Source organism: Anser anser (genome assembly GCF_964211835.1).
Source record: "Anser anser genome assembly, chromosome: Z".
Classification (NCBI taxonomy): Eukaryota; Metazoa; Chordata; class Aves; order Anseriformes; family Anatidae; genus Anser; species Anser anser.
In genome coordinates, this window is record NC_139723.1 from 65717117 (window position 1) to 65861295 (window position 144179).

The 144179-nt window shown below is 37.7% G+C and overlaps 1 protein-coding gene across 5 annotated transcripts; it reads right to left on the reverse strand.

The window, feature by feature from the left end:
• Nucleotides 1-6680: 6680 nt before the first annotated feature.
• Nucleotides 6681-94958, reverse strand: RNF180 (ring finger protein 180). 5 transcript variants are annotated; one of them, XM_083818296.1, is made up of 7 exons: nt 94369-94956; nt 88739-88870; nt 85744-85839; nt 77885-78835; nt 36771-36996; nt 32318-32443; nt 6681-9700 (listed from the first exon to the last, which is right to left on the reverse strand). In XM_083818296.1, exons 2-7 carry the CDS (start codon nt 88838-88840, stop codon nt 9501-9503), a joined length of 1701 nt encoding a protein of 566 aa, XP_083674422.1. In that variant the 5' UTR covers nt 88841-88870; nt 94369-94956; the 3' UTR covers nt 6681-9500. The 5 variants fall into 5 exon arrangements, 4 of the variants coding, with proteins under 4 accessions (XP_083674422.1, XP_083674421.1, XP_083674423.1 ...); XM_083818295.1 differs by having other exon boundaries at nt 6681-9703; XR_014576943.1 differs by lacking the exon at nt 6681-9700 and adding an exon at nt 73333-73406 and having other exon boundaries at nt 94369-94958.
• Between the last annotated feature and the right edge of the window lie 49221 nt (nt 94959-144179).

Below are 144179 nucleotides of genomic sequence, written 5' to 3' on the forward strand. Positions count from 1 at the left end.
CGCATCTGAAGATTTAAAAAACAAAACAAAACAAAAGCAACAATTCCCTTCATTATGTTTGAAATACTGCTACCCTGCTTTTGAAATCTACCCACTGCTAATCTCTAAAAAAGTGAGTCATTTCAATACATTTAAAACAATTTTTTGTATTCAATTCATATCTCAATTGCACTGTCTTTCTAAAATAATGCAGTGTTATGCTTATTATGTTTTTCAAAGAGACAGCTCAACAGTATTTACAAGCATTCTTTTGTACAAAAAAAGAATTGTATGGCTGCTATGATCACATTGCTGTTCACTGATGATAATGATAATGGAAAGGTTTCTTGACACTGGATTGCTTTGCTGTATTTGATAAAAAGCCTAGATGTGAAATGAACTAATCTTTCTAGTGAGTGAAAAAAATAATCAATCAATCAAACAAAATGATAAATCGCACTGTAATTTATATTTTGTTGCTCAGTGTAACATACTGTCTACTCCATTTGAAGGTTTAGACATTTTCTCCTCTTTCGACTGAGGGTACTTGGCTAAGCAATATGTGGAGGAATGCTGTTAGTGGAAATCTTCCAGAAATCTCCTCCTTACCATCATCAAAAAATCCTGAAAAACTTTTAATATTAGCAGGATATGCTACAACAGTTTTTTTTTCTTTTTTAATCTATAAAAGAAGGTAGTTAATAACTGCATAACACATGTAATTGGCTGTACTTTGACTTAAGTTATGATAATCATAACTAGTTACTGTTCCCCAAATATGGTAATTTGAATTTGATATCATCTTGTGCTTATAAAAGTGCATTTCACTTAAGAAGCTCCAAGTGCTTTGCACGTTGAGCAATATTACTACTAAAATCCTCATAGGAAATTCTGAAGAACTCGTTTTTAGAGATTCAAAATAATAAGAACTCAGGCTGTAAATCACTCTAAAAATCAGGACATTGAAATAATAGGCATTGAATATCAGAATAATAGGTAAGGAAAGTGGAGGTATAGCAATTTATGCTATTGTTACCATTATACTATATTTCTGTCTTAAACAGAATTAAGTAACTGTACCAGTACAGTTTCGTAATTTAATTGCATCATGATAGCTTTTGTAGTTCAGAATTTAAGTTATTTCTCAGAGGACAATTAAGAATGGGTCTGTGAGTATTAACTCCTAGGTGAGTATAATGCAGATTTATCAGACAATTTTTTAGGTCATGCTATTGTTTTTAATGAAAAAATGAATTGTGTTCATGTGTAATATCTGTGCTCTTTAAGACATTACAAATAATTATTAACTTCTATGTTCATTTAACTCACAAGTCTTTAGAATAATAAAAAGTGGGGTACACCTCTTTAAGATGGAACCAGATAGGGCTATAAATTGCCTGTAACATTTACTTCTTGCAAAAATTTTCTACTTGATAAGATATAAAAGAAAATTAACATATTCTTCCTCCCCTGAAGTCTAATTCAAATTATTTTAGAACTAGTTTAACTTCTGACAGATGAAATGCATACATTAGCTAGCTAGAGCCATCTGCAAGGCAAACACTTTCTTACCTCATATGTTTCTAATTGGAACGTGTTGTCTTTCAGGCACCATCAGATGCCATACTATGACTGGTAATGTATTCTGGAATCATGTACATCCCAAAGGATTTATAATCACCAGGAATTAAGGACAGGCTTTTGTGAGTTTATTATTTTCGCACTTGGATTGCAAGTCTAAACACTATTTCTTGAACAGCAACCTAATTATTCAAGGAGTTAGCATCCCCCAAACAGGGATTATTTTAGGCAGACTAAGATTACACAGGATTCTTTAAAGTATTATTTTTCACTTATTCATTGAGCAGGATCATTAGGTAGATTTTTACGTCAATATCTAACATCCTTTACTTTATACTAATGTAGTGTGGCTACATGCAGATTTCCCTTCTGCTCAGTTTAAATTCCATTCTCCATCTCAGAAACAGTGGAGTAGATTTCACCATTAACATTTTAATATTCATTTTTTTATGACAGAGTAAAAAGAATTTTATATAATTAATTTTTAATACTTGTATCAATATCAAATGACTTACTATGATCTTTTTATTGATGGCATTTACTCTTTCTGCTTTATCATCTTGACTGAGGATAAAAGATTACATGTGCAATATATTTTAAGTGATTGCCTAATTGTATTTTAATGCCTTACCAGAAATGTAGAAAAATTTCATCTGAAGAAAATGTTTGATGGATAATGAAATATGACTATTCTTAAGTTAAAATGGTATCTAGTAAAGAGTCAGAATATAATTACTTCAGTTTTCTCATCCTAAAACCAAGCTGCAGTCTTAAGCCATCACTAATACTGGGCAGCACTGAGTAGCAACTATCACTGCTATACCAACTCCCATTGCACTGGGTAGCAGCTATCATTGCTATACCAACTCCCATCGATTCTGTTGGAATCTATATCAATACTGAAGGTTATAATAAATAGGTGTATTTAAGGTTTATCAGGCTTACAAAGGTGATCTTTAATTTTTCTGCTTCAGATTTCTTTTAAAAGAAGGCCTTATGTTGAGAATGCCAAATTAAATCACCCAGAATTGGAAATTTGTATATAACACCTTTACCTGTAAAAAGTTAGATTTTAGACTTTAACAAATAATAACAAAAAGGTCAGTTTAAATTATAAATTTTGAATATCTATTTCTGACAGTAAGATGAATTGTAGTGGAATAATATGACGATTTCTTTTGAGTCTTTCCTTATTACTCGTCTGAACTTTACTCTTAGAGAACTGCAGTAGCTACAGATTTCAGTAATTATGTGAAGAAAGATGATCCCTGAAAGTTTGAACTGGTACACAAACAGAGATTGATCATATTGACTCAAGATATGAGCGAGAGAAAAAAAAAAAAGAATACCATGAGTTATTACAGCCAGAGAATTAAGGGTACAGAAAACAACAGAAATGGACCTAAACGTGGGCCAAATTCTTCCAGCATCATATATTCTACCCAGAACTGTTTCATTGATCTGTCCATTTTTGAAGGACGTAGTACTGGTCCTCAACCTTATGTAATAACTTCACAGAATTATTCATGTCTGAGATTCTCCACTACTTTCACCATCGTCATGGCCTGTTGTTGGTCTCTAACCAGTATGTCCCTGCTTCTCTTGCACTGGGAAGCCCAGAACTGGTCAGAGTCCTCTAGGTGTGGCCTCACCAGAGCTGAGCTGAGGAGAAGGATCACCTTCCTTGAGTGGCTGGCAACACCTCTCTTAATGCAGCCCTTAATACCATGAGTCTTCTTGCTGCAAGGGTGCACTGCTGGCTTATGTTCAATGTGGTATTCACTAGGAGGACACCCAGGTCATTTTCTGCAGAGCTGCTTTCCACCTGCTCAGTCCTCAGAATGTACTGGAGCCAGGGGTTGTTTCTTACCAGGTGCAGGACTTTGCACTTCCCTTAGGTAAGCTTCAAGAGGTTCCTGTTAGTCCATTTTTCTAGTCTGTCCGTCATTCCAGACAGCAGAATGACCCTTTGATACATCAGCCTCCCAGTTTTGTGTCATCATCAAAATTGCTGAGGACATGTGCTGGCTCATTATCCTGATCATCACTGGAGAAACTGAAAAGGATAGGACCCAGTATTGACACCTGGGGTACACTGATAGTTACTCACCTCTAGGTAAACTTTGTGCCAGTGACCACAACCCCATAAGCCTGGCTGTTCAGCCAGTTTTCAGTCCACCTCATTGTCTATCAATACTGTCTGTCTTATTACTTTTTGCTAAGGGCGTGTCCAAGGAGAGCTTGTTATAATGATCCAAATCTAGCCCAGACCAATCCACAGCATATCTTGCCTCCTTTCTCTCAGTATATGCTGGGCTATGGGGCTGAACACCAGCAGAATACTCTCGCTGTCCTAGCTTCACCTTTTCCTGCAGTCTGCATCTCCCCATGTACAGAACTGGAATTCCCCATAAGGACCTCTGAAACCTTTGTGGGCAATCTTCTCTTCTTGATCAAAGCCAAACCACAGGATATTTCTATTCAGCCTGCTGTGTCTTCCTTGAAGGATACGAGACATAACCATGTAAGTAGGATCTGCTGTTTAAACCAAGAAATGTCTCCTGCTACATCTGCTACCCCTGCCAGTGCATGGTGATGCTGCTGTCATGAAGGCAGAAGTGAAACAGGAGCATCTCCATGTCGTGGTCATAGAATTTTACTTAGGAAACAAAAGCCTTCTCACTCTGAAGGCGAGAGTGCTGCATTTAGGCTCTTTCTATCTTACGTTCATCCTATCCACTGTGCATTAGTGAAAACAGTCCTGTCATCTAACATAACTGGTACATCCTTGCAGGAATATCTTTCCGTTTCCAAAGCAATGCTAATGTGCGTTCTGTTTTTTTGCACACACTGTAGCACCAGGAAAATAGCAAACGTGTAATTTCAGTCTTCTCTCCTTTCCCTCTCTAACCTTTCCCTCTCACGGGGATTAACATACTAATTTCACATACTAATTTCTAAGTTATGCAGTAGTTGGAGTTGTCAATGGCAAAAGATGCTGAATACAAATTCACAAAAGCAGTGCTATGCAATGAGACCATTACTTGTCATGATAGCTACAATAGTTACTCTTTCTCCCAGAGATTCATGTTACCAGCTCTACTTTTCTCTAAAAATGACAAAATAAAACTAAACTCTGCTTCTTCATCATCCTTTTTGATCCCAGAATCAATAACAGTGGTGTAGTGGGTTTACGTGGCAAGGTTTTGGTAGCAGGGGACCATAGGGATGGCTTCTGAGAGAAGAATCTAGAAGCTGCCCCATGTTAGGTAAGGGCCCCACTGCTGACCAGAGCAAAGCCAATAAGTGATGTTGTCTGCGCTCTGTGAGCGCATATTTAAGACAGGGAAAACAAACAAACAAACAAATGCTGCTCCTCACAGCAGCTGGGAGAGTGAGAGGAGTGAGAAACAGCCTTGCAGGCACCAACGTCAGTGAAGAAGGAGGGGGAAAGGTGCTCCAGGTGCTGGAGCAGATGTCCCCTGCAGCCTGTGGTGAAGACCATTGTGAAGCAGGCTGTCCCCCTGGAGCCCATGGAGTACCACGGTGGAGCAGGGTTCCATGCTGCAGCCTGTGGAGGAGAACATGGTGGAGCAGGTGGACCTGCACTGACGGAGGCTGCGGTCTGTGGAGGACCCCTGCAGGAGAAGATTCCAGGTCGGACCTGTAGCCCGTGGAGAGGAGACCACGCAGGAGCAGGTTACCTGGCCAGAGCTGCTGCCCGTGGGGGATCCAGGTTGGAGCAGTTTCCTCCTGAGGGATGGACCCCGTGGTATGGACCCATATCTGGAGCAGTTCTTGAAGAGCTGCTGCCTGTGGGCAGCCCACGCCAGGTCAGTTCATCAAGGACTGCATCTTGTGGGAGGGACCCCACAGCACAGGGAATGAGAGTGACCTAGAAGGAGCAGTGGAGAAGAAGCTCTACAGACTGACCATAACCCCCGTTCTCCCATTCCCCTGTGCTGCTCGGGGGGAGGAGGTGGAAGAGGGTGGATGGGGGTAAGGTGCTTTTGGTTTCTTTCCTTTGTTTCTCACTTCTCTAGCTTGTTAGTAACAGGCAATAAATCTTACTGTCTCCCTATGCTGAGTCTGTTTTGCCTGTCATGACAATTGTTGAGTGATCTCCACGTCCTTATCTCAACCCTTGAGCCCTTTGCATCGTATTTTTGTCCCCCTTTCCCTTTGAGGAGGGGGAGTGAGATAGTGGTTGTGGTGGAACTCGGCCACCCACCCGAGTAAAACCACTACACTGTGGTAATACTGTTACTGACATACATAAATATTTCAGGTGTATATGCAGTGTACTGGCAAAGGCTTTCCTTAGATCTCAGCTTTTGTGAGAAGGTACATGGCTGTGAAAGGATCTGTTGTGCTTCACAAGTACTACTTCCTGTGCAGATATCGTGCAGAGATTTTTAAAAAAAGCTGTGGATGACCGGGCCTCTGGCAGAGCTACAAATATACCCACTGCTAGGCAAGAAACACACACTTCTGAGCATGTACACAGTGCCTTTGCCAGTCATAGGCAGATTTATCAGTCTTGTCCTGGATTTATGCTGCCCTCAACAGTTAATCAGTCTGGGCTAAGCACCAGCAATGAATACTCTGCATTACCAGAATGTGTAAAGACCCACACCTTGCCCCAAGATAACTTCTGACAAAACCTGACCATTCTCTGGAAAGTAGTGAAAAAAAAAAGGCTGCTAGCATGAAAAGAGGTAATCATCATAATAAAAGTTCAAAAGACCCCAGCTGCACCCCAAATAGAACAGACAGGACAGCAAACCAGACATTGACTGAAAAAAATATTAAAATTTAATTCCACCAAGCAAAAGCTAGTACATGGCTGCAAAATATTACAAACAACACAAATTTTATTGCAAACATTTTAATACCATTGTAGATAAGAAAGACGAGATTGCAGAGCAGCATCTACTTGACCAGAAAATTGCTTATAGAAGACCTGCTCTTGCTCCCACAGATATCAACAACATTTTACAGGCAGACTTCAATGAAAATCAGGTTTGAACCTCTGAATTATTATTGTATTTTTACAAAAGGTATGTAGCTCAAAAGAGCAGTAAAAGACAAAAAATGTACCTCCTTTCTATGCAGTCTAGTTATTTTATTTTATTTTATTTTATTTTATTTTATTTTATTTTATTTTATTTTATTTTATTTTATTTTATTTTATTTTATTTTATTTATTTTTTTCTGTCCTATGGAGGATGTCTCAAAGTTGCAACAGTCTTAACTATGTGCATTAACCCTTTAAAAGTAATTATCCCTTGGAATTAATAACAAACAATATGAAGTAAAACAGTATAGCCCAAGAAAGAGTTCACTGATTAGGTCTTAAAGAAAGGTACTGCTACACAGTTAGAAATGTCATACAAAACTGTCACTCCTATTAAATTTAGGAACATGCAACCACTCCTCAGTCATCAACTCTTGCTCGTACAAAAGGGGCCAATATTACCTTGGATTTTTGACTCATCTTATTGCCTTTTTCAGAATAAATCCATGGTAGCATGTATTAAAAATTATATAAGTAACTCCTTTTTATATTGTTAATTAGTATCAATATTATGTTTCTTATGTCTCAATATATTTCAAAATATTTACTTAAGGATATTTCTTTAGCAGATATCCAGGTTAAATTATTTTAATTTAAAATATTACTGCAATTTCAGATTACGTCAGTTAAGTTAATGTTTCATTACACATCTCTTTATTCTAATATATTCTGAGATCAAAAGGTAGAATTTTGGCTTAGCAGGTAAATCAGTCCCTCTCTTTGCTGAGATAGGCGCATGAAGTTCGTAAGATTAGAGACAAACCAAAAATGTAGGTAGAATCCCTGTCCTGGGATAGATGAGAATACTTTTAAAAATTACTGATAACATTTCAGCATACAGACCTACACATTTGCATATAGCAAAACAGGAGCCTACGACCAAGGAAAACCTAGCTTTTTAAAGGCTTGTTTATATCAATACAAAGGGGGAAATTTACTGAGTGCTTTACTACAACCTTAAAGCTTTTAAAATGGTATGCCTAATGCCACCAGTAATAAAGCCAATCATTTTTAGGTAGAGATCAAACCTTAGGTTAAGATCAAACTAAGGGTACTGCAATTGTAGAAAATGTATTTCTGTGACGACCTTGTCTACATGGTGATGGTTAATTTCAACTATTGCATCTCCTTAAGCTTGCATATAGTGTAGTTAGACTTGTAATTTTTAATTCTACACATATATTCTCAAAGATATGAAGAAATTATTTTATGCAGCCTGTAAGAAAACTAAATAGTAGTAGCTGTTAAAGTTTCTGGTCCTGATCACTGTATAAACTATAAGAGACCGAGCACGACGGCCCTGCTCCAGCAAAGATGCATAAGCACATGCTTAATGTTAAGCACACTGTTAAAACTGATTTCATTCCATTCCATCACATTTGGCAGATGGCACCTTCCATAACACATTTTTCCTTGTTCTCTGCTAGAACAGGGGAGTACACCACCTACTTAAAAAAAACACAGGTCTCCCACACAACTCCTGATACCAGAGCAACAATATACATGCTTTTTAAGATCAAACTACAGTGTGCTTTGTAGATCATGCCCTTAGAAATAAGAACTTCCTTGTACCTTCCTGAAAAGTAAGCCCTTTAACTACCTCGTAGCATTCTTGGGCACTTGATTCCCACAATAGTTTATAATATCCTCCCTGTAATTTAATAGATGCTCTTTCACTTCCATTTGAAAATATTGTGTAAAGCAGCAAGTACAGAATGACTGCTGAACTCGCTGTAGCTTGGTACTGAAAAACAGCAATCTCTACATGGAATAGCTATAAAGTGCTTTATAATTCTTTTACATGAAAGGTGCAAATAAATACTGTGTCCTCTTACATGGTCTCCTTGGAGACACATAGTACTGATGAGCCCACACTTAAAGAGTATCCTGAAATTGTTACAGTCATTTAATAATGATTCAGTCACAGCTAGATTGAATTACAACTGGAGAATGCTCCATTTCCATTATTTCACCATTATTTACAGGGCATCACAGTTAGCAGACCTGCTGCTTGCCCTCATTAATTGTCTTGCTTGATCCATATGCACTCATCTGAATGGATACAAAAGGTACAGTGCTACTCTGGGAATCTGCGCAAAAAAGGTCCCTTTAATGTGCAGTAGTAGGGTTTGTTAGTCAATTTCTTCCGATTGCCATTTGCTGAAAAGATGAATTGTCAGCATGTGGTGCAGTATCATTTCTCTTTTTGGTTAATAGGCTCAAAATTTCAGGCACTGAATACATCACATCCCCACAGCAGAAAGCTGACAGTTCCATCAATTGTCAAAACTTTCTAGAATTTGGATTATGCCAGTGAAATTGCTCCAGTAAATATCTATATAATACATGGTGCAGCACTGCAGTGCTTATCCCCAACAGATCTGACTATAAAAGGCATTTTTTTTTTTATATATATACAATGAATTGAAGCACCAATGAGTGAGAAGACTTACTTATGGTTACAAAGTGTGTCAATATAGAGTCAACCCCAAAAATGACTCTATGGATCATATTCTGTTATAGTACACAGAACTCTTCTAAGAACAAAAAGTACTGAATAATTCTACGGAGTAATTATTTTATACATTAGCAGTAAAATGCTGTTCCCACCAAAATCAAGGCAAAGCTCCCACTGAATGAAGAATGATCTGGATTTCACATTATTTCTAGAACCAAACTTGACTACTTTGTCACACGCAGCAGAAGTATCAAATAGCCTCACAGCATGCTTGATGCAGTCTATTACAGTTCTGAATGATAAAAATGCAACATCAAACAAACATTTTGCCTTCTTCAGTTTTTTTTTTCTATTCATATTATTGTGTTCACAATTGTTGTTTTCCTTAAGTGTGATTTTTACAGACTAGAAAGGGAAAAAGAAATAACAAAGAAAACAGAACACAATAAATCCTATTACCCAGTTGACTGAATAAATGTAGATTATCACCATGTCCATATCAAACCGCCATCCACGGCTATCATCTTCAAAGTCCATGTAGTCCATCCTGTGAGCAGCATGTGGGAAATGCCTCCTTGTTACAGTATCTGAGCGTCTTCGAAAACCTGCTGAAAAATACATCATGAGATAAACATCATCATAAAAGCAACTAGATTCAGTAGGACAAAAATACTCCTGACTGGGAGTATTTGCAACTCCTTCTCCCAATTATTTACAAATCAAATGGAAGCAGGAAATCTCACACCTCACTGCTACGTTTTCTCACTTTGCTGGACAAGATGCTCCCTGTGGACTTGATTTTGAAAGATTTAAAAGCTAACTCTTGTCTTCCATGTCTGACAAATAATATGTTTGTCTGGATTTGGTGCTCCCTACTATTGTAAGGTAGCTCTATAGGCTTATCTCATCCAGATCTATGAACGCCTCTCTTTTGGTGCCTTCTTTCACTGGATATGATTCAGTGATCTAGAAGTGAAAGGCTCCAAACACTGTAATTCAACTTGAGTAATTTATCTCTGGATTCCTTAAGTCTACTTCTGAGAATTCTTCAGGAACCTAGCTACATCCACATATGTACCCACACAGTTCAACAATGCAAATATATTTGAATTCCAATTTCTAGTATTCGAATTAATTTTCAAAACACTCTTCAAAGAAATCCTGCTTGCTTTAATACTATGTCTCTCTATGATGTGTACAAGAAACTGAGTTTTTACATTTCTGTTTGTGCCCATAGTAAATGTATAGACGCAGATACAAACACAGCTTTTCAAGTACAATTAAAATCCCCGTGTGAAAACACAAAACTCAATATGCTTAATAAATCTAGACACACACACTTCTAATTTTAAACTTTTCTGTTGTGAGACCAACCTATGCTAAGGAATCCACAAAAGATCAGCATCCAGCATGCCACTAGGAAACCAAATTCCTAATAATAAAATTTTAAGTAAGTAAGTCATTTGATTTCATGTTTTTGAGTTAGATTAAACTGCTAAGTCATGTATAACTTTCTTTGTAACCTACACTATTTTTGTAAGCAATTATGATAACTGTACTGGCAGAACTAAAGCAGAGAGGACATCCACAATGAAAAAACACAGGGACTGGTATACCACACCAGACCAGTGGTATACTCCATCCAGCTTCTCTTTGTAACAAGTAACAAGTGACACAGAAAGGTGTAAAGAAACCTCTGTTCAACACTTACACAACAATCTGATCTAATCTGAAAAAATCTATTTTGAAGTTGATTTTTATCCCCAAAACAAAAGGCTTGCTGTGTGCTCAAACAGGATTTCTGTGTAGTTACTCTTGGTTTTTAAAAAGGTTTTAAAAAGGTTACTTGTACCACACTTTCAAATATGCAAAGCTGCAATCATAGTTTGAATTCTGTAAAGCTCTTAATGTCAAAGCTCTGAAGAATCAAGGGCTGGATGAGCAGAAAATGCTAGTTGAGCAGAAAATGTATTTCATCATTTAAAGCTTTTTTCCTAATATCTTTGAACTTTTTTGAACTTTACTAAAAATATATTAAAAAGAAAAAAAAAAAAAAAAAAGGCAAGTCATGGTGGCCCATCCATTTTGCAAGTTTCATTACTTCGTCTACAATGTCAATCACTGCAACTTTTCTCCAAAGAAGGACTTTTCCATGTTTGATCATCTTTGTTGCATGTCTCCATGAAAACTCTCAATTTCTCTCTGTCACTTTGGAGATGTGTGATGAAATCTAAGCAGCTGAGTTAGAGACCTCCCAGTATTTCACAGCCTCCGTGATACTCCAAGAACATCTTCATTGCAGGGCCCTGTCAAATGGTCATTTCTTTCCATTCCTCCTGACTTCCCTATGTAGTAAGAGAAATACTATTTAAATGTATTACGTGCATACCCCAAGATAAGCTGCTCATGAGTTTAAAGAAGCCTTTAACAATCTGTGTGAGACATCAGCCTGTGGCACAGAAAAGAGTCTGGGATATGAGTTGTGAAGGCTGAAGAACTGGCCCACCTGTGAAGGACAAGGAGGCAAGGCAGCTCCTGCTTGACTTGTTCTGTTTTCAGGTTGCTCTCAATCATTATGACAGGTCTTTGTTGAGCTGCCCAAACTCTTCTCCTCTAAACAGATGTTGGTTAGTGAACAATAGGGTATCTGGCAATAGAGCTGGCCCTGCCCAATCAAAACTCTCAGTGATCACCTTGTAGAAGGGAATAAATTCCCTGTCGTGCACACCAAGAACATGCTGGGGAAGACCACTTGGGTTATTCCTGCCTTGGACAAAGGTAACACCATCTGTGGGATTGCTTTTGCTCAAGGACCTTGGTGCACTTGGTGGGTAATGTGGAAGGATGGGGAACTCCAATGTATAATACCTCATGGGGATTTGACATTGGGTGAGAATAGCCAATGATTTGAATTCTGTGATTCTGTGATTCTGTAATATTAATTGCTACATAATGCTCTATGTCATCACTGCTATGGTTAGTATCATCACATCAATGGTATTACTGTAAGAGTCACCCAGATTAGTGAAAAATGAATGTTGATGGAACCAAGCAAAGTGCAGTGGCGCTAGGACTGCTTAAGTGCAGCGGCAATGAAACCAGAGCTGGCCTCAGCATGCAACAATCCATCACCAAACACCACCCCTCCTGCCCTGAAGGACTGTTATGACAGACAGATCCCAAAGTCATGGACTAAGTGTACTCAGGAGACATTTTAGAGGGATAGCCCATATTCCCAGACTAAGGGAATGATATCTGTGAGTATATATCAAAGGACAGGAGGGTGGTGGTGATTAATTGGGACGTATTACAAAACATGAGACCTGGGCATGAGGGCATTACATGGATGGTATGGAATAAGGGGTGGGTATTGTCCTGGGTTCAGATGGAATTGAGTTAATTTTCTTCCTAGTGGCTGGTATGGTGCTGTTTTGGATTTGGGATGAGAATAATGCTGATACACCAATGCTCCAGTGGTTGCGAAGCAGTGCTGAAAAGTTAAGGACTTTTCTGTTTCTCATACTACCTTGCCAGGGAGGAGGCTGGGGGTGCACAAGGAGCTGGCCAAAGGGATGTCCTATACCATATGGCATCATGATGAAGAATAAAACTGGGGCTGTTGGCTGGGGGGAGTAAGTGGATGGCTGTGTGGTACTTAGTTGTCTACCAGGTTAAACCAGAACAATGTTATAAAATTCCTTGTTTTTTAACGTTATGATGTAGATTGGCAGTGATGATGTTGAAAAGAGAAGCCTCAAGGCTATCAAACAGGACTATAGGGGGCTGGGACGATTGGTGGAGGGAGCGGGAGTGCAGGTGGTGTTTTTGTCTATCCCTATGGGGGAAGGGAGAGGCACGGAGAGGACACGGAAAGCTCGCGTTGTTAATAGGTGGCTCAGAGGCTGGTGCCAGCACAGAAATTTTGGGTTTTTTCACCATGGGGAGCTTTAATCGGCACCCGGCCTGATGGCCCCAGACGGGTCCCTATCTCCAAGGGGAAAACGGATCCTAGGCCAGGAGCTGGCGGGACTCATAGAGAGCGCTTTAAACTAGGTAAGAAGGGGGACGGGGCTCAAACAAGGCTTGTTGGAGCTGTGCCGGGGGAAACAATGGCTAGGACGGGGAATAAGGCAATGGCCCAGCTGAAGTGCATCTACACTAATGCACGCAGCATGGGTAACAAACAGGAGGAGCTGGAAGCCATCGTGCAGCAGGCAGGCTACGACTTCATTGCCATCACGGAGACGTGGTGGGACCACTCCCACAACTGGAGTGCTGCAATGCCTGGCTATCGGCTCTTCAGGAGGGACAGGCAGCACAGAGGGGGTGGTGGCGTGGCTCTCTACATTAGAGAATCTTTTGATGTTGTGGAACTCCAGGCTGGGAATGACAAGGTTGAATCCCTGTGGGTTAGGATCCGCGGGAAGGCCGGCAAGGCTAGCATCCTGGTCGGGGTCTGTTATAGACCGCCGAACCAGGATGAGGAGACGGATGAGGAGTTTTATAGGCAACTGACAGAAGTTGCAAAATTGTCGGCGCTTGTCCTCGTGGGGGACTTCAACTTCCCGGACATATCCTGGAAACACAACACGGCACAGAGAAAGCAGTCTAGGAGGTTTCTGGAGAGTGTGGGAGATAGCTTCCTGACGCAGCTGGTCAGTGAACCTACCAGGGGTGGTGTCCCGCTAGACCTTCTCTTCACAAACAGAGAAGGACTGGTGGGAGATGTGGTGGTCGGAAGCTGTCTTGGGCAGAGTGACCACGAAATGGTAGAGTTCTCTATTCTTGGCGAGGCCAGGAAGGGGACCAGTAAAACTGCTGTCTTGGACTTCCGGAGGGCTGACTTTGAGCTGCTCAGGACGCTGGTTGGCTGAGTCCCTTGGGAGGCGGTTCTGAAGGGCAGAGGAGTCCAGGAAGGCTGGGCGCTCCTCAAGAAGGAAATCGTGATGGCACAGGAGCGGTCCGTCCCCACGTGCCCAAAGATGAGCCGGCGTGGAAGAAGACCGGCCTGGCTCAACAGAGAGTTGCGGCTTGTGCTTAGCAGAAAAAAGAGGGTTTATAATCTTTGGAAAAAAGGGCGGGCCACTGAGGAGGACTACAAGGATGTAGCGAGGCTGTGCAGGGAGAAAATTAGAAAGGCCAAAGCTCATCTGGAGCTCAACCTGGCTACTGCCATTAAAGACAACAAAAAATCCTTTTACAAATATATCAACGCGAAACGGAGGACTAAGGAGAATCTCCATCCTTTACTGGATGCGAAGGGAAACCTAGTTATTAAGGATGAGGAAAAGGCTGAGGTGCTTAATGCCGCCTTTGCCTCAGTCTTTAGCGGCAATACCGGTTGTTCTCTGGATACCCAGTGCCTTGAGCTGGTGGAAGGGGATGGGGAGCAGGATGTGGCCTTCGCTATCCGTGAGGAAATGGTTGGCGACCTGCTACGGAGCTTGGATGTGCGCAAGTCGATGGGGCCGGATGGGATGCACCCGAGGGTACTGAAAGAACTGGCGGAGGAGCTGGCCGAGCCGCTTTCCATCATTTATCGGCAGTCCTGGCTATCGGGGGAGGTCCCAGTCGAGTGGCGGCTAGCCAATGTGACGCCCATCTATAAGAAGGGCCGCAGGGCAGACCCGGGGAACTATAGGCCTGTCAGTTTGACCTCAGTGCCAGGAAAGCTCATGGAGCAGATTATCTTGAGGGTCATCACGCGGCACTTGCAGGGCAAGCAGGCGATCAGGCCCAGTCAGCATGGGTTTATGAAAGGCAGGTCCTGCTTGACGAACCTGATCTCCTTCTATGACCAAGTGACGCGCTTGGTGGATGAGGGAAAGGCTGTGGATGTGGTTTACCTTGACCTCAGTAAGGCTTTTGACACCGTTCCCCACAACATTCTCCTCAAGAAACTGGCTGCTCGGGGCTTGGACTGGCGTATGCTTTGCTGGGTTAGGAACTGGCTGGATAGCCGGGCCCAGAGAGTTGTGGTGAATGGAGTCAAATCTGGTTGGAGGCCGGTCACTAGTGGTGTCCCCCAGGGCTCGGTACTGGGGCCGGTCCTCTTTAATATCTTTATTGATGATCTGGATGAGGGTGTCCAGTGCACCCTCAGTAAGTTTGCAGATGACACCAAGCTAAGTGCGTGTGTCGATCTGCTCGAGGGCAGGAAGGCTCTGCAGGAGGATCTGGATAGGCTGGAGCGATGGGCTGAGGTCAGCTGTATGAAGTTCAACAAGGCCAAGTGCCGGGTCCTGCACCTGGGGCGCAACAACCCCAAGCAGAGCTACAGGCTGGGAGATGAGTGGTTAGAAAGCTGCCTGGCAGAGAAGGACCTGGGAGTATTGGTTGATAGTCGGCTGAATATGAGCCAGCAGTGTGCCCAGGTGGCCAAGAAGGCCAACAGCATCCTGGCCTGTATCAGAAGCAGTGTGGCCAGCAGGTCTAGGGAAGTGATTGTCCCCCTGTACTCGGCTCTGGTGAGGCCGCACCTTGAGTACTGTGTTCAGTTTTGGGCCCCTCGCTACAGGAAGGACATGGACGTGCTCGAGCGAGTCCAGAGAAGGGCGACCAAGCTGGTGAGGGGTCTGGAGAACAAGTCTTACGAGGAGCGGCTGAGGGAGCTGGGATTGTTCAGCCTGGAGAAGAGGAGGCTCAGGGGCGACCTTATCGCTCTCTACAGTTACCTTAAAGGAGGCTGTAAAGAGGTGGGGGTTGGTCTGTTCTCCTACGTGCCTGGTGACAGGACGAGGGGGAATGGGCGAAAGTTGCACCAGGGGAGTTTTAGGTTGGATGTTAGGAAGTACTTCTTTACCGAAAGGGTTATTAAGTATTGGAACGGGCTGCCCAGGGAGGTGGTTGAGTCACCATCCCTGGAGGTCTTTAAAAGACGTTTAGATGTAGAGCTTAGCGATATGGTTTAGTGGAGTACTTAGTGTTAGGTCGGAGGTTGGACTTGACGATCTTGAGGTCTCTTCCAACCTAGAAATCTGTGATACTGTGATTATGTTAATTTCAAATTATGTTAATTTGAAATAATATCTTTGATTAATTAAAAATAATATCAGTAATTCAGTAATTGAATTCTGAAAAATGTGAGTCTTCTTTAATTATCTATCAAGATGTAATTCACTTGAAAAATACTCATTAAAAAAACTGTCTTGATTTCAGTTTTCCTTAACTTCTTTTCTAACACTCGTTGAACATTATTGTAAAATACAGATGTGGATTTGTGTTGTTCTATTTTTTTTAAATTTAATTTGCAAATGACATTAGATTTTAACACTAGTGCTGTATCATTCGCTTTCCCTTTTACACATCAATTTTAGTGTATACTATCCTCTCTGGAGGGTCTTAGTCAAGACTGCTACCCGTGATTTCTTTTTATTTATTTTTATACTTACTGTGAAGATAACACAAAATGCTGGAGGCTGTTTTTGGATCAACAGTTTGGGAACATCTCCTAATCAGAGGAATTATGTAAACATGTAGCTGCATTAGTTTTGACGAGATATTCCTCACCTTCTAGAGGATTTAAACAAACATTATCCTTGATTTGTATGTCTGTGCAATTCACCTTAAGCAAACATGCACTGCGTTTATCATGGATTAGACTTTGTAATGTAATTATTCTACATTCAAGAACAGCAGTTTCAGTATAGGAAACTAACTATTCTCTAATTGCTATTGCTATAGAAAGCCACAGAAAAACTGCTGGTGCTCTATTAAAGATATGTATACAGTCAGTAGCTGCTTAGTGTACAAGATGTGTAATCTCTGTGGTTTCCATAAGTGTGAGTAAAGCTATTGAACGCTGACAGCTGCTTATATGGATAGATTTTAGATCTATTTACCATCTGTTAAATGATTAAACTTCAGGTGAAAATGTAAATAGTACAACTCTTCTGTAAACTGAATTCTTGAACTTAACAGAGGCTAACAAAGGACAAGAACTTTCTTTATCCCGAATTATATTACAAAAAAAGCTACAGTACTGAAGCAGGTCAAATTTAGAAACCCTATATGATCATGCACAAAGTTTACTGCAGACATGATGATCCATACTGTGACTACTGTCTTCAGTAAGTTGTGACATGAAAATTACCTTCAGATGTCTCTCTCTCCAGCTAGAGTTGAAATATGCTGTCTCTGCATCTCATTCTAGCCATCTGCAGATAAAAACTGAGAGCTGTAAAGTTCCTTATAAACTGTAAAGCAACATGTAGTATGGGGTTGAATAAGGAAGCAGAAGAGCTGATAGAGATCCAAAACACTCCTAACATATTTTCTTCTTTTTTAAAAAGCAAACTCTACCTTATTTGGCAATTACATTCCCTAAATCATTTCTACATAGGCATATATTTATTAAAACATATACCTTCCTTAATTTTTTGTGCATGCCTGTGTTGCTATATCCTGAACAAGAATGTCCAGTCAAATTACATGCATATGCATGCACAGTGTCCAGAGTTTGACAGACTGCTAGTGGAAACCTGTTGCTGGATAACAAAAACAACGTTGTGTGCACATCACACTTTTATAATGAAAGCGTGCATATCAAAAAGGATTTTCACCAGAACAGGCATGTTCTGTTGCATGTGTCACTGACGAAGTTTTTACAGCCTCTTGTTGAGATACTAGCTCAAAATAAGACTGCAAACAGTTTAAAATATCCTCTTGGTTTTATAAGTTGGCAGAACTCAATTTGCTATGACTGAAGAAGGTAAGATGTGAGAAGGAAAAATTTACTTTGAAAGTGTGCATTTATAACCTGCAAGTTACATTAACCTTTTATCTTGTAAGTGCTCATGTAAGATTAAATTACCTGAGAACAAATGTATCAAATACCAAAGTCATTTTAACCCAGTCTCCTACTTCTAATATGACCAGCAGCAAACAGACAGATCTGATAGGCTAAGAAAAAAGGCAAGAATGGATTGACACCTTCCCCTGTGCATCCTTGCAGAAACCAGCAGCTGAGGGCCCCAGTACTTTGGAAGTTGTGCTCAGAACAATGCATTAAAATATCATTGACAGGACTTTCTTTCCTGAAATGCCTGAAAGCATATGAGTACTTTTCAATCAGATCTCACATTGACCCCACTTACTGCACTTTTTGTCCCTTAGCAGAGTAATCTCAGAGCAAATAAATTGATTTCACTTTGGGTGAAACTAAACCAGAAGATGAGCTCCAGGAGCTCTGATATGCACTGGTAATGTGCTCCAACCACTAATGGGCATTCAGTCCATGGGATCAGAAGTAAGCAATTCCTCTCTTCCCTAAAATGCAAACGTAGACGTATGGTCCTCAGTGACAACTGTTTTGCCCTATCTATTATGGCTGATTTAATTGCAAATGTAAGAACACTTCTGAGACAGTGAACAATCTCTCCTAAAACATCTTTATGCCATTCATAATTTTAGAGACCTCTTGAACATTTTCTGTAATATCTTTTCCAAATGAAAAAGTTTAAGACTTCCTCTGCGTAGAAAAAGCTTTCAAAATTCAGTGCATTCTTTCTGTATTATGCCTCACTCTGCATTATCCTTCAAGATAATGGAATTCAAAATTATATCCAAAATTAGAGATGTGGGATCACCACAAATCTAGGTAACAACACGTTGTTTTCCATTTGGTTATGAATGTAATAATTCCTATTTGCTTTCTGACTATGGCTATACATTGAATATTTTCAGAAAACTAACCACAACATTAACCAGATCTCTCAAAAGGCAATACTTTATTTACAGCTCAAGAGACTGCATAGCCTCTGCGGGCAGCTGCTCCACCACTCACATGTCCTCGTAGTGAAAACATTTGTCTTAATTGCAGTCTGAACCTCTCATGTCCTCATCCGTCAGGCAGCACTCTGAAGAAGTGGCTCTCTCCTCATGGTGGCCTTCTTAAAGGTATGGCAGTGTTGCCTTGACATACCCCTGAAAGCCCTCCCTTTTCCAAACTAAACAACCCCAGTTCCTGCAGCCTCTCCTTGCAGACCAGGTTGCTCCAGCCCCCTGAACAACTTGGTGTCCCTCTGCTAAGCCTGCTCTAATTTATCAACTTCCTTCCAAAGGTTTTTTGCCCAACTGGGGGCACCAAAATGCAGTATTGTAGGTGTGGCCTGCTGAATAGCGGGGGATAACAACTTCCCTCATCTATTGGCTATGCTCCTGTTTATACAGCTCAGAGTACTGTTGGGCTTCTTTGCTGCCAGGGCACACTGCCAGCTGGTGCTCAGCTTGCTCTCCGACACGACGACCGGGCCCTTTCCAGAGTGCAGCTCCTCAGTGAGTACCCAGCCTGTCTCACTGCCAGGGCCTTCTCCCTCGCAGGTGAAGGACAGTGCATTTGTTGTTGAATTTCGCAAGGTTCCTTTCAGCCCATTCCTTCAGCCCATCTAAGTCTCTCTGAATGGCAGCCCTGCCTTTGAATCTGTCAAATGGTCCGTCAATTTACTGTCATCTGCAGACCTGAAGACAGGGCATTCTGCTGCCTCTTCGAAGTCACTGATAGAGAGAACTCTTAGACGTCAAGTTCCTATTTACTTCATCGGTGAACTACACAATTTTGTATCACAAGTAAACTTTATCAATTCACTCTGTATTCATTTTCAAAGTCACCGATGAATGTCCTGAACAAACTGCTGTGGGATTCCAACCATCCAGTGCAGTTTGATATATTCTTCTATAGCATATTTTTCATCTTCTGTCTTGGTTTGTTTTCCTTTCTGTGTGCTCTGCCTGAAAGAGGACTTTATTTCATGAAGCATCTGCTTCTGCTTCACCGTTTCCCACATGAAATTTCTCAGTGTTAGCCCTGTACTTTTTTTTTTTTTTTAAGGATACAGTATTTTTATCTGCTTTCACAGATGAGGTATCATCCCAAACTTCTTACATTCATACCAGCCTTCTCCCATATGCATATGATGCGGTTTCATATTCTGGTTATAGCTAGTATAATAGCTAAATTGTAAGACTTACTACTTAAAATTAGCGATGAGTTCTGTATTTCCAATAAAGAAAAGAGCATGTATTGCTAGAGAGGTTTATGAGAAGATGGCAGTCATCCTGTGTAAATGCCCGCAAGTGTGTCCCACTGACTCCCAATCTCATCTCTCAGGCTCTAAGTCAGTCAAACTCAACACAACATTTAGTTCCTTCTCCAAACCAAGGTCACTCACCACAATCATCATACTTCTCAGATCCAGAGTTTTAGCTTTTCCTGCATGAAAAGCTTGAACTTCCATACCTTCCTGCCTGAGATATTTCAGCTCTGCACACCTGTTGTCTCAGAGGTCAAAATATCATTCTTTTCTACAGAAAGCCCTTGAATTCCAAACTCCTTGTGCCCCAGGATGCACACTGGAACTTTTGATTTCCTACACTAAAATTTCTACCATCCTGCTTCAAGGCCTTTTTCACTGCTAAGTCAAATCATCTTCCCCAAACTCATCCCCATCTTACTCCTACCTTCCTCTCACTTTTCCTTTGCTCTCTTTTAATACTTCACTGCTCTTGCCCTTCTAATTTCACCTGTGGGCTCTCACTGGCTGCCGCACCTTATGCCTATGTGTGACTGAAATTTTATAATGGCCTAAACATCCTGAATTAATCCTGTTCCATCCTGAAAAACCAGGTCCTGCTTTCTGCTAGCATCTGGGCTTTAAAAAACCTGGAAATAAGCTGTACTTAAGCTGGACATAATCCTTATCTGAAACCATTTTTATATTCACTATGATGTCTGTCTTACTCGCTGTAGGGCTTTTATAGAGCTTTTGGTTTAAATGCTGAAATCTGTGACAGTCCTAGACAGATAAATTGTGTGTAAGCAGTTATTTGCACATCCATAAAAGCTGATTTATTGAACCCACTTTGCATGTGATGCACAGTTCTTCCGTACACAAACAAACCAGCAGCATACAGGCAATTTAGCAGGCAGTATACAGTAACTACTTTTCAAGATGTCCAAAATCTTGTCTGCCAAGGGTATGGAAAAGAACCAATTACTGTGAAAGTCTGAAAAAGCTGTGGCCTTTCACAAGGGACATAAGATTTCATTGTATAGTGAACACTCCTTTTTATAAGTCTGAGTAGTTAGGAACCACTGTTATCTCTCCACTGTTGTAACTAGATTTTTTTTTTTCTTGTGTCTTTCATAAGTCATTTAGTATAAGAAAAAGAACACCATGTACAGACAAAATTGTGCAGAAATCCCAAAATGATCTGTTGGAGCAAGAAGTTTATATAAACTGTTGTCCTACAGAATCAATCTCCAGTCAAATAGTCTTCTTGCTGATCAGTTACCAGTGTAACTACTGACACTGCTATCTAAGAATCCTTTGTACTCTCTTAAAACTTTATAAATCCTACATGGATCTGAAAAAAGAATATACACAAATGAACCAGACATTACTTAGCACTTAGAAGAAAAAATAAACAAAATAATTTATAGAAGTTCTTGTAGCATTACATTTCTTATGAGTATTTCATGCTGCTACACCTCTCAAATTTTTTTTTCAAAATTCAAAATATGATAATTTATTCTTTTTTTTTTTTAAGCTATTCTCTGACTTTTTATACAGATATATGTAATCTAGATAAATTAGGTTCTCGATAAACCTAGGCTCTAAGCTTTTATACTGCATATTAATTCTCAGAAGCCCTGCTTGAATTCAGCATTTCTTTGGACCATTTATTGTTAATCACTGAGGGTAACACCTCTCAGGCCTTTTGGACAGAAAGGAAGAAATATCTCATTTGGAGAATTTTTCTGGTTTGAAATACTGTAAGTTTCATTCAATCAAAAATTACAAATATTTACACATCACAAAGAGATCTTACTCTGGATAGGAATAGGAGAGGATATATATATATATATTTTTTCCATTAAAAGAAGGCTTATTGGAATTTGGTGGATATTATTTACAGTTTAAGTTTTTTGCATAGCTACTCTTCATACCATTAATTTGAGTTGAAATATATAAATATAGTGCCTGTGTCATAAATGAACACAAATATTCTGAACCAAATTAAAAATCATGAAGACAGTTACCTCTTACTATTTTATAGATAAAGAATTCAGCTCTTACCAATTAAAACACAAACCATAAAGCAAGCTGGTATATCTAATCAAATAATCAAGTTATTGGAAAGTAAAACAAGAAAAAGCTCTAAAAACTAATAAGAAAATCCATAAAGCCACATTAAATGAAAGCAAACACATTTTCACATTGAGTATTATGCCTAACTAAGATTTTTGTTAATTTTTTAATTTATTCTATTTACCAAATTTATGTAAAATATTCAACAACTACTGTGCCCAGTCACCTTCCTAAAACCAAAGCTAGAATAACTTGCATTGTCTATCTTGGGGTGTTTATTTCCCTGGAAGTAAATGAATCAAGAAGCAAGAAGATTGTGGGCGGGCAGAATGATCTTTGAAAACATAGTCTGTCTCTGTCCAGACATCTGTGATTGTTCAGTAATTACCAATACTCACAAATACAAGCTAATTGGCTAGTCTAAGTGCTGGGATGCATACTAAAACAGTGGCAATTGATCTCACACTCCACAGTCATTTGACTGTGTGAGTTGTGAAAAAATTTTTGATAGCCAGTCTGCAAGCAGATTTTTTTTTTAAGTCAATAAATGCTTTATTTACTTGCTTTTTTTTCCTTCCCCTAAACCATAACAGACTAAGTATCAAACAGGTAGGAGGACATCATACATACAACAGCTTTTAAAAATGATTTACAACAAAACCCACCCTCCTACTTTAAAAACACTTTATTTCAAAATTCAATTAAGGGCAATGCAATAAAAGTAATATGCAGTAATTGAAATGTATGTCCTTGTTTTTCAAGGTGCAACCGAGCTCTGTAAAATGAATCATTGGCTTCTTTAACTTCCTTTCCTTTCACCATCCTGGTACTTCTGACTGCAATCCATGCAGTCTTTGTAACCAATACCAAGAAATGAGGGTGTACGCTGTCTCTGTGAGATATTGTTATGGATCTAAATACACAGTTTACATATATTCTGGACCCAAACCAACATCTTCCTTTAATTTTAAAGGGCACATTTTCAAAGTAAGCTTATATGTGTAATTTTAACATACATATGATAGTCACCATAATTTTTATATATTTACCCTTAAGATGGGTATTCTTAATCCTTTTTTTTTTTTTTTTTTTTCATTTTTGTGTAGACAAACTGTATCTTAACAGTGAGTTTAACTTGTGGACAACCTCTCTTCTTGCCATGACAGTGCAGACAACCCAAAACAGGGAATGTCAAACAGCAATTTGTAACATTTAATTTTCTGAGCATATGTATCAATAAACAACATGAGAAATTTATTTTAAAAAATTCAGAATATTCTGACTCAATATAAATTTTCTTATAAATTCCCTTGTATCTGTTGTTCATTTCTCTTCCCCTGTCTCTTCACAGTCTCAAACGCTGTTCATTGTTGGCACTTTTTTGCATTGCTCCTACTTTCTTATCACTGAACAGCTCCAAAAATCATATTGCAAGGTTTTTTTGTTTGTTGTTTTTTTTTTTCCGTTTTTTTTTTTTTTTGGCCACTTTTGTCATCTCCCCAACTGATAAAATACTATATTTCAGATATAATCAACTCTTGCTAAATTATTATAAAACTCTTCAACCTTTTACATCATGTTGCTGTAATGACATCACCTTCTGCTAGTTTCACCCCTCCTTCCTCATTAGATATAATACTAAAGATCATTTAATATAAACTTTGAAAAATTTTGTTATATACCACTGTCCACAGGCTTTTCAGTGCTTAAGGCTTCAATGTTTTAAGCCAATTTTATTGGAAGACAATGAGGTAACAGTAATGCAAATACTTTCTTATAACAAGATAATGAATTGGCTCTACTTGTTTAAAGACAGGGTTGATCTGACAGCAAAGGCCAGAGGCAACATAGAGTGTAGGCATTCTGGAGCCTCACCAAACCCTGCTTTAAGACAAAGCGTATATTTATGCAAAGCCTTTAGTTTATGTTTGCAAATCTAGCTGTCTGGCAGCATGCCTCCCGTAATTCCTTCAGACAAACTCGTGAATGACCTATCTTGGAGCCATGCCATTGTCTTCAAGCAGATTTATATTCAGTTTTATAGCCAATGTCAATTCAGAAGATTCCTAATTCTCATTTGAGCAAACAAAAGAAATACTAATTTTTACAGAGAAGGAAAAATACACAAGACCATATCTTGAGAAAGCTGGCATAGTTTTCTGGAACTGAAAGTTTTCTGATACTGGCATTACTTAACCATTTTTTAGAAAGCTGGCCAAGGTTTTAAAGAACTAGCTGTCTGAAAAGCCACCATATTTATTCACTGGAAGATTAAAAATAAATTTTCACAAAGAGAAGTTACCTAAAAGATTATCAAGAAAGAAACTATTTAAATTTAAAACAGATAAACTCTTTATGAACTGTTGAAAAATTCTTCCTTTAATCCTTCACTAAATGTGCAATGATAGTTATCTCTGACTTTTTCTGATGCCATTTCAAATACCTATCCTTATCTACTCAGAAAAAGTATCTGCCATCCTTATCTACTCTATCATCCTTATCCATTCTACAACCTTATCTACCCAGACTCACCAAAAGTCTCTGAGATATCCCGACTTTACTCTGCTGTTTGATCATCTCTTGCTCCTTGGAGAAGCTCCTTATCCCAGCTCTGATCTAATCTAAATATTATCACTTTTTTTTTCTTATTATTCTCACTCCACCTTGATTATTTTTGTGTTTCCTCTTTTGTACCTTCAACAAATTCAAATCTCAACTTTTGTTTTCACTTTTAGGGATCTACAAAACTCTGCCTTATCCAAAAATATTTTGTTTCACTTCATATAGTTATGCTATGCAAATACCAAATTCCTCAAGAAATCTTAACAGCTTTCTGTTTCTTTCAACAAGTGCTCTAGGATCAATCTGAACTCATATTCATGTCCAAATTTTTGAACAGAGTGGAACTGTCTGTTCCACTGTTAGAGAGGCATGAAAAAGAAATCAAGGTCATGTTAGGTAGCAGAAAAGGGTACATGTTCATACTACTTTGTTCTCTGATAACTGAATGGAACAGGTTGCCCTGAGAAGCTGTGGATGCCCCATCCCTAGAAGTGTTCAAAGTCAGGCTGGATGGGGCTTTGAGCAACCTGGTCTAGTGTGAGTTGTCCCTGCCCATGGCATGGATTTGGACCACATGATCCTTCAGGGTCCCTTCCAACCCAAAACATTTTGTGAAGCCATTCTCTACAACTTTTTGTCAGCCACAAATTCTTTATTCTTAAAGTAAATGGGATTTCTGTGTGGTATTAAAATCAAAGCTCTGAACAGTGAGCAAACATAACTTTCAAGATGTGTTTACAGCAGCAGATCTTAGACTCTTTAGGAGCTACGTCATTACAAACTGCTCTATTATGCAGTACATTTTAGTGCTAACTGAACTAGGGAAGTATAGTGGGGAAGCATGTTTGACATAACCACTACTAAACATAATTAGTTCACAGCTAATTATGAAGAAAATAAATTTTACTGGTCATTGTTCAGTCGTAACTATTTTTTATCATTCTACTAGGCAAAGCTGGCCAGGATCACTCTCCACTTCCAGTAAAATGCACATAAAGATACTTGCTAATTCCTGTTGGTGATGAAGACAGAAGGCATCTTTGCTTGTACTTGTTCACAGAGGCCAGTCATAAACTGAACTGGTCTTGGCAGACTCCTATGCAAGGCATGAAAAGTAAGCCCATGAAATAAATTATGCTCTAAACAGGCTCTGTGATGAAAGAGTACCACTGCAAAAAACTGGTAGTTCCAAGTTTGGCTAGGGTAGTTTAACCAGGATTATGTACTGTTCTCAATTGTCTTTAAAGGACAAATATTAAATATTTATGTAAACTTATTTGATAAATACATGAAATCATTTTATGATGTCTAAATTAAAATTGTAACTGAAGATCCCATTTTCAGCAAATTATAAGATATCTCATAAGAATAGGTGTACTGGAATAGACTAAAGGTCTATCCTCCTATTATTGTTTCTCTGACATAGGTCAAACAATGAGGAAGATTTTTTCTGAAGATGTTTGAAAAAAAAATCAAAACAAAAAACTGTGTTTAGAGTAAGAGGGAAAGTTCTCTCAGCCGTCAGTAGATGGTTAAAGGATAACCAGTAAAGGATAGAAATAAATTATTCAGTTTTCTCTCTGGAGGAACATTCACAGTCTGATCCTAGAACAGCTGTCACACAGTTTGCACTATCCAGCTTATTTGCAACTAGAAATGGAGGTGTTCAAATTTGCTTACAGTATTAAAATACTCAGGATAATAAATGAAAGCCAACTGCAAGCAGTTGCATAAGGTTGTCATGATACTGAGTTATCTTCAGCAATGTTTGCGTTCTTCTCCTTTCATCACAAAAGAAAGTAATAAAATGGAAAGGTAGAGAGAAGAGAAATAAAGAAGTCAGAAGGTATGTAAATAGACTAGGGTTCTTCAGTCAGAACAAGAGATGACTAAGAGGGAAGGCAATAGAGTTAATTAAAATCATGAGAGACATGGCAGAAGTGAATGGGCTGCTATTATTCACTGTCTCATAATAAAAGAACTAGAGAACATTAAATAAAATTATCATATGGCATATTCAAAGTCAAGGAAATCTTTAGACTTATAATCTTATAGACTTGTAATCAGACAATGGAACTTACTGTTCCAGGTTGCCACATAAAAAGTGTGTAAACTTACAGAGTATGTTTAAATAATGTCAGATTCTTAGAAGAATAATACAGTAAAGTCAAGTAAACTCAAAGATACCACATTTGCCCACAGAGATCATCGAACCACAGGTCCATGGATGCTGAGAGAATATACCTGGAAAGTATAGCAATATGCTTGCCCTGTTCTAATACTCTTTCATCACCATTCATCAATTCCTCATTGTTTAACCTAGCCAGAGGAACAATAATAGGAGGATAGACCTTTAGTCTATTCCAGTACACCTATTCTTATGAGATATCTTATAATTTGCTGAAAATGGGATCTTCAGTTACAATTTTAATTTAGGCATCATAAAATGATTTCATGTATTTATCAAATAAGTTTACATAAATATTTAATATTTGTCCTTTAAAGACAATTGAGAACAGTACATAATCCTGGTTAAACCTCCCTAGCCAAACTTGGAAGTACTAGTTTTTTGTATAGGTAAACTAGTTTTTCTGTATAGGTAAACAAGTAACTGGTGACACATATAGATGACTTAGAGTTTGATTCTCTTTAATGCACTAAGACACCCTCAACCAGCAATGCTTGGATCCTGTGTTTTCTGTCTTGGTTTACTCTAGGCATAGCAGAGGCTCAAAGACAACAGTTCCCAGTAACATGTGTCTCGTTAAGACAGAAAATTCACTTGCTGTGAAGACTGTACATTGTAAATTCCTCTGGTGAGAAACGCATGTATGCAAATTGGCCTTCTGTGATTCCACAAGCTATACTGAAGAATCTGATGGATCCTGGCTAAAAAAGGCAAGCCTTCTGGTCAGGAAGCATTGCATGGTCCCACAGCTGCAGTCTTGAGTAGTATGACAAAGGAACAAACAACTTCAAGAAATGAGGAAGAAGGAAATTAACAGAAAGAAAACAGTACATTAAGGAAGGACACAGTAGTAGGACTGGGGGAAAAATAGCTTCTACGGTTAAGAGGAACAAAGGATTGTGTAAGCTGTGCTATCAGACCACAATAACTCTACAGAGACTACTGAAGTCTAGAATGTCAGCATGTTGAAAGCCATCAAAATGAGAATGGATGTGTGATCATTTCTTAAAAACAGAATATAATTTCCTGTTCTGTCCTGTCCTGTCCTCTCCTTTCTGTACTTCAGCAGCAAAGGCAAATAGTTTATGAAAGTCTGAATAGTAATATAAGGATTATTCTAAGACACTTATACTCCAACATTATTATTTCTGGCTAAAATAAATGCTGCACCTTCTATTTTTAATAACATCTCTTTTGTTTCTATTCTCTGTAGATATCACAGAATCAGTAACTTGAAAAACAGTATCAATTTTTTCTTCTTCACTTCAAACCAAGAAATATGATGAATTTAAAACCTAGCTGATATAATTCGATGGACATACATTTTTACAGCTGTTTAACATCCTTCCTTTATCATCTAACTGAAATCACAGTAAGAACCTTGAATCAAGAAAGTAGCTTTTAAAGTGTTGTACTCCAGTGCACAGTTTTAAAGATAGAGATAAAAAAAATCTACAAATAGGTATTATTAAAATATTTCACAATATTTCTATTTTTTGTAAACTACATAGGAAATTGAGTGCCCTTTTCTTTAGAGAATGATTATGTAAGAGGACATGGTAGATGTGACCTGCTGTGGCAGTAGGAATTTCCATTGGTATCAGAAGGAGCTGAAGACACTGTTGTGTCTTGCAACCCCTGCTTGATGCAGAAGCCAATAGCTTTTATTATGTTACTGAACAGATGAGACTAGTAAGAGATAGCACAGATTTCACTCTACGCAACACTGGGGGAATATTTTCTAGATTAAACATTCAAAAAATATTTCTAAATTGGCTTTCCAATTTAATGATTATATTTTAAATAAAAATCTTAGCACAAGAACACTTAGAAGGAATTTCCTATTACCTTGGCAAAACCTGTATCTTGAAATAGTCATCAAGGGCTGTAACTTCAGTGGTTTTGTAATTTCCATCTCTCATTCTGAACACCATGTGTGTTCATCTTCAGGCTTATCAAAAACATTTTTCTCTAATCAGGCAGCTTGCACCATTTTTCAACATTAACATCACTGTCTTGATTATATCCTATTTCTCTGGTTTCACTAATGTATTTCTATCTCAGTTATATGCCAAAGCTTTTGAAATAACCCTTTTAGGCCCCATGCCCTAACTGTCTCAGTCTGATTTTGATATTCCTGCTCTTGGCTACAGCAAATTCCCTACGTTGTATTATCATATCCTCAATTTAAATGAACTTTCTCGCTTATTTTTTAATTCACACTTCTGGAATCAAATTACTTTTGGAGATTTACTAAGTTTAGTTTATAGAGTGAAACTCTGGTTTGGCATTGCCTGCCAAAGGCTGAACTCATGATGTTATTAAACCCTAAGTGTTAGAAAACAAACTCCAGTGAGGCATATTTGCTACCTAACTATCCTATCCAAAATACACCATGTATTTTAAAAACTATTTAAGGAAATTATTATTTTCAGATGTTATTTTTATTGTGCAACTGCATTTTTAATGTTACCAATATTCAAAGCAATAAGTAATGGAACATCTTTGTTTCTTTCATAAAAAATAAAAGACATTTTACAGGCAGACTTTAAATTAACTTGTTAACTGTCACATATATTAAGTATCTGAAAGGTAAAAGAAGATTGGCTTTCATTGTTGAATAGCATGTCTGTTTTATCATTAATGTATCCTTGACCAAACAGAGCAATGAAAAGCAATGGCAATGTAACATTTATGAAGCAAATGGGCATTCTGCTACTGATTTTAACTGGGGAAAAGAAAAAAAAAAGGATAAACTATTCTGAATTAATTTTCATCAACTGAAAGCAAAGAAGTGCTACTGTCCTGTGGTTTCTTATTTTCTTTATAAAAACTCAGAAGCTCTGGATTTTTTTTTTTAATTAGAAGAAAATATTACACTCCTTGTGGCAATTTTCATAAGAGAGAAGACTAATGTATTGATTAGAAAATCTGTCTTGGAGAATCAGTTTGGAAAGAAATTAAGGTGCTTGATTTTATCCAGCATTCCTACTATATTCAGAAAGTCTGACAAATCTTCTATATAATCTAAGCTTTTCAACAACCATCTTTCTCTGCTTGCATCCAATCTAATTCTGAGTTCTAATTTTACCAGGTCTCACACCTCTAATGAGTGGTTTGCATGTTCAATATCTACCATTTTTATGCACAGAATGTTAAAAAAATATTCTGGAAATGCTTTTTTCATGTGGAAAACTTGAATCATATGAAATCTGAAAATAGCTATCAGATTCTTAGTGACTGCTACACCTGCTGGATATGAACCAGATAAAAGTGGATAAGCATTTCTGATACGGTCAGTTTTTTTTTTTTTTTTTTTACAATGAAAGAATGTTATAAAGAAGCAGTTATCTTCACATTTGAAAATTACGTATTTTCATCTCTTTCTAAACACTGTAATCATGTTCTTTTCTCTCCAGTCACTCCACTCATGTCACCTACCCTTTCAGCTCTGTTCTTTCTGTGTAGTATTTTTTGCCTTCAACTCTCATGTCTTACTACGCTGTCACTTTCTTAATGAAGCAAAAATTAATCTAAGTAATCTCTTTTTCCCTACTGCTCTCAGTGATGTTAGGGTTTCCAGTTAAAATGGCATCTATTATGGTCTCAGCAGGCTTTTGCTCCCAGTATGCTCAGCCTTCTAAGGCTGTAAAGTCCCCAGGAGCCTCCTGAGGCAGGGACCACAAGCGAAGTTAACAATACCAAATATGGAGCTTTAGATGGTGCCAAGTAAAATTTAGATGCAAGACCAAAAAGGCTATCCAGTGAGAAAGTATTAGACACTTGCTTTTTGAACTAACACAAACCTTCCAGTAGCTTTTATTCAAATAAGTCAGAGGAAAGATGTGGTTGTGACAATTGTATTTAAGAAGGCAAAGATAAAGTTTCAGAAAGTTATGTGATTTGGGTTTCCTATTAACTAGATCTAATTGTATTCCTGTTCAGTGTGTGGGATTTCTAGGCTGTCATTTGGAGACACCTGATTCCAAGCACTCTAAATTACCTCTTTGGAACAAAATGCCTTATATGCAGATAGTACCACATTTAAGCTGTATGACCTCTCCAGATTTTCCTTTTATTTTAAATTATTTTTATTTTGTAAAAAGCTCAACACAGTAGCTTTTCACAAATATGAAAGACATAATTCATATGATGTTATGGCACATGTATCAACTACATCACATATATAAGGGAATACTACAATAAAGCAATAAGTTCAGTATGAACATCCAAACTATTTTAACTGCCATTAGAGAAAGCAATCATTGGCTTTTGTTTTTTTATGCCAGAAACTTCAATTTCTAAATAATATCAAAGATGATCTGCCAGTCCTCAAACTTCTCAAGTCTGATAATTTTTGATAGCTAGGAATATTTATTATTTTCAGCATCAAATCACCACCATGTGTGACACAGTTTTATAATTGAAGGATGTATCAAATTTGACCCATGGAAAGGCCTGAGTAGACTTATAAAAGGAATATAAAAAAATGTTCTGTTTTATTTTTTTTTCCATGTACTTGTAGAAACAATCTATATTGTTTTTATAAACAGGAAAAATACATGTTATCAAGATGCAGGACTACAGAAAACTGCTATGTAAGTAAACATAGAGGGAGGGGGCTTAGTGAAAAAAGGCCATTAGCTTGAAAACAGTGAAACCTGAGTAAACAGTGAATCCCACATTTCTGTGCTCTAACTTAAATGTGTTTCAGTTAATAATCAGTTAATAGCCATAGAAACACCTAAGTCATAAATTATCAAGAAGAGAACTAAGATTTCTTGCTATAATAAACAGAAAATAAAGGAAAGCTAAAAAAAAAAAAACCCTTTACTGCATTTCATATGTATAAAGCAAGCAATACAGAATAATATATACAATATTTTTCCAACTTTTATATGACTTTATCCATAAAAGGCTGATTCTGATTTTTTTTTTTTGGGGGTGGGGGGCAGTCTTTATTGACAAGATTCAGAACTGCGAACTTTTTATCTGGTCATTTTCTTTCTTCAGCTTTTCAGACACATATTTTTTATTTTTATTTTTATTTTTTTCTAAACAGTAAACTACATAGAATTATCCTGATAATGTGCACAAAATTAAAGATTTAAGTATAAATAAAAAGGTATACACATAAACTGCCTTTTTACAATTTGCAGTTTATGTTTACATTCAGAGCACTGTGTATGAATCATACAAGGAGAATTTTACTCTCTTTTACTCCAATAATCATCCACCTCTGATATCCTATGACATGGACTAGCTAGAGACTAGTGTTCTCGAGTACTCAAGACAGAATAAAGTTTAGGAAAAATTTCAATAAATACAGATAATTAAATCTGAAAATTACTCTTGTCAAAAATATACATAAGTGATTTTCTTACCTTCAAATACTCTGAAAGCTTTCTTGCAGCTTGGTAGAGGCCATTTAGCAGAATTTGATTTTTGAAAACTTTCTTGTAACTTCAAATATTCCACAGGGAAAAAAGACTTGGTAGAGTTGTTCAATTCTACAATAATTAATGGAAAAGAATGTTTACATATAATTTGCATATGGCTATACTACAAAATATAGTGCCTTATCTACTATACAACACATTTTCTGATTAGAACACCTCTTAAAGATTTTTAAAATCACATAAAAATAATCTTTTCCAGATATAGCAAGAACAAGTCTCAAACATGCTCTGTTGATTTTATTCCTCAGAACTAAAGCATTTAGAAAAGATGATGTCAAATGCTAACAAAATGAAGTACATTATAAATCAGGCTATTTAATTTACAAGCCTATGATGACCTCTATGAACGAAACAACATCTATCAGTCTGACTGTGGAATTAATTCTCAGTTCATGTTGTTTTTTGTTTTAACACTGTCACTCAATAGAGAGGGGAAAAGTCTTACAATTATTTTGGAGTATTTTTTTATACTGTGGATTAACTGGCTTTAAGAAGGTGTTCGTAGAATGATGAATGATAGATTGCAGGATTTGATAATAACCTATAAATCGCAAGAACTCATTAGCTCCTCTGGATATAATTTGGGGACATATCTGCATGGACAGCTACTCAAAACTGGGAAAATTAACCTGTCCATAGCAATACAGCAATCGCAAACAGAGCTTAAAAGTAACTATATTTTCCTACCACAGAAAAGAATTGATTTGATGGTAACAGGCAGAGTAGCCTAGTTAGCAGTTAGCATTGGAAACTTCAAAACCCCCAGTTTTGCTTCTCCTTTCTAATTGTCACAGCTCCAGATAAATACTAATAATGTCAGCTGCTACTGCAATTTCTTGTGTACTTCAAAAGAAAGAAAAGACCCTTCACAGACCTTTGAATAGGCTTATGTATTATTACTTTACTTGTTTCATTGCAATTTTACATACGTTTTCAATTATCTGGATTTTATGAAAGGGACAAATCTTTTTCTCAAACAAATCTGAGAAAATTCACTTTATATAAACAGGCTCCAGAAAGAAAAAAAAAATTGCAAATGCTCTTTGGTTGCGATATCTTTTTCTGTGTAACAGGAAGATGTTAGCAGATTTGAAGTAAAAAAAATATGCTGGCCTCATTCTAAAAAACTATTGGGTGCTTTTTTTTATTTCACCATGTGAGAATGCAGGTGGAAGTAGTCTACAAAAGACATACAAAGCACAGAAATCCCCAAATCCTTTTGTCTCATGTGAGAACACTATTACACCAATAACCCTCTGTCAGTGAATGGAAACAGCTGTTTTTTCTCCTAAATGTAAATGGAACAAATTTTGTATTTTTCACTCATGTTTTTTAAGTTTTATAGAAGAACTTCATATGCTACTGAACATATTTTGATTAAGTACTATTTGTATTCAGAAAACAGCCTCTTGCCTCTGACAGCATCAACAGAGAGTATTTTAGTTTTAGTTTCCTTCTACAGGCCTAAAAATTGACTCAGCTCTTTCAACTTTATTGTTCAAATTTAAACACTGAATCCTCTGCTGAGGCATTGAATTCCTGTTGTTTTTTTTTTTTTAACTTTCTTTCCTGAAGAAAAGGCAGATGGGAGAAGGGAAGAAGGGCTTTCAAGAGTCTTCAAGAAGGATGGGAAGTTCACTCTCAAGGTAATCAATAGAAAAGACTCACTTGATATGGGCAATAGGACAGAATAAGTATCCTTGTGGATCATGTTTTGACATATTCTTTGTGGATAGTTGATCTGTTTGCCTTCATCATTTTTGAGATGTTATGTGCATCCTTCTATTGTAGTTAGGTTCAGTTTGCAAAACTGTACAAACTAAAAAGTTATCTTCTTAAATGTTTTGTTTTTGAGATATCCTTGTAAAATAAAATGCAATTATACAAAAGGAACATTGCAGAAAGCATACAGAATAAATTAATGAGGGAAATGAGACATCCAGGCTGTAGCTATTAGAGAAGTAAATATAGAATACTAGCAATTCTGCTTCCTTAGCTACCCAAACCTATAACAACAGTGACTTTTGCATAACTTTTAAAAGGATTAATAAACCTCCTGAGTAAAAAAAAATATTCACTACTTCTTATATTGGTCCAGCATCATCCATCTTCCCTAATGTGTTGATTTTATTAATTTAAGGATTTATTAAATTAAGGATTAATTTCAGGATATAGTTAAGGATATGGTATCATCATAGCGGGTGATATTGGTAGTAGGGTGATGGTTGGACCAGATGATCTTGAAGGTCTTTTCTAATCTCAATGACTTTATGATCATCAATATTTCTTGGTTGACTTAAAAGCAGCCTGACGTGTTAGGCACTGGGAAATTACAAAATATTTTTCTTAGTATATAGTTAATACTAAACACATCTCATATACTGTTCTTACTACTTACATTAGACTCTCTCTGTATAACACTGTATTTACACTTCAGCTGCATAAATCCATTTCCTCAATAAGACTAAATAACTTTTAAATATTTTGACAGAATGGGTTAGGTTGGAAGTCACATCTTGAGATCAACTAGTCCAACCCAACTGCTCAAGCAGGGTCAGCTATAACAGGTTTCCCAGGTGTGTCCAGTTGGGTTTTGATTCTTCAGGTGGAGTTTCCACAAAGTCTCTGAGCAACCTGTTCCAGTGCTTGGTCACCCTCACAGTGGAAAAGTGTTTTCTTGCATTCAGATGCAATTTTATGTGTTTAAGTTTGTATCCGTTGCCTTCTGTCCTGTTGGTGGGCACTACTGAGAAGAGTCTATTGGTCTCTGCTTTGCTCCCTCCCATCAGGTATTTATACACATTGTACATTAAGAACTCAAAGACTATAAATAATCCTGAAATATTTCACTTAAACAAAAATACCTCAAAAATGTTTAAAAGTTTTCCAAATACATTTTAGCAAGTGTCCATTTCCCTCTTTGCACTCTCCCAGTAATATTTTACTGCAACAGCTCTGTTAAATAGCTTTTCTTTACTTAAAATCCCCTCAATAACTAAAACCAATTATCTATTGGTGAAACACACTTTATCTCTAAATCAATTCCAAAGGAGCATCAAACATAAGCAAATGAAATGAAATCAGCCTGAAACCTCTGAACACCAGCTAGGCATTTTCTTTACTCATCTTCTTCTCTGCTGCAGTGCTGGCTTAGTCAGTCCTTATCCATGGCCACCACCAACTCCCCAGTGAAGCATCCTGTGGCAACTAGTTCATCTGAAAAAATGCCTCCTTCCCATCCAAATAACTTTTTTTCTTTTTTCCTTTTTAGTCCAGACAGTTCCTCAAACTCATCTGTCATAAAATTATATAAAATTGTGCCTGTGCAGTGGAGGAGTCTGTGTACAACCAGAAATACAAGCTGGGCAGCTCTGCAGATCAATGGAAAATCTCTCTTTAATCTACATCCCCAACCTGTCATCATCACAGCACTCACTCAGTTAATAGAATAGCTGCATGATCTCTGAAGCACACAAAAATAAACATTTCTGCATGGCTGAGTTATTTCCATCATTTTGTGACCAGTATATGCACCGTTTTAAGTGCTGTGAAGGGCCTAGCTCCAGTCATTAGTCATAACACAGTGGAATTTTATTGTATTGGAATTTTATCCATATGGATATCAATATCAATTCATAAATTTTATGAATTTACTTTTTATAGTTCCAGGTATAAAAGAGTGACTCATGCTATTCTAGGTAAACCACCTATAGCATTCTCTCCTATTCCTATATAGTTTCTGACATCAAAAAACACTTACTGACCATGTTTTCCTACTGCTTAAAGTCAGGAACACTAGAGATGAGAGTGGAAGAGGCCAGGAAAAAAGAATTTAAAAATAAGATTAGTTAGCAGAATTCTATAGTACTGCCAACCTTATTTTCAATTATAGCTGAATTAAAGTGACAAATCCAAAAGGTTTATTTTTTTGCTAATTAAGTTAGCCATTTAAAAAATGCTGTTCTGGTGAGATATTTTGAGAAAATGTATATTTATAATGCTTGGAATTTGTAATTATTTAGCAAGAGAAAACCAAAAAATACAAAATATCAGAACCTCACTTCAAATATCAAAAAGTTTTAAAATACATTCTCAGAATAGTTTCTTACAACTTAAGAAAGCTTGTGTGGCACAGTTCTAGAAAGAATCCTAGCAAATAATTCCTCACAATGGATAACAAGACTAAATTTTAATCTCCATGGATTTTGGATATACATGTTGTACATTATTATTTCTTTGGACAAGAAAATAATTTTATGACTGTATTTGGTCAGCTTGGATTTACTATACTTTTAACTACATATTTATTCAGACCAGAAATACAGGAATGAAAAGCTAGAAAAAATTGTCTATATTATAAAAACTTTAATTTTTATACCTGCTTGGAAAAAGACTCTGGCTATTGTAGTACGACATAGTGGACATGGAGTGCTGGCTGGATTGTCTTTGGCAAGCATCCTTAAACAAGGTTCACAAAAGATGTGGTGGCATGGATAGCACATGTAAGGATTGAAATAAACATCCAGGCATACGGCACAGAGATAGCTTTCTTTATCTCCTCTGAGTTCAGGCTCATCTTCTGTATGCAGGTTATCATTTGCAGTCTGCAAGAAGAAAAAGAAAAAGAAAAAATCTCTTTACAGCTCATAACTATTTTGGATAAAACAATATGTAGGAAGGTGTTTTTAAATAACACTTCAAGAAGTCAGTGCACACTGGTGATATTTATTTTTAATACAGGTTACTTTTAATGAGATGATGAAACATACAGGTTAGAGAGGAATGCCACAACAAGCATGGGAAGGAGAACAAATATCATATGAGACAGTAAACGAAAGAAATAACAAAACCAAAAAGGTTGATTAAAATGGTACTCTGGTCACATTTCTTAAAATAAACTTTACAATTTATTTGTAACTTTGTTACCAAAATAACTGGTTAGTTTCCTATGAAATGCAGAAGATAATAACAATCCCCTAAAATAACCCGTGGGATGTTCTTCCTTTGAAAGGTCATTAGTGAAATACATGTTTCAGCATGAATAATGATTCACAATTTGAAACAAGCCACAACTTTATTACTATAATGCAGAACCTTAGCCTTACAGTAGACAGTCTAGGAAATCCTAACACTTTTGGAAAGTGCTTGATTTTGCCAGCATGTATGCTTTAAATTTCCTTGCACTGATATATTTGTAGGAGGATATAGCTGGACTTCCTGTATAGTGTTCATGTCATACGAACATAAGAATCTGGATATATTACCAGGTTCCTGCCTTGCTCCTGTAGGATGACTAAAACTTTCCATGCAATCTGAAGATTTTATATGAAAAGCAGCTAGTGTTCTTGGCGTAAAGAAAAAAGTATTCTTTTCATCTCTATGAGAGCCACACAAGACACATTGGCCTTGCTGTAGTTCCTCTATCCCTGCTCTGTTTCATAGCTAAAAATCAGAACCCAACATATACCAAAATCCAAGAGACCCACCAGTTAAGAACCAAGAAAGAGGAGGGCGTCAGACACTGCTGAGTGACAAACTCTTCCCTTATGCCCCTTGTTCTGAACTCCCAATCCTTGCCTAATGATCCTAATTTAAGCATCTTATTTCTAAGCTCTTTAGTAGTATCAGTGACTTCTGGCAGGCTCCAGCATCCATACTTAATGCCTCTTGCTCAACCTGCTCTGTATATACCTCCTTGCTAGCCCTGCACGAGTCCTTACATGTTGACATTAAGCATACCTCATGATGCATTTCTACCCCATAAATACTACTTGTGCTAGAGCAGCTGCTTGATTTGCATATAATTTGCATGACTACCTGTGTAAGATATATGACTTGTATGTATGTTATGCAGGACATTTTTGACACTTGTAGGCTATGGCAGACAATGACTGCCTGATGCTGGTATACCAAACATTAATTATAATGTTACTTTGTGCCTACTGTAGAGATGGAAGTCTCTACATCTGTTTCAGGGATGATTACATTTCTAGCATCCTGGCTTGGATTTCTGTTGTCTCTTCTTAGTATTAGTCTGCTGCTGCCTGGGATACTAAACACTGCAAATAATGAATAAACCCTAATATGATAGGTATGGAATGCATTTAAAAACACAGAGCAGAAATATCTTTCCAGAATTTACCATTTCTGTATCAACACTTGTCCCACCAGTCTATCTCAGCCCAGGTATCACACTTTCCAGTTGCCAAAAGGGCTTAGAGATTCTGGCCTGCTGTGACTCAGGTGCATGCAGACAGCTTGGGTTTAGCACTGCATCCAAACATAAGCTCTTGTGCACCCCAGATTGTCAACACCTATGTGGCTCTTGTAGCACTTACCTCAGCAGTTATTACTCCAGCTCAGTTTTCTCCATGCCAGACCTGAGATATGTCCAGAAAGCTTCAGTGTGTACAGAAATTTACTGCAGAGACATCTAGCTTGTCCTGACACACAGTCAGTGTAGTCTGCCTGGGACTAGGAGCTTGTAGCTCCATGCTGCAGGAAAGCAACCATGTAATTTTTTGGGGCAAGCTTGCCCTGGAAAGACTGTTAGAGCAGCACTGGATTGCAACAAATCAATAATTCTCTTTAATGCTTTAATGCACTGTCTCTACACCTACGGAACAGATAACCCACACCAGCACAGTGTGGTAAAAAGTCACTGGGAGTTGACCTAGGCAACTGTAGAATGAGGGAAGCCTCAAAATCATTTTGGACAAAAAACAACAACAACAACAACAACAACAACAACAAAACACAAAGAAAAAGAAACTGCACCAGCACAGAAAGCAAGGAAAGTAGTCAGAGTCTGATACATGACTTCAGCAGAAACAGTGAAACCCTACTACATTGTAACAAAAACTTCCTCTGCCCCCACCACAGGCAACTCAGCCATGTAAGGACAAAATCAAAATTAAAAGCTAGCACAAAACCAAAAGATACTGGGTTCAGGCAAGTATTTGCTGACTGGTTTTGATGGGTACTGACTGTAAAGGAAATACCTAATGTGCACAGAGGAGCTGCCTCTCTTGCTGGCTGCAAGTTAAACATTTTCCATGAGCCAGTTAAGCAAATGAGGGAGCTAGAGGCAAAATGGCTGAGAACTCGAGTAATTGTTAGTTCTGAGGTAGGTTTGTAATCAGGATAAGATGAACATACAGGACAATCTCAGAGCCATTTGCAATTAGAAGGCAGATCAAAATTATTCTAATGTGCCAACTAGACTCCAGTTAGGAGTAATTTGATTAGTGGATCAGAGAAAGACCTGTCATTTCTACAGCTTTGCACCCCTCCTTAAAAGACCTATCTGTGCACACTTCATCATTTAGTACTACAAAGCTGATATCAGTGCAATTCCCTTATGCAATAAGCTAATGCAAAAGATCTTAAATGGGTATTATTTTTCCTCTGCAATTAAGCAGTGTCTGAATATTCCAATCAGAAGCAGAGTTTCAGTGCTTCAGAGCTTTACAAACATAAAACAGACTGTTCCTCTTGAAGAATTATAGTACAGACAAAATTGAGAAAGGCCATGCAGACACTGAGGACAGTGACAGGAAGAAAAGATAGTCAAAAACGAACAGCAAAACCTTGAAAGCAAAGCAATACTATTACTACTAAGAAATGAAAGAAAGCAGGACAGTCCTCAAGAGGTTTCATCTTTCCAAGTCACTTGGAAATTGCTAAAACTGACTTTATCACCTGACTGTAATCACTGATATTTCACTGGCTAGATGGCAGAAGGATGTTATCAAAACCAACCAACCAACCAAAAAAACACAACAAAAACCCAACACAACAGGGGAACAAAGGATCAACTTTTGCTTGAAAAGTCTATGAATAATGTTAACTAACAGAAGGAGTCTAACGTAGTTTGGCTGGACTACATGAAAGTATTTAATTCAGTTTTGCATTCAGAGAGATCACAGGCACCAATGAGTAATATGGCATTTACTGTAAGATTTACCTTACACTATAAGCATGTAAAATACCTCAAAGTAGTGGATGTAGACATTACCAAGAAAACTTTCCGTATGTGTAGTACAAGTAAAAAGAAGTTCAGAGGAAGATCTGGGAGTATGATCAGAACAGCACACCTAAGATGTGCACCAAGATGCCAAACTACAAAAAAGCCTTGCCAAAAACTTCACGTTAAACTCACCAATTCAGAATGCTTTCTAAGTTCAAAAATGTCGACAACTAGGGGGCTTGATAACCAAGAAAATACCAGTTCTGTAATTCATAAGATTATCTTGCAAAGATAGCTGCCCTGAAATAAAACTCAGAAAAAATACGTAAAACTGTACTTCATAGAAATATTAAGCCAGCAAAGTTTAATGATCAAAGGTGGATTTTTTTTTTTTGAAGGGCCCTGAAGTTAAGTAAATATCAAAGAATGTTTTCCATATATTTCACTTTTTAGTCAGAAGAATGAAAGCATAAATGTACCTGTGTATGCTTTCAGAACTCAAACATAATTTCAAGTTAATTAGTAGTTGACTTATTATTAGGGCATAATAATTGTACCAATACTTTGCCCTGAAATAAGGGTAGAATATGACAATAAATGCCTCATATGGCTGCATTCTCTAAGTCTTCCAACCAGGTCTTGAAACATGCTGTGGACTCTGCTTTGCAATCTAAATGAAATTGGTGTGAAGGCAGAACCAGGGGTAAGCCGTTCAGCCTTGACATGCCTTTATCAGGCAAGTGCTTTGTAGTGTTGCGTTGCTAATAACGAGAAATAATTTGTATACGGGATGTAATACACAGCATAGTGCTGTGCAATATGGAGGACTAGAGAAACACCTAGCAGTGTAAAGTGCTGACTTGAATTTTACAAATGTGCGCTATGAAATAGCTGGGCATTAAACACTGCATGAGATGGTATAGTAAATTGTGTATGAGTGATGGAGAGCCCTGTGGAACAGAGACTGGGAAAATATTACAGGTACATTAATACTGTGTGGCCCATCAAATACATCCAAAAGTTCTTGTGAATGCTTAAAATAAGAAACATTCTTCATCCTTGCCATAAAACTCTGGAGACCCCATTCCAGACAGCATTCGTAATATAATGGTGCTCCACTGGATAATGATCATCTTTTTCAATTATTTCTTACTAAAAGATATTGGCATATATGCTGATCAGAATAGATGTTCTCTTAGATGCTACACAGATTGGCTAGGAGGGGTAAAATCTCTTTCTGTTCTTACACTAACAGTACCTCAAACAGCACCTCAAAATTTGAGTAGTGGTGTGGGAGGCTCAAGAATACATAAAGCCACATTTTCACCCTGTCAAACCAGGAGGAAGATGTGATTTGCTGCGCATTTGGGTACCTCACATTATGAAAGGGGCAGTATGCATATTCTCCTTTGTTATCCTGGAAGCTGCCCCTTGGTAGTCTGTTCCATGCTATTCACAAGACGTACATAAATGATACAAAAATTGATTCACAGCCCCTAAAATAGAATTTAAGCCTTCAGTTATATTATATAGTCAGAACCATACACTACAGGTCTGAAAATTTTGAAAGAATGAATATAGATCCTGTTTTGTAGAGACGTGGATCACAAAGACATAAATACTTCCTGCTTGCTGCTGGAAAAAATCATCAGTGGTTTGAGCCTTATTTCCTACAGAAATGCAGCTTATGCCATGTCTATCCATCTGTCCATCTATCCATGTCTATCCATCTGTCAGGTGGTCCCACAACAGCTTTGGAACCCATTAGTCAATTGTAACCAAATCTGACAGGATGGTTGAGAGAATTATATTGGCTTCCTGAAAAATTCATAAAAATTGACAGTTAGATTGAGTAGAGAGACTGAAGTGAGTGCCATCACTTTAAAACTATTAAAGAGTGTCCAAAGGAGGGCAACAAAGATGGTGAAGGGTCTAAAGGGCAAGACCTATAAGAAGCAGCTAGGGTCCCTTGGTTTGCTCAGCCCAGAGCAGAGCAGGCTGAGGGGAGGCCTCATGGCGGCCTGCAGCTCCCTCACGAGGGGAGCGGAGGGGCAGGCGCTGAGCTCTGCTCTCTGGGGACAGCGACAGGACCCGAGGGAACGGCATGGAGCTGGGACAGGGGAGGGTCAGGCTGGGGGTTAGGGAAAGGTTCTGCACCCAGAGGGTGCTCGGGCACTGGGACAGGCTCCCCAGGGCAGTCAGTGGTCACGACACTGAGCCTGCTGAAATTCCAGAAGCATTTGGACAATGCTCTCAGACATCTGGTTTGATTTTGGAGTGGTGCTGTGTGGAGCCAGGAGTTGGACTCAATGATCCTTGTGGGTCCCTTCCAGCTCGGGATATTCTATGATTCTATAATCACTATGGGAACGTCTGCAGGACTTGGAAGAGGAAAGTGGGGAAAAGTGGAGCACTGTACGAAACTTTAACATCTTTAAATAACAGCTGGGACAGTTAGTGGTAAGGAAAGTAAAGAATGAGAAGAAAATCACAGAATAGGCATAAATATGGTAGTTATATGATAGGAAGAAATAGAAAAGCAGGGTCTACTTACTTGCATAACAACTTCTAGTCGTTTTCTTTTTCTTTCAGGTTAGTGATACTGGTAACTACTGATGATAACAGTAGTAATATGTTGTTGGTTTGATCAGAAATTATCTAGCCTGATTTCTGCAGACTAAGTTGGTGACTTCTGGAGTTTTACAAGCAAACAGAAAACAAATTCATGTACAATTTTAAACTGCAGTAGAAAAATTCCCAAATCTTTGCTAACTAATATAGAAGTTTGTCCAAATCAGGCCATAGGTTCCACTGGGCTTTGTATGTCTTTAAGCACTCTGGTTTTGTTGACTGATATGATGAATGCAAAAGGACTTCTTTTCAGGCTTCTGGCAAACCTTGAAACATATAAATCATAATACAGCACTGGCACCAATGCCCATGGATTAAATATTTGTACAAATCAGTAATTCACTCTGAACTACCTGCACTCTAAATTTCTCTCTATACGGCATTTCAAAAAAATCCAAAAGCAATCTAAAAACTAAAAAGCATAGCAAAGCAACTTAAGCAGCTCTCTGGAGCTACCTACTGCTAGAAGCCATGTCCTCCCTTCAGAACCTCTCTGCTGCACTTGGGTTAGATAAATTGCTCAAGGGAAAAACAACTGAAGGACATTTTCTTCCACAGAGAACTTTTGTTTAAAGAGAACAGTGTATTTATTTTTATTTTGTGTCATTTAGAGGTAGCTTTAGGCAATGGAGTTATTCAACTCCTGTGATGAAGTGCTTTGCAGACCCTAGCTTCTAAGGCTAGGTACTGATGAGACACCTTTTTTAAGTACTTTTACTTTATGAGGCTCTAAAGAGACAACAATAAATGAATAAGCAATAAAAATGAAAATTAGAATATTCTGAACAGATATTTGTACTCTAACCTCCAGTTAGCCTCTTCCATGCTCCAGAGAAAATAAATTACGTATCTTCCTTCTTTTCAGAAAAGTTATCCTCCTTAACACTCAAATTCCCCTTCCCTTTCTATTTGTTTTTCTGAGGTTATGTTTATTCATGAAGGCTACTACTACACTGACCTGAAAAGATATTTTGACTCTCCATTTCTTTTTTTGCCATGTTCTAGCAGCCTGCCTAATCAAATATGCTTCATTTGATTTGTCTAATCAAATATATGTACACATACTAACTTTATCAATCTCAAATTGTTTCTGTCTTCAGCTAATGATGACTACAACAGTAGACTACAAACTTTTCTTAATCATGAATGATCGCATAAAGAAAAACACAGGAAAATTAAATTACTTACCCAGTTGAAGTTCACTGAATTATTATGCACAGACTGTGGCTAAGAAACTAAAATATCAGATTTTTAATGCTTACCAGATCCACACTTTATACATCTACAAATAGATCCATGTCAGTAAGTCTAAGTTTTCACTGAGATTATCATACTCCTGCCCATGATAATAACCAGTCCAGTATTTTGTTACCTGAGTACTTCACCAGTGCAACTCATGAAAGATTGTATGGTTAGCTGAAATTACTTTCTCTGATATGCGTTAACAGTTTTTGTACTTTATTGTGTTTATTGTGACTTTGTACTATTGCCAGCCTACTCAGCTATGACAAATTCCTGAAGTTCTGCATAGCATCGTTTGGGCTTGACTGGGTGACTGCCTTTGCACAGGTCACTGGTGAATCTTAGAATCATAGAATAGAATCATAGAATATCCTGAGTTGGAAGGGACCCTTAAGGATCATCAAGTCCAACTCTTGATACCGCACAGGTCTACCCAAAAGTTCAGACCATGTGACTAAGTGCACAGTCCAATCTCTTCTTAAATTCAGACAGGCTCGGTGCAGTGACCACTTCCCTGGGGAGCCTGTTCCAGTGTGCAACCACCCTCTCTGTGAAGAACCCCCTCCTGATGTCGAGCCTAAATTTCCCCTGCCTCAGCTTAACCCCGTTCCCGCGGGTCCTGTCACTGGTGTTAATGGAGAAAAGGTCTCCTGCCTCTCGACACCCCCTTACGAGGAAGTTGTAGACTGTGATGAGGTCTCCCCTCAGCCTCCTCTTCTCCAGGCTGAACAGGCCCAGTGACCTCAGCCGCTCCTCATATGTCTTCCCCTCTAGGCCTTTCACCATCTTCGTAGCCCTCCTCTGGACACTCTCCAACAGTTTCATGTCCTTTTTATACTGTGGTGCCCAGAACTGCACACAGTACTCGAGGTGAGGCCGCACCAGCGCAGAGTAGAGCGGGACAATCACCTCCCTTGACCTACTAGCGATGCCGTGCTTGATGCACCCCAGGACATGGTTGGCCCTCCTGGCCGCCAGGGCACACTACTGGCTCATATTCAACTTGCTGTCTACCACGACCCCCAGATCCCTCTCTTCTAGGCTGCTCTCCAGCGTCTCATCGCCCAGTCTGTATGTGCAGCCAGGGTTTCCCCGTCCCAGGTGCAGGACCCGGCACTTGCTCTTATTGAACTTCATGCGGTTGGTGATCGCCCAGCTCTCCAACCTATCCAGATCCCTCTGCAAGGCCTTTCCACCCTCATTCGAGTCCACAACTCCTCCAAGTTTGGTGTCATCAGCAAACTTGCTCAAAATACCTTCTATTCCTACATCCAGATCGTTTATAAAAATATTGAAAAGTACCGGCCCTAAAATGGAGCCTTGAGGGACCCCACTGGTGACCGCCCGCCAGCCTGATGCAGCCCCATTTACCATAACCCTTTGGGCCCTGCCCGTTAGCCAATTGCTCACCCATCGTATGATGTTTTTAAAAGGTCTTTAAAAGGTCCAAGTCTGTTAGCCACAAATTAAAACACAAGGTGAAAAACTGGATACTGTACAGAAAAGAAATGGGAGATTAAGTAAGGAGAGCAGCCTGATAAGCTGTTCCTGGAAAGCAAGTAATATTTGCTAGTTAAGAACCATAACACATGAGCTGGCACTGGTACTGTTTTCCTCTGCTCAGGTGTACAGTATGACACAATTAGGAGCAAGGATCAAAGGTGCTGACAGGGCTCTGCACAGCAACAGCTCTTTGAGAGATTCTCTGAGTTCACTTCTCTCCTCCTGAGTTCAAAGAAGGTCTATTGTGCACCCTAAAATCCAAGTAAGTCTTCTCATATGCTGACCAGGAAACTTGCTATGGTTATAATCTCACTGGTGTTACAGAGATGTGGTATGGAGGTCAAGGGCAGCCTTGGCTGCAGTGAACATGAAATGGTGCTGTTCAGGATCCTGAGAGCATAAAGGATGGAGCATAGCAAGCTTTCTACCCTAGACTTTAGGAGAGCAGACTTAGTCCTCTTGAGGGATCTGCTTGGTAGAGTACCATGGCCCATGAAGAGGGGTCCCAAGAAAGCCAGTTAATATTGAAGGATCACCTCCACCAAGCTCAGGAGTGATGCATCACAACAAAGAAGAAGTCAGCCAAAAATGCCTGGAACCCTGCATGGAAGATCAAGGAGCTCCTGGCCAAACTCAGGCAGAAAAAGATCTACATAGGGTGGAAGCAAGGACAGATAACCTGGGAGGGATACAGAGAAATTGTACAAGCAGACAGGGATTAGGTTAGGAAAGCTGAAGCTCTATTAGAATTAAATTTGACCAGGGATGTCAAGGACAACAAGAAAGGCTTCTATAGGTACATTGGTGGTAAAAGGAAGACCAGGGAAATTGTGGCCCTTGCCAGAAGGAAAGAGGAGACCTGGTTACCTGGGATACAGAAATGGCTGAGGTACTCTATGACTTTTTTTGCATCAGTCTTCCCTGACAAAAGCTATGGTCACATAGACCAGGTCCCAGAAGGCAGGAACCAGGAAAATGAAGAACTGCTGTAGGAAAAGATCAGGTCTGAGACCAGCTAAGGAACCTAAAGGTGCACAGGTCCATAGGACCTCATGACATGCATCCAAGGGTCCTGAGGGAACTGGTGGATGTAGCTACTAAGCCACTGTCCATCATATTTGAGAGGTCATGGCAGTCCAGTGAAGTTTGCATTAACTAGAAGAGGGTAAACATAAGCCCCATTTTTAAAAAGGGAAAAAAGGAAGGCCTAGGGATCCACAGGCCAGTCAGTCTCACGTCTGTGCCTGGCACCCTGGAGCAGATGCCATGGAGCAGATTCTCCAGAAAACTATGCTAAGGAATGTGGAAATAAGGAAGTGATTGTTGACAGCCATCATGGCTTCACTAAGGGCTGATTGTGCTTGACAAAACTGGTGGCCTTCTATGATGGGTTTACAGCATTGGTGGTGGATAGGGGAAGAGCTACTGACATCACCTACCTGGACTTGTGCAAACCATTTGACACTGTCCCACATGATATCCTTGTCTTTAAGTTGGAGAGGTAAGGATTGGTGGGTAAGGAATTGGCTGGATGGTCACACTTGAAGTGTAGTGGTCAATGATTCAATGTCCAAATGGAGATAAGTAATGAGTGGTGTTCCTCAGGAGTTGGTATTGGGACTGGTGTTATTTTACATCTTTATCAGCGACATGGACAAAGGGATTGAGTGCACCCTCAGCAAGTTTGCTGATCATAACAAGCTGTGTGGTGCTGTTGACATGGTGGAAGAAAGGGATGCCATCCTGATGGACCTTCACAAGTTTGAGAGGTGGCCTATGTGAACCTCATGAAGTTCAACGAGGTCACATGCAAGGTCCTGCATCTGGGCTAAGGCAATCCCAAGCACAGGTACATGTTGGACAGAAAATGGATTGAGAGCAGCCCTGAAGAGAAAAACTAGAGCATGTTGGTTGATGAGGAGCTCATCTTGAGCCAGCAGCGTATACTCGCAGCCCAGTAAGCCAACTGTAACCTGGGCTGCATCAAAAGAAGCATGGCCAGCAGATCAAGTGAGGCAATTCTTCCCATCTGCTCTTCTCTTGTGAGATCCCGCCTTAAGTAATGTGTTCAGCTCTGGGGCTCCAAGCACAAGAAAGAGGTGGAACTATTAAAATGAAGCCAGAGGAGGGCCACAAAGATGATCAAGGGGCTGGAGCACCTCTCCTATGAAGACAAGATGAAGGAGTTGGGTTTGTTCAGCCTGGAGAAGAGAAGGCTCTGGAGAGACCTTATAGTGGCCTTCCAGTACCTAAAGTGGGCCTACAGGAAAGTAGGAGAGGGACTCCTTATCAAGGAGTGTAGAGATAAGAGAAGGAGCAATGGCTTTAACGTAAAATGAGTGAGATTTAAATTAGATTAAGGAAAAAATTCATTACTTGGAGGATGGTGAGGCACTGGCAGTCCCTACAGGCAGTAGGGTTGGAACCAGACAATCTTTAAGGTCCATTCCAACTCAAACCAGTCAATGATTTTATGAAAATTCTTCTATTATTTATTGAATATCAGGATACCTTCATACCCACAGGATAAATGTGCATATAGAAAACTATTTGAAGAAAATAGCTTGTACCTACCCAAAAGGAGTGTCTTCTCTTATTCCTTACACAAGTTGATTTTAAAGGCTCTCCTGAAATTTAGTACAGGTTGTTACTGAGACCTCTTCTAGAATAAAATAGCTAAGTCTAAGCATCTACAATTTAAAATTGACATTGAAAACCAGAGAGGGCACAATGTATGCATTTAACAGCCTAAAATACATCTTACAACAGAAGGCAAAGGAATTCAACCAACCTGAATTTTTAAAATCTACCATAAGAAGGAATGAGATACCACATCTTATAGATGCAATTAACACCTCAAAGTTAAAATAAACCATAAATTTTAAATGAGAACAGTAACAATTTGAATGAATTATCAACATGTCATTAAACTCTTCTCCACTTACAGGCTTCATACATGGACTATTTTTTCCAAAATAGCTAAACTCATGGCCTATAAATTGATGGAGTAAGTGTAAGACATACTGAGTGCAAAGCTTCTAAGAGGCTGTTTTTCAGTGGATGAACTACAGCCCAGCTGCATTCAGAAGTTAACTAAGAGATAATGCTAGCACTGCAATTAATGGATTAATTCAGCACTCTATGGAACATCAAGCCCATTTACTGCAGTCTAAGTAAGTTCAGTCTGCATTTTTCTTCTCTGGAGAAGCAGTTATCCTCAAAAAATATCAAGGTGATCTGGCAGTATCTTGAAGGATGTTGATATTTTAGAACAGGTCCAGAGGAGGACCACAAAGATGATCAGAGGGCTGGAGCACCTCTCCTATGAAGAAAAGCTGAGAGAGCTGGGACTGTACAGCCTCAAGAAAAGAGGGCTTTGGGGGAACCTCATTGCAGCTTTTCTGTGCTTAAAGGGTTCTTATAAAAAAGATGGAGAGCAACTTTTTGCTAAAGCAGATAATGACAGAACAAGTGGGACTGGTTTTAAACTAAAAGAGGAGAGATTTGGATTAGAGGTTAGGAAGAAATTCTTCACTCAGAGGGTGGTGAGGCACTGTCACAGGTTGCCCAGAGATGTTGTGGATGCCCCATCCCTGGAGTTGTTCAAAACCTGGTTGGATGAGGCCCTGGGCAACCTGGTCTAGTGGGTGGCATCCCTGCCCATGGCAGAGGGGTTGGAACTAGATAATAAGGTCCCTTCCAACCTGAGTGATTCTATGATTCTGTAATTCTATCTGACTTTCATAGACCTAAAACTATTAGGAAAAAAAAACACAAACCAAACCAAACCAACCAACTAAACAAACAAAAACAACAACAACAAAAAATCCATGGCTGACCCAGAATAAATTTGAAGTTTTAGAGGGTGTATTTATCTATTCTGATTATTCAAGGAACCATGTCCTTTTTATACATGTCATTAAGTCTTACTCTTTCTACCAAAGTAATTAATGAACATTATTTAGACCTTTTAAAAAACTTCAGGTTAGAAATCTATTTAGAGTTATAGAACCATAGTAACCTCAGTAGCTCCTTAATGACAAACATTATGTAATGTTAGTTAAATGACCATGAATGTGATTTCTTTTAAGTAAAAGGACAATCTGAGGACATGACTAGATTATGTTAAGAGAAATAAATTTATAAAATGGCTTGATACATGAAAAGTTAATCAGTTTGTCTCATTGAAATATTTTTACTTCAGCAGAGAGTTAGTTTTATTAATATCAGGAGATAGAGGATTATTTTATGGAAAAAGTGAAAAAAAAACACCTCACAAATATAGGTAAAGGAGAAGAAAATGACGCAATGCCTTCACTTTTTATTCCCACAAACACCTCACAGAACTAGTAAAGTAATGAATATTTTAATGTATTACTGATTCATACTGTTTTCATCAGGTTGCAACAAGCCGCACAGGACAGAATAACCTTTGTGCTAGATACTGTGCGTAGATACAGTATACATCTCCCCTTTTTTACCAAGCATCATATATATTTCAGTTGCCTGCTATGATGGATTTGAAATTGTTTACACATCTTTTATTAAGCAGCTTGGATGATCTCTACAGTTCTTTTTATGGAATAATTGAGCTGTTAAGCTTTTGGAATATACATCTACATTGGCAGCTCTAGATATTATTACCCTCTTGGAAATTTCTCCTACGAGAATCACATTTATTGTTAAAGGAACACCTGCATACACAGCTTTTATGAAGATCTCTTGAAGATAATGGCAACTACTTCATTCAAAAAGATTTTTTTCTACTAAAATAATTTCTAAGATGAATTCAGAGATAGGCCACGGGAATAAATATTACTCAAAGTACTTGAATGACAATCACTTTAATGCTTGAATATTTATACTCACCCCTGAACTAGTAGAGAAGAAATGTGTCATGTTGCAAGTCTGTCTTCATTTTTACTTTGATTTTGCATCTAATGAAATACACACATTACCGATTCAGGCATTTAAGTAAAGAGAATAATGTAGGCATTACAGATAAATTGGCAAATGAAGCTTCACAGCAAAAATTAATATGCAGAGAACATCCAGGCACAGCTATTAGTTAGGCTACACCTAACAATAAAGCAAATTTTAATAATAATTCATCATTATAGCAGCTAGTATTTCAAACAATAAGGGGGAAAATTAATTCCCAGAGGTCTGCAAAAGCTTCTGTGAATTTCCTAGAGCCTTGATCCAATGAATAAATTACAGATAAAAAGTTGGGCTGGACCTTCTGGTATGAATTCCATGCAGAGAAAACACAGACATATTTTTTTTAAAAAAAACTTTTTACAGAATCCCTTTGCACTTTGAAAATTAAAAAGTTATAGAACTGGCAGTAGCACATGTGCTAAACTTACTGTTGAGGTTAACAGATGCATTTTTGCTGAGAGGTTAAATGATAGACCTGAAACAGTAAAAAGGCTGTAAGCACTAAGACTGCCTTCTGCTAGATCAAAGCAATCACTATTTACATCTGAAAAGTTCTCCTCTGCTAGTAGTGTTTGTTCTGAAACATGGTAAAAAGAAAGAGTCTTGTTAATTCACATGTATAAAGAACTAGAAAATCAATAAATTATTTTTGTTGATATATTAATGTTATTCCTGTAAAAACATTTTTTTTTAAACAGATTTGCAGCACTGAAATAACAGACAATTGTATGTATTTATTTTTCCATTTTAATTCTAGGCTTTGTGGGAATGTATATAGTACTACCCTTTTGGGGAACGTGCTCTTAACAAAATGCCTATAAAGGGATGTCCGGAGCAGTGCTGCTATATTTTGACAGTTTTGAATAAATATAGTCATTGCATATCAAACAATTAATCTGAAATTCTTCTTCAGCATAAATCTAAAGCAATTTATAGTGAAGCATGACACAATCCCAGTTAATAGATAGTGTACAAAAGGCCCTTTTCTGCACAAATCCTATTGCCGTCATTAAAATAGGTCTCTTCTCCAGCACTGTATGGCAGAACATGGAGAAGACAACATGGAAAGAGATCTGTCTGGATACAGCGTTCCACTTCTGTTCTGAACAGCATTTACAAGTTGTTTTTATCTCCTATGTATCTCCACTTCTGGGACATAGCTTTATAAAAAACAACATCAATTGATAGATTTTAGTTTCCTACCAATGTTTCACTGTTCATGGGATTTGTCAGCTCCAAGTGGCCTATGTAGTTGCCTAGAGCCTATAGTCTCTCGCTCTATATATGTAGACTATATATTTTACTGCTTATATAATCTACAGCAACTGCAGAGTTATCTGCAAACAGCTATCAAAATAACAACACAATGAAAGCTACACAGATTTTCTGGCTTGGTTATATATGATGTTCACATATATATGAATATATTATATAATGATAGATATTACATGATATATTATATAGAATATATAATATACATTATACAATATATATATGAATAAATATGATATGGATATAGAAGGCTTACTGATGTTTTGGACAGAAAGATGGGTTTGATAAACTTAATTCTCATCACAAGCTCTTTTAAGGAATTACTTTAAATTTTACACAAATTCTACAGTCTTTTCATTCTTTTACATAAGCATGACCTTCCCTTCAGTCATTCATCGCAGTGTCTCTAATTTTATTGTTAAATGATAACACAGACTTCCAACACAGACCAGGGACAGGAGTGAGAAAGTTCTTGCATATAATTCATCAGATAGAAAGTAATTTAGGTAAGAACCATCACAACACTGACTTGAAACAGAAATTTAACCAATATGCATTAATCCGTGCCTCTGCCTGCATTTACCTGGATATGCATTATGGTATGCCCCAACCATAACCAGCTGGGCACCTGTTGAAATGTGACATGCTTCCACCTGGGCTGGTAGCCCAGGGTGTCATTTCCATTGGGCTGGGATATATCTACCTCTCACCCCAAAATCAAGATACAAACAGGGCACCTAGATTTATGATTCTGCTAGTACCCTTGGTTTCCACAGTCAAGGCATAGCTTCTGACATATTACAGTAAAAGAAAGATTCACCGAGTGAGATGAATTGATTTAAAATGTGTCATCCTAAAATTAGGAACCTTTATCTATATTTAGACAATTAAATGACTGTTCCAGTTTTCAAATGTTTCCTTACCTGGATGGAGGAACTGGCGATCATTTTGCTTAGAACAATCAGGCCACCTATTTAAAGTGTCTTGCCCGAGTTTCTTAAACTGAATTTAATTATTTATTACATAAACAGACTCCATCTGCAAACAGTGTTTAAAGTAAAACATTCACTTACACTGAAGTAAAATAAAGGCGAGTGAAGCATTTTGAATAAGACTATATTTAAGAAACTTAGGTGAAATTTAATCATCTTTAATCACTCTTGGTTAATCCTTTATGCACAGTAAGATCACTACTGAATAATCCTAACTTTAGTAGCCTCGAATCTTTGAATTTACTTCTCACATAGTTCAGGAACAAATTGACAAAATCATAAAGAGTTTTTCCTTAAAATGCAAACAAACAACTGAAATATAAAAAATATGTTTTTACTTCAACAACATCAGGAAAATTAAGGTAGATACTCTGTTAGTACCAATATGCAAGGCCAAATCTCTGTGATTTCCTGCAGACCTTGTATTGCCTTCATGAGATTTTCAGTTGTAAATGATACTTTGAAAAACATGGTGATTTAGGTTTAAGATACTAGGACTCAAAACCAACAAACACACCTGTAAACAGGCCAAGTTTTTAGTTATTTAGTTATCTTTTAGCTATTCCGACTCCGTAAAATTTGAAGTTTATAATCCATCTGAAGTAGACATTTCAATACAAAATGAAGACAATAAACCACCAAAAATATAAAAGTGTTTTAGATGTCTTCATGTATCAATTGAAAAAAAAAAGTTCCTTTTGTTTTTTCTTTTCAAGCACCCTTCTGAGTGACACTGAAATTTGATCCTGCTCTTAAAAAAAAAAAAACAAAAAAAAAAACCTAGCTTGATCTGCAGTAACAAAATGCAATTCAAATATTCCATATATTTCTTTTTTGAAAAATTGAGATCGAGATATTCAGTTTGATTAACCAATCTCAACTGTTTTTTTATAGTATTTGATCAGAAAATGTAAATTATGGCTCTGTGATGGCAGCTGTCAGCAATAAGCACTGTATTTATTCCTTGGAATTTTATCCAGTTGTATCCAAAGTCATCCAAACTGTGCAAAAGCTTGTTTCACCATTAAATATCCCAGTTTGAAAATGCTGAACATGGATATCTTCAAAGGGGTCAGTTGTCAGTATGCTGGTACTTAAATAAATCCTCTTTCCAGATACTCTATTTAAACAGCTGCTATCCAAATCTTTTCTGTCTGATAAACAGAGCAGAAATTATTGCCTATTTTAATTTCTCAGTATAAGTGGAAAATCTTGTATACATGCGTGCACATTTTTTTTGTAATAATTAGTAATTTAATACACAGTTCCATACAGAGCAAGCTACACTTCCTGTACAGGTATTACAACATTCCTACTTTATTTTATGTAAAGGTGAATTATCTGTGTTGTGTAATCAGCATGTTGCATCCTACTTCATTTTCCCCATAAGTTATTTATAATGATGATAAGAACATTTTATACTTTAGGGTGACAACTCTTCTCTTCTTATAAGCCTTCCTTCAAAAGCCTTGAGGGGACTGAATAACACACTAACAATTTCAATCTTTTCTCATTGCTGTGATTTAACATTGCAGATTTTTCTTCTAGTGATGTCTCTCACAAAGCTTCTCAGAAACCAAATATGAAGATCCACCTTCTCAACCCCCCTCCAGAGAAAAATCTCAGAATTTAAAGCTCTGCTTTGGAGTGACAGAATGATGAAACAGAAAAATGGAGCTGAACATCTGCTATTTCACTATTAATGTTGGTGCAACATACTCATCAACAGAAGGATTTAAGAGTTACTGTGCTAAAGTGTATAACTGACTATAAATAGGATTAGTAGCAAAATGAAAGTACTACTAGAAACCTCAAAGTGGTTGATAACTATATGAGAGCCTACAGATAAAAAAAAAATCCAAATCATTTACCTGTGGCCATCATTTCTCAAGCACCATTTCCTTTGCCATAACTTCTTTAAAACATAAACTATACAAAAGGTCTAGCTAGTCCACAAATAGTAGCTTTCTGAATTTTAAGAAGCAGACTGATGACAAGGAGATCTTGTAACAAGCACTGCCAGCTGTCCACCTCTCTTGTAGAGATCTCTTCACCTCTCTGCAGTGGGCTAGGCATAATATATGTTACTTCTGTAACTCGTAAAAACATGTTATGTGCAGTTTTATTTGTGATACATATGCTACTCTGCTAATTGTCATGCCTTAAGTTTCTGTTTAAACAACACATTGCTACAAGACGGGGCCTTTTGATTAAAAAATTTAAAAGAACAACAATGGTAGAAGATTTTTTTTTCTGCTTGCATGGCTGATGAAATTTTATTAGCAAAGGAAACAAGCACTTGACTATAGTTGCACAGGATTTATTATTTTTTTAAATCAACATTTCTCTTGGCTTAGCGTAAAGGAAACATGGTCCTGAATATGACACAGACATGGCAGAAAAAATCTTTCAAAGAACCAGATGGATAAAGAAACATGAAAACCTGCCTTGGCTCAACTTTTCAGGGACGCACTGACAAGCAGTATTTAGGAGGTAGAATGAGACCTCCCTGTGCTTAGGAGATCTTGGACACTCAGCTGTGATACATCTCTTTTTACATCAGTTTCAGTCTTGACAAGATCCACATCCACAATTCCATTGACCAAACATAATTCTTTTTCCCTAAGTCACAGGATATGGAAGAAGCCATTTGGCCCAAGACATGCTCCCAAGTCTCTATTTGGGGGGTGTGATACACAACGACATGAAAGGGGGAAAAGTCACCATTGACCACTGCTATTGCAATGCTCAACAAAATTACTTTTCTGGTGGTCTTTTTGCCTGAACAACACTAACTTGCATTCTGATCAGCTGCATAGGACAGTGGTAAGAAATGTTTCTTTATTTTTGAGAAAGTGAGAATAGTATTAAGTTATGATTCTGCAACCATGTGTGTTCGTTCAATCTGATGCATTTTCTGTCCTTCCTGTATCGTTTACACTCATACTGCACACTAATCTGGAATATATCTTTCCATTATTAGCAACATATAAAACAGCAGTGTATGTTTTTATTAAAGGAATCTATACAGAAATGCTCCATGTTCTCATTTTCACCTATAAATTACTCTTTTGATAGTGTAATGAAAGAAAATACAGCTGATACAAAATAGTAATAGACAGAATTTGAAAACAATGGTTGTACTTTTGGCTGTCACAGACAGAGAATTAAAGTACATAATTTGGATATTCAGTTAACCAATTAGCTAGAATCTACAGAATATGTTAGCCAAATGAAACTAGCATCCACACACAAAGTTAAAAAGTTAAAAAAAAATGGAATTAACTTTGGGAAAAACAAACAAAAACCTTTATGGTAGCTATTGCTAAATATAACACACTTTCCTCCTTCCCTCACCCTCTCAAAGCCCATTAAAAAACAAACAAACCACCACCAACAACAAAAAAAACAAACAACAAAACACAACAAACAAACAAAACCCAGAAAAGTCAAGTTTCTTTCCACTGCAGAGTGCCCTAATTTGGTCTTCCATATGGAAATGGTAATTAAGGAGCCCAAAGCAGTAATCCATGTTAGCACACTGCTGTGTACAAGCTAATGAACTTTTCCTCTCAACAGGGATAATTAGTGTGGGCAAAAGACAGTACTAGCATGGCTAGAATAATTGCTGTTCCACAGATAAGTTGTGTGTATCTACACTATATCCATTGTGAATTGCAGGCATAGTCAATGACATTTGCTCATGGTAGCTCCATTAACTTTTCTCAAGAACTTCGTAATACAGAAAAAGCTTTTCTTACGTAGGTGAACAGGAATTTAGCATAGAAGACTGTATCCAGACTTAATCACCATATAAAACAACCTGCTCCAGAAAGTTGCTTTCAAATTTTGTAGATTTTCCTCAGCAGTAGAAAAGTTGAGTAATCAGGCATAATATCCCTATTCTTTTTAATACCAATTCAGCTTCAGTGGGCCTAGAAATTTCATGAAATCCATTTTAACTGGACAGCTTCTATGATTCAATGGGAGCTAAAGTCAAGTGCAATGGTGAATGTAACTGTCCTGATCAAGAACTCTGACACCAACTTAAAAAATAATTACTGCCAGTCGCTCTTATACCTTGGCTTCTTGTGAAGTCAGCATCTCTAAAAATGCAAGAGACACTCAACAGTGGGAATTTGCTCTGACTTTCTATGCTGGTAAAATGATCATAGGAAACTGCTGAAAATGCTGTGAAAGTACAGAAAAGTATGTGTACCAAAGAAACAGAGAAAGATACTGTAAGGTGTTTCAATAATAATTTAAAATTACTCCTGTTCTTTCATGAGAATTTAACCTGCATCACTGCAGAAAACAGGCAATGACGAGCCGCTGCCTGAGAAAGGGATACAATTCACTCTATTGCTTACATTCATTTCACACTTTTATTCTTTTTGTTTGTTTGTTTTGTTTTGTTTTTGTTAATGAATTTACTGGGAATCTACTGGTCAAAAAGCACTTTTTTAGGAATATTAAAAAAATCATACTCAGACAATCTCTCATAGGAAGAATCCACTTCAGAGCCATGTTACAAATGAACATTTTCATAGTTAAGAAGCACATACAATGTCCATTGGGATTTTTTACTAATCACCTATCCTTCAGGGCCCAGGATATGAAGGAAATAATTTATTAGAACAGAAAAAAAAAATCTTTTATTGCAAAACTGAAATGCAATTTAGAATGAGACTACTGGAGACAAAATGATTTAACTCCACCAAACAGCAAACAAGCTCTTCTGTAATTACAACATTGCATTTTAAAGCCATGATACTTTTGGCTCTTTGGTGCCAATAGTGTGAAACCAATGTCCATTAAAGTCACCTGGACAGGTCTAGGATTTTGTTCTGCTGCATTAGTTAAGATGACATTACCGTGAGTTTATTGCAGCAGTACAGTTTGCACAAATTTGTAACTATTACAAAAATGTGTATTTATAAATATATAGGTTGCAGCTAAAAGATTATGATATAAACAGAGGCATACAGTAAGTCTTAGCAATTAGTGATCTTTTGAAAAAGCAGCATTTTAACATAAAAAATTATTTGTGATCATTAGATGCAGGCTAAGACTCTTGTTTAAGGATTACAATTTTGCAGAAAGTAGTCCAGGAAAAAACACATTAAACATGACCATCTTCTTTCATCTAAAATGGATCACAAGCTTTTGAAGTTATCTCAGCATCAGTACACCTTATCTAAAAACCTTAAATTTTCATGCAGCAACCCTCTCAAATATATATTCACTAAGAGTCTCAATATATTTGGATTTACAGAAGTGAACACATTGCCCTACAATTCACATATTTGACTCAGCTTAGATATATGACAAAATAAATAGACAGATCTGGCTATGGTAGACAATATACAAAACAATTCATCATTAGTAGGCAAGGCATCTCAAAAATTCACTGCTGCCAGCCTAAAAGTTCTTGCCAAACTAACACTAAGAAGGCAAAAGAGAATTTGGAAATTTGTAGAAATATAAACAAACAAAATAGAAAACAGAGCTTACAATATTTTTATTAGAAGAACATTTGAAAATATGCTCAAGGAAAAAAAAGGAACATCAGAAAGGGTTACTTATGAATCATTGCTGTAAATTATACAAGATGAACTTTTTTTTTTTTTTTGCAAAGCACTGTATTTTAGTTTGAAATCAGAATACACATAATCCTTTTTGAAAAATTCAATAGATTTCAAATTTGAATGTGATAATCTAATACTGCCCACTAGTATTGACATTAGCTAAAGATGGTTTTATTTTTAATTATCTATACTGAAATGAAGAAGTGACTCTATTACCTACCTTGCATCTTGTAAAACAGTGGGGAGAAAAGAGAAACAATCAAAATAATCTTATTAAACTTCAGCAAAGGACAGATCTCATATAAGAGCATCCCACATTATTCAGGACTCTCAAGCAAGGTCTTGCAAACTTTTTTATTTTAGCTAAATAAGAGCACTGAGCAGTGTCCCAGGATATATCACAGTTGCCTAGTTGTTTTGGATATGACTGCTGTGACACAGCACACTGGGACCTACTACCCACCTCACCCTTCCCCACATAAGACCCCAAAAATCAGCAATGAAAGAGAACTCTCTGGTGACCAAAAGAGGCATTCAGCTTCAGAAGCAAGGCTTTCACTTAAATAGAAATACCAGGCTCCTGCCTGAGGTATATTTGCTTTTTTTTAATTTTTGACGAGTAGATGTGTTCAGAGTCTTGGTAGCTGAATGAGACAGGGCTTCCTTTGCTGGGAAAAATCACTCTTTGATGCTGAGGTTAATGCATAAAATGAACCCTTCTTTAGTTTAGCATATTTTAAATATTTTAAACATTCTTAACCCTCCTAGGTTTGATACATAAATGTTCTAATTTTTTTTTACAGAATAATTTGACTTATGCCCTTAATGCAGGCAGCATCCTGTGACCTAGTTTAGTAGAATGGAAGAAATCTTTCCTGATAAGGAAATGTAACAGTCAAAGACAAAAGACACAGTACAGCAAAGCACACAAAGTAAACCATTGCCATTTAGTTTGGTTGTGACAGGTTGGTTGCCTCCTTAATGTAAGTTTGTGGCTGATAAACTGTGATCATTTTTAGATGGATTATTTATGTCAGTTCCTCAGGCAAAACCAGGGCATGTTTGGAGCAATGAAGCTCACTTTTATATTGTTCAAAGACCTGGCTATCTTAAAAGAATAAAACATGGTAACCTACATTTTATTTTATGGCTTTCACAGTGAATTCAGTCGGAGGCTGGTACTTTAGTTTGGGTTCTTAAAAGCCCTACAGCAGAAGATCCAACACAAAGCCTTTGTGAAGGGTAGAACGAGCATGAATACTTAGACTCCCTATGACAAACTGAAATCCTCTAGCACCGAGTGTTTTGTTACTAAAAACTAGTTCTTACCCTTGTTCTGCAGAAAAACCTTTAAAAATAATAAAATTTAATTGGTGGAGACAACCTGAAAGAAAAACTCAGTGATGCGAACTCTGCCCCTCTTAAGCCTGACTGCAGTATTAGCTCTGAAGTCCATCAATGTCAACTTAAGTCACTTAATGACTGAAGTATAGGGTATGAAATGGTAACGAAACAGACTCAGATCTCAATTAGAGTTGCTGCTGGGAAGAAAATGCAGAGAAAAGTACAAAGGTGTGTCAAACTACCAATTAGAGAAAAAATGAACTCTCTCTTTCCCCTCCACTGCATTTAGGTTGGGTATGGGCTTGAGCCTGGGAGAAGACTTAGCCGAAAGAGATGATCCATACTGACCAAAGGTATATTCCACATTACAAGACATTACCCTTAGTAACAATAGCTCAGGGAGAGGATGACAAAGTAGTGACATGCATAGTTCTGGTATTTGTTTTTGCCAGCAACCTTTATAAGTGCTGAGACCCTGTTTTCCAGGCAGCAGATGGACATCTGCCTGATGATCAGAATTAGTAAGTGAATTCCTCTTCTGCTTTGCTTACATTTGCAGCTTTTATTTCCCTAATTAAACTGGCATTATTTGGTTCCATGAGTCTTCTTGACTTCCTTGTATTTTCTCTCCAGAGAGGTGAGAGGGGAGTGAGAGAGAGGTTAGGTGGGTGTTTGGCTGTTGACCAGGGTCAACCCAACATAGCCCTGAAGGTACTAAGCAGGTATTACCAAGTAAGTATTTAATTATTCTTCCAATGGCAGTACCCTGTCAGGATCAGGAAAGCCTAAAGATCATAAAAAATATATTAAAATACATGTATCTATCTATATATACATATATAAAATCAAACAAAAACATAGCACCGGTTACATAATTTTGGAGGATAATCATACAGAAGATGAGAAGATAAGAAAGCACTATAAATGCCACTTTCACACACTGAACCTTACATTACTATACGCACAGTCCCAAGTTTCATCAGCTATTTTTTAAATACCGGAAGAGACCACTTAATATTATGGACAAATTACTTTAAAATATTATTTCAAAAGGTCTTGTAAGAGGCCCAAACAAATCCTAAGATGAAATATATGTAAGTTTTATGCAAAATATTACTTTAAGCCACCCTCAAATGCTGTTCTTAATTCAGTATCTCATAAACATAATCATCCACCTTTAAAAACTACAAGAAACTGTGAAAACAATTCTTTTGTAGTACCTTTGCACAGCTGCAGCAGAAAACTACAGAGTTAAACTACTTTCACATTCAGGGAAAGGCTGCCAGAAGTGACATACTATATACTACTAAAGTAATTTTCCTAAGTGGTAGAAAGCAGTATTTGTTAACTCCTAAGTATATATATATATATATATACTCCTAGAGTAAGTACGTGTGTGTGTATATATATATATATATACACATACATACTTAAGTGTATATATATATATATATATATACTCCTAATGCTTTATTGATTTTCAATTATTTCCAAAAAAAATATTCATAGTAGTTAAAACTATACAGCAACTGAATTTTAGTTTGTTAGGTAATACCATACAAATGAAGTCCATATAGCAGCTCACTTTATACATCCCATGCTTCCAGCTCAAAACACACAAGCTCACTCTGTAAGACTTTATACAGAAACAATCAACATATAATGACTGCATAAAGTTGCCAACCAAACATAAAAAAAACCTGAAAAAATAGACAGCAATTAAGATAGTTAATTGCAAATATGCAAAATTGGCTTAATTTGAAAAATCAAGATACAATAATTTATAATACCAAAAATATTAGTTATATATCACCAGTTCGAAAAAGCTCAAATGTTACGGTATCTTCATGTGACAAGTGTTTAGGAGCAGTACATTCTGAATGTATATATTAATGCCAGAACTAACTTATAGGTAAATAAACAAAAAGCAAATTGCAGGAAGAAAGGTAGTATATGGGAAAGGAGAGAAAGATACACCTTCCTTTACATAATTTAAGGTTTTGCATCCCATATGCTCAGGTCTTACTCTTAGCTATGCAATACCTACTCACATTTTGATGTTGTAAAAATCACTGCACTGATATGCCGTGGAATCTGTAGTCCTTGTATCAGTCCAGAGACTTTGAACTGACAGAGGAAACATCCAAGACCTGATTGCATCTTCAGACTGTGGTGCACCAGTTGGTTCTCTGACCCAGAGCCAAGGGATTTATAGGAAGGACAAAACTAGCATTCTCTGGGGGAAACGAACTCTAAGCAGCGAGCACAGGACCATGGCTTTCCAGCTTCACATGCACGTTTCCTAAACCACATTCCAATATCCTGAGACAAATTTTACATTTGTACTGAAAGGCAAAAGCAAAACCAACAACCTAGCAAACTAAGAGGAAAGAAATCAATGACAGATATAACTGGGCAGTATGAACTTGTCCAGAGATCTATATATACACCTGCATTCACCAGTTCAACATGTGCAAAAATTTTTTTCCTGGCACCAAATCTAGTGATTAGGTTTACTCCTGAGAATACAAACACAGCATGTCAACCAAGCACCTGAGAACTTAATGCCAAAACACTCTGTCTACATCATCTCTAGCTGTGGCAAATTTGCAATGCTTGGTGACCTTCTAAGAGCCTAAGTCTTATACAAACAAAAGCTAAAATCCAGCGGTATAAAAAATAAGTTGTGCAGAATGGTTCTTTCCTACCTCTGCCATGGTAAGAATGATACTCTGAAAAGACAGGTTAGAATGGTTAGAAGGACCTCAGATATTGCCTTTGATAAAAGGTTTATTTAGCATACAAGATGACTTTATTCTTATTTTTACCTCATGAATGTTTAATTTTCTGTGTTTACAAGAAAAGCACATAACCTGACATTCTGAATGACACAATTTTCTTGCTTTGTATTTCAAAAGGACAATCTTGTAGAAGAGTGAAAGGCACGCACACTAACTTGAAGCAGATGCTAGTGTTTCATTTTTCTTCTTACAGATGATTACCCTTTTAGAGCACAAATACCACAATTTAGTGCTTTACTTGTTGTATCAAAGGAGATTTGAGATCAAGATCCTGAACATTTTAATGGAAAATAACCCTGAACTATTGGTTTCACAAAATGTGTAGCTGTACACATTATAATTGCTTGAATGGCAATTTAATATAATTCCTTGTAATAGAGCTGCAATTCTTTTGAAAATCCAAAGGCTAACATGATCCTTAAATTAACTATAACCTAACATTTCTGTTAAAATTGCAACAATTTTTTGAAGGCATCAAGATATTCTGGTCAAAAATCCAGGAAGAGTCTTCAGAGAACACAATAATTACCCCTGTTCTCCCAGGTTTGAGCATGACCTGTTTTAACCTCAGTTTTCAGTACAGCAAGAGAAATGTACTTTACCAACAGAAATTGCTTTTCTAGACAACTGCTGTAAACTGTGAATCTGTTTTAACCACCTTGAAAAGGGTTCATTATTTTTCAGTTAATTAAAGTTTTGTATGTATCTACTTATCCCAAAAAACTGCATCAGAACAATTCACCTCACAATCTCAACTCCGTTACCCAAACCAGAGCTCCTAACTACTTCTGATTTTTATGACAGTTTTCAGACAACTATCCTTTGTCAAGCAGGCATTTTGAGTTTCAGATTATGCTCTGTTTTCGAGCATACTGATTTATTCAGACTTAACATTAAATATTCATTAATATCTTTAAAACATGGATAACAGCTCTGTAAAAGCATATATCACCTTTTATAACAAAATCAATTAAGAATTATTTTACCTGCCAAATGAAACTCAATTAATAATTCAGACTGCTCCATAATACCACAATCAATACAAGCTTTTAACTCAACTTAGAAAAATACTTTATAAGACTATGATCTGTTATACTGGAGATGATCTGTGGTTTGTAACAGGCATATACATGTATATGTATATACATACACATACATTTAACATGTAAAATTTTTGCAATTAGGAAAGATGGTCATGTAAGGAAACAAGAATTACCCACATGCCTTGCAAAGCAAACATGTAACTACTCTATGAAATTTAACCTTTTGTAATACTCTAACACTGGAAACACCTAATGAAAAATCACTTGCCACTGTTTGCTGCCGTTGTTATATGGGCTAATCCTGCATTCTGCACTGGCAACCATCTGTTTCTGGAATGTCTGTCTGGATTGTGATTAATTGTCATCAGTGCAAAGACAACTGGCTCTTTGCACATTCATTTGTATCTAGCAGGTCTCATAGGACATATCGAGAATCACATGAAAGGTTATCTTAAGCTTTCAGGGCCAATTAGACATATGAGCAGTCTAACCACTTGCAGTCTAACCACTTTCATATGGTGTGAAGAAATAAAAATAGCATACCAGAAATGCTTCTGTGCAATGTTAACTCAAATACTTCTGCTCAATAGTCCCAGAAACAGGAAGGTATGATGAAGAAACATATGAAGAAGCTTAGATGTTTCCATCACATGCACTTTCTTGACAGTGCAAAGTCATGGCATCAACTTGTATGTAGCCCTCACTGCATTCATGCTAATTGTCCTGTGATACACGAAATGACAGTAAAGGAACTGAGGAACACTTGCAAAATTCAGCTTGCTCCTGAACAGTCTAAATTCTCCATACTAGAGAAAGTGACATGCTTAGTTTTGCATCAGATTCTATGAAAATCTGAAGACATGGGGAAGCTCTGACTGCCCCTAGCATACCTAACCCCATGTATTGTATCTCACAGCACCTGGTTTGTCAGTGTTTCTAGCTTGACCATAGGATGTCTTTTTTCACCCACAGGTCTATAAACACTATAAAACACTGCAACCTCCAGAAATTATCTAACCATTAATCACCACAGCACCTACTTCAGCCACAATAACTAAAGAAAAAACAATTTATTTCTAATGTTGTTAACTAAATTAATTTGGTCATGTGCTTCTTGATATGCTATGTTTTGCTGAGAATTTCATTTTATTTCTCCAATTTTCATTTTTTACTTCAGCTGATCTTCAGCCTTCTAGCTGAATCTTCCACTGAATCATTTCTGAAGGTAAACTGCATGCCCTTGAGGCAGGGATTATTGATTTTACCTACAATGAGAACTATCTAACAGTTCTAAAGTTCTCTGAAACAAATAAAGATGTTAGGATACTCTACCTCCTAAAGCCTTCGTTAGAAAATGATGCAAATCAATTCTACGGAAATGCTACACAACTAAATGGATGTTGTTTACTAACCAAATGATTTAGTATGAACTTAGCAATATTAAAAGTAAATGGTATAGCAGTTCTTTGCAGTTCTTACACTCTTAGTCTCCGTAACTGTACATTTAGAATGACTGCACACTGTACACAGGTAAATTTCTACATTTAACTTCATTTCTATCCTTCCAGAATGCTGAGTCCTTTTTTTCCAATTTGTAAGTAGCAAATGCATGCTTATGTACCTCAAGAAGTAATGAATTTTGTGGGATACAAATCATCTGTGATGACAGCTAGCGTCTTTTCCAAAACACCACTATTGAAAAAAAGAATAAGAAATAATTTTTATAGTCTTTGGAAGGAATATATAATGCAGTATGAAGAAGCTAAACTAAGCCAGGTCCTCCTTATGGAGAGAATTAATCAAGCACAAGAATTAGCCTTAATGTACTGGCAAACTTTTTACTTTCAATTGTGTAATTATTGGTATCCATATATTTGGCATCATTATAATTTGACATTATCGCTAGAGCAATATTCTGTGAAAACTATGCACTATTGAAATAAGTGCTGTATACTTTTTACTAATCTATCAACATATGTACTGCAGTGGATGATTTTTTTTTTTTTAAATGTGATATTCCTAAGAAAAAAAACAACAGCAGGAAAAACATTCTTACTGCTTCATATAATACAAGACTACAGCATGCTACTATGCAACATAATTAATGAGGCAGTGCAATAGCTGAAGTTACGCTAGTATTCCCAGAACACATTTGTACTTTCAGAGCATATATTTCTTTTTTTTTGAGATTCTTTTATGAGATAAAAAATCTCCTAGAGATAAAACTAAAATGCCACTAACTGAATTCCAGTACAACATGGATGAACTTTTTTCTGTTATCAAATGACCAAAATATAACTCTTGTAATTTCAGGTCAGTTTTACAAATATTGGTAGCAAGTAGTTGATTGTAACTATGTTTATGATGTACTGTCTTATCCAGTCAGGCTATATGTAGCTATCAAAACTAATAAGGCCATGTTTTCATGTTATAGCTCAGCTGACCTACTGGCTACCATTTCTTTACCTCTAACCAGACAGTTCTACCTGTCCTCTTATGTTGGCTGTAGCAATCCACTGAATCCAGTGTGAGCTGACACTGCAGAAAGATCAACAAAGAACCACTCAGTTTTTGTTTTGTTTTCCACTCCGAACAGGGACGCTGTGGAATCAGATGAGATAAGAGAAGTAGACAGTTGTGTCCAGAATCATAGGGGGATTCCTTTTCACCCACTGCAACAACTAAGCACTAAGTTGCCAAATCACACTAGCATTTAAAATAAAGATAATTAGATACTGGAATATTTTGGTACTGGCATGTGGTTCTTTGTTTCTGTTTTGTACATAGAACTGTGCAAATTGCCCAGAAAATCATTCATAAAATTATGTGGCAATAGTATATCACTGACATGGTGATTCATATACCTTCCTTGCTGCTCATGCTTGGAAAAAGGAAAGCATGAAAAAAAACTGAAAAATTCTGGTTCAGTCACCAATCCAGTATGTCAATCTAGCAGTTCTGACAGGCTGGTGTTCTTAAAACAGACTAAACAAAGTCAATAGTAGGAGACCTGCAGAAAGGCATATGACTCAGTATTGTACAAGTGTCATACCTTTTGCTTTGTCTTGTGCCAAAAATCTAGCTCAGTTTGTAAGCTTGTCAAAGGGGCAATCCTATAAAGTACCAGGCACCTTGAACTGCTAGCAAGTTTCCAGCAGAACATGCCAGAGAAGCTGCATCTTGCATCAACAGGGTCTAAATCAGGAAACGTGAACTACTGGCATTGATAAAAAGTTAGAACATCAGCAAAAATTTTTGTTGAAATGATATTTCAACATTGTTGAAACGATATTTCAACAAACCACCATGTATGTTTCTCTGAATAAATTAGGCACCATATAATAATAAAAAATGTTCAACATTACTGCATTACACTGGATTAGAGGTACTTCTTTAATGAAACTCCTAAGATTATACGAAAATACAAAATATGTTCTTGGATACATGTTGGAAATTGCTGCAATTTGCTTTTTAACTATATGTCTTAACTCTTTCTTTAAAAGAGAAATGCAAAGGCAAATGAATAAAAGATGCTCTCCATTTTGTGTGTTCCACATCCTCATATCCTGCCCTCCTCTACCTCCCCAATTCTTTGCATCTTTCTTCAACATTCAAATTACAAGCATGAGTTGAGAGGCTTCATTTGTTTCCATTTTGCAGTAAGTTTGCAGATGACACCAAGTTGGGGGGAAGTGTAGATCTGCTGGAGGGTAGGAAGGCCCTGCAGAGGGACCTGGACTGGAAGGATCAATGGGCAGAGGCCAGTGGCATGAGTTTCAACATGGCTAAGTGCTGGGTCCTGCACTTTGGTTACAACAACCCAATGCAGCACTATAGGCTTGGGGCAGAGTGGCTGGAAAGCTGTGCAGAGGAAAGGGATCCGGGGATGCTGCCTGAACAGGAGCCGGCAGTGTGCCCAGGTGGCCAAGAAGGCCAATGGCATCCTGGCTCTCCCCTTGAGGGAATGGCCTCAAGTTGCACCAGGGGAGGTTTAGGTTGGAAATGAGGAGACATTTCTTCTCAGAAAGAGCAGTCAGGCATTGGAACAGGTTGCCCAGGGAGGTGGTGGAGTCACCGTCCCTGGGGGTGTTTAAGGAAAGGGTGGACGTGGTGCTTAGGGACGTGGTTTAGTGGGTGACATTGGTAGTAGGGTGATGGTTGGATCAGATCTTGAAGGTCTCTTCCAACCGTAATGATTCTATGACTCTATTTTCTATTTACATTTCGCTTCTATGTGTCTATAGAAATATCCTATAGCATAATAGAAGCAGAGAAGACGTGCATTTGCACTTCAGCTCCACCACTTTTTGTTATGCTTCTCTCACCTTCAGTTACAGTCCTATCCAACACAGCACTAGCATGATGAGACAACTGAAGAAAAATACAAAACTTGTATTTTGCCTACTCTCTTAGACTAAACAGTTTCTCTCCTGGACTCAAGATGCATAGTTTGTCAGAGAAGTTCTCACTACACACCAGCCAACTGAGTTGTGCCTGCTCTGGGCCAGGTCTCTTTCCTTTCCATACAAAAAGGGTCCCTATAAATTAGTATCTGAGGCACACAGGAGTGCAGAAGGTCACATGAAATCTAGTTATGGGCCACTCCATAGCATGTTTAGTGCATATTCCATTTGGCTAGGAAAATACTGACGAACATTTCTTACACTGCCCATTCCCAAGTTTACCAAATGTTTTCTTCTATTGTGCTCAGAATCTCACTCTCTGCCTGATTTTCATGAGGGAACAGTCGAACTGGCAATAAATGACTGTAAAAAGCATATAGCATACAAAAATATAGCAAGTCTTTTCTCAAAAGACATGCACACCCGTATTTGAAAAGTGAAAAAGATTGATAGAAGATAAATAGGAAAAAAATGTTTTAGGGTGAAAATAAGCAAATGAAGATATGATGATGAGAAAATGCACATGAGAATTCATAAAAAGAACTGCAAAGATCCCAAACCTTTTGATTTGGTAACACGTGGAAGGGCAGAAGAGACAAAATGCTGTCAAGAGCCCAGGGAAAAGATTAGGTAGAGAAACTTGGGACAGATAAATGGATAATCTGAATCTCCATCTACCTGGAGCACTGGATTTGTAGAGATTCAAAATGCTGAGCAAAAGCTGCATTACAAGAAAGAGAAAAATGTGTCTTTGTAGCTGAAGGTGACGAAAAAGTGGTATAGATGAAGATAAACAGAGAACTCGTACAACATGCTGCTAGAGATCAAATCCAAGTAATACATTTCATTGCTATTGCCCAAGACAGGCTTAGAAGAGGTAAAGTCACAGACTCGTACAATAGCCTGACTTGGAAAGGACCCACAAGGATCACCGAGTCCGACTTCTGGCTCCACACAGGTATACCCCAAAATCAAACCAGATGTCTGAGAGCATTGTCCAAATGCTTCTGGAATTTCAGCAGGCTCAGTGTCGTGACCACTGACTGCCCTGGGGAGCCTGTCCCAGTGCCCGAGCACCCTCTGGGTGCAGAACCTTTCCCTAACCCCCAGCCTGACCCTCCCCTGTCCCAGCTCCATGCCGTGCCCTCGGGTCCTGTCGCTGTCCCCAGAGAGCAGAGCTCAGCGCCTGCCCCTCCGCTCCCCTCGTGAGGGAGCTGCAGGCCGCCATGAGGCCTCCCCTCAGCCTGCTCTGCTCTGGGCTGAGCAAACCAAGTCATTTGGGAGAAAAAGTGAAGAACAACTGTGAACCTATCCATAGGAGCCTGTTTGAGCAATCACCTGCTACATCAGCTCTCCACTGAAAAGTGAGACTACATGCTATGCATAGGGTAGTGACAATACCATTACTCCCAGAGACCCCCATCATATTCTTTCCCCACAGTCACAGGTCACATATTGTACTTTCCAGCATACCTCTCTAAAATTCAGTTCTGCTCATATAATTGTATAAAAGTAGTTTCAGTCAATGCTACATTTATATTTGAACTAAAGAGAAATAGGATATTTTTAGAACAAAAGACAGACATCTACGCAGTGGTTAATACCATCCTAAATACATATATATATTCCATAGATTAACAGATTTCAGTCTAGAAAGATTCATATAGTACTAATTCAAATGTATTATTTATATCCTCATAAAACAGCTTACTGTTAGAAACCAGATTGGTCTGTTGTGCTGGAAACAACAACATATTATCACAGTGACTACAGAAATGGTGTTCTGCTTTTCAGATTAGTAGTTCCCTGTACAAGAGCTTTGATCATCCAGGAAAAACCTGTTTCTGTTCACTGTTTATTTTAATGCATAGAACCAATATTCACTTTGCTAGTACGACAAGATGAGAATTTCTTTTTATTGTAACAAAATTAACATTCTTACTTCGATCTTGATTTTGGACCCACCTCAAGGGGACCACTGCTTAATTAATGTGTCATTATACAGCCACGAGCAACTACCATGTCTGCCTGTACCTAATCTTCAAACAGTCTCTGTATATTTCCACACACCCTTGCTTTTCCTGTAATAAGCGAGACTGAACACTGAACCCTCCTAAAAGAGGAAAAAAAATAAAAATAAGAATTACATACAATTGCCAATATGCAATGCTACATTTTTTATTGCCTATTCCAGAAACCTACTTTTCCAACGTTAAGTAGACAAAACATATTGAGGAAATATGCCAAAATGAAGAATGTAAGTTTTGTTTCTATATGAACGATTGGCACACGGTTTTCACCTTTTTCCAGAATCTCAGGTCTAATATTATTTTCTAAACACCTTTTTATTTTGTTTTATTTATGGCACACGGTTTTCACCTTTTTCCAGAATCTCAGGTCTAATATTATTTTCTAAACACCTTTTTATTTTGTTTTATTTATTTATTTTTTACAACAAACCTTCTGTTACTACCAACTGGAAAACATTCAGAATGCTCCAAAATCATTTATTTCTGCCAGTTCTGGGAACCCAGTGAATGTAATACTCCACATTGCATGTTTTCTTTCACTGTTCAGTATTTTTTCTTCCCCCACCATGGCTGCAGTCATGCCCTTTTTAATATTTTAATGAGTGTTTTTTGCTCTGATCCTTATGAATTCAATAGCTCTCTGTGTCTTTTTTTTTTTTTTCTTTACCAATGGATTGCTTTGTATGAAAATTAACAAGACAAGAATGATAGTGGAGTAAGTATGCAGTTGGAGTTTTGTTTCTTCAGTGAAACGCATTTCGGAGCCGCACTGTATTTTTAACTCTGCTCTTCCTGAGATATACTAATTTTAATCTGCAAATGGAAGTTGACATATTCTAAATTAGATCTACTCGGATCTACTTCTAATTTTACATTTTAAAAAAAGTACACAGAATTGTTTTTTATTTATTTAAAAAAAATATTTTTTCATCTTCTATACAGCTTTCACCAAATGATGAATTAGAAATTTTACATTTATGGAAGAGGTTAAATTAGAAAATCATCATTCTTCACCAGTTACTTCTTCATACTCTCTCTTAGCTAAGATCATATTTTAATGCAAAATTTGCTAATTATTTGCAATTTGCTTCAGAATCTATATTAGCACTGCACCATAGCAAAAAGTCTAAATCACGATCAAAACCCAAAATGGCTTTCAAAAGTTGGGCGAAGAATCAAATGGTTTATTTCTCTAAGTGTTCATAATGTCAAATACTTATTTGAATTTCCACACCTACAAAATTGGTTAGTAAAAGTATTGCAAGCTCTCCTCACCCTGTATGTAGAAGAAAATAAGATATACAAATTATGAAAATAAATTTACTTACAATTTTTCAACATTTTGAGCTACAAAAGATTAAGATTTGATTAATCCTCTGTCAAACTGCTGGATTTCTTTTTAAAGATTATGGGGAGGAAGCCTTCCTTAATGAGGATGAATTTGTTTCTTTCTGTCCAATAGTATTTTCAAAAATGTGAGATCATTACTAAATCAGAATGTTTCTGCTTTTCATGCCCACTGTATCTAAATGTTGTATTGTTGATTCTCCAGTAATCCAGTCTTTAGAAACAATATATCTAAACTCCTAATGATCAAAGGGAAGGTGAAACATTCAAAATTTAGAAAACTAAATTAAAAAAAACTAAATTTAGAAACTTCTTCAACTATAACCGTAGATGCCATCTTTCCTTACATTTATTTCTGAAATGCAGTTACCAAAAAAACATCTCTTGAGTACTATATATAACAATTAATTTCACTATTTTTTACTTTAATTCTTCTATTTCTTAATAAAATCACTGAGAGCTTATCAATTTCAGAAATGGTGAGGTTGTATTAAATCTTTTCTGCCCTATTCTACTTGCGTGATATCTTTGTGATGCTTAGAGTGACTTCTTGGTGCATGCCTACAGTTTTACCTAAAATAGTTGAAAAACTGTAGAAAAAAAAACCAGATAGCATTATTTTCTTCCAAATGGAGATATGAGAAAAACAACAACAACAAGAACAAAACAAACAAGCAAGCAAACAACCCACTTGGATGCTTGATAGCATAAAATTGAAGAGGGGTTTTGAATGAGAAAAATTCATCGATACCTTGACCACTATATAGCATGAAGGATTAGATCTTTTAAAAACAAGCAAACAAATAATAAGAAAAAACAAACAAACAAACATACAAAAACCCAACTGTATGGACATTTAATATTCCCAGATGTGAGGAACTTCTTTCCTGAAAAAAAATATTTCTGCATTTCTAGACTCAAGCTGTGCTCTCTACTTAAAATTTCTACTTAAAAATATAAGCCTCTATTTAATTTGCCTCCATTTATATGTATTCAGAGAGTTTAGTAACATGAAAACCAATTAGAAATACAAAACTGACTCAAATGCATACTCAGCAAGTCATTAGCAGAACAATTTTTAGAAGTGAAGGATTACAGGTCTAGGGCACAAAATTGTATAACAATTCATTCTTTTCCAATATAAAAACTAATCTTGAACTCTCTCCTTACTGTGCACGTGATGTGGTCCTTCTGGTAATCCACAGTAAATCTCATAAATATGAATGTACTCCTATATTCTTGTTCATACCACTGTTGAACTTTGATTTTTATCTGCCATGAGTCATCCTACTTAACTGCACAATTTAGTCTGCTTTTCACTCTGTGTAATAAAGATCCACACTGGAATTATGGCATGCACCTAGCTGCACACCACTATGACTTACTTCCATGAAAGAGTCATTGTCATTTTTAGTCAAGGGAAAGCAAGTCTCATGAATTGTTATTATCCAAGTTGTCTGTGGGCTTCTAGAAAAACTAAAATAAGCAGCAGATACCCCCCCCCCCCCCCCCAAATGAGCATTTAACACAAAGCAGCTCAACTGTGGACTTGGCAGTGCTAGGTTAAAGGTCAGACTAGGTGATCTTACTGGTCTTTTCCAAACGAAATGATTCTATGAATCTATGATTTCTGCTATGCTGAGGTTACTCTGCAGCAATTGTATATTCTGAAAGTATCTTATAGACAAACAGATTAATCATATGTATTTCACTTAAAGGAAGGAAAATACAACACAGCTGACTACTTTGGCCTTCAGTAAAACAGTGTACCTACATTAAATTCTACTCTATAGATTCTAGCTTCAAGATAATCATAAAAAAATAGAATACATACTGATACACTGAGACAACCTTCATGTGTTCTGTTTGTCCAGTAGCTCCATGAGTAATTTTACACAGAGAGCACAACTGCAATTTAAAGAAGGGAAGTTACAGATTTTGGCATGAATCCAACATTGTCAGTACCTCCTTGTTACTCTGGTTTATAATCTGTGACAGAATTAAACTCCTAATTACAAAAATCACCAGATAAGAGTTACAACCAAATCAAAAGCAAAGATAGACAAGCTTTGGCTCAGAAGCTACTCAGGTCTAAAATTTCCTAGCTAAATAAAGATACTGCCTCATGCTTAAAACCACGTAGCCCTGTAACACAGTGTTGTCACTGCTAGAAACAGACCGTCAGCTTTGTACTTAACCTGCAAGGCCTCAGGGCTGAGGCTTGCTCTGCCTGAACTTTTCTTGACTTGGTTTAGCAGTTTCTCTATCTGACCAGGTATCTGCAGCCAATATGTTTCTTTACCTTTGCTATCTTTTTTATTTTTTTTGTTATCTTTGTACAGTGTAATCACAGCCATAACAAGCAGTTATTCCATAGAAAATGTGATATTTGCAACTGTAATTTAATGTAGTGTAAAGAAATACAAGCCTGGTAAGATAGCAGAGACCTTGGGAAAGAGACACATGATGCAGTTGGGATGCCCAGTAGTATGTTTTTTGGATGGATCAGTGTCATGGTTTTGGCTGGGACAGAGTTATCATCTTCGCAGAGGTTCACACAATGCTGTGTTTTGGATTTTTGATGAAAATAGTGGTGATAACACACTGATGTTTTAGCTGTTGCAAAGCCGTGCTTGCACAGAGCTCAGGACGATTCAGCTCCTCATGCTGCCCTGCCAGCGAGGAGGCTGGGGGTGCCCCAGGAGCTGGAAGGGGACACAGCCAGGACAGCTGGCCCAGGATGGCCAGAGGGGTGTCCTACACCATGTGGTGCTGTGATCAGCAATAACAACTGGGGTAAAGAAGGCGAAAGGGAGGGACATTTGATGATGTTTGTGATGGTGTTTGTCTTCCCAATAAACTGTTACTTGTGATGAGCCCTGCTTTCCTCGAAGGGGCTGAACACCTGTTTTGCTTCGTCTGCATGTGTGGCTTACCTACGAAGCTGTCTGTATCTCAACGCATGAGTTCCTGCACTTTTACCTTTCTAATTCTCTCCCCCATTCCACCTGGGAAGAGTGAGAAAGCTGCTGTGTGGTACTCAACTGCCTGCTGGGGTGAATCCACAACAATCAGGATGATTTCCAAGAGGATACCGCAGTTTTGAAGCTAGCTACATAGACTTCCTCTATGTAAAATGATTGTGAACAGAAACAAAATAAAACAGGAGGAACAACAAATTATATTTCTGCCTTTCATGTTTCAGAAAATTCATATGAGCTTTAGACCCTAATAAACAATGCAAATGTAACAAGATGTACACAAAAGAGAGTTTGTAATGTAAATCTTCTTAGCTATAGCAGCAATTACAAAAATGCTTATTAACACTGGCAATTCCTAGACCTAAGTACTTATTATTATACCCTACCAATATACCAGACAGCTAAAAATCCCCCACGAACACAAGCATGCACACATACATGCACACAAAACATAGGTATCCTCTCCAGGCTTTAAGAGCTTTCTCTTACAGAGCAGTCAGAGGAAGCTTGGGTCCCTCTGCTGTTAGCAGGGTATCTCATCTCAGTCCTGCACCTACTCCACAGAGACAGCGTAAGTGCAAGGGCAAATGCAGGTAAGGAGCTCAAAGAACTGTTCCTATTTACAATTTGAGGCTTATATACTTCAGCTTCACTACAGTGCGCATTCTGCCATGACACAGCATTCATATTTTAGTTTACTTAAAGACGGAAGAACAACTTGACAGATAGTTATCATGCTACAAAATAAACTGGGCTTTGCATTTGCAAAACAAGTCCAAAGTCTGAAAAGGTCTCTCAAACTGCTCTTCAGAAAGGCTTTAATTAAAGATAAAAATAAGTTATACAGTACCTTTAACAGAGAGAGCTTAGAAGAGATTTACTCCACATCACGATTTTGCTGTGTTGAACTGCCTCTTGAAAGAGCACTTAAATAAAACACTCCCCAGTGTCATTTATCAAAACTCTTTCACTTCATCCAATCAGACCTTTAAGCTTCTTTTTTTTTTTTTTGGTGAGGTTTTACTGTCTGATTACTTTAACACAGATAATAAGTATGTTGGAAATCATAGTTACAATGAGTCCCATAGCTCATCTTCCCATTCTAGGCTGCACTATAATAATATGTATGTATTTTCAAAGAAGGGTTTCTGAGAGCCAAAGAAAAATGGAGACAAAAGGAACTTGCAAGAGAAGGGCGGATACCTACACTGGAAAAGCAGCAAGTAGTCTTTGGCAAAGTAGCATCACGTCCTGTGACACTGTCGGACTGTAGAGGGAATGTGATTTTGTGGTCCACATTCTTGTGGGAAGATATTTACAGTGATGGGAAGTGCAACTGCATTAGCCACACATGCTGACAGACAGTCTGAAAAGTATGGGTTTTTACGCTCTTTTTAATATTCCATGCCAAGGTCATAGACTTTCAGCACAAGTAAAGAAATCAATGCCCTTCAGGGAAAACAAACTGAAATAACTACCCCTCAAAACTACTATTTAAAGCTGATTATTTATTTCACATACCTCTTAAACATATTCTGAATGTGTAAATTGTATGCTTGCTGATTAGACATACCAGATTTAACAACTGTATTCATTTTTAAAGTTTGATATAGCAAATTGATGTAGCGGAATAGGTAAGGCATTGTTTAACAAGAAGAACATTTGAAAGTATAGTTTTTCTTTCTTCAGCTACCACAAATTAGGAAAATTTGTACAACATTTTACTCTTGAAAGTAGCATCTGGAGAGACTGCATATGACATGACTGTGCAAATGCTCATATAAGCCAGGCTTTTGCATCCTTATTTCATTCAAGAAAAATAATATAGACCTGGAATTTTTAAAGCCATTTTAGGGATGCTGACATCTAATAATCTTTAAACTTAGTAGAAAATAGGCATTCAATATTAAGACATCCACGTCTTGGAAAGGTTCTTTATTCTCAGTATCAGTGAGGTATTTTACAAAATCAGATCTCCAAATATGACAAGGCCAATTAAAACCTCTCTTTAAATTAAACAAAAAACCTTCCCAAAGACAACAAAATAAAAAAATGTCCGGTATACTAAAAAGTCTTATGATATGTCCCCAGATGCAGCACATTCTCAAGTTGGTTCTTAAATTTAATTAAGAGAGACAGCCTTCAGGTAACTATCTCTCGATCCTGAATTCAGTGCTCTGCCTTTATTCCGTACTATATTCTAAAGGTTCTACTGGCAGTATGTAGGAAAGAGCCCACAGCCACTCAAGGTCTGAGCATACTGGAACTGTAGGAGGTCAGTGGAATATTAAGGGTGAAAACCATTTATGTACAACAGACTAATGCAAGATTCATACATGAACCATTGGTATCCTATTTATTAAATGAAAACCAACAAAAACGGTTTAATACCTAAGCTAAGCATAGTCTGTTAAAACAAGATTGGGATTTCTGAATAAAGCATAAATATCAAATTAAACTTTACTGATACCAAATGCAAAACAACCACATAAAAAAATATGTATCTGTGAAATAAGGCTTTCTGTAGCTTTGCATGTCACTGCACTTCACAACGACATACCTTCCTAAAGTGGGAATGATTTCTGGATTAGATATTACTTCTCTGGTGAGAGTTAGTATGTTTGCTCTCTCTAGCCACACCGTATTTTATAGCAGGAATTGTATGAGGAGGAATTTTCTTTTAAAGGTATACATATCATCAACCTTTCTAATTAATTTCTGAGCAAACTATAACTGTTATTCATGTAAAGATATACTCCCAGTCTCTGCCCCCCTCACCCTTCCAAATTTGCATGACCATCTATAGTCTTCAATTTTGTTTAATTCTGTTCTTCTTTAATGGAATGAAGAGGGAAAACATAGCTGTATAATTGAGCTGTATAAAAGCTTTATAAAAATATGTAAGTTTTTTTTCTAGATTAGTAGACAGAGTATTTAGCTACTAAAGCTATAGTAAACAGCAACAATCAGTTCTTTACTCAAAGAAAAAAATTTGTTTTACAATAAATAGTAAATGCAAACATCTTTAAAAAAATATATATTTTTTTAATGCAAAGATAACCCCAAATCTCATTACTTAATAGCTAAGAAGTTCTGAAATGCTACTGTTTCTGATTTAAAAGATTTGTATATTTAGGCCTCCTTTAATCACATTGATTAAATTTTACCTTCCATTTCAGATTTGTTGTTACATCACAACAAAAAGGTCAACAGAAATGAGTTATGTATATCTACGAAGATCTGATTTTAATACAGCAAAAAAAAAAAAAAAAAAAGATTGGGTTGAATTAGAAAAATTACATGCAGGAAGAAGTTGCAATACCTTACGAGACAGCATCAAAAACTAAAAATTATAAAAGCAGGCGAAACAAAAAAAAAGTAGCACAATTCACTTTAAACACCTACTTGCTTCTGTAGCCACTGTTCTCGCCTCCTTTGTTTTCTCCTTAAGCTTTTCAACTTGTTTCTTTCTCTCTTACTCAGATTTTGGTTGATGGAAGTATTTGTAGGCTGCACAAGACCAACAAGTGCAATGTATTGTTCCTCTTCTACAGCACTTGCAGATGAAGAAATGTTCATCACAAAAGGTGACCTGTCAGCAATGGCACTCCCAGAAGATTGTCCAGCAGCTTCAAAATCACATTCACTCTCTGTGCCTCTATGTACCAATGTGGTAAAGGAAGTATCTCGAATCCTCTTTTGCAGTTTGTCAGCATTTGACCTATATTGTTCCTGAAAAGCACTACTGTTGGTCTCTAACTGCAAGCCACTTTGTGTGTAAACAGGTGGATTTTCATTTTGTCCATTTGACCATTTCATATGGTAAATAGTTCCTGTACTGGAAGTTTCAAATGAAGGTGACAAAGCAAGTCTCTTGCTGACATTTAAATCCCAACTATGTGATCTTCTGTGGAAAGGTTTTAGAGTGCATGCATCATTCAGAAGACAGGAAGCAGAAAGATTTCCTTTTTGATTTAATGCCTTTAAGGGAAGTTTTTTACTTTTCATCTCCAATCTGGGAGACCTTGCTTCGAGATAAAGTGCTTCTGTTAATCTTTCAGTATTATTATTTCTGGCCATGTATGAAAGCCTTTGTGGTTTGATTTCCGAAGTTGCTGTTACCACTTCTTGGTGGTTATCTGTGCTAAAACCAGACTTAATTTTGCAGAGAGGTAAGTGTTTTCCTGATGATTTTGCCAATTTAAGAGAGAAAGCTGGCTGATAGTCAGTTCGACTTTTGCAGAAATGTATGTTTACTAACTGTCCACAGGAACACTTTGTGTTGCAGACAAAGTTAAAGCCCCCTAAACGGGCCTCACAAAACGGACAATGCAGTTTTCCAATTGTCCACTGTGCCTATTAAAAAAAAAAGAAAACAAACTGACATCCAACACATTCATTATAAATCAATGATTAAGAAATCATTACCAGATTTACTTTTCTCCTTTAATAAAAGGGTTTGTTTTTTGTTTTTCAAACACAAGAAAAGAGACTGCACAGCAAAAAGAAAATCCACCATAGAAAATGTTCCAGTGAAAACTCTGCTAGATGAAGTGAAAATTATTTGTAAGTGATAACTATCCTAAATCTAAGAAATCTAGAACTAATACACATTTCAAAATGTAGAGGCTTTAAAGTATTTTAATTATTTGTCCACAGATAGAATAATGCTGCAATGCCAGCGAAAACATTAGATCCTTTAAAATAGTGAAATCAATTTACCATGTTAATCTGGAACTGGCAAGCATTGTTTCTCAGCTGAGTTTTCTGAGTGCTAATACATTTCTTGCATACTAAGTACAGTGGAAGGAGATTTCTCACAAAGAGAATATAGCTTTTACTTTGCTTACCCACAAAAGGCTTGAAATGGGACTGGCATTTTGATTTATGTAGTATTACAACATAATCTGTGTGCAAATGCCATCACAAATCTTCAATACTGTATTATTAGGGACACACTTATTTACATTATCTGCATTTTTACGAATCTCATATCAATCCTAAAGTCACTCTTTGAAAATAAAATACATATCAGACAACTACAAGCTCCTACATACTTGCACAACTATTAGTGTTTTTACTAAATATATTAATCTGTTCAGCAGAAACTTTTTTGAGGATTAAAGTCATGCTAGTGTTCTCATGATCACAGCCCATAGGAAAAACAACATTATAAACTCCAGTCACACATTACTCACTAGTGTGCCCAATGTGGGGTTAAGGCATGAATACAGAAGCTATCCAACGTTTCTAGCATTGCTTTCAATTGCAAATGTCTTTGCAAGGTAGTTTGGGAAAATGATTCTATGACTGATGCTTGTCTGAGTGAATGCTCTGGAAAGTTTCAGTAAAACCACTTTTGCAGTTTCAGAAAAATGCTGGTGTGGATGAAAGGTTATATTCCACATGCAATACTACAAAAAGTTCTGGAAACACTTCTATAAGAAGCTTACGTGTGTGTTGTGGGTTAAAAACTCAAAATTTCACAAAGTATCAAAGATGTGCCTCTCATGGCACTTATGAGAATCTGTTTAAATCCGGACATGTTATTAACTTAGAGAAAAAGAAATCTGTTTACATATGCCCCAAACACTAAAATCCCTGAAAACTCCTTCAACACACACAGTCTTAGTTTATAAGGCTGACAAATTTGTGTCTATGCCATTCCCTAAGAAATATTAAGCTGGCACAGAGGTTTACTCTAAATCTCCCACACTCTGTTTCTCAGATGTTATGGACTAGGCACTAAAATTCAGGAATAAGCACTTAGTGTCTTTAGTGAGTCTTGCAGGCACTCAGCCACTATGGAATAGTAACCTAGATTGCCAAAGGGGGAGGAAAAAATATCCACAAAGGTTGGGGAAGAAGGCTAACAGTCTGGTAAACTGGAACACAAAAGGTTCCTCCTGAACATCAGGAAGCACTTCTTTACTGCGCAGGTGATGGAGTACTGGCACAGGTTGCCCAGAGATGTTGCAGTCTCCTTCCTTGGAGATCTTCAAAAGCTGCCTGGACATTGTCCTGGGCAACCTGCTCTGGGTGACCCTGCTTCAGCAGGAGGGTTGGACCAGAAGGACCCTGAGGTTCCTTCCAACCTCAGACGTTCTGTGATTCTGGCAAAAATGGGAAAGCACAAGTTTGTAGGGAAGAAAAAGGACAATGCTACACCCTATGTGCAGAGAGACCAGGAGATGAGCTGCAGTACAAGGAAGTCTGGGATTGATTTAGTATGAGCTTGGCAAGGGAGTGTGGAAGCACTGACTCAGGATAAGAAGTAACAGCCTACTAGTGGAGGCGGTGGCAGCGGGAAAATCGGCAAGATCTGAAAAGAAGCTGAGGGTACACAAATTTAATGATGGTGTGCATAAAGAGGAAAAACTAGGAAGGGTTAGCTAAAGAAGCTAAACCAAGTGATGAGTAATGGGGAAAAGAGAATGCAAGTCAATAAAGGTCACTAACAGAGCTAGCTAGGTATTTATAATTATTGAAGATTCACTATACACTAATTTGTGCATGAAAACCAATGAGATTGGTTAAGAACAGGGACAGATGGCAAAAAAGAACTGGCTGGGAAGCAGTGGGCTGTTACAGACTGCAAATAGACTTTGTGCTTATGTAAAATGTTTTAGCCTTTGATTCAGGAGTCATACAGGAGAAAATAACACATGATCACAAAATTATTCAAAGCCCAGGAGGATCTGGGGACAAGCCAAAATTGCTTAAAAATGCCACACATTTATCCGTAAATCTGCAGCATCTTTCCAGAGAAGTCAGAAGTGAATGAGACAAGACTTCCAGGACACAAAAGGATGAAATAAACATTATGACACTGAAGGCTTTCAAAGAGTATTGTACTCTCTGCCTCGGCCACCAGAGGAGCATTGGTCTTCTCCAATCTTGAGAAATATGCTAAGCCTTTTCTTAGCAGTCACTGTCTACAGGTTTTTTATCTTGCAGGTTTCCAACTTGACCTTTTAGGCTTTCAAATGCATAAGGCTGGGCATTTACAGCTAAAGGTGAAAAGAGATATACTAATATCAACATTAACTCCAATTGTACTGAAATAATATAACAAACTACTATAAAAACTGTGTATTCATGATCAGGCATTCAAGATTCTGCAATTCTGTAAAGCAGGAAAATAACTCATCACCCCTATTTTCTCCTCAAAGATTAGTATTTCTGCAACCGATACACTATTCTGTCATACACTATTGTAGTCTCCATGAGATCATTATTTTTCAGAAGGGCTTAATTAATGTTTAGCAAAATAAAATATACAGCAAAACTCTGAAGGAAGATGAAAAAAATTTTCTTAATTTTTGAATGTTTAGTTTTACAGTCATATTTTTTTTCTTTGTGTTGTCATTTTCAGAGTGGATTTGTTTAGATCAGAAGTTATTTGCAGTATAGAATAGAACAGAATAGAACAGAACAGAACAGTTGAAACAGACCCACAAAGATCAGTTCCAACTGGCTGACCATTTTGGCCACTTCACAGCAAATCTAAGGTACATATATATACATATACATATATTCATATTCTTTTGTATACAGTATATAGTAAAACTTAGACACCGAAGCCTAGTTAGAAAGCAATGCAAAGAGCATTTGCTTCTCAAAATCAAACACTAATCAGAGGAAATCTGTAAGGCAAACATTAACCACTGTTGCTGCTTACTATATCCATGCCACAACATTAACTTCTAGCCCTAAAACAAAGTATATACTCAACAGAAGCAATAATTTCAACAGGAAAGTTGTGAGATGCTTTGTAGTTTAAAATGGGCAGTTAAAACTCAAAAGCAGGGACACTAGCTTGTCATCAGATGTTTGAATCTGCAAGAAAGCAACTATTTTCTAGCCACGTGCCAAAATCATCATTGAATCATAGAATATCCTGAGTTGGAAGGGACCCATAAGGATCATTGATTCCAGCTCCTGGCTCCACACAGGAACAAGCCAAAATCAGACCACGTGCCTGAAAGCATTGTCTAAATGCTTGTGGAACTCCAGCAACTTAGTGCCGTGACCACTGCCCTGGGGAGCCTGTCCCAGTGCCCGACCACCCTCTGGGTGCAGAACCTTTCCCTAACCCCCAGCCTGACCCTCCCCTGTCCCAGCTCCATGCCGTTCCCTCGGGTCCTGTCGCTGTCCCCAGAGAGCAGAGCTCAGCGCCTGCCCCTCCGCTCCCCTCGTGAGGGAGCTGCAGGCCGCCATGAGGCCTCCCCTCAGCCTGCTCTGCTCTGGGCTGAAGAAATTAAGGGACCTCGGTTGCTACTCAGATGTCTTTTCCTCCAGACCCTTCACCATCTTTGTAGCCCTCCTCTGGAAACTAATAGTTTTATGTCCTTCTTATATTCTGGCACCTAAAACTGCACGCAGTACTCGAGGTGAGTCTGCACCAGTGTAGAGCGGAGCAGGACAATCCCTTCCCTCCACCAGCTAGCAGTGCCGTGCCTGATGCACCCCAGGGTACAGTTGGCCCTTTTGGCTGCCAGGACTCACTGCTGACTCATGTTCAACTTGCCATCAACCAGAACGCTCAGATCCCTTCCCACGAGGTTGTTCTCCAGCGCCTCGACCCCCAGTCTGTATGCACATCCAGTGTTGACCCATCCCAGATGCAGAATCAAGCACTCGCTCTTGTTAAACTTCATATTATTGATGATTGCCCAACTCTTTAATTTGTCAAAATCTCTCTGCAATGCCTCTCTACCCTTGAGGGAGTCAACAGCTCTTTCCAATTTAGTGTTGGCTGAAAACTTACTTTGTATGCTTTCAAGTTCTGCATCCAAGTCATTTATGAAAATGCTGAAGAGAATTGGCTCTAAAATGGAGGCCTGCAGAACCCGTCTAATGATTGGCCACCAGCCTGATGTTACTGGGACCCTCAGCCAATTGTTCACCCATCGTATTATGAATTTGTCTAGCTGTATGCTGGACATTTTGTCCAGAAGGATGCTGTGAAAGACATTATAGAAAGTTTTGCTGAAATGCTAAAAGATTACATTAACTGGCTTCCCTTGGTCAACTAGCAGGGTGACCTTGTAATAAAAGGAAATTAAGTTTGTTTAGCAGGTCTTTCTGCTCATAAACCCATTCTGACTGTTACCAACGACTGCACTGTCTTTCAGGTGATTTTCAGTAACTCCCAGAATAATCTTATCCACAATTTCACCAGGCACTGAAGTAAGACTGACAGGCCAGGGTCTTCTTTCTTATCCTTCTTGAAAATTGGAATGTTTGCCAGGTTTCATTTGACTGGGACCTCTCCAGACTCCTGAGACCATTGTGAGAGAGGTCTCACAATGACATCTGTCAGCTCTCTGAGTACCTTGGGAGGAGTCCCACGAAGCCCCATACACTTATATGCACCCAGCTGGAGCACCAAATCCTGCACAAGTTTGGGGCTGGCTGGGAGGTTATTGTTAGAACAGTCATAGTCCTCTAACTCAGGGCTCTGGGGGTCCCAAAGCCCACCACTGGTGTTGAAGACAGAGGCAAGGAAGGCACTAAATCATAGAATCATAGAATGGTCTGGGTTGAAAAGGACCTTAAAGATCATCTAACTCCAACCCCCCTGCCATAGGCAGGTTTGCCAACCACCAGACCAGGCTGCCCAGAGCCGCACCCAGCCTGGCCTTGAACACCTCCAGGGATGGGGCATCCACAGCTTCTCTGGGCAACCTGTGCCAGTGCCTCACCGCCCTCTGAGTGAAAAACTTTCTCCTAATATCTAACCTAAATCTCCCGTCTTAATTTAAAATCATTCCCCCTTGTCCTATCACTATCAACACATGTAAACAGAAATAAACATCTCTGCTTTGTCTAAGTCCCTATTTATGAGGTGACTGTTCCCATCAAGAAATGAATCAATGTTATCTCTGGTCCTTCTTTTGCTGTTAACATATTTTAAAAAGACCTTTTTATTGTCCCCCATAGTACTGCCCAGCTTCATCTCCAAGCTTTGGCTGCATGAATTTTCTCCCTATAATGGTAAACAGCATCTCTGTAGTCCTCCCATGTCACCTGACCTTACTTCCAGTGGCCACACACTTTCTTTTTCTGCCTAAGCTCTAGAAGAAGATCCCTGCTCAGACAAGGCAACCTTCTGCCCTGCCTGCCTGACTTCCGACATTTCAGAATTGCCTGTTCCTGTGCTCTTACAAGGTAGTACTTAACATGTGACCAGTACTGAGGGAGCCCAATGCTTTCAAAAGCAGGTTCCCAGGGGACCTTAATAATGAGTTACCTGAGCAGCCTGAATTCTACTCTCTCCATATCCAGGGTTGAAGCTTTGATGGCACTTTTGGTGGCACGATTACCAAAGATTTTAAACTTGACTACTTTGTGGTTGCTATGGTCAAGATTGCCACCAACTGCCACTTCACCCATGAGACACTCCCTGTTCACAATCAACAAATCCAGGAAAGCAACTTTTCTAGTCACCTCCTTTAGTATCTGTACCAAGAAGTTATCATTAAGGTATTTTAGGAATCTCCTGGACCTGTTTGTATCAGCTGTATGGTGTTCCCCATTCATGTCTGGCAAGTCACCCATAAGGACAAGGGCAGCTGATCTACAGGTATCTCTCAGTTCCTTAAAGAATAATTCATCAGTGTCATCATCTTGGATAAGTGGCCAACAGCAGACTGCCACAACAGCATCCACTTTATTTGTTTGCCCCCTATTCCTTACCTAGAGGCTTTCAACTGTTTCATTGCCATCTGCAACCTCTGTACATTCAGGCCCTACTTTACATACAGTGCCACCCATATCATGACATGTAAAAGAAAGACATCACATTGTATTCTAGCAACTGAACTCTAATAAACCTTCACTCCAGTCTTATAGAGAAGCATTTTCTTTACTGTTAGTGTCAATGTATGTATTAATACTGCAAGATACAATACTCAAGACAAACCAAAACCCAAAGCCTAGGTAATTCATGTAATTTTAAGTATTGTCAAGATATGCAGTGTTGCCCTTAACAGTCATTTGGACAAATGTATATACATTCATCTATAAATGGGCAGGAACAGAATTTATCAATTCTAGGTTTTGAACACACGTTTAAAAAACATCAAAAGGGGATAAAGATTCTATGAATGGTAATAATAAAACCTACTGACAAAAATTCTCTCAATTACAAGGTCTCTGTAATATATATGGACTATGTCAGAAAGGTACCCTTGAAATTTGTTTGCCTTACTAATTTCACATTTGCTTGAATGATGAAGATGTAAGGAAAAAAAATCTACCTTCTCAATGACGCATTTCACCCACTCTGGAATGGCTTCTAAGTTCACATGCCATACATTGCAAGACTCCTGAGCAGCAGCTGAAGGTTGTGATGTCTATTAAAAAAAGAAATATTGTATTGATATTCAACATTCATGTAAACTTCTGTTGTTTGAACATATCTAGAAATCAGTCTCCCAAATTCAGTAAATATTTTTATTAATAAATGGTAAATCTCAATGCTGTTGGTGCATTCTTTAAGCCAAAAATCAGGTAGCTGCTGTCAATAATACTCTATTTCTGGATCTAAAGACATTGGACAGACTCCACTGTGGAGATGGAGGCGTTTGGAGGTGTTTTTGTTTTGTTTGCAAGAACAGAAAATATGCAATGGCTGATCTTCAAGTATATTAGGAAACTGATTTCACAAGCACTATCACCTTGCTCAATTTTCCAGTAAAGACAGTAAAAATTTAAGTTCTAGTTTATATGAAGACTGTGGTCAGTACTGGATAACTATTCCATGAATAGTTTTAAATTCATTTTCTAAAATGTTTGTTAGAAAAACAATCTGAGAAACCAGGGACTTTTAGGATTTTTTCAATTTTAACTGCAATTGTGTGACCAAATGAAGACAAAATAAATCTGAAAAAGTTGTTAATTAAGATTAGCATAGCATTTCAGTAACTGATACTAAAATAAATAAAAATATCTAACTTCCCTTTAGCACAGGAGTGATACAAGTGTAATTAAAACCTTTTAATATAGTTTAGAATGTCAGTAAATTTATAAGGATGGCTACAACCCAAGAAAACTCTGTTGAGTGTCAAAGTCTTAAATTCAGTTGTAAAAAGTGATGAACATCAAAAAACAAAAAACAAACACTGACTCCTATGTTATGGAACTCACGGTAGGAAAAAATTTATTATTATGAAAATTGAAAGGGGGGCTATATACAGAAGACAGAAACTTTCAAAAATTTTCCACTTAATGACAGAAGAACTTAAAATATACAAATAGATTCATTTATCATACTCATGCCACATCTTCCTCCGGTCTATGGAGACTGCCTGTACTCCAAATTAGATATAATTCTGATATAAATTTTTGATAGTGCATTCATAACTTCAACATTTGTCTTTTAGGTTTCTTCTAAGAACCTTCTTTTACTCATAGTCCAGCTACATCTTTCATTGCAAGTAAAAAATCCAACAGTGAAAAAAATATACTAAAAACATTACTCTTCTCATCTGAGTACATTCTTGCCACCCACTGCCTTAGAAAGCAGCACTAAGTTACATTTTTTATCTGCTATCTACATAATTAAAGAGTGCTTTCAGTCCTGTGCACACGGAAGATGGCCCTCTGCTAGCAACTGAACGTTCAACCACATTCTTCCATGAAAGGATTGAAAATCCTCCCCAGTAAAAAACAAACAAACAAACAAACAAAAATTAAATCATGCATAAAACAAACAAAAGCATTAAGCATGAAAAATATTCCGGAATCTCAAGCTCTGTAAACAAAGGGAGTGCACTATTAGAAATTTAATCATTAAAAAATGTTAAAAAATAGGAAGGGATTCATCTTCTTTCTAACAGTATATATAGGTTAGGACACTGAGATCACATCTGTTATTATGGGTACCTGGCTCCACCCATGTTAACCATAGATCCTGAAATACAGGACAGCATAGAGCAGTGACAACTGAGTCACCTTGGACCTACAACAGCATATGCATGTTGGTACTGAATGTACAGCTCTGCTTGACAGGTGTGTCTTACTACTTTGATAGTGTGCCACACAACCCCTTGGAACCAACTGAATGTGTCTGCAGAGCTATGATGGTTTAGGAAATCTACACTAGACTTGATTTCCCAAAGATATCCCCTTCTACAAAAGGAAATAGAAGGTGAAAAAAAATGCAACATGAACTGAAATTGAAAATATAATTTGTGTACTTTGCAATGTGAGGAAGACAAGAGCATATTATGTGAGTTATTTTAATGACAATGTGTCCCCATAGCCTGTACAGAAAAGTGGAGGTTTCTAGTATGTATGCAACAGGTCAGTCTTTGCCTACCCTCTAGCAGGTACCTTCTCACATGCAGGCATGACATCCACTGACATGTATGATCTCTGTAAGAACAGTGATGTATTGGAACTGAAGTATTTTTGAAAGTGGGCTTTCATTTTACAAAGGGAGTAACTCCAGTAATAAGGCACTTAGCAATTATACTATTTAAGTACAAGTTCAAACAAAAAAATTAAATGCATTAAAAGTGAAAAGATTTTAGTTTAAATAAAGTTATTCTTGTCAAGAAACATCTGCAGTTTCAGATACTTAAGTTTTCAGGTAGTGTTTAAGTATTTGTTAGGTCCAAATATTGCTGACTTTGATTGCATTATTTATTGAAAAGGAATAATATTACTAATAAACTTTTGCTTCAGAAATTTTATAAAACCATGTAAAAGCTTTACTTTTGTATTGTAAGAGAGTTACATAATAAGTAGGGGCACTACATTTTAAGAAAATGGAGCTTTTAACTTTAAAATAAATATTATTCTGTACGATCATTTTTCTCTTTATTTTAATGATAATGGTGTGAGTCACTAAGTCCTATTTTAACCTGGCAGGGCATCCCCCTTCATGGCAGGCAAATCTGAGTGATTTATGTGCAAAGACTATCCCCCATTTTTTTAAAATAAGTAGCAAGAGTATCTGAGGTAGGTAACACTATACATATTACAGGAGCTAGTAGACAAATGTATCATGAATACCAGCCTTCATGTTGCAGAACGTAAAGGTGATTGTTTCTTACTTGGCTTCAGTAGCATTACTGCTTACATTCTTCTCTATATTTTAATGACATACATTTTAATTTATCCACAGGAAAAATTAAGTGAAGGCAAATCTAATAGTTCTCCTTTATTTAAAACCAATGGCACTGGAAAAAAAAAGGAAAAAAAAAAAAACAAAAACCAACCAACAACAACAACAGACATTATACTTACATCGGATGGTTCTTTTCCATGACATTTTGCAAGGCAGTTAGAATTTGCTATGTATTTTCTACATCTCCAGCAACGTAGCACGTCAGTCTCTTTGCTATTCATTTCCACTTCTGATTCTTCAGCTCTGTTTGTCTATTTGAAAAGACCACAAAAATGTACAATTCAGTCACCTGTTAAAATTACGTATGGTTTCGTCTTGCAACCTCAAAGTCTATCAGTCATCTCTTCACGATGGACGAGACCAATACTCTGTTTATAAGCATTCTCTGATCATGTACAGCACACCATCTAAACACTTTAGCTAGCAAAGAGAAACATCCGTTTTTGTTTTCAGGCTGCAAGGGAAACTGAAAAAAAAAAAAGCCTAGAAAATAAACCAACTTCCTCAGTGTTTACACAATAGATGAGAACTTCAGCCTTCCCATTTAATATTGCCTCTTCCACACCATACTACTTCCCAGCCTATGTCCATAGAAACAAGTCATTGTTATCCCACACATTTAATACACACACATACACATTTATGCGATGTCACATAACAAAAGTGAATGCTGACATAAAAACAAAGGTTGTTTACTCAGTATGTCCCAGGAGGCTTGCTACAGGGAGGTGGGAGAATCAGTGCTACAGCTGTAACAGAGCTTTTCAAAGACCAGAATCAACCTTCTTGTAAAACAGATTCAAATTAAGACTTAAATTAAGAAGGGCAAGATGAGTATTTTTCTTTCTTTGTGCCTTGCTATGTTTCAATGTTTCTTTGGTCTACTCTAACCTTTTTCCAAAGCCTTCTCTTTTGCCATGCTTTCTCCAAATGTCCCCCTCTTTTCTAAATACTTCTTTCTGTTCCACCCTCTTGTGCTAGCTACATGGAAAAAAGCTAAAAATAGCTTTACATATACACGCTCAACTGGATGGGTATGCCAACTCACAGTGCTAAATTGCACCGTCCTTACTAACAAGGAGGCAGTAGCATAAAACTCAAACCAGTATTGAAAGAATCTCTATTCTTCTATAGTCCAAACATCTGGTTTAGAAGTTCTTTCAACAATTTCATTTTAGTATATTTTTCACTGAGGTCATCAACACCAGATGCCTGTACAGCTATGTGGCTTATACACAAAAATCTGTGCTCTTCCCCATTTCTGTCTTGCCTTCTCCTGCCTTGTTTTCTGAATGGAAGACTAGGAAATGAACGCACACATTGGTTATTCATTGTTTCTCATTTATATCTGAGTTCTTCTCTCATGGGATATCCTACTTTTTCAAACTATGTAGACAGTCTAGACGGTATGGTTTGACAAGGAAGAGCTAAAACATCACGTGCATTCAGTAGACTCTTAGCTCAATGTACACACAACTTTTTGTAACCAGATCCACACTAAGCTTAGAAAGTGAAACGAGGGCAATCATTAAGCCTTTTCTCGCAACGTCAAAATAAATTAAGATGAAATTTTATCAAGATTCCATTTTTCTTCCTTTCCAGATAAATAAACATATGTAGTTAATGTAAGTTAAGATGGCCAAGCAAAAGATCATGGAAGAGACACTTGCAGAAAAGGCAGAATTTATGCTAGAAGCCTGTCTTGTTCATGACAAAAATTTGATGATTCAGAAATTTGATGATTCGGAATCTCAACTTTTTATTAACCTTGCTCTGTGAAACACTGTGAAAGTGAGTAACATTAAAAAAAAAGAAAAAAAAAAGACAAATTTAGGCTCTGAAAGATTTTACAGGTAGTGTGCATCACTTTACAGTGATAAATACAGCATTAGACTTCACAGGTTATTGAAGGAGTGATTACCAGTTATGAGTGTGTATCACTCCCACACCTGTAAAGCTGTTGTAATTAATTTATTCTTGGCAATTTCATAACATGCTTCTAAAATTCATTTATTCTTGTAACAGCTCAGTGGGAACCTCAGATCTAAGACCAACAAGGAAGGCCAGACAGACTTTTTGCCTAAGGCTTGCTCAAATAGGCATTTCAGGTACAGCCGTATCCCCATATGCCTCTAAAGATACTGCAGTTAGTGACATCCACCTTGTATACCATATATCCTGTGTACTCAAATGGTATATATTTAAGTCTCTCTATATAGCCTGTTCTCCTTATCATAACTGTTCTAGAAAAAACAAACAAACAAAAAGCCCTGCTTTGCTATCTGTTCAGCAGCTGCTTCATTTGAGGCTAGTGATGCTTCCTGGTTGAAGATATCTGAAGTGATGTAAACATCTCCCTTTCCTGAACATTATCTAGCAAGCAATCACTGTTACACTGCTAAATGAAAGCTCCTTTGTTTTTTTGATAAACATTTTAAAAGTATTTTCTTAGTTCTGCATAAGGCTTTTATTTAAAAATACACTTTAGTAAGATAAATGAATGTATAATGTATTATAGATACAACAATCTGCATACCACAGGTTGCATTTTGTATGACCAAAAATGCTGACAGTGAACTATATGAAAAAAAATATCCTTAAAGTGCAAATACTTTTTAATACAATATTACAGTAGGCGTAGGTATTCTTCTGGCCTAGCAGAATTTAAAAATGAAAGTTCCTGTTGGTCTATTAAAATTCTGCATGTATGTGCCCTTTTGCAGGTCTTACTGAGGGCAGAAGAAATGCTATAATTGTACATTAACACATTACAGAGCTTTCTACAAGCACCATGTTAGAAAACAGCAAATGAGACATTTCTGATTTTTTACATGAGTGTTCATTCCTCTTTTGATTTGCATATAACTTAAACTGGAACTCAAATGAAAGCACACACACAAAGAATTGTGAAGTGTTTTTATTATTCAAATGCAGTTTAACCATAGTGTTCTGGATGTATTTTAGCAAATTTTCATCTCTCGCAGTTTGCATTTAGAACTGTGAAAAGGCATATGGTTCTCACTTTGCGTCGTCTTTCAGCAAAAATGCCGACATAAAGGCCAAAGATTCCATTTTGAGAGGCAGGCATGCAGAGACTAGATAGTGTCACTCTCAGCAGGCCTTTTCAGCTTGGCACAGGGCCATGTTTGTTGTGGCTGTACTGCTTTCAGATCAGTTGCCTTGTGCAAGCTCATGTTTTCCTCCAAAATAGCATGCAGACATATACGAGTGTAAAAAAGCCTACTCTCCTCTGTGGCTTCTTTTACATCCTTCAAACTTTTCTTCCTGTGACTCAGTCCCAGAAAAGCCAAGAGCAGAGGGTTCCTTCCCAAGTCAGGCACTCAGTCCTCTTTCTTGAGAAATGTCTGTCTAACCTTCCCTTACAGACTTTTGATGGAGATTTCTCAGCCTTCCCAAACCATTTCATTACCTTGTTATCTCCTGTCATTACAGCCTTTCCCCTTACATCTAACCTGATTTTTTGTGCAATTTAAATCTTACTCTTTCTCTTATTTGCTGTGAATGCAGAGGACAAAATGTCTCCTTTTCTTCTGTGCAGCAACATTTTAAAACTTTGAGCACTCACATATCAGCTTCTCTTCAAGCTTGTCTTTGGGCTAAATAAATTTAATTCTTTTACTTTCTCCTCACAGATCATGATTTCTTGATCTCTGTCACTACTATTCAGCTATTCGGTGAACTCTTTCAAATGGGTCAGCTATTCTTGCACAGCAGTTTTCAAATCTGGCTGCAGAACACAAAATGAAGTAGTACTAGCCCTGAATTGATCATTCAGATGATAAAAATTTCCATGAGGGTAAAAAGAAGAGAACGCTTTTTTAGGGTTGAAAATAATACAAAACTCACTAGATCTTTTTTAAAATGTTGTTTCTTACATTTATAAGGACAGGAAATACTGTAAGATTAAATAACTATTCCAATCGCAAGTAAATTTCACATGCAATCTCTGCATAAGATCTCCAAGATTTTCAGATTCATACATGCTCATCAATATGTTAAGGGAAGAAGAAACAATAATCACATTTTTTCCTTTCTCTCACTCCATCTGGAAAACTTATGAGCAACAACACTGAAAGCTAGTGGGACTATTTGCAAAGAAAACACTAAAAATGAGGTGAAGGATCAAGTGGAAGACAGCAATCAAAGAAATGGCACAGAGCTGATCTGCTTCCTGTTTACTTATCATTTCTTGAATGGGATGCTTTCCCTTTTGGCATCTTCTCATAAGTAGGAAGTCCCCTTTGATATCTATATCTATACAATTTGGATTGTGTTAAGAAACAATGTATTAAGCTCTGACCATTTATAACGAAAAAGATTGCTGAAAAACATGAAGCCCCTCCCCCACATTTTTCAAATGTGCAAAGTGAATGACTAAACATAAAAATATATTTCTGTTGAAATCCTGTTCAAGGATTTCCCTGCAACTAGCTTCACTTGCCTCTCAAAAACATAAAACTAAAAGAACGGGTAGAGCAGAACACATGTTTTTTGATGCTTTTTTCTTCAAAAGTCATCTATGACCCCTTCAGGATGCCACAGCCACAAGGATGACAATAATAATTAGGTTGCAGCAAGGAATTAGGGCACAGAAACTTGAGCATTAGTTACAGGGAGCACTGTAAAAAACAGTAGATGCATGCCAGCTTTGAGGTAGGGTGGCGAAGACAAGCCAGATGAGCTGTCCAGGCCAACAAGTGCCCAGAACCAGAAGTTCCTGCTCCCAAGAAGGCAGGAACGGACACTTTGCTAAACAAGGAAACTATCCTGGAAGGCATTCAGGCACACGTGAAAACTAACTGCAAACTTCCAATGTCTGAAGTTTTTCAGTTTTGAGGAGACACGTCTAAAAGGACACTTAAGAAGCATTTCTCAATGAAGTAACTGTTATGCAGGGAGAAAGAAAACAATGTTTAAGGAACTGTCTCCAGGCTGCCAGAGAAGCAAAGCAGCACGGCGGGTTTAGTGTCATCCAGGCTGCTCCTGTGTCGGCTCCTGCTGGATAGTGAACTGTTTTACCAGTTCAGCTATTGTTGTGGGATCAGCTCCCATAACATGGTCCACTGGTTGACGAGACAGGGTGACGAGACTCCCTCTTGCAGCAAGGGTAGCCCACATAAATTAGAAAGCAGTTAATGTAAAAATGGGAAAGAACGTGTTACTTGCAAGGTGTTACTTAATTGCTAACAAATCCTACTGCATGCTGGCAAAATGGATGGGTGTAGAAAATACAGCAAGATAACGCGGAGTGCTTAAATCGCTTTGACAAGGAACAGACAAAACAGGTCAACGGGAAGCCAGGGATCAGCGCGTACGCTTTTTCTCTCATGCGATCCCACAGGCTGTCTCACGACTGCTCTCTGCTTTTGCACGCACAAACACCAGCCTCTGCACAAAACCGAGGACCAAACAAACACGCACACCATGCGGGCGTCCCAGTGCGAGGCTAGCACCCGGCCACAAGCCGCCGGCCGCCACCCGTGGCCCGGCCCAGGCCCTGCCGCAGGGCAGCGGGGCACGGACCGCAGGGCACCGGCCGCAGGGCAGCGGGACACCGGCCGCCTCCAGGCCGCCCTCCGGGCGATTCTGGTGCTGACAGGCGGCGGCAGCGCCGCTAAATTCACTGCGAGGAGAAGCCGGGGCTCCCCGCTGCTCGCAGCGCCCCCCGCCCCGCCGCCCCGCGGGCAGGTGTCGGCCCCGCGGCCCGCGCCCCCGACGCGCCGCTTACCGGGGCCGCGCCGTGCGAGGGAGGCTGCGAGGAGGAGGAGGAGGCGGGGAAGGGGTTGCGCAGCGGCAGCTGCTCCTGCGAACGGGAAGAGACGGGAGACAAACGGCAGCGGAAAGCGCTCGGCGAGAGCCGAGATCGGCCCCCTCCCCGGCGGCCCTGCCCGCCGTGGAAGTCGCCCTGCGGCCGGCCGGTTCCCCTCGGCAGCTGCCTTGCCCTGTCCCTGCCGCGGGGGGCCGGGGAGGAAGGCGGCGGGCGGCGGCCGGGGCGGCCCGCGCCGCGCCGAGGCCTGAGGGTGGCACGGCCTCTCGGCTCCTGACTGGCAGAGGGGGAGCCGGGGTGGGGTCGGCCCCGGCGGCAGGGTGTGACCGAGGCGGTGGGCGAAGTGAGCTGGAACGTTTCAGTAAAAATTGGAAGATTTGAGTGTGTGTGTGTGTGTGTTGGGGGGAAGCGGTCCCTGTCCGTAAAGGGGGGAGTACAGGTACTCGCTGACGCGTCAGGCTGCTGCTTCAGGTGCGCAGCGCGGTGCTCGCCGTGCTTGGGGCTCTTCAGGGCCAAGGAACAAGCCCTGGCCCAGCTCACAGCCAGGGGCTGGGGCCAGGACGATCAGAGGACACACAACCGCCAGCAAGCAGTCGTGTATTGCTGCCTGTCAGCTCATCAGCAGCCTCTGCGTATTTTAATAGGCACCAAAGGAAAGAGGAAGTTTTAAACTAAATAAGGAACAACAACAAAGTAAATTCGTGAACTTTTACACAGAGTTGCTGTAAATCATGTAGGGCAGCATGGGAGAGAACCCAGACACAAAAGTGAGTTCAGTAGCAGATGCACCAGAGGGTCGTGCTGCCATCAAGGGGAACGTTGAAGGGGTGGAGAAGCAGGCTGACAAGAATCTCATGAAAATCAACAAGAAGCGCAGAATCTTGCGCCTGGGGGGGGGGGGGGGGGGCGGAACCCCAGGCACCAGGACAGGCTGGGGGCTACCCAGCCGGAAAGCAGCTCTGCAGGAAGGGACCTGGCGGTCCTGGTGGACACCAAGCTGAATGTGAGCCAGCAATGCAGCCTTGCAGCAGGAAGGTTCATAGTGTCATGGGCTGCATTAGTAGAAGTGTCACTGGCTGGGCAAGGGAGGTGATCTTTCTTCTCCATTCAGCACTGGTAAGGCCACAGCTAGAGAAGTCCTGCATCCAGTTCTGGGCTCCCCAGTGCGAGAGAGACATGGATGTACTGGAGAGAGCCCAACAAATGGCCACAAAGATGAAGGAGCTAGAGCATCTCTCCCATGAGGACAGACTGAGAGAGCTAGGACTGTGCAACCCGGAGATGTTGAACATCCCCTCTGGCTTGGGGGAATCTTCTCAATGTGTATAAACAACTCTGCAGGGTGCCAGGCTCTTTTCAGTGGTGCCCAGTGGCAGGAGAAGAGTCAATGGGCAGAAACTGGAAAACATGCGGCTCTGTCTGAACATCAGGAAGCACTTCACTGTGTGGGTTATCAAGCAGTGGTAGAGGTTGCCCAGAGAATTAGAATTAGAATAGTTCAATTGCTAGGGACCTACAAAGATTACTGAGTCCAACTGCCAGACCTATTCAGGTCTAATCAAAAGTTAAAGCACATTCCTAAGGCCATTATCTTGAGCAGGGGTGGGCAAAGAGATTGTGGAGTGTCCCTCCTTGGAGATACTCAAAAGCATTTGGACATGGTCCTCAGCAAACAGCTCTAAGTTGGTCCTGCTTGAGCAGGGTGTTGGACCAGAAGACATCCAAAGGTCCTTTTCATTCTCAGCCATTCTGTGATTCTGCGATACCACTGATGTTTGCTATTTGCTATGCTGTTGTTCTAACAGACTGCTTTCTAACAGAGGTATTATTTAGTCTGTTGTTTCTTGGCAGAGTGTATAGATTTATTCAGTTCCAGATATCTAAAGTTCTATTCATGTGAAGAGATTTCAAAGAATAGCATGATACAAATAACAATAAATATTCATTCAGAAAGTCTTATGTTTTTCAATAACTACAGTTAACTAAAATACTTGATGCTTGTTGGTTTTGTGGTTAAACACTATAATTGCTTGTGTTTGTTAAACAAACAACAACAAAACACACAACCCCCTCCCCACCCTAAATTACCCTGGATTATGTTCAACTATTTACCTGTCTTATTGTTTTCTTTCTCCATGGTTAGAAATGCTGTTGTTTATATTTTTGAGAAACGGATTGTTAGGATTAATCACTAAATCCTTTTAGCGAGTAATACATTTGGTGAGATGTTGTGCTAATTGCTTCTTTTTCCTGTTCTATGTAGACCCAGTAAAGAGGGTCTACATAAAGATGTTCACAGGTAGCACGCTAAAAATAATTAAGTTCTGTTGTGCTCTGCCATGATTGCCCAGTAATCTTATGTAGAATAGAGAGACTTATTTTGAAGTAATTTCCAGTATGGTACAATATGTTCAAATTTTAACTAAAAGTACCATTTAGAAAAAGCAGTATTTATCAGTAATGAATAGGTATAAGGCATTGTATAGCAGACAATTAGTAAAGTCATGTAGAACAAGCGAAATAAGGAAATGAATGGAGTAAATAAAAGAGCTGCTGATTTAGAACTTCATCTTCAGAGTTAAAAGAATATTAAATCAGATCAGAAAGCTTTTGCTATTTTAAAAGTTTGTCATCTCATTTGATTCTTCTTAAGGAAGATGTAGGGTTGGATTAAGGGGATTTATTGGCATCCCATGCTTACAGAGAAATATTGAAGATGGCACTGGGGAAAGAAATGAAAGACACTGTATAGCTTTTGTCATAGAAATAGCAAATAAAATGAGGAAAGATAAAACCTTTCTTCTACTTATGAGATTATATTTTGAGAATTTTTGTTCAGCATCTTTGACTTTATTGAACAAAGGGAAAGTGTGCTCAGCTGTGTGGTTAGCTGTATTTAGTGTCTTACTGGTAGTTTTTGTCTGTCATAGGATGAGGACAAGGCAGCTGGCCTGTGTGAGGTTAGAGAGGGTAAAGTGATCAGTAAGAATGTTAATGGATATTGCTTGTGTTGTGGCTTTAGCATACATGACAGCCTGGTACAGAAGTTAGCTCTTAAACTTGTATAGGTATGAAGTGCTTTTTTTGTTGGGATGACCCCTTAGGTCTACAGTGGGCAATGCAAGTAGCAGTACCAGTACCAAACTGAGAGACAATAAAACAGAAAACAGAATATTTTTGACCTACTGTTGAGACAAGGATGGGATATCAGGAAGGCTATAATGAAGGCTGTATGCAGAGAATTATTGAACACTGCAGAATGCACTCCAGTGGTGCCATCCTTTGTGCATGTCTGGTGGCACATACTGCTTTCACCTTCATGGCACATGGATAGTATGTTTGGTTCACAAGTGCTGTAGGAACATTGCCCGGGCTTCTAGTGGTGGTAGCCACAACAGGGACATGTTCTCCTTGCCAACAATGATGCTGAACTGGAAAAAAAAAATATTAGCTACTTAGGAAATTGGATTACTAGACTTTTACTCCTGTAGTGTTCATTTCTTTACCAAAATACATCTAAAATAGAAGAAATTACATTTTGTCCAAATATTCAACAGTGAACTAAAGATTACCCTAGGCATTAACCCAGTTCTGTAATACCTGGCCCTTTGACACATTATGAGAACAATCCCAGACATGAGTAGACTGGGAGAAGAACTTATTAAGAGCAGTCTTGCAGAGAAGGATTTGTGGGTTCTGGTGGACAAAAAACTTGACATGAGCCAGAAGTGTGTGCTTGCAGTTAAGAAAGCCTTCTGCATTCTGGGCTGCATCACCAGAGGAGTGGGCAGCAGGTCGAGGAAAGTGATTGGGAAGGTGATTGTCCCCCTCTGTTCCACCCTTGTGAGGCTTCACTTGGGGTGCTGTGTCCTGGTCTGGGACCCCCAGCACAAGAAAGACATGTACCTGTTAGAGCGGGTCCAAGAGTACCATGAGGATGGTCAGAGAGCTGGAGCACCTCTCCTATGAAGCCAGTCTGAAAAAGCTAGGGAGCTTTTCTTTTACAGGCTTGTGCAGCCTGGAAAAGAGAAGGATCTGGGGAGACCTCCTTGTGCCTTTCAGTACTTAAAAGGGGATTATAGAAAAGATGGAGAGCGACTTTTTCTACGGGAAGATAGTGATAAGACAAGGGGTAATGGCTTTAAATTAGAAGAGATTATTTCATTTAGATTAGATATTCAAAAGAAATTATTTACTGTGAGGGTGGTGAGGCACTGGGACAAATTGCCCAGAGAAGCTGTGGATGCCCCATTCCTGGAAGTGCTCAAGGCCAGGCTGGATGGGGCTTTGGGCAACCTGGTCTGGTGGGAGGTGTCCCTGCCCATGGCAGGGGGTTGGAATGGGGTGATCTTTTATATCCCTTCCAGCCCAAGCTGTTGTATGATTCTATGTGATTATACTGTCACCATCAGCTGGGTTTGTCTCTAACACCTGCATATCTATTATTTGATTAATTGTGCTGGAGGAAATTATCTTAGGAAATGGCCAGAGAGTCAGCATTAGGAAACATGAGTGAAGAAATAGAATCTGTTATGCAGAACTTTCAGGACTTGATGCTGAGCACAGGAAGAAATTTATTGTTGCCATTAACTTCTTTTTCTTATCCTAAGCAGCTTGCATATTTGAATATCATTATATTAGCAGAACAGCATTATATTAGCAGAACCGCAGTGAGAAAACCCCTGTTTCACCTTTCACCATAGGATTCATTGTTAGAAAAACTTAGGTGACTCTAGGCATTTCAATAACCATAAAGCACAACATTTCACTGTGTGGAGATTACCATCTTGCTCTTAATAGTCCTTTTAAAAAATACACCCTGATTTTCAATCTGATTTACCATTGAAGAAATCTTACTATTACAAAGTAAATTGTAAGAAAATGACATTTCTTTCCCTTTCCCTTGAAGATAATGGTTTATATTTGCAGTTAAATTTCCAAATCCGATTTGTGAAGCTCATCATACTCCTATATGAAATCTCTAGACTATACAGAAAATCCATCTTTTAACAAACCATAAACTTTATTTTTGCTTCCTTTCAAAGGACAATCAGATCAGTCTAAAATTGCTGTGTATGGTCATAGGCCATGTTAGAGCTAGGGTAAACATTTTTAAAGCATCTAAGTCACTCAGGGCTAGATCTAATAAAGCAACTCTTGATACCACTTTCTTTCCTGGTAGTCACTTGTTCACTGGAATGGAATCTTTAACAGTGTTATATGCAGGAATCTCCTCAGTGCTTCAGAATCCTGATGATCTAGGAATCCTGTCGTCCTGAGGCAGGAAAAAGAAAATGCCACAAAGATTATATGTTCTGAAAACTGTTCAGGCTGTTGAAGTTTATTAGTTTGTGTTCTGTTTATTACCTGTTGGGATCTAGTTCCTGCAAATGAAGGCACTTAAATGGATATAGAACTAAGATTACTACTCTCCATAGCCTGTTCATTCATCCCACATTTCCTACAATCTGGGAGAACATACTAATTAACCAGGTAAAGATAAAAACACTCTGTCTTTTGCTCTGTGGTGTCCCAGCTTCAAAGAATTTAAGATCTGTGTGACTATACACAATGGAAGAGAACATGCCCGTGCCCAAAGGATTGTAGTACTCACATGGGAAAGGGAATTTTACTGATCTTCAAGGACTGACTTCTGAGTTTTACTCTAAGCAGACATGTAGAAATTCATTAACAACCCTTTGAAGAGGGTTCTGTGCTATTTTATATTTAGTTTAGGTAGCAAGGTAAAAAAATAGTGACATTACCAATAAGCCTGTCATTGTAAATTTTGATAAGGGTTTTTGATTAACTTGTTTCATTTTAAGTTAAATGGAAAGATAAACAAAACTATATTTTCAAGTAAAGTGCTTGACTTGAAGAGTGATCTTAGATATGCTAAAGAAAGTGATATCAAACTGCAGTTTCATTAGCTCAGCCGGTCTGAAATGCCCAGGAATTTGAATGGAGAGGTTATCTGGAATTAAAATTTCTTTCAGCTACAAAGAATATATACCCAAGCAAGGAAAAGGCTTCCAGAAATAATGCTAGACCTAAATGAACAGTTATCCAAAGAAGGATTTAGAAATATATGGATACCTACAACCAATAGGAAAGAACAGAAATGAGTAAAAAAAGCTGATCAACAAAATTATTCCTTAAAATGTAGAGTAAGAATAAAAATTGTTTAAGCCACAGCTGAATTAGAACTTGCAAAGAATATGAAGAAATGGAAAATATGAGATTCAGGTGAGTAATATGCAAGATTATGTGCTTGGAATCTGCTAACAAGAGTTTTTCCCATTGATGGAGGACTAATTAATAAGAAGGAGAAATGTTAGAGTATAATAATTGGTCACAGGATATCAATGCCTTGAAAAGGCAAATTGTGACTTGGACTTTGGATGTATTTCCAGTACGTATAGAGGAATATCAGTGCTTTGGTAATTCTTAATTTGAAATCATACAGATAGTTGTAATCACCCATTTTCAATAAAGAAATTAAAGATAGAGTAGATAAAAGAAGTACTAATAGGAAGATCAAAATGGAGAGAGCTAGTCTTATTGGAAGACAAAATTAGCTTTGCTTAGGTCAGCAAAACAAATGTTGAGAAAGTTTTATCTTGCTAGGTAATCAGTGAGAAAATAAAAGAGATTACAACAACTCAGAGAACTAAGTAAAAAATAGTTATGAATTGGTTGTTAAGAAATATAAGGTGGAAATTAAAAAGTTGTAGCTGTCTCAGTAGGGAAATGAATGGAATTTTTCATGGAAGTGTTACGGAAGTATTACAGAAAAACAGTAACTACTGTGAAGGTGAAGTACAGCTGTATGAAATCAAGCTTACAGTACTTGGTTGGAATTCAAGATCTGGAAGGTTCTGGAAGTGTTATTACACACTCTCTATCTATCTATCTATCTATTTATTTATCTATTTATTTATTTATCTATTTATTTATTTATTTAAAATCTTACACTTTCTGGGAAAAGTTTGTCTTTGATCATTTGCTACCTTGTGATGGACTGTGTTTCTGTGTACTTAGATATGATTTTCCTGTCCTGGAAGAAGCCTCATCAGTGCTTGAATATAAAACCAAAATTTCCGAACAAATGTAAAAATATATTTTTATATCGTTTAGAAAGGATATAAAGGCTATTTTATTTTATTTTATTTTATTATTATTTTTTTCCAATGCTGCTCTTAATCAAAAACGCTGAACAGCTCTCTGCACAATAATTTTGATTGGTGAAGTTTAAGCTTTCATGAGATTCCACAATCACATGCTGTTTTATCATTGCCTAAATTATTTTTTTTAATTATTTATTTGTTATATAGCTTGTAAGAGCACCCTAGGATTCACTCCATTTCTAGAATTGTCAGTTTCACTTTTTTAGTAGGAATCAGTAGAAAGCAGTGAAAGTTCGTTTCGCTCATTATTGCTAATATATGCACGTAACAGGGTTGTTCTAAGGATGTTATATTATAAATAAATGAATCACTCTGTTAAACTGAAAATCGTTTTTAGTGTATAGTATCATCAAAAAAAATCAGCTTTTAAACATTGTTTTTCTTTTAGATAGATTTATGTATGCATGATATATTTAATCTTATATTTTATGAATATTAAATAGAGAGAAGCAAGTTGTCTGACTGCTGAAGAAAACAGTGTGATCTGTTTTTCTTTTTAGAAGTCAGACTAGGTTAAAATATCTCATTCTCCTTGAAAGTAGTTTAAAGTCTTAATTTTATAGGATTTTTTAAATGGACATATACTGTGAACAAGACATTTTTGCATAAATAATGATTTACAATGATTTTGCGGTTGTTTTATATTCCTTTTTCTTTTCTATTAATGTATTTCTCATCTCTGTTTTTAGCCTATTAAATTGCTGGAATTTATCAACTGAAAAAGCATGGTATATTGCAAATAATCACTGAGCAATAAATTCATCTACACATTACTTCAGAGTTAGCTTGTTTACATACGTGTTCCAGTTATGTTCCATAATTAACAGGTTTAGTTATGAAAAACTTCTTTGTTTTACACTCAGAGGATGATATTCTCATTCAGATACCAATTTTAATTGACATAAATCATTCTAAGATATTTTCTGTCTTTCCTTTTTTGAAAATGTTGTTGATTATTTATATTTCATGGTTTCTGAATCAAGAATTGTGGTCTGATGTATGCTATTTTATGCTTGGGATATGCAATTTGAAGGTGTAATAAAATATAGGACTTTGAAGCTTTATCTTTCTAACATGATACTGTGTTCAAATATTCTTTTGTTGTCAAAAGAACCACCTACTCTCATGCCTGATTATGCATAATATTTTCACTATTACTGAAATATGATGCCTGTGAATTCTGCTGCCAGTTCTTACAGAGATCCAAAATTCTCTTCTTGTCATATAATCATCTAAAATGTGTAATATAATAAGTCACTACATTAAACAATGTTTTCACTTTAGTTATGTATCTGTTACCAGTCTTTATCTCAATTGAGAGTTACTGTGCTGCTTTTGCTGTAGAAGCCAATCTGTAATCCTTAAATGTAAACTTTGGTTTATCCCAACAAAAGTACCTGCTAAAGCAACCATTTCAGATACCAGAACTAAATACTGATTCGCTGAAAGGAGACTCCCTGGTTTAGTGAGGTGATTCAGGGCAGCTGCGTGCCTCACAGAGGCAGTGAAGGGTGAGATCCCCAAAGGGCGATTTTCTGTTCCAGTACTGAGTAGGATGCTGCCAGAGCTAGTGAGTAAGAACTCACGCCCATGCAGTCATGATGCTCAGCTCTCTTCAGGTCAAAGCACTGATGCTAACAGAGCAGTCACTTTTATGGCCTTTGATATGGTTTAGTCACATCCCCACCTCATGCTTAAGGTGCAGTGGACTTAAGGACAAGGCTATGGACGCATGACTTCTGAGCAAGACGCTAGGCTTAAATGTTTAGACAACCGTGTGGTTCATAATGTGGACATATATAAACTGCAGGCACTTAAAGGACTAGTTGGCCATCAAAAACTGGTATTCTGAGTGTTTTTTATGATTTTGGCACAAAGCTTGGTTTAGATACCCACACATATGACTCCAGTGCTACTTAAAATGCTCACATCTTTATAATAATGGTAAGTATCACATGGCCTTCCAGAGCAACAGCAGCAGACCAGGTTAAATACCTGAGAGCACCTCAAATGGCACTACAAACTTTGTTACTCACAGCTGAACTGAGTCATAACAGTCCATCGAAATGTATCCAAGATGCCCCCCAAAGTAGCTGTTCCCCCCCCCCCCAAAAAAAAAGTATTTCAGTCTTAAAGGCCTTCAAATTCTGATGCCAAAGACAGTGTAATGCTTAACGCATTGCATCTGATCTAGAATTATGTTCTTAATTACTCATTTGCTATAGTTGTTCATATGTCCAATTAGGTTCATGTGTTTACTTTCATAATTATGCTAAGACGTTCATACATGTTTATAAATGTTTGATTTGTGTAGCATTTTATTATCTTCCCTATGTGGTTTAAAACAAGGGATACAAGAATGATATGAATGTTAAATTCATTGTTTATGAATATCCAAAGGTTTTAATCATACAGTGCATAACTTCAGAGCAGATTTTAATCTGAGCAAGAACAAGGCTTGGAGAGAAATTCTAGACGATTGAACACTGAATCTGAGCCATTTTATGGAAAACACCATATATAAAGAGAAAACTCCATGAGAAGGATGGATGGAATTACCATGTTAAGATGTGGAGCTGATCTATACTCATGGTAAAGATGTCATTCAGGTGAAAGATACTTAGAGTTTAACTTGAGTGGAATGGAATAAGGATATATGGGTAGAAATAGTACAAATTATAATTCAAGCTGCAACAGGGGAGGTTCAGGTTGGATATCAGGAAAAGGTTCTTCACCGAGAGGGTGGTTGTGCACTGGAACAGATTCCCCAGGGATGTAGTTGCAGCACCAAGACTGTCAGAGTTTAAGAAGTGTTTGGACTGTGCTCTTAGTCATATGGTCTGAATTTTTGGTAGACTTATGTGAAGGCTAGGAGTTGGACTCGGTGATTCTTATGGGTCCCTTCCAACTCAGGATATTCTATGATTTTATAATAGTATGAGGAGCAGTATATATGATTGTATATATACATTTATAGGTTGTGATTCAGTTTACAGTTGGATAAAGGACAGCTACATTCTTGTTAAAGCTCTACAAAGTCAAGAGTACTTTGTACACTGAGTTACGGGATCAAAAATAAGATGGTGATTTACAGAGATATAAAGCTGTAAATTGAAGTACAATCAGTAAAAAGGATAAAAATGTGATATTTATATTTTCATATTTATAGAGAGCATATTGGTTTTAGAAGCCTTTATGCATCCATCAAAGCTTGGCTGGTGGCTGTGAAACACACCATCTTTGCAACATAACCTTTACAATCAACATAATTGTTACAATCTTTATAACATGATAGTACACACAACACCTCCCACTTCCCACATCTACTGAGATGATCCACTTGCATTCCTCAAGCTGAAAATCCTTAAGGGAGGTGTAGTGGATTTTTGTGTATCTTCAGGGATTAGCATGAAAGAGACTGGATCTGTGATCTGTGACTGGAAGTCTTAAATGATGCCACAGTGTAACAGTGACAATGCAACATACAGTTGGCATGTAATTGTAAATTTTACATTAAGCAGCAGTCTTCCGCCAATGCTTTGTCCTTTGTTCCATATCATAGTTTCAGAATATCTGAAATACTAGCCGCAGCAGCTGTTGTTCTCTTCTTAAGGAATCTAAGGTCTGTGATTTTATACGTTTCAGGCTTCTATTTTGATGCATCTCTTCCCCTCCCCCCCCCCCCCCCCCCCCATGTCATTAATATTAAAGACATATGAGAAACAATAGTACAATACTGTGCTGATTTCTATGCTAGCACTGTTGTACTTTGCAGGAGAACCTGTGGCTCCTCATGCTAAGTGCAGCAGTGCAAAATCATTGTAAATTTATAGACAGTAGAAATAATGAAAGATTATAAGAAGCTGTTTTTTAATTTTAATGAGTGGTAAATTCCATCTATACCTCTGCAAAAATACTTAATTCTTATTACCCATTCAAAGGTAAGGTGAAGTGGTAAGATCTATTAGTATTTTGCAAGCAAATTTAGTTTACTTCAAGAATCTCTGTCCCATTGGTGGGGCTACAGAAATGTATGTAGTAAAATTTTACTATCTTTTAAAGCTGAATTTTTAAAAGTGTAATTCTCATTAATAAAAAGGAGGAGTGAAATATTTATGTGTTAGGTTGCAAACAGAATTTCATTTACAATACCAGAAAAAAATTATACATCTGTAAAAACATCTAAATATATGGCTAAAGGAATCTCAATAATGTCAGAAAGTGTTTGTGTTTAGCATGTTCTCACAGCCAGGTAATGTGCCAAGGAGAAGCATGTGTGGGTCACAGAATGACATTCCACACCTGGAGTATTGCCTATGGTTGATGGTGGGAGCCTACCTAGGTTAGTGTTTGGAGAACTCCAGGGAGAACAGTTGGAGACATCTATGGATTGGAGTTCTCCCACCTGGGCACACACTTGCTCTTCATTTTTTTGCTTCTTGTCAGTCAGTGTGTGTACAGCTGTCACTGCTGTGGCTGTTTCTTTATGGTCCATGGACACAGGAATCTGCCAGAGCAACTTACATGCGGTGGGCCATTAAAGTGTCACATCACTGACCAAATGAGATAAAGATACTACTTCTGCCTCTGAGAGAAGGAACAACTAGACATCATTAGCAGACTCATGTCCACAACCGTATTCTCCCGTCTTCCAACCCGAGAAATCAGATTCATGCTATGCCAGCTTTTTAACATGACATTTTAAATATAAAGTAGAAATGTCAGTAAAATTATATTTTCAACTACCCACAAGACGTTAAACTGTCAGTGATCAGGAACAGTATTGCCTTGATTTAAACTGATGGTCCGGCACAGGAACAATCCTATGCTACAGAGGATGAGTACATTTGTCACTGTATCTTCTAGAAAGTGCATGATTGGGGTAGTTACAGAGTCCAGGTCTAGGTATCTACCTTTGTATTTATTTGTATTTGTAATATGTTCCATATTTCTCCTAACTGCATAGTTTATATACTTGTTGGTACCTGCTTAGCCTCTGTAAATTTTCTGCAATATTAAGTTTAAAAAATGTTCTTTGTCTCCTTTTCAATCTTTTATCATCTCTATCTTGTTAAGGTATTGGTTTTCTTGTGTTTTGTTTTTTGTCTATCCTTATTTGCATTCAGTATTTCTTCATGTGGAACTGTTTTTCTTCTTTTGTGTTTTTATCAAACATTGCATTTTTCCATTAAATCTCTCTCTCTCAATTTTCTGATTTCAACAGGAACGTTCAACAAGTACATACGAGACTGCTTTATGTCAAGCAAAAGTACCGACTGTGCTTCTAGACAGTGGGACACCAAACAGATAGGAGAAGATAAAACCATAGGTTAGACCTGTCTGGTAAATGCTGAATTGATATTGTGAAATGCAAAAGCAAAAGGCTCAAAAAACCAGTAGAGGGAGCGATTTCCACAGTCAATGCCCCTCTGTTAGGGATGACCTGACTCCAGCCCCAAAGAGCAAGTGTCAGCGTACCAGCAGATGCACAAGCATAACGTTTATGAGGAGATGTGCAATAAAACGAGATGGCTAAAGCAGTTAGTGCAGAATATGTCAACTATCTAAACAGAAGACTCTATCTTGAAATGGTTGCAATTCTTAGTTAACTAGTTAAAAGCTTGAGAAATTTAGGAAGTAAAAATACAGAAATAATGGTTAGAATGACTAGGTGTGAGACTTTAGGGAAACATTTTAATTAATGATGGTGACATTTATCTTCAAGATTGCTACAAATAAAATATTGATGAAGTGAGATTAAGTCTTTAGCAGGGAAATTTATTTCATTACTGGAACAAGTAATTTTTCAAATCTGTTCATTAGAGTAAAATGAAATGATACATCTTGCTGAAACGGTTACTGGTTAACATGAATTTCATCACTAACTATGGAAAATATGTAAATAAATGATTAAAACAAACAGCTCATAAAGGCTGACCTATGTAAAGAGCAATTAATTCACTGGTTGTGTCTGGGACTTTAAGAATCTAATTTCGATCACTATGTTCTGAGCAAGTAACAAGGTAGAAATCTCTATATTCTTGCAAAAGGTTTGTTCTTAATTATTCTAAAGATTTTTCTGAATTACATTCCTGGGATTGAATGGGGAAAGCTTGTAAACTTACCCATGAGCCATCAGCATTTTGCAGGCCGTCATTGATCTTTAGGTATAACAAGCCCTGAGAAGAGTGTGGACTGTGTTGAAGTACTTAGCTACTGGTTTCTCAATTTTTTTACTGACAACAGAAAAGGAGGTGGGATATAGACAAAGTGGACTGACTTGAATAACAGTCCAGGAGGAATTAAACTGACCCAAAACCCAACTTGTAGTTAGGTTTGGTATATCTCCTTTCTTCTATAATTTACCGAAATTTTCAGTTCCATTAAAAATAGCGCTGTTGGGGAACAGCCTTCTTCTTTTCAGATTTGAAACAAAATTAATGGGCTTGGTTATTATGTGCTAAAGAATAATTGTTCAAACTAATTGTGAGGAGGTAAGTGTCAGGATTCAACAAAAAAGTCTGTATTTGGGACAGTATCAGTTAATGTGCCTTGTTAATGATTCAAGTAACATTTTAATTAAGGAATTGGCATGGTTTTAGGATGTCCTTTTAGCACAAGATAAAGGGAAATTATAGAATAGTTTGTAGTTTTCGGAAAGCATACTGTGATAAAAATTATTAGCAATCGGAAAGACTAAACCACAGCTTAAAAGACACCCAGAGGAGTTCTGGGCAACTAATCCAATCTGCAATACGTAGAATAAATAAGCTTGTTTGAAATTTAGGTAAAGTAAGGAAGCTTACTGTTGTTGATCTTTAGGCCATAACAAACATCAGAGTAATGTTTACTTTTTTTTTGTAATTTAATTTAATTTGTAAATTGTAATGTTTACCTTACAAGTTTTTATTGGGATGGGTAGTGAAAGGTTACTTTTTTTTTGTTAAGGTTGTGTTGTTTTGTTATGATAGCATTTTCTAAATATATAGAAGCCATACTATGAACTGCGCACATAGACTCTGCACATTTAATACAATGTAGTATTCAATAGAAAGACGGAAAAAATGCAGCAGCCATCTGAAAATTATAAACTTTACTTGATTACTTACTGTAATTTGTACAGCACCTGCCACAATAGGCCTCAGCATGGCTTTGGTCATTAGGAACTGTTTTAAGAATATCTAGTAATAACTTCCAAAAGGAGACTATACAAACATCTTCCTCACCAAAATTAATTGCAAAATGTTATGCTAATTTCACAGTAACTGAAGCTGAGGGAGGGGGGATTATTGTGCTATGTACCATACTGAGATAGATGGCTTCTTGTAAAAATCCCATATCAAGCAGGGAACCAACAATGAATAAAAACCTACTGGTATTCTCATCTAATAAAACAGAAGCTTTGAATCAATCATTATTGTCAAAAGTGATGGACACTTGTGATATATCTGAACAGTCTGTTACAGTCTGAAAATCAGGCACTGAATTTGCACTTTGATAGTATCAGCCAAATTTATATTCTCAAAAAGGGAGGTGACACTAGGTAATGTTTTCATCACATTTTATTTTCTTGACTGGAATACATGTAATTCAGTTCTTAACAGAAAGTGAAAATGTCAGAAGATAAGATTTAAGTTCTTGACAGTGAAGAACATAACACTGAAGAGTTAAGGGATGACAAAACCTGTATACATTGGCACTATTAAAAGAAAACTAAAAGTAACATAGAAATTTGTACATTATGTCAACATATTGTATTTGGTCAACATGATATCCACAAGAGGAAACTTAAGCATCGGAAGGGAGATGATTGAGGAGTGACCTACTAACTATTTTTGGCTCTGGCTGTTGTCATTATTTTCATATAGAATTAGAGATGTCAATTCTTGTGAATAGTTTATATAGATAAAGGGTTTGAAAGACATATTATGATATTAAATTTATGAAAGAGTATTTCTGACTGACTGAGTGTTCAGAAATGTTTTGCCAGGAAGTGTCATTTTTAGGATTTTTTTTTTTGAGTCAGTTTCTTCTCTTTTGGGGAAATATCCTTTTAGGGAGGGATAGTGTTTTATGGTTGACTGACAGGATTTGAAAAAAAAGCAAGCAGTGTTTCAGAAGGCATACAATGTCGCAATGTCATGATATAAATGGCCTTAAGCATTTGTGAGAGCAATCACAGAATCATAGAATGTTTTGGGTTGGAAAGGACCTTAAAGACCATCTAATATATGGAACATGTCATCTTGAATGCAGTCACACAACATGTGCAAGACAACCAGGGGATCAGGCCCAGCCAGCATGGGTTCATGAAAGGCAAGTCCTGCCTGACTAACCTCTTTTCCTTCTATGACCAGGTGACCCACATGGTGGACGAGGAAAAAGCTGTTGACATAGTCTACCTACACTTCAGCAAAGCCTTTGACACGGTTTCCCACAGACTTCTGGAGAAGCTGGCAGCCCATGGATTGGAAAGTACACTCTATGCTGGATTAAAAACTGACTGGATGGCTGGGCCCAGAGAGTGGTAATGAATGGATTTAAATCCAGCCGGCGACTGGTCATGAATGGTGTTCCCCAGGGGTCAATATTGGGGCCTACCATCTTTAAGATCTTTATTGAGGATTCGGACAAGGGAATTGAATGCACCCTCAGTAAGTTTGCAGATGACATCAAGCTGGAGGTAAGTGTTGATCTGCAATTCTACAAGCTTGGGGCAGAGTGGCTGGAAAGCTCTGCAGAGAAAAAGGATCTGGAGGTGTAGGTCGATGCTCACCTGAACATGAGCCAGCAGTGTGCCCAGGTGCCAAGAAGGCCAACGGCATCCTGGCTTGTATCAGGAATAGTGTAGCCAGCAGGACCAGGGAGGTGATCTTCCCCTTGTGCTCTGCTCTGGTGAGGCCACACCTTGAGTACTGCATTCATCTTTGGGCCCCTCACTACAGGAAGGACATCGAGGCCCTGGAGCGTGTCCAGAGAAGGGCTATGAAGCTGGTGAAGGGCCTGGAACACAAGTCCTATAGCGAGCAGCTGAGGGTACTGAGGTTGTTTAGTCTGGAGAAGAGAAGGCTTAGGGGAGACCTTATTGCTCTCTACAACTCCCTGAAAGGAAGGTGTGGGGAGCTGGGGGTCATCCTCTTCTCACAGGTAACTAGTGACAGGACTAGAGGGAATGGTCTCAAGTTGTGCCAGGTAAGGTTCACACTGTAAATTAAGAGAAATTTCTTCTCAGAAAGAGTAGTCAGGCATTGGAACGGGTTGCCCAGGGAGGTGGTGGCATCACTGTCCCTGGGGGTGTTTAAGGAAAGGTTGGATATGGTACATAGGGACATGCTTTACTGTGTGATATTGGTAGTAGGGGGATGGCTGGACCAGATGTTCTTGAAGGTCTTTTCTAACCTTAATGATTCTATGATTCTTTGATTCCAACCCCTTGCCATGGGCAGGGACACCTCCCGCTAGATCGTGTTGCTCAAAGCCCCACTGTATTTGGCCTCGAACACTTCCAGGGATGGGATATCCACAGCTTCTCTGGGCAACTTGTTCCAGTCTCTTACCACACTCTGTGTAAAGAATTTCCTCCTATTGTCTAATCTAAATCTACCCTTTTTTGGTTTAAAAAACATTGTTTAAATTCTACAAGACCAAGACAGAGACTTTATTCAAACACGTTGTTACACTTAATTGCTTCATCCTCACCCACAGCAGTATTTTCATCAGTGTTTCTAATTTTCTGTGACTTTGATCAATAAAAAGCACATACTACATGGACTGCACCAAAGATAATAACCTTTTAGGTAATTATCTAATGAAATCTCTCCCTTTTTTTTTTGATCAGTTATCTATCAATGATGCTTTAATCATGTATAGTAACTCCCATCATTCTCTCATCATCAGACTGTCCTCAAAATAAATATCCAAAATACTGAGTTCACCTGGTTTTATTTGTATTCTGGAGACATTTCGCCATGGAAAATAATGTATGGTGGGAGAGACAGCTAATGCAAATTCACTCAAAAGCATAAATTCAATATTTTCTTTTGTTGAAAGGGCATCAGGTTTAAGATAACAGAACAGTCAAAGGGACTGACACATAGTTATTCTGTTCTTCTTCTTCTCAGTGAAACTAAACCAAATTAAAAAAAAAAAAAGATTTTTGTAGGTTGGCCTATGGCACCTTATAGCTCAACGCAGGGGACAACACAACTATAACTGTTTTTTAACGCTATATGCTGGCCATCCTTTTCTTCATTATAAAGGTATGCAGGAGAACGCTGAGCCATAGGATGTCAAACAGATCCTCTTGTAAAACTTCTAGAATTGATGCTAGACTCTCAGATCTCTTCTGGACTACTTTTATTGGGAAAATATTTCTGGCTTCTAAGTAGGAGATACTAATTCTCTTCCTTATAAAGGTACGTTTGACTTCATCTTTGAATGTTTTTACCTTTTTGTGACTCCTCTCCCATCTGTTCAAGTCAGCTACCTGAAACATTGCAAGAGAGAGACAAAAAGGGAATGAGGGGATGGAGGAGGAATACAAAAAATGGTACTGCAGCTTGGAATGAGGAAACAGAAAGTAGACACCTATCTAGCAGTCCACCCAAAGAGGCTTCCAGAAGTTCCCAGCTGCCTTATGGATGCTTAGCCAAATGCTAATAATAGTGTAAATTAATACTAATTAAGCATTGGTGTTCTTAAAAGCAAATGGTGGCCTTCATCCCCTTCTTTACAGTGTTTAAATCACAGAATACAGCATATAAAAAATGGTTAACCATCAAACTGACAATTTCTTTCATATCATTTTATTTTTTGATCTAGTACCATCTTTACATTAAAGATGAGTGTGCCGCTTATTGCTCTTTTGGAACCTGACTTGGCTTCATTACACAGAGCCCTAATCCTCCTTGCATTCAAATAGAGTTGTATCAGTAATCAAAACAGAAGGATGGTAAAATAGAAGCAGCACATATGGTAATAAATCCCATGAAAAGAACACAGACTGTAGCATAAATCTACCATCTGCTGTAAGATTTACAGACTCCCTTTTTGCTTACTAGATGACAAACAGATAGATCACCCACCCTGTTAGCCCACACTGAAAGGGATTTTTCTACTGTCTAGTAATACAATTAGCTTGGGCTGAAATGTGCCTCATGCCTAGAGTTGCCCATTTGAAACTCCTGAGTGTATGGAAGAATTCTAACATTCTACAAACAGTCTCCCTTCCCCAAAACTGAGATATTACTCAAGAGTCATTGTAACACCTAGTGGTTCCTCCAAACATGGTGAAAGGGAAGGCCACACATTTCTACTTATATAAAGCAAAGCAGCTGTAAATCTGCATTTACAATCTTCTATAGCTGAAAGCCTCACCTTGCTATGGCTATTTTTTATGACTACACAGTGGTGCCCTTTTTTCGCAGGGGTTATCCAGTGACTTAGTTGCTTCTACGTATAAATAAGATTTACCTCTGTGTAAAAAAGGGTCAATCAGGACTTTGTATTTTCCAAAACTCGAGTTTAAAATCCTTCCTTTTGAACTGGAATTTCAGGCAGCAGAGCAAGACTGGAAGGAAGCTATTTTCCACTTCCAGAAGTTGCAGTGATTTTCTTGCCTTTCACAGAAGCCTGCTCCATGCCCATGCATTTGCTGCCAGGACTCCTGCAAACATGTGGAAGAATCTCAGTTTCTGTGGGAAGAATCTGAATCAATATTGCAAAGGCTTAACTCTTCTGTTCCTGCCCACTGCTGTCATTAACTGGAGGACAAGAGTCCCCAGTGGTAAGCAAGAACAACAGTTTAATATCTATACTGCCTCATGTTCTGGAACTAACAATTGTGCTTTTAGTAAGGCATAACACCCTCAAACCCTCCTGCTTTGTCATCCCCTTGGGATGTCCTTTCAGATGAATTTTTCACCTCTGAATATAACATAATTGACAGTATTGTTATTTCAAATGTCTACATTGACTCCAGTGTTAAGACCTCAGACATAAATGAAACACTTCAACTATATTCTCAGAACTCTTGTTCCACATCACTGATCTGCATTCTCATTAGGATCATACATAGGTTTCAAGCACAGAGCCACAGCTGCAGATAGAGGAATTAGAATCTGAAAAGCCCGATCTGCAAAACTGCTGAACACACAAAACTTAAGCAAGTCCTGATAGAAATCTCTGAAACTCAGAATACACAGGGAAAATTGTACACCTCCAGAAAGAAAGCTAAAAGACAAAACAAAACAGAAAAGAGAAAAATTCATATAGAGAATTAATCTGTTGAGTTGAACTGGATTTCCATAACATTTTATGCTTTTCTTTCTTATAGTGTGGTCTCACTTGTTAACAAGTCTTGTACACTTCCAAAATGAAAGCATCTTATGTAACTAAGTATGTCATTTGTTCTTCTGCCTTCTTGCAGATTTCTCTTAGAAAGCACGTTTCTTCTACTCTTTCCTTGTTTGAGCATTGTCAGGCTCATACGAAGCTAGAATATGTTCAAGAAGATCGATGGGAATAAATGTTTTCCATTCTGAATACAACCTTTTGTTCTCAAAGATACATTTTATTAATGCAGATTTAGCTCTAATGCTCCAAATACTTTTAACTTCTAGATACACTTCTCCTTTGAAGTCAGGCTGAGGGAGTTGGGATTATTCAGCTTGAAGAAGGGAAGGCTCTGGCGAAACATTATAGCAGTCTTCCAGTACCTAAAGGGGGCCTACAGGAAAGCTGGGGAGGGACTCTGTCAGGGAGTGCAGTGATAAGACAAGGAGTAATGGCTTTAAACTAAAACAGGGGAGATTTAGATTGGATATAAGGAAGAAATTATTTACTGTGAGGTTGGTGAGGCAATGGAATAGGCTGCCCAGAGAAGCTGTGGATGCCCCATCCCTGGAGGTGCTCAAGGCCAGACTGGATGGGACTTTGGGCAACCCAGTCTGGTGGGAGGTGTCCCTGCCCATGGAAGGGAGTTGGGACCAGATGATCTTTAAGGTTCCTTCCAATCCAAACTATTCTATGATCCTATGATTCTATAAACAGCAAGGCCATAGATATCTAAGACACGATTAAGTTGGTTAGTCTTCTCTAGTATCTGTTATTTTCTTTTGGTCAGAATTTCCTTGAGAATTTTTTTTCTTTCTCTTTCCTGTAAATTTTGAGGAAACTCAGAAAATTTCTGTGGCATCACAGACTGGCTTACTCTGTGGAACTTTTAAGTGTGATTAGGAATGTTAGAAAAAAACTCTTAATGCGGTTTACTATTCTTATTTTTGCACAGAAATTGTGGGGAATTGCTTACACAAGGGTTAAAATTATACATACATTTTCTTGTAGAGAAAAACAATTAGCAATTCCATTTTTCTTTCATTGTAATGACTACTTAATGCACCTCTTCTTTTAACAACTGATATTTTGTTACAGGAAGTCAATGTATGCTTCATGTAAATAGACTTTTACGTCACTTTCTAGATTATACAAATGCTTAACTAAGCAAACTACCTCAAGCAGTCCTAAGGGGCAAACTGAAACCTGCTAGCAAATTGAACAGTGCAAGGGAATGTCCTTGGCACTGAAATTCAATTGTACATGCTGTGAAATTTTTAATGTGGTTCCTAGTGGCCCACATGTGCTCCTCCAAACAATTTCCAGGCTCAGTTTGCTATACACTGTGGACCATTTCCACTACTCAGTTTGCATGTGCCCATGCTGCTTTACAGTATGAGATAATTTAATAACAAGGAAGTGAGCCATTCTCTCTTGGTTGTTATCAGAAACAGCAAATGGTCTCAGAAACATGTACTAAACTTATTTTAGGTCTATCAAGTGACATAAGAGAAACTACATAATTTTGTTCCCTCGCTTACTGAAGACCTATTAACAATCTCACTTTGTAAGGCTATCCTATTCCCTTTTTCAGAGTAGCCATCCAACATGTTCTTGGCTTCTTGACATCCTGATGGACTGACTGACTGATACCCAAGTCTGCTTATCTCCTTGCCTCAAATCTCAAGCTGAAGTGACGATGCTCACTGTAACAGAATCTTTGCATACTAATGCATGGATAGTCTTGCCAGCTCTCAGTCACAGGATTTACTAGTGTGAAAGCATTGATCCTGGTTTTCAAAATACCTCTGCAAATGCATTTTCTCACTCAAATTAGGCAGGAAAGAAACAAGCTGAAAGTGCAAATGCACACTAAAAATCATAGACAATATACGCTGTTGCAGAAAACTTTGTTAGGCATTATGAGATAAAAGAGAAATCCCAAAGACATAAACCAGGCAGAGTACAAACTCTGTTTCTGAAAATCACTTTAAAACAGATGCCTGTTCTGTGTGTACCCATCCAGTTTAGGCCAACTAGAACAGATGCTAAAAGCGCCCAATCCTCTGTCTTAATGTATTCCCAGAAGATAATTTAACTTTGCTTGAAAACAATTACTAATACAGTGATGTAGTTGAAGGAAAATGATTAACTCATATTCTCAGAGGCAATTTCCTACTTGTTTAAATATAAAGATATCAAAGAAATGCTTGAACACATAGAACACATAGAAGGTAAGGTACCTAATTTTAAATCACACTTGTCTAAGTTATATAGATTCTACAGAAGACAGAGGTAAGTAGTCAAATATTTCATGTCCTCACTAGTGATGGAAATGGAATTCCCTGTTTAAAACCAATTGAAATATATTCTGAATGAAATCCTAGGCACTGAAGCAGAGACTGAAGTCTTGAGTTTCATATCATAATTGCTAATTGTTAGACATTCATTATCCATTATATTGATGTCTTCTTACACTCTGGAGTGGTCTTGTTCTTCTTCCTGGATAATGCAGTATGCTGCTTGTCACATACTGTGTCTGTGGTGCTGCAGATTCTAGCCGAAAGAATCAAGAAGCCAAATAATGAGGGTACAGAATCAAGAGCAGATGAAAGTTTATTGTCGCAAATGTAGGAAGATCTGGTAGTACTTCTGAGCAGTAGTTCTTACTCTTGTCAGGAAAGCAGTTTTGAAGATTTCTGTCATTTCAAGGACTATCTATTTTAAGACTTCATTTTCAAAGTTCTCTTTCATTCCTGCTAAAGGTAATTAGTACAAAACATAAACAAATCCTGAATGTGTATTGTGTATTAGTGTACTGTCTGTCCATTGATATCTGTGTATGCTTTTAGGCTGCTAATTATTTTTAAAGCTGCATATATTTCCTTCACACAACTATAGTCATGCCATAAAATTGTAAGGGATGATATACAAAAACACCTGTACAATGCAATCAAGTTTTGCAAATTTGATAGAAGGGGAGGCAAAAATTTCTAACTGCAAGTCATGTATTCAGCAATGAATACATGTAATGAAAACCTCAGAAAACATGTACTTTCCTTAAACAGCCTTGTTTTTTTCCATAACACCTCTTGCAATCTTTTCTTGATTACATTTTCCCATCATCCCCAAGTTAGTGTGCCCTGAATAGAAGCTATGAGCAAAAACGGTTGGAATCACAGAGGAAAAAAACTTCAGAAATTTGGAATATAAGGGGAGCTTTTTGCTCCTTCTCCTCATATAAAGTGTGCTGTATGGGTCTGCAAAGATACACAGGAAGCTGACTGATCACCACAGGCTCAAAGTCTTAGTAAGAGATATGAGAATTGCCAGACTAAAAACTTTCAGTATAAATGTAAATAAAGGGCAGTGGATAGAGAAAGGGAATACTGTATATAATCACAAATCATAATTTCTGCATTTGGATGTAAGGATTATGAATTGTAATAAAAAGATAGCAAGTTTGTCTCACTGTTGACTTTTAACCGATGTCTTAAAAGCTGATCTTGGTCCCATCAAAATCTTTTTTTTAATTATTATTATTTTTTATTTTTTATTTTTTATTTACATCTGTAGGAGTCAGGCAGGATATATGGCCTATGAAGTCTAATTTAAAAAAAAAGAAAAAAAAGAAAGCAAACATCCTCCTTTGCTTTTTCTTGTAGTTAAATAAGGAAGCAGTAAAAATTATTAGCAGAATCCTAATAACTATACACCACTCTTACACGGAACAGCAACAAGAGCAGGTCTCTAACAAAAGTAGTATTTTGACAGTTTTCTTGGGGCTGGGCTGTGACTTTCTATATGAATTCTGATATTTTTAAATGGATTTCCAGAGTGGACTGTTCAAGCAGTTAAATCCAGGCACCACATTATGGCCTCTAAACAACCTAAGCAATACAGATACAGGCAAAACATTCTTATGAGGACAGTCTTTGGAATAACAATAAACCAAATTTGTTATTACAACCTTGACTTAGAACTACCTTATCTAATGAAGTCACAGGTAAAAAAAAGAAATCTCTATTCAACTTGCTTACAGTCTTAATGTGTTGGCGTTGAAGTGTCCTTTTTGTTATTCCATTTAAGAGATTATCTATGAGGACATCACAGATAATAAGCAACACCATTCCATCCATGTTGCTAATTTCTGATGAGGTAACTACAAAGGAGACAAAAAAAAATTGTAGAATGAAATGAATCATTAGAAAAATAAGGTACAATATTTGTAAATAATTTGTAACTGGTAAAAATATCAACCATCCAAAACCAAAAATGATGTGAGAGAGAAAAACAATATCAACAATCTGTCAGTTTATATCAATTAATTTTAAATGTTTATCTGTATGAATCCACATTTTTTTTCTTTTTAATAGTAAAAGCAAGATTTTTTTTTCAGATTTCTTTTCATACACATTTGATGGAGTTTTTCCCCTTTTTTGATAAAAAAAAAAAAGTTTTCTCACCCTCTGTTTGTTCCATTTAAAAATAACATTTAAGGAAATGGAAATGGTAAGTAAACTGTAAAACAATAATTTCTTGGAATGTATACTTGCCTAGCGCAAATCCTCTTCCACTTGCTCAGAAGACTTATCTTCAGCACTTCAGCAAAATTCCTTCTGTAAACAAGGAAAGCAGGATTCACTTTTTTTAAGAGGTCGCATTCTAATATAAAGATGCTCTTTGGTAAGACTCTGTATGTGATCTTCTGTAGAACCATTAGGATTTTCATATAAGCTACTGTACTTGACTATTCTACTATCAGGAGGTATAAAGCTATCCAAGCTAGCTTTAAGAGAGTGGCTTGAGTAACAATAATAGTAATGACACACTTCCGTAGGCTGCTGACAGTACAGATGGTCAGCTTGCACTGAAGCCTACAAACTCCTGTCTTCTTTGGTGCTGTCACCTAAGCTAGCGACATTTCTTCATTCAGACCAGCTCTCTACCTGCACTGTATTGAGTATTCTTTCCATACCTTCAGATATCTTTCTTCTGCATCATATATGATCTCCATTTACGCAAGCTTAGCAATAAGATACTCTTCTTCTGCAAATTTCACCTTTTTCATGGCAGAGAGCTATAGACAATAATGAAGCTCTTTTGAACTTTGAACATCACTCATTTCTCCTAGCTGAGCTAAAGACTGATTCCATGTTTTCTTCACACTATTTTAATGTCAGGTTCCTGTAAGTACAGTAGCATAAACATACTATTAATATCCGTGATTCAGTGTTTGAAAGTGATATTTCAGTAGTGGAATAGTTGTCTCAGAATTACAGAAAAATGGTTGAGGTTGGCAGGGTCCTCTGGAGGTCATTTGGTCTAACCCCCTACTCAAGAAGGGACACCCAGAGTAGGTTGTCGACGACCATACCGAGGCAGTTTTAAAAATCTCCAAGGAGGGACACTCCACAGCCCCTCTAGGCAAGCTGTGCCAGTGCTCAGTAAACATCACAGTAGTCAGAGTGTCTCCTGTGTTCCAGCTGGAGCCCATTGCCTTTTGTCCTTGCGTGGGGCACCACTGAAAAGAGCCTGTCTCCGTCTTCTTTACAACCACCCTTCAGGTATTTATAGACATTGACGAGATCCACTCCATTATTGCCCCCTGAGCCTTCTCCAGGCTAAACTGTCCCATTGTCATTGGAAACAATCATGCAATTAGGATCATGAGGGCATATCATACAAATAAGTATTTTTCACCTTCAGTGAATGTGAATCCTTTCTGAAGATTATTTTCTAATGAGAGGTTTAATAAGAGAAGTGCAGGTTTTTGGAGAAGACATTTATGTGCGGCATTTTTTGCAACATTGATTAATCTATTTTCTATTGATTACCATATAAGTTAATACAAACCATCTTTCCCTTTTCAAAAAATTACAGAATAAAATTTACACTTCTCACAATAAAACCTGAATAATCTGTGATTGTCTTCTCTTCAGAATTTTATTTCCAGCACTGTGATTAAACTCAGAATAATATAAATAAATAAAAAACTGATTTAAGATATTCCAGAGTACTCAAATATGTACTTACTTGATATAATAATTCAACAAAACTTCCACTATCTAGAGTAATTTTTAGACAGTCTGTTTTTGCCCATTGAAGCGTGTAGAGGATGAGTATTTATTTTCTGCTTATTTTGCAGAGGGAGGGAGGGAGGGAGGGAGGAAGGAAGGAAGGAAGGGAGGAAGGAAGGAAGGGAGGAAGGAAGGAAGGAAGGAAGGAAGGAAGGAAGGAAGGAAGGAAGGAAGGAAGGAAGGAAGGAAGGAAGGAAGGAAGGAAGGAAGGAAGGAAGGAAGGAAGGAAGGAAGGAAGGAAGGAAGGAAGGAAGGAACACACTTCTTATGGTCAACCTGTCATCCACCAGAACCCCTAGATCATTCTGTGCAGAGCTCCTCTCCAGCAGGTTGTCCCCCAGCCTGTACTGATACATGCGGTTGTTCCTTCCCAGGTGCAGGACGCTACACTTGCTCTTGTTAAACCTCATTTGGTTTCTTCTTGCCACAAGACAAAGATGATGAGAGGACAGGAGCACCTGTCGTATGGGGAGAGACTGAGATAGCTGGGCCTGTTTAGCCTGGAAAAGAGAAGACTGACGGGAGACCTCATCAATGTGTATAAATATCTGAAGGGAGGGTGTCAAGCGGATGGGGACAGATTCTTTTCAGTGGTGCCTAGTGACAGGACAAGAGGCAATGGGCACAAACTGAAACACAGGAATTTTTGCTTGAATATGAGAAAACAGAACACCTCTTTACTGTGAGGGTGACAGAACACTGGAACAGGTTGCCCAGGGAGTCTGTGGAGTCTCCTTCTCTGGAGATACCCACCTGGAGGCAATCCTGTGCAGCATGCTCTAGGTGACTCTGCTTGGCAGTGGGGCTGTACTAGATGATCTCGAGAGGTCCCTTCCAATCTCAATTATTCTGTGATTCTGTGATTCATGCCTGTCCCTCCAAACCATAGAATCATGATTTCTTAGCTCATACTACAGCAATTTTAAAACTTCCTGTTACAGAATTCGCTCATTTTGTCCTTTGTGCTGAACAGGAGACAGCCTTTGCCAGCAGATTTCTTTTGGTGAGAAACAAAAAAGTCGTTGGCACACAGATACAAAAGGTTGCAACGAGATAGACAGAAGCAGCTAACATAAAGCAGTTTAATGGCCTAACAAAGATGTGCATGATCTTTTCTAATTCTTTACCTGACTTGAATCAATAAGTCACCTATACAAGCTGAATAATCTTGTTGTTGTTGTTTTAAACTTTTCTTTCTTTCTTTCTTTCTTTCTTTCTTTCTTTCTTTCTTTCTTTCTTTCTTTCTTTCTTTCTTTCTTTCTTTCTTTCTTTCTTTCTTTCTTTCTTTCTTTCTTTCTTTCTTTCTTTCTTTCTTTCTTTCTTTCTTTCTTTCTTTCTTTCTTTCTTTCTTTCTTTCTTTCTTTCTTTCTTTCTTTCTTTCTTTCTTTTTCTTTCTTTCTTTCTTTCTTTCTTTCTTTCTTTCTTTCTTTCTTTCTTTCTTTCTTTCTTTCTTTCTTTTTCTTTCTTTCTCTCTCTCTTTCTCTTTTTCTCTCTTTCTCTCTCTCTTTCTCTTTCTTTCTTTCTTTCTTTCTTTCTTTCTTTCTTTCTTTCTTTCTTTCTTTTTTTCATTCTTATAAGAGTATAACTGATTTAAGACTCTGCAGTAACTACTTTTTATAGTTCAGTGAGCATTAAGGGAAAATCTGTAAATGCTCATCACGAGAGTCTCAGAATACAGACCTAGTAAACCAGTAAACATGATTTTTCCTTTGGCTTTAGAAATGCAAATCTTATTTGGGCTACTTGGCAGGAGTACCTACAAGTAAAATATTTTGCAATGAAAAATGATATCCTTGTTATTTTGCAATCTGGTACCTAAAGATTATATGATTTTGTTTAAAACTAATAGTTAAAATTAAGATTTCCCTGTGCTGTTATCAAAGGCAACATTTTGATAAACCATATAAATCACAGCTTGTGTTGACACAGTTTACCAATTATGTTCTGAACAATTCATCTATAACCAGGTGTTTTAGATAACACCTTGTTGCAAAATATTTCATTATTGCAATAGTCTTTGATAGAATAGGATCACAGGGTATTTTTATATTGGTTCTCCTCTCTGTGTACATGAACCTGTAGGTAAAACTGAGATTTATTATTATCGCTATTACTACTACTATTTATTATTATTATTATTATTATTATTATTATTTATTACTATACCAGCTGTGATATACTTAGGAAAATAAATATGCCCTCAGCCTGTTTTTTCATGATGTGCACAGGGTTCCTAGTAACAGACCAAAATCACTACCATTGCATGACACAAAAGCAATGACCCAATGTAAGCTCTTTGCTGCTTGAGATGTTTTCACACTTTGAATGGGCTGACCTTCTACCATGGGCCTATCATCTGACTTCCTGTATCTAACTTTTGGCATTAAGCCTCTCATGAATTTCACAGTATATTCCAGCTAAAGCAGAGTAAATACAGCCATAAACTGCATGCTTGATTTGGATCATTTTCTTATAAATATGTGATTTGATAATGTATTAATTTGGTATTGATGACTGTGGAACTATGGCCTCACTCTGGAGTAATATGGTTTAAAAGAAAAGCTATTAAAGATGTGTCAGTGGTACAATTACTGCACCATTTTTCTAACTCAGGTATCTGATGTGAATTTCCAATGTGAGAAGCTGGTTTCCTTTCTACAGAACAGAATTTGCCCTCTTAGCTGCCAGGGCGCACTGCTGGCTTATGTTGAGCCTGCTATCAGCCAGCACCTCAAGCTCGCTTTCTTCTGAACTCTTCCCCAGCCACTCATCTCCCATTCTGTACCTGTGTCAGACATTCCTCCATTCCAGGTGTAGAACATGTCATTTTCCTGTTTTGAACTGCATGTCATTGATGATCGCCCACTGTTCCAGTATCTCTAGATATCTCTCAGCAATGCCTCATCTCCTTCCAGGGAGCCAAAACCACTTTGAAGTTTAGTATCCTCCACAAACCTGCTGAGGATGCATTACACTTCTGCATCCAGAGCTCCCACTAAATTACACAGTTTTGGACTTCAGGATTGTGATCAAGTCAAACATCACCTCCTCTATATATACATACGTATACTACCAATATTCATTCCTTTGCCTCCTCCTGTACAGGTTGTCTGTAATAGGTTGGAACCTTTCTTTCAGTTAGGGATTGAGTACGCAGGGCAAAGTTCTGCTCCATGCTTTTTACTTTTTCTTACTGTTAATTTCAATAACAGTCTCTTTGTATTATGTGATTAAGAGTTCTGTAATCCTTTTCTGCTAACTGTTGTTCACATTATTCATGAAATACAGTTGTTGCACAGTGGCTGAAGGAAGGTTTCCAGGCACATAGCTTTCCTGGTCTGAAGTACAGTCTTCACATTCCTCACAGGAAGACTAGACCAAGGATTAGCCCCCTCCCCCCCCGTCCCCCCCCCAGTAAGAAACCCCTATGTATCACAGCCAAATCTCTGGAATTACACACTGTGAAACACCACATCAGACTGTACACCTCCATTTCACAGCAAACAGCAAATGGTCAGGTGTGCCTGAGGCTCCGCTGCTGGATTCCCAAGAAGTAATATCGCTCCACTGGGGGAAAACAGAAGGAGTCAACAGACTGCAATACCAACATACCAAGCATAGCTCAGGAAATACACTGAGATAGTGCATCATAGTGCATCTCAAGAGAAGTTCACAGTTCATATCAGGGGTCCTTTTCCACACAGAAAGGAAAAAAAAAAAAAAAAAAGGAAAAACAGCTAACAAGAGTATCTTGGTTTGCTGTGATGAAATTACTCTCCATATGTACGCACTGGTGTTACCAGTTCAGGCATCTGCTGTTGTGTTTATGGATTTCTCCCAAGTGTTAATTTCCCTAGTGTTAATAAGATGGCCTGTTCTGTACAATATTACGTTAACTGTTGCTTTTTTTTTCACTGTAGTTCTATAATAATAGATTCTGTCAGATTTGTTCAACTCTCAGTATGTTCCATTCATATCTCCCCTCAGAGTACCCTATTCTGTGATTTTTCCCCATGAATCTTATATATGATTCTGCTCAACTGCTTATTCCTAAACCACAGTTTATCTCATATATCCAGCCTGGTTTGTTCCTGTGGGTTACATAAAAATAGCTTCTAATCTCATTGGTTGTTCAGTGGACTATGAAATTCTTGCTTATGTATTCACCCAAAAATATGTACATTTCCTCTATCATTTTGTGGGTTTTGTGGTAGTGTTTTTCAGGGTCAATCAATTTTGCAAAGATCTGTGAATGTTTATTAAGATATTTTCCCCTAGTATCTATACACTCCTATGAATTTAAAGGAAAAGTTAACCTTTAAAATTATACAAATAAAGTGAATATTGTTTGCATTCATTTTGTGAATGGAATTCACAAAAGGAAGTTCTTTTGAGTTTGGACTCATTCTCATAGAAAAAACACCCTAATTTTCAGTCCTCCTGTCCTTCATCCAAAGTATTCAAATCTCACTGTGGTCCCATGATATCTGCTCTCTGTCTTCTTCCTTCCTTCCTTTTCTTCCTTCTTTCCTTCCTTCCTTCATTCCTTCTTTCCTTCCTTCCTTCCTTCCTTCATTCCTTCTTTCCTTCCTTCCTTCCTTTCTTTCTTTCTTTCTTTCTTTCTTTCTTTCTTTCTTTCTTTCTTTCTTTCTTTCTTTCTTTCTTTCTTTCTTTCTTTCTTTCTTTCTTTCTTTCTTTCTTTCTTTCTTTCTTTCTTTCTTTCTTTCTTTCTTTCTTTCTTTCTTTCTTTCTTTCTTTCTTTCTTTCTTTCTTTCTTTCTTTCTTTCTTTCTTTCTTTCTTTCTTTCTTTCTTTCTTTCTTTCTTTCTTTCTTTCTTTCTTTCTTTCTTTCTTTCTTTCTTTCTTTCTTTCTTTCTTTCTTTCTTTCTTTCTTTCTTTCTTTCTTTTCTTTCTTTCTTTCTTTCTTTCTTTCTTTCTTTCTTTCTTTCTTTCTTTCTTTCTTTCTTTCTTTCTTTCTTTCTTTCTTTCTTTCTTTCTTTCTTTCTTTCTTTCTTTCTTTTTCTTTCTGTCTCTCTCTCTCTCTCTCATTATTTCATGAAAATCTTGAACAGAAGTATGCCCTAAACAGAGTTGTGTAGGACTCTTGAAATTATTACCCAGTTTGAAAGCTCACTGTTGAGTATCACTTTTGTGTTTCTCCACTGGATAACTATTTTGTCTGGACTATACTTCCTTCAGTTGGAAATTAGAATGTCATTCAAGTCAGTGACAAAAGTTTCACTGATGCCAGAATATCACATATTCTGCTTCTCCCTCACTTATTAGGCTGTTTCTCTTAACAGAAGAGGAAATTACATTGGCTTCCACATTTTGTTCTTGACAAACCTACATTACATTAATCAGCGTTGTTATCCCTCAGATGTTAATAAAATTGATTGTTGTAGCTCTTTAACCAATACTGACATTAAGTTGGATCTATAATCCTTTAAGTCCTCCCTTTTTAAGATATGTGCCATGCTTGCCTTATCCGTTTCAGATTCAAAGTGATAATCTGTACTGATTTCAAGGTTGCTTAGGATTTCTTCATTAACTGAGTGGTAATAAATGGCTCTTTGAGAGAATGTTTCTTCCTTCTCTGCACCTGTGACTGATCACCTCTTCCCTTTACAGAACTGGCCTGTCTGTTCCTTTTTTACTTACAGAATGATGTCTGTTTCTTGATGTTTTTATGTCATTTACTCTCCAATTTTGCTTTTTGAATTTTGTCCTTAGGTACTTGTGCTTGCTTGTCTATTAAATAATGGCTGATGCAGCCATATTTGTAATTTATTGCATTTCTCAATTGTTTTTCTCCACAGCAAGTCAGTTTGCCATTCTGATTTTGATATTTATTTCACTAATTACTTTCTCTCACACATTCCTTGAAATGATTTTCCTAAGACCTCACTGACCAGCTGTCTGCATTCATGCAAGTGTCCTTGTGGAACATAAGAAAGCTGTATTCTCTTCTGTATTAGAAGTCCACCCCATTTCCAAAATAAGGCAGACTTTTTTTATACCTGTTTTTGCACTCTTACTTCTGATGCATTTGAGTGACTACTAAATACCAAACTTTAATTTCTACTTCCTATTTACAAATTTCTATTCTCTAAGCAATTTTCATTTTCTTCAATAGTCTTGCTACAAGATATTATTCCCATTAGTCCTCTGATACATTAGCAAACACCTCCTACCAGTTTTCTTCTATTTCTCTACTGGTGCCTCTGTGATAAACCTCCAGCCTCAAATTCAGAGTAGTATCATGTTCATTTGAGACATTCTGTTGGAAAGAAACAAAGGAAGTAAGAAAATAAATGGTTTTATCCCCTATACTCAACAGTGACTGATGATTCCACCCCAAAAAGCAATAGATTTGCAGGGTGTGGATTATGTATGCATTGTGATAGAAATTAGGTGAACAATTATATGACTCATAAGTAGGAAGCTCTGATGTGGTGTCTGACATAGGCAATACTCCTCTTGTCCAAGTGCTTGTATCTGTGTGAAGTGAGATTTAGTTTGGTAGGCTGAGCTAAAAACAGCTGATCCATGAAAGAAAGGGTGGTTTCACTTCAGAGGCAGCAATATTATTAAAGAGCTAAGCAGAGAGGCTAAGGTAGTAAGATTTTTGGTCTTGCTGTGATAACAGACATCTCACACAGCCCAAAAAAAGTCCACTGTGGCAGTCTTGCTCAAGAGTGCTACATGTTTCAGCTGTGGAGTTTCTAATGGAGCCATTAGATTAGGACTACAGTTAGCAGTAGTTTGGTTGAAAAATCCATATATGTTTGTCTTCCGCAAGACTAGTTTGAACATTAGCTACACACAAGCTTTAACTCATCTCCAAGATAGGCCAGCCGGTGAAAACTTAAATCTACTTATTTTTTTCTAGAGACTTCTGAGCTCTGCTCGTGCTAAAAGGATGAACACAATTTTTTATACCTTTATGGTTTGTTTTTATGTTATATAAATTATACATGCCCATTGTAACAGTAAAGCATGGATAGACTTATGCTCAAATATTTCAATGGTAAACATATAATCTTAACCACCTCATACAAGTAAGTCTGTAATACGTAGAACTGTTTCACTTCTTATGCATGAGTTCCTCTTGTATTACCCATAAAATTTCCTACTTTACAATAATACACGGAAATATTATAACACTGCTCAGATTAGATGATAGTGTTTTATGCTCCCTTTGCTTTGATATGTATCACGTTATGCAGGGTAATAGAGATTTCAGACTTATTCTTGTAAGGACATAATCTTCATATAAAATGTAACAATAAAGATTTTATTTCAGCATTTCTTAAATGTGAATAGAAAAATGATACACCGAGCTTGTAATTTCTGTTGTCAATAACTCCTGTTATGTAAAACCTATGCAACAGTTAAAATCACAACAGGAAGAAAAAAAAAAGAAAAAAAAAAGAAAAAGGAGGGGGGCAGTGTAAAATATTACCAAGTCTGACTGCAATCTAATCCTCAGCCCTGAGCTTTCCAGCTCTGGAATTGTCTCAAATGACCTGTACTCAACATATGACCCAAAAGCCTGTGCTTTTCAGTGGAATCAACATAACTGAATTACTTAACATTGCAGATTTTTAAAAAAATGTTCAGAGTAGTGCTGTGTATTAAGCATGTGTTTTTCATACCCCATCAGTTTGGATGTCATTTACAAGTGATGATAGCATCACACATTGAAAGAGGTTTTAACTTTGAAAATATGTTAGGTCTTGTTTTTCCTTGAAAAGAAAAAGTATTTTTATTTTTTTTTTTAATTCTCTTTTTTGAAATACATGAATGATTTTGTGTTCAAACAAGGAAGCAGCTGAATGCTCACGGACAGATGCAGAAACACATCCAAAACTGCTAGTGAATATGATTTTTAAAGGGAGAAGTACAGTGAGGAAATATATCACAATTTTCTGAAGTGTTTTTCCAGCCTGGGGGAGATGATTGCTCTGAAAGTTAATACAAACACTTTAAACTTTAGTTTGAAATATCCTATAGATAAAAATTTCTTCACTGACTATAAAGAACAAAATTAAGAAATACAATCGCTATGAATTAAAACTGGAAGCTGGAGTTAGACTAATTAAAACAGGACATTAAGCAAGAACTTGAACAATGAGGGTGCAAAATTTTGAGAAAAACTATAAAAAAATATATTTTTTGTGACTGAATGTCTTCAAATCTAGATTGGATAATAAATTATTTGGGTGAAGTATGCAATGCATACATGAAGCATGCAATTGTCACTCTTTGTACATTCTTGCAGGTTTGCATGCACATATTTGAAATCAGATGGCAAAATATAAGTGTGAAAATACACCTGAATTCTGAAACTATATCTAAAACTACAGCTTATAGCTTCCCATATCGCTAAGCAGTAGACTAGATGTGCCCATGAGCTGGAATACCTTCCCTTGTACTGCATGAAGTATTCTTGGGATGCTTTCAGCTCAGGTCAATTGCCACTTCTAGTCAATTCTTACACCTTTGTCTGGGACCATCACTAAAAGGCATATTACATGCACCTAACGTCTTTTGGCTGCTAAGAGTTTGTTAGTGTAGTGGGTCTTTTCACACATTTCACTTCAGGGCCCAAGAGCATTCTCATTTAATTTACTGGAACAGACAGCATGAACTGCCTGCCTGCCTCGGCCTTTATTGTATCCAGTTGCAGAACTGATTGCTGTCGATGTCTGATGCTTCCCAAGCTGCTTAAATTATTAATAGAAAATAATAACTGAAGCAGTAATTAAATACACTAAAATGCCTACTTTTCCTGTTAGTATCTTCTTTCCATCAGGGAAACATTTTCAGATGTACTCAATGTTAGCCTATTTTTTTCCTGCCAATGTCCATGAAATTCCCAGCCCATAAATATGCAACCTCTACAAAAATGTGTTTTACTCTATGTCAAGCACAACCCTATATCTCAGAGCAATAAATAGGGACTATACCCCCCAAAACAAACAAACAAACAAACAAAAAAAAAAACAGACATATTTCTGTCTAATTTCTGGCCATATGTCAAAACCAGTCCAGCTTTCTGAGGGAAGATAATCCTGGAGGGTATGTGAGCTTTCTGTCCCTTGGTTGCTCTACAAAGCCATGATGTACAGCATTAAACCTCTATGCCTACAGGAATGAGAAAGGTACTAGGTGTGAACAGAAGGAGTTTCTGGATGAGAGACTGATAAATGGCCATGGGTTGTCTGCTTTTTGCTCACAAACTCCAATACTTGCATATATACTATATGACAACTATAACCTAGATACAGACATTTCCCCTTTAAAAGAAGTATTGTTCTTTCAACTACTGATTTCTTTGATGGTGGAATTTTATTCATTCCAGCCAATAATTTTTATTGTACTTCTTTCAACTCTAGCTGTAAAAAGTATATAACAGCAAATCTTGACTGGTCTATTAAAAGTTGAGCTACTAACAATTTAGTGACTAAATTCTCTCCAATCCCATTCTGTTCAACTGTAAAGACTTCTTTGCACAAGAGATTTATGTGGTAACAACTTATATTTGTTCATTCATTCTTTTTCAGCATTTCTATCTGTATTGTATACGAGGAACATTTGACAGCTTCCCAGCTCAACAATGACTTTTAGCAGCTCCAGTCAACCAGGACACTCAGCTGTTTGATTCAAGTGATGTTCAGTTTTGTCTTTTACAATATGAAAACTGATCTTGTTCTTTCTAATGGCTTTGCTGATGGACTTCCTGAGGTTTGTACTCAGTTGGTTAGTTTTGTTTTTAAGCGTTCACTAAGCTATATGACCCGAGTCTTATATGCTTATTTCCATGCAAGAAAATTCATCACCAATAAAATTCCCCTCAAGCCCTAAATCAGTAAAAGGTCCCTAGAGAATAATAAATAAACTGGGATAATTTTATTTTTAGATATGTTGCAAATATGATGTAAACATATTTCACAGGTATTATATTGCTTGGATCACTTTTGTTAAAACTGAAGCAGCATGTGAAATTACCTACACTGATTTCAACATCTTTTAGTGTTTTGAGCTGAAACTCTGAGGGTATTGGCATCCTTTCTGGCAATTCTTTGTACCTCACTTCCTTCCAATCTGTAGCCGAGATCTGGTTTAATTTTAGGATTGCTAACCTGAACTGGAATGACGACTAAGAGCCAGCAAGCTCTATAGGAAGCTTATAAAATGCCATTTGCAGGGCTCAAAATTGAGTGGTTTCATTCTGGGATGCTGAGGATTATATATGAGATACTCTAAGGCTTCTTGCATTTTACCAATTAACAGATTGCCAGTCACAGCTGGCTGAAAGAAAAATTTAGAGATACCTGTCTAGGGTACCATCTCATGCTGGTTCGTTCTGACCACTGCTCATGTGCATATATTTAAAGGGCACTCTCACCAATCCATGATTTAAGACTGCATGCTCTAGTAATTCTCTCTTGCGTTCATATCACCATTTAATGCATTAATCTGATTTAGAGATTTGACAGATTTATCTGCTTCCCTGAGGCAGAAATGCCACTGAGTAAGGAGTACTGACCGGTGTCTTAAAGCAAACATGCAGCTCTGTAATTTCATTCAGCAGCAATAAAGAATGTAAATGTCCGCTAATTTCAACATTTTTTTCCAAGTTTTTTTTGCTGATTTGGGACTTATCTCTAAGTGTATAAATAGTTCCACTGAGTTCCTTGAAACCCCTGGAAATTAGGCTAGCTACTGTAATTGTGGGATTTAAACTCTTCACAAAATGACTAGCCAACAGAACATTTACCAGTTCACTTTAGTCTGCATGGTAACCCTTTTTGATGAGAATTGGTACAGCTTTTGCTGTTTTTTTTTTTCCTCTTTGTCATAGCTATTAGCAGACTTCTGAATGAAATTTTCAAGTTTTGGGTTGCATTCTTGCGGCTGAGTTATATTTAAAAATGAGTCAGACTGACGCTCTGACAGCCAACTAAAATGCGTTTAAGCACAATTTCATTTAATTTCAAACAATAGAGATTTATTTTTTTCTTTCACATTTTTACCTAATGCATTCCACCAGTCCAATTTATTTTCAAAAAATAAAATATATTTTATCTTTGTAAAGATATGCATTGATCTAATTTACAGTGTTCATGCTGGAAATCTTGCCTGGCTCTGCCTAGGAGAGCTGCTCACATCTATACTTTTTGCATAATTTTGCATACATGGTGAAAGTGGATGGAAACTTAGAATTTTTGAGGAACAAGCATTTAATTCACAAGCTTTATACTCTTATTTATTCCCTCCCCTCCCCTCCCCTGCCCTCCCCTCCCTTCACTTCCCCTCCCTTCCCTTCCCCTCGCCTCCCCTCCCTTCTCCTCTTCCTCTTCCACCAATGCAGAAAAAACATTATCACTGATAATGACTTGTGAATTACATTGGCATGTTCTTTGTTTAGGAGAAGAAACAACAGTGGCAAAACTTTACTGTAGGATAGTGAACTCTAAAGTCATATGTGCACATCTCAGGGAATGCACAAAACAGCTCATTGAAGGAAATATGTTTTGGGCCATTAATGAATAAAATGACAAAATAAAATAATTAAATATAAATAAAACTAAATAAAATTAATATTTTTAAAAGTACTTATTTCATTTTTATCTGTCCTTTCAATTTCTATTTTTATGTATGCATTATAATGTACATAATATGTTAGTACAGTAGTACATGTATATAATTTATCAGTAAATACATAAAATATATATATTTGGGTATGTGATCAGAAATGTTTGGAGACCACTGTTCTGGGACACATAATCTTAGCTGGATGGCAGAGTAGTATGCAAAATATCATATATCTTATTTTGCGCCTACTTATTTCATTTTTAAACCAATACATTTCTAATTGTATTATATCTGATATATTCCACTATGAGATCATTGTCCTGACATTTGTAACTGGAAAAGAGAGGGCCTAATGCAAATGGAAACAGTACCTTAGCTACAGAGCTGAGTCATATATAGAAAAGTCTTAGATCTCTTCATTCTGTGGGCTTGGTTTTCATCTCCTTGTTGTAATCGAGGAGAAAATATACTGAATTATACTGGAATAAAACTGGTGCATGGGAAAGAAGCAAATGCTTAGTCACTCTTATGCTGTCTGTGGATAAAAGCCTCTAGAGATTTGGCAGAGTCTGTGTTCCAAGGAATTCATTTTGGAGACTGAGAATTTGTAGGACAAGCTATGGTCTGTAGCTGGATATTTTTGAAAAATACATATCCAGGTACAGTTAGCACCCAGTTCATAGATAAAGAGCCACACTCACATACCTGCATTTATGGAATATTAACTATTAGGAATAATGAAGGATCCTATTGTGAAAGAAGATTCTGTCTGCAGGTATCCACAGCTTCTGGTCTCTTACAAACCTCATGGTTTGTTAATCTAAAATCCTGAATGAGTAGACAAGTGCTCATCCTTAACCTTTGCAACCAAGCTGCTACTGTGACAAATTCAGAGACAGGTTTTGAATTTACCAAATATACAATGAGATCTGAGGCTGCAGGGAAGAAAATACCCATCTGGTCTGCATTATCTCAGCTTTTTAGGAAAACTCCCTCCTGGTGCAAAATGCGATTGACTGATTAACCCAGAACATGAAGAGTCCTTCATTCTCAGTCCAACCAACTAACAGTATGAGCTTGAAAACAATAAAGCTGTTTACTACTTAAATAAACTACCATGAAGATGTGGGAGATCAATGCCTATCAAGAAGAGGGTCACTACCTGCAGTTACCTTGAATATCATGCATCTGTGATAACTACTGTTTTTTTTTAATTATTATTTTTATTATTTTTAAAGCTTGAAAAATATTATATCTCTACCTGTTTTGCTCTTAGGTTAGAATTTTTTAGGGTGGAATTTTTAAAAAAATTGGATTTCTATGACAGTCTACATTCTGTCTTCAGTAAACTCAGGAACTGGTATATCATAATTGACAGCAGCATTATTAGGATCAGTCCCTGGGGTGCTGGACACATGAACTCATGTCCTCCTACCTCTGGTTTACAGCACAGATTTGAATGTAGGTCTCCTCCATGCCCAGTGGGAATCCTAGTTGTGAAGCTGTTGGCTATGCTGAAGTAAGGCACTTTTCATCTCTTGGTGGAGAGAATCAGAAGCTTGATGGAGCTGTTCCAGTTTTTATAAACAATTAACTGGTCATAGGGATAAGGATTTGAAACTACTTCCTGCCTTTATGCATCACATCACTGAATCATTCTCCTTATGGACTCGTGGATATTTACAGAAAGTAAAATAATGGCAATTGTGAGAGAAATAGAGTTTTAATCAAGGGAGAAATAGAGAGACAGGTACTGACTCTGTGCTTTCCCTTGCTATCCTCCTCTCACATGGGAAATGAAAAATTAGCTGGTATCAACAATACATTAACAGAAACTTTATTATTTGATTTAGGGTAACTACCAGCTGTTACCACTATAGGTTTCATCTTCTTTTAGATTTAATCAGATGTGTTATTTTCTATTAATATTAGTCATGAATATTAGTTTCTATTAGGTATTTTTGGATTGGGAATTATAATGCTGGAAAATAAAGAGAATCTGTTCCAGCAGATGGTAAACCTGAAAAGAAAATGTTGAAGGAAACCATACCCTCACTGAAATGTAAACTTTAATGTTAAAAAAAAAAAAATCCTTGTTTTTGGCATGGCCTTGCTTCTATTCATTATTTTCCTCTGAATTTTGAATATTTGTACTGTAGTTGGCCTTCCTGTATATGACAGTGAAACATACCTATGCCTGTGGAAAAATACCAAGTATTTGCTGAGCATTACATAAGTGCTTATATTAGCTTGCAAAAACTTCACCATCAACTTCTCCTGGCTGAAATGAATTAAAGACATAAACAGAAGAAAATTATTTGTCATTTTATCATTTAAACAAAGGTTCTTTTGTAAAAGTCCATTTATAGATGGATTTGTGCTTGCCATAATCTTTATTTTCATGTAGTTTTAAAGAAAAGAAATTATTGTCAAGCTGTCCGTATACACTTGGTAAACCTGTAACCCTTATGATTGCCAAATTTTTATTAAAATCTGTGGGGATTTTCCTGAAGCAAGAATAGCTTTAACTTGACTGTCTTCATCCCATGGACATCATCCTATGGAAAACTGGGACATCCACCTCAGGTATAAGGGTAAGCAGCAGCTTAATATAAACAGAGAAGAAAGAAACCAATGAAGATCCATCTGCAGCAAACCTCAAGGGAAGACAAATAAAAAATGGAAAAAGGAGTTAGAAAAAGTGACATGTATAATACCAAAACTTCTCTTAAGGTGCTTTTTATTATTATAACCCTCAATAAAGTAGACAAACTGATTTGCTGTGCAGGTAAGAACTATTATAGAGAAAGCACTTGTTAAAGGCTCATTAGAATGGCGTGATTAGTGTTGCAAGAAAAACAATTGGAAGATTCCCAAAGCCAGGACTATAACCCTAAACAGTGGTGTTCCCTGAAGTGAAGACTGATGGGTGCAGGGCTACAGCTGCCATGCAGTGGTGGAGATATTCTGGCACTGTCTCACAGAACAGTTTGCAGTTTTTTTATGCTAATGGATGTATGGATTTCTATACTGCCTCTAAAGGAGTGGCACATCTGTATCGAGTTTCTTGTGTCTGGTGATATAAACCTCCTCTGCATCTCATTAAGAAAAATGCTTTATTAGATGAAAAAGATGCAACTACTGTACAGAGCAATCAAGAAACGATTGCTTTTGAACAGCAAATTTTTCAGCACACCTTCTTTACTCATTCATCTACCTTAGAAACACACAACACTGTAATACTATTTATAATGGCCAAGATCTGTAACCTACATATTTTGACCAAGAGCAATAGAAACCAGTGTTACATTTTTGTCTGTGCTTGTGTGACAAAGGATTTTCTACTTCATATGTCACAGAATTTTTTTTTTTTGGAATCTTCCTGTGTTCTCAGCTTTGGTACAATTTGTGGCCACTGATAATTACATTTTGATTTAACTATCCTGATTTACAACAGCTGGGAAGCCAATGCAACATCTTTTAATAGTGATGTTAATTGAAACTGATTTCCACTGTTGTTAAGGCAAAAAGTTTCTTCAGATTTTTAATTTAAGTACTGATTATTCATTTCTAACAGTGCTCAAAATTAATAACATGGCCAATGCTATTAGTTGCTGAAAAGGCTTGAAATCTATTTTTCTACCTAAACTTCAGAAAGAATGATGCAAGTGAAATCAAATATTATACAGAAATAGTAGTTTTCTCCTATTGTGTAAGGTAGGACAATGACAGAGAAACTCTGCTTATAGAACTAGTTACTTGTAGTGCTCTTCCAAATATTAAGACTAGAACCAATAAGGAAATTGCTTTCCCTAGTGAAAATACCACATCTGATGAAATGAACCTTCCCAGGAAAAGAACTTTACAGGTTCTCTTCTCCTGGGACGATGCTTCCAAGAGATATAAAAGGCGGTCTGGTTTTCAGAAGGACTTAGAAGCTTAAGAAGGCTTCCCTACAATATGAAGACACAGTGGTAATTCTGTTCAGGCAGAAATTTGTCAGAAAGTGGTAGAAGACGTAGGCAATATAGATATACAGAAAGTAATTCAGGGTTTTCTTAATACACAAATAGAAGGCTGGCTAATAGAATGTAAAAAAAAATCATTTATTGAAAAACAAACGAACAAAAAACTCATAACATCTCTGTCTATGGCAGGGGAGTTGAAACTAGATGATCTTCGAGGTCCCTTCCAACCCAAGCCATTCTGTGATTCCATTCTATGATTTATAATTCTTTACACAGCACATAATTAAACTATTCAACTTGTTGTCAAATAAGGAACAAATGTCAAGAGCAAAATATATTTTCTTTTTGAACCTGACATTTTTATGCCATTAATTACATTAGGGTAAAATTTATGTAAAGAGATATGAATAGATGCCCTTTTGTTTTTGAATATACATTAATCGTGAACTGTGTGGGGTTTGGAAATATTTTGGTAATTTCTCCAATAGGCATATTATACATAATCTTCCAGTGGTGGTTTATGTTTCCTGTGAAACTGCTGTGTCTGTCCACTGATGGATAAAGACAGAAAACTAGTCTCAATAAGTGTAACCTCTCACAGCTGCAGGTTGCACTTAACCTATATGGACTTCAGAATAAAAGACAAAAGACCAAATCTCCCGCCGAGTTACCCTAACAAAGCCCCTTGTACTTCAGTAATTTCAATCCAGTCGAACTGACTTTTTGGAGATTAAAAGAAAAAAATGCACCTTGTTAGAAAGAGGAAGGCAGTGTCCTGATTCATCAAGACTTGAATGGCAAAATTTCTGGTGACAGAAATAAAGGACAGATTTTTCTCCCTGTTTTTTTTGAAACTGTTACCTATCACTTAATGAGTGATCAGATAGAAGTCCCCCCAGAGGAGGGATGTAGCCAAAGTTTAAAATATGAACATCCAGGATTTGAGCTGTGTGAAGAATAGCATGGGTGATTTTTTCCTATGGTCCTCTGTTGCATGTTTTAAAGCCAGAGAGGTTATTAACTTGAATCATAATGCCAACACAAAGAATCATAAATACTATCTTCCTCAGCTCTCTCATTGGCTTGTAATAATCAAATACAATTAAATTTATCCCCATGATTGCTGCATTACTCTGACATCAAAATAAACAAAAACACATTTGTGCATTTATGCAGAAAACAGTTTACTCCCTTTGCCTTTCAAAAACCTTAGCCAGCGTAATTGTTTACCAAAGTCCTAGAGAAACAGAAATGGTGAATAAACAAAATGCAATTGAATTTAAGGGCAATATCATAATATTGATTTCTTACCAAAAAGGGAATATGATACAAATTAAATGGATACATGAAGTATATATATGACTGAAATGTTAATTTTCATGGGAATGTCTATAGAAAAATATAAGAATAAATTTATTTTGTTAATGGATTAACTCTGTTGTGTCTTGGTTCACATAGAGTGCTGGGTGGGCAAAAGGGGAATGTCTCACAGACTGTCACTACCAGTATTCAAACAGGAAGGAGAAAAGAGTTTTCTGCCATACAGCTTTTTCTTCTAAATGACATGAACAGAATGCGATAACAAATGGCTGTTTACTCTCCCTCCCCCAACCTCCCCAGCAAATGGAAAGGAGGAAATGAGTTGCTCCTCTCAGAGGGATAGTTCTATGATTCTTTGCAGTAATGCAATTATACATTGCAACAGAGTCCAGGTAAAAGAAAGTTTATCTAGCCTTTCAAGACTACCAAAATTATGTCTTAGCAAAACAAAACAAACAAACAAACAAACAAACAAACAAAACAAACAAAAAAACCCACCACCAACAAAAAAAACTGTGAAGACCTTGAGGGATACATGACATATTGGATGCATAAAACACATTGCTACTTGTTTGTATGAACAGTCATGAAGATAAAATTGTTGAAAAGAATGGAAAGGAAGGGATAGGTTTGTTAGAACATTCTTTACATCTTTTTCTGGGATTTTGCTTTATAGCAGTAAAGATACTAGTGTTATAGTACTGGGTTCTGGGATATAATACAACTGAAGGCAACATCTAACAAATGTAACAAGGGCTTTACAACAAACTTCATTATTGTGATGTATATGCCTACAGACAAATTTTAGATTATCACAAAGTATGATTCTTAATAAAGACAATACGGCTTCACTAAGAACAGCTGTGCCTGATGAATCTAGTGGCCATCTATGATGGTGTTACAGCATTGGTGAATAGGGGAAGAGCACCTGATGTCCTCTACCCGGAGTTGTGCAAAGCATTTGACACTGTTCCACATGATATCCTTGTCTTTAAATTGGAGAGACATGGATTTGATGGATAGACCACTCAGTGGGTAAGGAACTGGCTGGATGGTCACACTCAAAATGTTGTAGTCTATGTCTCAATGTCCAAGTGGAGATCAGTAACGACTGGTGATCCTCAGGGATGGGTATTGGGATGGGCATTTTTTAATGTCTTTGTCAGAGACACGGATAGTGTGATCAAGTGCACCCTCAGCAAGTTTGCCGTTGACACCAAGCTGTGTGGTGTGGTCAACATGCTGGAGGGAAGGGATGCCATCCAGAGGGACCTTGACAGGCTTGAGAGGTGGGTTCATGTAAACCTCATGAGGTTCAACAAGTCCAAGTGCAAGGTCCTGTATCTGGGTCAGGGCAATCCTAAGGCAAAAATACAGGCTGGGAAGAGAATGGATTGAAAGCAGCTCTGAGGAGAAGGACCTAGGGGTGTTGGTTGATGAGAAGCTTGACATGAGCCGGCAATGTGTGCTTGCAGCCCAGAAGCCAACTGTATCCTGGGCTGCATCAGACGCAGCATGACCAGCAGATTGAGGGAGATGATTCTTCCCCTCTAATCTGCTCTTGTGAGACCCCACCTGGACTTCTGTGTGTTCATCTCTGGGGCCCTCAGCAGAAGAAAGATGTAGAACTATTAAAACGAGTCCAGAGGAGGGCCACAAAGGTGATCAAAGGTCTGGAGCACCTCTTCTATGAAGACAGGCTGAGGGAGTTGGGGTTGTTCAGCCTGGAGAAGAGAAAGCTCTGGGGAGACCTTATAGCAACCTTCCAGTACTTAAAGGGGGCCTACAGGAAAGCCGGGGAAGGACTCATTGTCAGGGATTGTAGTGATAGGACAATCCAAAGTATTCTATGATTCTATGAAGATTCCTTAAAGTTTTAGCAGGACACTGTGCATTAAAATTGCACATCACAGCCTCCACAGAAGGCACTGTCATTCAGGTGGCATTGAAGGCCTCAAAATCTGACTCTATCTGGTCAGGTAAGACTGAAAATGAGAAAAAGTTATTTAGGTAATCTTGGAAAAAAAAAAAGGTTTTACTTATTTTGAACATAATTGAGTGATAACAGAAAATGGAAGGAGTGAGCAGTTGACCATGGCAACTAGAAAGGGAATTTTGACTGTCTGGCAGATGTGATGAAGCCCCTTGAAAGCACAGAAATTTTGCATAGCACCTAGAAGCTTAGAATGAGTGATTAATGATATAGGATAACAGAGAGGAAAAAAAGCATTGGAAAAGAAGGTTTTGAAATAATGTTATCAAGGAACTGCATCAGAATCCAAGAAATAACACAAAAAACTGTCCTCTTACAATGATGTTTGTAAGAGGATTTTTTTTTGGCATGTTTTTAAGATCTGATCAAATCTCACTCAAGTGTAACTATATTAACTTGTTTTCTTTGTAGTAGGCATAGTCTATTTGACTTATCTTGATACCAAATTCACATCTTAGGTTATATAAATATATTACTCTCTGTGTGTTTCCAAGTGTCATGGTGAGCCAAAATATCTATTCAACTTCATTGTATGTTTTCCTTTGCTTGTCTCCTTTAAGGGTCATCTGGTGAATGGACCGAAAGTAAGGCGTTGGGCAGTCACCTGCAGTGAGCATGAACTGCCGTTGATCCATATTCTGGATTTTACCACTGGTTTGTTTTCCTCTGGTGACTTTTCCTGGTCAGCTCAAGAGAACTAACATTGTTACTGCAATGAATATATGATTATTTCCTGGCAACACCAATTTCAGGTCTGAATGCCAGCTGAGTTCACAGACTACATATTCTTTTGCCTCTGGGGCTCAGTTCATCAATTTCATTTTGAACTGGCCTAATCCCACACACACATAATCAAAAGGAACTGGTGAACTGAAAACTCAGGATTTTTAAAACTATTAGAAAACAGCAGCTTCCTGAGTTTTCTAGCTCTGCTGGTAGGATTAAGTATCTGAACTACTTTGACGAGAATAGGCTAAGTAACACTCCTTAACATTTGCACCTGAAAGGGTTAAGAAGCTGCATGCACAGTGAACCAACTTTTATGAATCATTAATTTGGGGGGATCTCTGAACTTCATTTGTTACTTGGGAATCCTAGGTGTTTAACCTAACCTGAACTCAGTTGGTAGGGCACTTTAAAGTTAACAAACAGTCACAGTGAGTAGTATATCCTTATAAACAAACATCAAGTATGGGCTGCAGCTAAAAGGAGCATTTCTGCCTTCCAGTGTACGCTTGGCCATACTCCAGCTGCTTCCAGCACTAGCATTTGGGCATGGTACTAGGCAACATATTCATAATGAAAAAGAAGAGGTTTGCAGCTGAGTAATTCCTCAAGAGCACATTGACTTCCAACAAAGACAACAACCTTCCACCATGAGCAGGGTCCCACATTCCTGAGAAGACATGGTGGTTTAGTACTGTCGCAGCTAATGCCATAGGCAAAGGAAATTAATAGATCAGGAAATGCAGCATCCTCATGACCTTTGTCAAGGTCACTCTAAATGCAGAGTTGGTGAGGGCCTCTATGACTAGGTGTGACTTGTCTCTGCACAGATGAAATAATTTAATTTTTTCATTTAATGGGATAAATTTAGTCTGAAAAGATAAGGCAGAAATTTAATTTCTATACATCAGCTTTGTTTTTCCAAACAGTGTCTTTTAAAAAATAGTATTATATTCATTTTAATGTAAGGAAATTAAAATTAGTTTATAATAACATCTTAAAAAAATATTGTGCTTGGATTCACATTGAACTGCAGCCAATACTATTGAGCTTGCAGTTTGCATCAAGAGTTTATACCCTTTATAAGCAGTGATGTTGAAACTGTAAGTGCCATTTTTATTGACTGAGGAAACAATGAGAGCATGGAATTTACTTTTGAGCTCTGGTGTAGTATGAAAATCTCACATGATGAGAGCAGAGGAAGTCATCAGCTGCTACACTACAACTCAGCTGCAAGATTCAAATACCTTAACATTATTTTGTGAAAACTGATTTAGATCGGTCTGATATCTAAAGCTGAGACCTACAGAAGATTATCTAGAGAAATGAGAAAATGTTTTTTCTTAACTTCCTTTATTCCAGAATAATTTCTCTCTTTGTATCCTTTAAAGTGAAATTATATATGTATATAAAAGCAGAAAAAAAAAAAAAAGCCATTGCAATAAAAATCTTTGGAGAATAATTCCCCCAAAGTTATATTCATCTGGGAGTCCTGTAATGCTCATTGTATAAAATTCCTTTCATTTGGAAGGTATTCCATATTCTTGGGGGTGGGTAAGGTTAGGGAGGGGAGGGTGGAAGGGGGCCGGAACAGAAATGCTTGAATATATCCACTGAAATGTATCCATTAAATACATTAAACAAAGCAACAAGTAAGTGAAAAAATAAAGCAGCAGATTTTAAAAATGCTTACAAAGCTTACATTGCATTGGCAGTCCTTGTTTAAACAATCATGCAAATATTGTTTAATACCTAGAAAAATTGCTTAACATCTAGAATACTACTGGAATCTGGTATGTATTGTCAGCAAATGTTTTAAGCTGGCTGTGTATTTTGCTATAAGACAAATGTGAGAGTGAAATAAATAGATGGAATAATCTTAATTAACTATGAGAAACAGCCTGATTTAACCGGTCAGCAAGTTTAGAATAGTGTAACAGGTGTTATTAGAATGATTTGTGTAGCAAACTTCAAATGGGAAAGAATTACTTGTGATATAGTATTTTTAATGCAATTAAAAATACCAGACTGTAGCTTTTAAGAAACCATTTAGCCTGATTCTGGATTCTCAGGACTGCATTGCACCACACAGGTGATTCTTAACCAGCTACAAATATTTCCTCACAGAGACCAGCTCCTAGTGCACGATCTCTGTGCACTGTTCTCCCTTGTCTCTGACACAGGAGATGTGCTGATAAAAACCTCTGCGTAGCTGGAACATTGCTTTGTTCTCCACAGCATGATTAAAGTCGACTGAATAGATTTTCCTAGTGTTTCTCTGGGATCAAATCCGTGCTTAGAAGCTTAATTATCAAGAAAAAGCAGAAATGGTTAAGAGACAAACTTCCAAGTCTTCCTTCATCACAGCTGCACTGCATACAGAAGGGGCAACACAGAAAATTTAGTCTAATCTTGAGTTTTCCCAGAATATCAAAATTCTGATATGTTTCTGTAAAATTATGTAAACCTATGTTTTAACAAATACGCTCAAAAGTCTTTTTCCTTCACAGAGTAGTAATATTAAAGCAAACATTTTTCAAAGTTTGTCTTAAAGTTCTAGACCTGCATAAAAGCTGCCCCATGATTTTGGTAGCAGGAATCAGTAGTAACAGATTCACTTCAGTAATGCTACTTGAATGTACACAGCATTTATTCATTTTGGAAGAAATGACCACTTACTATTCTATTACTTCCAAGACTGTGAGGTGGAATGAATTATCCCCTCTTGCGGCTTATGTTGAGTTAAGCTATAATTTTAGTTAGTTCTGTAAGCTTTTAGCAGAGGAAAGCAGAAGTAGCAAAGAAGTACTTGTGTACCTAATCAGTCTGTTTCTGTTCTTAATAAAAATGATGAACATGAGAGCTGTGATAAGGTAACTGAATGGAATGAGAATAAGACAGTGGAAATTGCAGTCAGCTCATTATTATCTGGGATGACAGTGGAAACTGGGAGATCTCAGGTGATGGAAAACATAGTTAATAATAGGCAGATGCTCCAGCATTCTGAGATGATGGTTATTCCTGCACATTTCCAATTATTCTTCTGGGTTATTGGGCAAAAAGAATTTATCTGGCTCAAACAAAATAAAAAGAGCAATGACGAGGGAACAGAAATCTGGCTGGGCTCAGTGCAGAGCTCCCAGAGACTGCATTAGCAGCATGTAAACATGGCTCTACTGCCCCTGAGACCTGATAAGGCAGATTTAAAAAGCACTGCTGTTTTGGCATGACTGGCACCAGACTAGCAGATCTTGCCGGGTCTGAGCTTGGGTGTACTGTTCTGCATCTGCAAAACTGGGAGTGTTACAGAACAGGCTGAGAGACATCACTGTACCGTGCAGGACAAAATCCAGATCTGAAGCTGAGAGCTGTGCTGATGCTGTTACTTCTTTTAGACCCAAGATGATTCTTGCAGAGCTACTAGAATATCTGGGCACTCTTGCTGGGCCACAGCTAGCCAGCTCTGAGCTGGCTGGAGAGCACTGCATGGAGAACTAGCCAACTCTATGCCCCAGAAGGTGGCCTAGACAGAAGGTAGTGTAGAAACAGCCAAGTGGCTCAGCAGGAGTTAGCTCAGCTTCTCATCTGCTTAGTGACAGCTGTGATCCAAAATAAAGACCTGAGATGTAGAAAGAACTGTACAAATTAGAAGAGGAGAGTGGTACAGAAAGACTAAGGAGATATGTTATAAATTGAAAGATTTCTAGCCAGTAGCCAAGTTTTTAGATAGCCATCTGAAAGTAGAGAAAAAATACATAACTGTTTAAAGATGGAACCTGAGAAATTTAGGGAAAATGTATTGACAGGGCACAAAGGTGATACAGACGTCGGAAATGTAGTCTTCTACCCCCCTTCCCCTGCCCATTCTGCTACTGCACTAAATGTGTAGTCTATTGTTTCTGAAGAGACATATTGTAGGATTCCAGAAAGATTATACATATATATATATATATTATATGTATATATGTTGGGTGTGCAGGGCTTCAGGGACTGGCCATAGCTAGGTAGAAGACACAGGGAATAGATCTCCTACTGGTGCTGGTTCATCTTGCCCACAAAGTCAGGATTAAGTAGATGGCCAAATTCATACTCAGTTTGCTCTAGACCAGTTTGTCTGAGAGCTCTGCAGCAATGGCTTTAAACATTTCTGTGCTATTCCTGCAGCTTTTTGCCTTTTACAGTACAAAGCTTAAATTTGTTAAAGTATTGTGGTATGTTTTGAGGTTTATGAAAGATCAGAAATATGCAGCAGGTATCTCACAATGTGGATCTCTTACAGTGAAATGCATAAGCTTGTGTGGAGGGGACCTGTTTCAATTATACAGTCACTCCAGCCATGAAATTCCTGTTTGCTTTTCTGTATTTTAAAACTGTAGCTGTTCTTCAGAGGTTTTGAACAAGGAAGAGTAGTATTAATTCCTGTTGGCTGTATTTTCAAGATACCCAATGAGAAAATTCAAGTTTGTAGTTGGTAGGTTTTCTCTTGGCACATCTTCTCTTCCACCTGTTTGGAACTTCTCCCACAGAAAACTGCATATACTGGATCACTTTCTGTGAACTGA

Coding starts and splice junctions, on each gene's coding strand:
- RNF180 (XM_083818295.1), bottom strand. CDS start 88,840: ATGAATAGCAAAGAGACTGACGTGCTACGTTGCTGGAGATGTAGAAAA. Junction 85,840..88,738: donor ATGGAAAAGAACCATCCGAT/GTAAGTATAATG, acceptor TTTTTTTAATAG/ACATCACAACCTTCAGCTGC. Junction 9,704..32,317: donor AGCTTTCAGAGTATTTGAAG/GTAAGAAAATCA, acceptor TGTATTTTTCAG/CAGGTTTTCGAAGACGCTCA.